At 37.7% G+C, this 123,614-nt stretch overlaps 5 protein-coding genes and 1 pseudogene across 17 annotated transcripts; 3 read left to right on the forward strand and 3 right to left on the reverse strand.

Annotated features, from left to right (window-relative positions):
• The first annotated feature begins 3,317 nt into the window (after nucleotides 1-3,317).
• Nucleotides 3,318-25,986, forward strand: LOC139981523 (major vault protein-like). Of its 3 annotated transcripts, none has more exons than XM_071993968.1 (17): nucleotides 3,318-3,476; nucleotides 11,539-11,732; nucleotides 13,034-13,229; nucleotides 13,400-13,750; nucleotides 14,571-14,696; nucleotides 15,630-15,740; nucleotides 16,825-16,950; nucleotides 17,417-17,569; nucleotides 18,115-18,350; nucleotides 18,957-19,154; nucleotides 20,711-20,852; nucleotides 21,482-21,693; nucleotides 22,002-22,245; nucleotides 22,854-23,120; nucleotides 23,162-23,356; nucleotides 23,437-23,670; nucleotides 24,322-25,986. In XM_071993968.1, the coding sequence occupies exons 2-17, from the start codon at nucleotides 11,578-11,580 to the stop codon at nucleotides 24,481-24,483; spliced, it is 3,108 nt and encodes a 1,035-aa protein (XP_071850069.1). In that variant the 5' UTR covers nucleotides 3,318-3,476; nucleotides 11,539-11,577; the 3' UTR covers nucleotides 24,484-25,986. The 3 variants fall into 3 exon arrangements, with proteins under 3 accessions (XP_071850069.1, XP_071850070.1, XP_071850071.1); XM_071993969.1 differs by having other exon boundaries at nucleotides 22,854-23,081; XM_071993970.1 differs by lacking the exons at nucleotides 23,162-23,356; nucleotides 23,437-23,670 and having other exon boundaries at nucleotides 22,854-23,042.
• A 3,070-nt stretch (nucleotides 25,987-29,056) lies between these two features.
• On the reverse strand, nucleotides 29,057-42,151 carry LOC139981521 (uncharacterized). Of its 4 annotated transcripts, none has more exons than XM_071993965.1 (4): nucleotides 42,113-42,151; nucleotides 35,571-36,576; nucleotides 32,158-34,188; nucleotides 29,057-31,418 (listed from the first exon to the last, which is right to left on the reverse strand). In XM_071993965.1, the coding sequence occupies exons 1-4, from the start codon at nucleotides 42,134-42,136 to the stop codon at nucleotides 31,354-31,356; spliced, it is 3,126 nt and encodes a 1,041-aa protein (XP_071850066.1). In that variant the 5' UTR covers nucleotides 42,137-42,151; the 3' UTR covers nucleotides 29,057-31,353. The 4 variants fall into 4 exon arrangements, with proteins under 4 accessions (XP_071850066.1, XP_071850065.1, XP_071850068.1 ...); XM_071993964.1 differs by lacking the exon at nucleotides 42,113-42,151 and adding an exon at nucleotides 41,523-41,885; XM_071993967.1 differs by lacking the exon at nucleotides 42,113-42,151 and adding an exon at nucleotides 41,636-41,883.
• Nucleotides 42,152-46,124: 3,973 nt separating this feature from the next.
• LOC139981524 (uncharacterized) lies at nucleotides 46,125-59,952 on the forward strand. 4 transcript variants are annotated; one of them, XM_071993974.1, is made up of 11 exons: nucleotides 46,125-46,438; nucleotides 47,422-47,613; nucleotides 49,345-49,443; nucleotides 49,896-50,021; nucleotides 50,179-50,289; nucleotides 51,639-51,758; nucleotides 52,547-52,744; nucleotides 53,332-53,545; nucleotides 55,889-55,959; nucleotides 57,413-57,564; nucleotides 59,040-59,952. In XM_071993974.1, exons 1-11 carry the CDS (start codon nucleotides 46,333-46,335, stop codon nucleotides 59,214-59,216), a joined length of 1,566 nt encoding a protein of 521 aa, XP_071850075.1. In that variant the 5' UTR covers nucleotides 46,125-46,332; the 3' UTR covers nucleotides 59,217-59,952. The 4 variants fall into 4 exon arrangements, with proteins under 4 accessions (XP_071850075.1, XP_071850076.1, XP_071850072.1 ...); XM_071993971.1 differs by having other exon boundaries at nucleotides 46,128-46,438; nucleotides 55,889-56,166; XM_071993973.1 differs by having other exon boundaries at nucleotides 46,130-46,438; nucleotides 47,446-47,613; nucleotides 55,889-56,166.
• Nucleotides 59,953-63,524: 3,572 nt separating this feature from the next.
• On the forward strand, nucleotides 63,525-96,464 carry LOC139980702 (phosphatidylserine decarboxylase proenzyme, mitochondrial-like). 2 transcript variants are annotated; one of them, XM_071992550.1, is made up of 8 exons: nucleotides 63,525-63,659; nucleotides 65,610-65,714; nucleotides 67,821-68,020; nucleotides 86,111-86,347; nucleotides 86,764-86,925; nucleotides 91,313-91,457; nucleotides 93,170-93,330; nucleotides 94,823-96,464. In XM_071992550.1, the coding sequence occupies exons 2-8, from the start codon at nucleotides 65,627-65,629 to the stop codon at nucleotides 95,066-95,068; spliced, it is 1,239 nt and encodes a 412-aa protein (XP_071848651.1). In that variant the 5' UTR covers nucleotides 63,525-63,659; nucleotides 65,610-65,626; the 3' UTR covers nucleotides 95,069-96,464. The 2 variants fall into 2 exon arrangements, with proteins under 2 accessions (XP_071848651.1, XP_071848650.1); XM_071992549.1 differs by lacking the exons at nucleotides 63,525-63,659; nucleotides 65,610-65,714; nucleotides 67,821-68,020 and adding an exon at nucleotides 81,486-82,693.
• On the reverse strand, nucleotides 74,176-74,408 carry LOC139981727 (U2 spliceosomal RNA; annotated as a pseudogene).
• A 2,853-nt stretch (nucleotides 96,465-99,317) lies between the features above and the next one.
• Nucleotides 99,318-117,225, reverse strand: LOC139980703 (sialate:O-sulfotransferase 1-like). 4 transcript variants are annotated; one of them, XM_071992554.1, is made up of 7 exons: nucleotides 116,763-117,225; nucleotides 112,423-112,608; nucleotides 108,664-108,936; nucleotides 106,256-106,447; nucleotides 105,069-105,275; nucleotides 103,646-103,788; nucleotides 99,318-103,144 (listed from the first exon to the last, which is right to left on the reverse strand). In XM_071992554.1, exons 2-7 carry the CDS (start codon nucleotides 112,562-112,564, stop codon nucleotides 102,932-102,934), a joined length of 1,170 nt encoding a protein of 389 aa, XP_071848655.1. In that variant the 5' UTR covers nucleotides 112,565-112,608; nucleotides 116,763-117,225; the 3' UTR covers nucleotides 99,318-102,931. The 4 variants fall into 4 exon arrangements, with proteins under 4 accessions (XP_071848655.1, XP_071848653.1, XP_071848652.1 ...); XM_071992552.1 differs by having other exon boundaries at nucleotides 112,423-112,611; nucleotides 116,763-117,224; XM_071992551.1 differs by lacking the exon at nucleotides 116,763-117,225 and adding an exon at nucleotides 116,594-116,752 and having other exon boundaries at nucleotides 112,423-112,611.
• Nucleotides 117,226-123,614: the final 6,389 nt, after the last annotated feature.

Below are 123,614 nucleotides of genomic sequence, written 5' to 3' on the forward strand. Positions count from 1 at the left end.
CAGATCCATTTATGTCAAAACTCTCTTTTACAAAGGTAATGTCGGCCAAGCTTACAACTTTATTTTAATTACCAAGGAGATCATTTTTAAGCTATTCATTGCTATTTATTTTTCTTTCAGTAGGTGCCCGAAAAAGATGGGGAAAAATTTGGTTGAGGGGGGGGGGAGGGGGGCTGCAGCCACCGCCTCCTACGGGACCTACGTCTATGTGTGTAGTGTTCGGTTTCGATATACCTCATATCGGAAATATCGGCTATTTTTCATTTCCTTCAACCAAGTTTTATAATAGCCGTTATAAGAGGTTGCAATATTTCTACACCAATAAATTAACTGTGTCGGAATTTTCCAAAATTTCCTCACCAACATTCTTCATCATACTTTCCTCTACTCGTGCAACTTTGACCTGTCTGTTAGGGGTTCAAGGAGGTTTTTCTATATTGCTTGTCCATAGACTGAATTTTGTGCAACATTATGGGTATGTTTTCAAGTGATTTTATTCACGAGAAATTTGAATTTTCAAATTCTCAACAAATAATCGGCTTAAAACCTTGAAAAGTGGGGCTTTCGGATATTGTGGGCCGTGACGTAGAATCACCTACAAAAGCAATCATCCATAGGACATGCAATCAGGTCGAACATGATGTGTGACTGGTGACAATCTGCAAAAAGGTTATGGATGGAAAAAACTTTTGGGAAACACTTGGTTCTCAGGCAAAAGTGTACATCTGGTTGGTCATTTCAAGCCCGAGAAGTGCTATTTCCGGTGATCTGGGGGGTATCAAAACCAGAAATTTTCTTGTACGCTGCGCGCCAACTGATGGTGGCGCTCCGCTTAGATAGTAATTCGCGCCCCCCGGGTTAGAAAATCCTGGATACGCGCCTGATATATATATATATAAACGTTTACTTATTAAGAGAAGACGAATCACATCATTCCATGAAAACAAAAACTGTTAAATATTTGACTGCATTGAAACACTATAGTGGAACTATGTGTTGTTTGTGGACCAAAGACAGGCAGTGTCCTTCAAAAGAAAAGCAGGACAACTTGATCAGATAACTAAGATTTGATTGAAATATTGCTGATTGTTATCCACTCTTCACATATTTTGTGTACAGTTAACTTATCGATTGTGTTTATATCAGTTTTAATTTTAGTTCACCTGTAACCCATAAATATTAAAACTATGATCTGTGAACTGCGGTTATTTTTCAGGGTATTGTTAGCACCCCAAAACATGATCACGATTCCACCACGCAATTACTTTATCTGTATCAGACTCTGAGATTTTCCCAGGACCCATTTCCTCTTTATCCAGGGGAGAATTTAAAGCAGGTATAAGAATTAACTTAGATTTGGTGGAATAAGTTTCTTGATTACCGTACTACATCTAGTTAAAGTCTGTAAAGTGGTTTTGTTCGTTTCACTAAATGTCTCTAATGGGTGTTAACTGGGTATGTTGGAAGCTTTCATCTCCATAAAGCTTTAGCAATGTCTCTCAAAATTTCAACAAAACTGTATATAAGTTCATCACCCTTCTGGGCATTGCCTATATAGACTTGCCCTATTTAATGGCCAATTTTACTTTTTTGAAGCTTTTACTGTAAGCTTTACTACGACCAAAGCAATTTAACCTTCATTCACAGACTTTAATGAAGTTACGCAGTTGGTTATCATTTATTGCTGTAAATCTCTCATTCCGTAGGAAATAACTCTACTGAAAGTTGTGCCTGCCAACTCAGCACTGCGTCTGCGTGCTATTCTTGACTTTGAAGATGCGAAGAAGGTCCAGGGACTTATATTACACTCCCAGGAAGGAGGTCATTGTTGATATATATATATATATGCCAGAGGAACCCTGATCAAACCAAACCAGGCCATCAAACTTAGGGCCCGCAAAGAGACCAAGGGCTCCCGGTTCCGCCCACTGGTGCATGACACCTCTACGCATAAAGTCAAACAATAACAGCAGATATTACAGGGAACATGTTTCATATCAGATTGTACTATGTGGTAACTCTTTGATACACAATTTGTCGTTTGTAAAGTTCAAATTTATGCACGTCAATGATTTCTGTCTCGAAATAGAGTCAATATCCCTTTCGAAAATGGTGAACGTTCGACCCTAGTTATAGGACTTTAAAATGTTGTTACAATTTTGAATTTCATGTAACTTTAAAATATTAATAAATTAAAATTTGCTTCACCGTTGAGTGTGTGTGGGGGAGGGGGTGGGTAGGACGCCCCCCCATTTTCCCGTGATGTGCACTTCATGCATATACGTTTTTACACTATCAAAATGTTCCCAACTGTTCTCCCTACTCACTGGCCCCCATCATCACTTTGGAATTTCTGGTGCCCCCACTGGAAAAGGGACACAATCATACTCGGGGTGTCCTATAACTTGTGAAGGTTTTGTAAGCCAGTCTGACATATGAATTAACTGGAAAGGGAAGTTTGCATGCACTGAAGAATTATACATGTCGTACCGTGTACTGTATAGCACAAGGAAAGCTGGAAGATAAGATTAAATTTAGACTTCAAAAATAACAGAACACTCTTGTATTTCTATGGTCTAAGTGTAAGAAATGCTTTCTACTGTATGCGATTAAGTTAGGGACTCGATAAGGATAAAACTACCGTATTGTTCTGACATGGCAATAATTATCATAAATGATGTATATATAGTGCCCATCCATTAGCATTTTTTGAAAACATGGATTATTTGGATCAGTGACACCAATAAAACATGTTTTTTGCGTCGCAAGTACAATTTAAAGCAAAAAAAAAGTAAAAACAAATTGTACAATTTACACACATTACGTTGCAACGGCTTGATATGTACGGAGCAGCAGAATTGACACCATATTATTAACTTATATACATTACAAAACACTGAAAATCTCAAAATAACCGTTTTCAAATTAAGTATTTCTTGTAAAAACTTGTCATAACTTGACAAGTCGTAATTAATACAGATTTTTTTTTTTGAAGAGAGGAAAAAGAACAGTTTAAGACGTTATTGCGCTTCCGTATTTACCTTGTTTGGAAGAAAATAGTTGCACCATTCAACGCAATGAGGAAGTTATGTATCAACCCTCTTAATAATGAATTCTACATTTACAAATTTATATTTTGTTTTTTAATTTAGCTAAAAATATCAATGAAACATTAAACGTAATTTTTTGATGCTTTTGGGGGTATTTTACTTATTAAATGTCTTAATGTTTCTGTTTTACTGGACGAATGTAGTTATGAGCAGCTACCATATTTTAGGAAAATAGGGGTTAGTATTTGTTGACGACGTAGTGATGAGAGACAAAAATAAACATTACGTGTTTCTTACACCCTAGCAAAGCCCTGTATTGAATCAGCTCCGTCGAGTGTGATATCCAGAATCAATACAGTCGTATCCGGAACAGGTCGTGTAGATGTATGTCTGATGCACTGGTGAGCTTCGAATTGGTTACCTTCTGTAAGTATGAATAAGCTATTAATACTGTTGGATAGACACATCTTTGCATATTTCTAGGCTAGGCCTAGGTATTGTAATATATACGATCATATACTTCCTTCGTCCTTCCTTAAAGAAAAAACACTTACTGTAGGTTTGGCCTAGCCTAGTATTATTACAAGTGTACACAGGCCAGGATACCCATAGCACTTACGTTAGGGCTTGGTATGCAAAGTAATGGTTCATTGGTCATATGACACAAGCAGAATTATGAAGTACTTCCTCAGAGTTAGACTGTATAGCTGATACTGATAGTCATAGAAAGTTACACCACAAAATGTAATAATTGACGCAAAATGTCATCTTAAACCAGATATGTAATAACATTCGCCACAAAATGCAATCTTAACAGCAAATATAATAACTATTTTGACGCAACATGTAATTATCCTTTAACGAGGTACACAATACCTTCTTGATGCAAAATGTAATCAAAATTTAAAGAGAAATTTAATAATGCAAATTGTAATTACTTTTGTTCATGTCATACTTGGAAATACTTTTATGGATAGATGTCATAAGTAGTGTTCAACCGATTATGCATAACAGAAAATACCGATTACCGATTATTTTTTCCATAATCGTACCGATTCCGATTATTTGAAAATGAGAAAATATCCCGTATATACGAAATCGGCAATAAAGTTTGACAGAAACAATAATTGTTGTGATTTTCCCCTGTTTCCTTTTGCTTCGTTGTTATACAAGGCTCTAATGTATGTATGTACCAAATTACCTCTGGAGTTTCTCGGAAAGAAAAAAAAAGTGTTTTTTTTTTAAATTTCCAAAATACGGAAATATGACATCCTACCTAGTCAGTACTGTGCTAAGCGAATGGCCTAACCACCTCGACGTGAATGTCACCTGCTAATGGCTTGAAATGGGCTAAGAATAGTTACTCAAAATATCCATCTCAAAAAGTATCTCAGACAAACCATCCATCTTCAATCTTTACCAAAGTGTAAATTTTAATTACATGTTGCCTTCATTCCGACATTATTTTCTACTTATTTTCAGTATTATACTGTTTATGAACAAATAGAAATGTTACGAACTTCAAGTTAAACATACCTATTCGTTACCTATTTAACTCGGAGAAGGTTTAATTAGAAAATGTAAGCTTAGGCCAATCAAACTGAAAAGCAAATTGTACCATCGTAACTTGTTTAAAATTACTCTAAAATGTAATACCAGATTGATGTAAAGAAATAATAACAACTAGAAACTACTCCAATATAACATTCCCTCTGTAAGATATATCACTTACAGTACCTTCCAAACAAATGCCGATTTCCAGCAAATTGAAAGTTTGCTACGCATTTTTTTTTTTTGCAAACCGATGGTTAGGCTACATTTCTCATTGACTTAGTGTGGTTGTTAGGCTAACATGTGGTCGAAGATTGCAGTTTCCGTGGATATTTTTATTTGCGACACAACTAGAGCGAATTAACAGATGGCAAGGTTAGATTTCCATGCAGTTGACTTAGTGTGAAGTAAGACTACCATGTGGTCGGAGATTTGTGAGGATTTTAGGTTATTTTCGCTGATACTGAAATTGCTTCGTGCACGCCGTAATTTTCCACGGTAACTTCCCGGGGATTGTGCGCGACCCTACCGCACTGCTTCAAATTTGATGCGGCATGTGAAAACTGTTTGCGCGATTCGCGCTGCAACTGCAATTCCTAGCTAAAGCAAACGCATGTCACAATTAATTTTACACAGACACCTGATATAACGAGGGCGATTTTCTTATATTTCTTTTTCACACTCGTAATTGTGCTTTAGGAGGGCTTTTTAGCACATCGCTCCCGCTTATTTCCGACCCTGTCAAGCACATTCGTTAATTCGCGAAATTGGTATTGCTGCTATGCCTACTGTGCCAAGAAATTTGAAGTCACTAACCACGAGGGAAGCAAAATCGGCGACCCCGGCAGCGTAAATTGATGAAAGTATACACTGTGAAAGACGTATATAGAGGGTGTCTTATTTTAATATTTCGTAGTAAAAGAACAAACCTAATACATAAGTTGATATTTTCAACTTCCATATGTTTTTGAATAATGATATTTTCACCTTCCATATGTTTTTGAATAATCGGTATGAAATAACTGGTATTCCACGTAATTTTTACCGATTCCGATTATGTTCCGATTATGCAATATTCGTACCGATTCCGATTCCGATTAGGTTAATCGGTTGAACACTAGTCATAAGTCACCAGATCAGTTTTGTTGGAACAATAAAACACAGAATTAAGGGCGATTTTGCATTCACAACTGGCAATGGTAAAACCAATCTTGATGGCATTGGTAATCTGGTATACACTGTTTATTATCAAAGGTAGGGGTTGAATCCACCACAGGCTCATATATTTAGGGCTCAAAATTTAACGGCCGTCTGATCACCCAAGACGGCTAAATTCATATCGGATAACCTAACACCCTGCTTAGGTTGTCCGACCGATGACTAGTTGATTTGCTGTATTTGTTCAACACTTCAAACAAAACTTGGAAAATCCCTATTCTTTCAAATAAAAATCTGCCCCAAAAAAGTGATAGTAGCTTGTTGGTATCGCCCTCCATATATATAATCGTACACTTTAGCTGTATGCACACCCCTTCGTCTATGTTGCTACAATGTATGTGCTGTATACCTTGGGCTTGCCCTCTGTCTCTTGAAATGATTCTGCAACCCAACATGATCAATCATGAACAGTGTTATACACCACATAAAATGTCTATAACTCTACACAGTTCTGTCCAAGATTTTCCATCTCCGTAAGATTAATCACTAAGAGTAAGACTTAAGCCTCAGGCCAAATAGACTAGGCCTGGGTTGCCTAACGTTTCGGTACTCACCTACAAGGCCAAATCAATACATTGTAGTATTACTAAATGCACGCCACTTTTAAAGCCCTAGTGGCCCAGATTTTGTTGCTTTAAACTGTGGGGATACCTCAGTTCTGTTAAAGAGCCGAAAAGTAAACGACAAAAATTTCAGGAGAGCAAAACACAATATGAACAACTGGAACCAGCAGGCCCAACGTATATGCAAACCAACCAATCTACAAATGGAACAAGAGAACAGCATGATAGGCCTCTCTAAACAGACACAATAAGGCCTAAATCATTAAACCAACTGAATATACCAAACTTGAATGAATAAATGAAAAATTGTCACATCAACCATTTACATTGTTTGTTATTTTTTGGTGCTTTTATTTGGACAACCAAAAAATACATTGAACAACTAAATATGAAGGCAAAGTGAAAAAGTTGTACATAATTTTCTGTGGGCCCTTTTTTCTGTGGATCTGTGAGCCTTTTCAACTTGAATCCCCTGTGACTGTTGATGATAGAGACTGCCTTTGTTTATCTTAATCTTAAGGGCATTGTACAGTCGTTTAAATAATTCACTTTTATTTTGGAGAACTTTGTGATCCATGAGGGTTTTTCGAGTTTGAAACTGGGCCCTATGACATTGGCTACCAATATAGAAAGTTGGGACCATCAGAAAATTACTTTTAGAGAAAATTGTTTTGTTTATGACATCACAGAAATGAACAAAGTTATATGGTATATATGCACAGATCAATATTTGGCCAATTCTACTTTGTTATGCAGCAATATAATCTCACATTTCTTGTCCTGATTCAAAATAGGCTATTCGGCAAGGAATCACAACCCAACTTTGCTTTCTGGTTTGTTACATTATTAGCTGTATTACATTGTCTGTAGTTATTTCATGATCAGTCACAATACCTGCTCCATGTAAAACCTTGCGGGAACCCTTTTAGCCCCATAGATAGTACACTTCTCTGGTTACAACAGTTGTATTTATGTTAATTCCAGTTAATAATCAGAGCTCACATTGTATGGGGTTATTTCATTTCTTGTTAATTCTTTTATTGCATTTCATAAAAAGTTATGACATACAGTACTCTAACTCCTTAAAGGATTATTACATTTTGCGGCGAAAGTTATTACAGTTTGCGTCAATTATTACATTTTGCGGCATAACAGTCATGGACCAGTGAGACCGAACGGAAGTACTCACTACTCAAGTCATCATGAATACTAGTTACTATAGTTACATGATATACTAGTTACTATAGTTACATGATACTAGTTACAGGTACTATAGTTACATGATATACTAGTTACTCTACAAGTTACTGCATGTAGTAGCCTAGCTGTAGTTAGTACTCATATACAATATCCCCAGTCGCAAAGCCAGAAAGATTCTTAGATCTGAGAACTTCAGTTAGAATGTACATGTAGTCTAGCAGAATGACATAGTACTCATATTTGTGGATGTGTGTCAGGCAACTGGTATCTGGTGTTTTATTAGGCTAGATTGTCTATACTTCAATTCTGGTTAACCAAAATATATATGTCCTTTTAAAGTTTAAGTGAGGTTTTAGTGAGGGGAACACTGACATGGTAAATTTACTACGAAATGGTGCAACTACACTGTGATTGTAACCTTCACGACAAACCTAAGGCCACCTTACTGTGCTACTTGTCATTGAGACAACCTGTTAGGAAACTTTAGTCTCGAACGATAGGACAACCATTACAAATCACTTCTGGGCATGCTTTCCTTAATTATTCTCATGTATATTCATTTTCGCAATGAAAATGTGAATGTTCTTTCACTTTGATGCTAGAAATTAGAATGATGTAAAACCTGCACATTTATAAGTACTATTAAGTTACTGTATGGCTTAATGCTAGGTTGCCTTGATGGTTCATCATGAATTTACAGGTATTTTTTGAAAATACAATTATTCATAGCCACAGAGTTTGTACTTCAATTGTAATCTGCATACTTTCATCAGTTGCACATAGTGTGAACCTGTAATATTAATTTATTATGGTGAAGGCGTGGTGTAGTGGTGAGAGTGTCCCCAGCGACGTAGCCAGGAATTTGAAAGGGGGGGAGCACTTTTTGCGATTGATATGGATTTTCAAAGTTGTAGGCACGACTATCTGAGCGGAGCCCCACCATCGGTTGGCGCAGAGCGTACAAGAAAATTTTTGGTTTACAAACCCCCCGGATGGCAGGAAACAGCCCTTCCCGAATGTTCATTCTGGTTCCCTGGCCTGTTGCTAACTTGTGAATCCTCATTCAATATCACTTTTAAACCGGAAAAACAAACGAGTTAAAATAGTACGTAATTCAATAATACATAATGTATTAAAATTAGCAAGGTACACAAGGGCGGCGAAGCACTTTTAATCTGGAGAGGGCACCGGCGTCAAAGGGCACTTTGCAGAAATTCTATTGGACTGATGCAGCCTGATATTTAGTACCCTTTATAAATCTTATTGTATTATCTTATTTGCGTATACACATCACTCCATCACCCTCCCCCCCCCCCCCCCCCGTCTTAGTAGTCTTACTTTTCAACTTCTGATACTTGTAGATATAAAGATAGGCCAGAAATGTCTTTGATACAACCATAGCCAGTAATTGTCTTTGATAAAACTGTAGCTAGTAACTGTTTATCGAAAAGGCTGTTTTGGAACTTGGAACGCCGATCGTGACAACAACAGGCAACAAAGTGCTGCAGCTCTATACATATAAAGTCTGTTAATCAACGATAGGCTTATTTGACTGTGGAATGTTCTCAACTGAAATTTTATCTGCGTAAACGGGTTCTTAAGTAGATGTTAAAAAACTGACAAGATCGTATCCTAGTCTTTTTCGGCGGGTAGAGTATTGAATGAAACGGCACGTGATATGAATGACAGCCTAGATGACAGAAGAATAGGTCACCTACTGTAATTTAGCCATTATCTTGCTATGTTCATTTCAATAGTTTTTCCTGTCTAGACTCTTAAACTCGTCCAGCAAGCTTATGGATTTGAATTATGGGTGTATTAATAAAAAAGATAACTTGGCCAAAAAAAGTGTAGGCCCGGGCCTACAGTGCTTCATACTGGCTACGCCCCTGATAGTTCTAAATTAGGATTAGATCTCTTACTGAAATATCGCTGACCTAATAAGGTGATTAAGAGTACAAGTTTTATGTAGAAAAAAGGCACATTTTTAACCTGAGGAAAAGTGGGGGGGGGCACTTGCCCCCTGTGCCCCCCGGTTCCGCCGCCCTTGAAGGTACATGTACAGAGTAGTCTTACTTTTCAACTTCTGATACTTGTAGATGCAAAGATAGTCCAGAAATGTCTTTGATACAACTGTAGCTAGTAAATGTTTAAGTTAGCCTAATAAGAGAAGGCGAGAGCTATCCGACGATTGCCATCTGATGCAAATTTCTCAAGTGTTTTCTCAACTGAAATATTATCTGCGTAAACGGGTTCTAAACTACATGTTAAAAAACTGACAAGATCGGATCCTATAGTCTTTTTCGGCGGGTAGAGTGTTGAATGAAACTATTGTGCTACATACTGGCTACGCCCTAATCATATGATATCATTATCAGCAGATTTTGTTTCCTGTTTAAATTCTTTTACATGTTCTTTTACATAATATATCAGAAATACAAACATAGTGCTCTTTTACAAGTTTTCCAGTAGGATGATTCTTGTTTATTGTCCAATGTCTGGACTTTAATACATTTGACGAACTTAACTGATGGACAATATAAACTTTCATATTTTGTAATACAGCCAGAAATGCAGTGGCCTAAAAACAAATATCGTTATCGCAGTGTATTAGCAGTGTAATAATTATTTATAGGAAGTGCGTATCACTTACGATTGCTAGCTTAGCTTTATAACATGCTGTTCGTGCGAAAACTTAGGACGACTCATTGAACGAACGTTGTCGACGTTGTTGTGCATACAGTTCGTGACATTCCATAGAGTGCGGTTAGGTAGGCAATATGTATTTTATTACGCAGTGGCCAACTGTAGGCTTGTAATTGGCTATAAGCTAAAGTTAGCTAATTGCATCTGCCAAACTAAGTAAGTAGTTGAATCAGTAGGCGTGAATGTTACTACGATTACAATCAAGTTAACGGAGCTGACGAGTATTCAAGATCAAAAGAGCACTGACAAAATACCATGCTAAAAAAACGACAGTTTAAAAAAAAAAAAAAATAGACACTGAAAGGGGGGAGCTGTTGCTCCCCCTGCTCCCCCCCTGGCTACGTCCCTGAGTGTCCCTGACCCATAACCTCCAAGTTCCTTGTTCAAAACCTCACCAGGAACCATACAGTATACCATATAACCTTTTCAAACATTGTTTCTGTGCAATGTTGTTGAGTGAGGTCCTATGTGGGTTGGGAATTAAAGGTTTCACAAATTGGGAAATGGGGTTTAGTTGTCAGCTGTTTCAAAAGAAAATTGTTCAATAAGGCTGAACTGTAGTGATGATGCCTTCAGTGCCTTCAGATGTCTTCAGGATAGGGTTTCCATTAAGCATCTGGCTTCCTAATCTGTGGGGAATACTATTACTTATTAAGAAAATGAATCATATCATTCCACAATTCATTCTGTAACAAAAATTGTTAAAAATTGAACAGCATGAACAGGCAGTGTCCTTCATAGTAATAATATCAAAATCAGATTTGATTGAAATATTGAGCTGATTGTTACCCATTTAAATAGCCTGAGAAATTACTTATCAAGCTATGTCTGTTATGATTGTATGTTTATTAAGAGCAGACTAAGTGAGGATGATGCCAAAAAAAATGATAGATTATTCAGTACATACAAATCCAAAACTGATCTGTCATATTACAAATTCATATCATTCCATAATAACAAAAAATTGTTAAATATTTATGAACAGGCATTGTCCTTCATAGGAAAAGTAGAACCACTGGATCAGATAACTAAGATTTGATTGAAATATTGAGCTGATTGTAATCCATTGGAATAGCCTCAGAAATGACTTATCTAGCTCTGTTACGATTGTATGTTTATAATCTAGACTAAGTGAGAATGGAACCAAAAAATGATAGATTATTCAGTACATACAAATCCAAAACTGATCTGTCAATCATACAAATTGGTCAATTTACAAATATGTATTTTTCAATTTGCTTTTCTTTCAGACTTTGACGGATAATCAGTAAATTCTTGCTAAGATCAAAATGAGTCGAGGATCAAGAGGGGAACAGAATGGGCAGTCGAATGATTCTATTTTTAGAATTCCGCCTTATTACTATGTTCATGTACTGAACCACAATACCAATGTAACCAAGGTCGAGGTAGGCCCCCAAACCTACATCAGACAGGACCATGAAAGGTAAGGAATATTCTTTGATCCACAGCATTCTTATACCTGATGTCTAGTAATCATCGTAATCTGGTGAACATATTAATTCCCTACCCTGTAATTCAATGATTCAGATTTCCACTTTAGCCAAATTCATTGTTTCTCCATATAAGCAACACAAGCACCTCTACAAGACTGGTTTCTTAAAGCACCCTACATGGTTCCCTATTACAGAGAACTGACAACACTGTGGGCCAAAGACAAGTTGCATGCAGGCCGGCCAAACTTAGATATTTCATCCTTTAATGAATTCCAAATTTCCACGTATTCCAGCCAGTCTTTGATACATGATTCATATTGTTTCCTTCATTTTTTGTAGCTTTCAAAACCTCTATGCAATTACTCTTAAAATAAAATTGCTATCAAATATACCAAAGTCAGTCAGATTTCATTCATAGCACCCATGGTTTCCCTAAAGTCCACCAAAGACCCCAAATGAAAATGTACAAATCATGTTTTCGTTATGTTGTCATCCTGATAATTATTGTTAGCACCCATTTGTTAGTCACAAATAAAAGGAAGAAAGAAATATGCAATCAGTAACCACAATAAAAAAGAATTCTTAATAAAACAGAACATTAGAGAGCAGTAATGACTAGGGTGGTTCGGTATATCAATATACCAGGTATACCTGGTAATACCAGTAGGTATATCGGTATCTGTTTAAACTTATACCGGCTCACCCTAGTATTGACTAGTGATTATTACTCACGTTTCCTGATAGCTTCCTGGAGTAGTACATCTTCACTATCACCTAGGATTGCTAAACCGATATACCGGTTTAATGGTCATTTGGTTCATACCCATACTGACGGTATTGAAAGCTGTCTTCAACGAATACACCGAAATACCAGGTGTATATATCCGAAACAACCTTGAATACCTGGTAAAAATAATACCTTATGAAAAATACCAACCCAGTTGCTTCAAAAGAAAAACAGAGATGGGAAAGTCGTAGTATTAATATCGCTAATCATTTGTAGGCTAGGCTAGTGTTCATTGTCACAGTTAAGGCTGGAAGTAGCGGTTCCGCAAAAATTTCCAGTTTACCCAGTAATTCGGTATTCGTCATCGGGTATACCGGTATCTGTGTTTGCTTATACCGATGCACCCTCCTATCACCTGCTAGTGCTGGTACCTGGTGTTTTCAGTTCTTCACATTTTTTTTGTTCAGTTAGCTTATCGATTGTGTGTATATCAGTATTAATGTTAGTTCACCTGTAACCCATAAATATATAAACTATGATCTGTAAACTGCGGTTATTTTTCAGGGTATTGTTTGCACCTCAAAACATGATCACGATTCCACCACGCAATTACTGTATCATTGAAAACCCAGCCCAACATGATGGAGATGGTAACGTTGTACTTGACCAGAATGGACAGGTTAAGCTTTATCATGCAGACTCAGAGATACGGTTTTCCCAGGACCCATTTCCTCTTTATCCAGGGGAGAATTTAAAGCAGGTAAGAATTAACTCAGATTTAGTGGAATAAGTTTCTTGATTACTCCACAAAGTCTGTAAAGTTGTTTTGTTCGTTTCCCTAAATGTCTCTGATGGATGTTACTGGACATGTTGAAAGCTTTTATCCCCACACAGCTTCATTAATGATTCTCAAAATCTCTCATTCCCTAGGAAATAACTCCACTGAAAATTGTGCCTGCCAACTCAGCACTGCGTCTGCGTGCTATTCTTGACTTTGAAGATGAGCAAAAGCAAAAGTATGTGGCTGGTGATGAGTGGCTCTTTGAAGGTCCAGGGACTTACACTCCCAGGAAGGAGGTCATTGTTGATGCAACGATTAGAGCAACAGTGATCAAACCAAACCAGGCCATCAAACTTCGGGCCCGCAAGGAGACCAAGGACCGTAGCGGTAGTGACAGAGTCACTGGAGAGGAGTGGCTGGTTAAGAAAATTGGAGCATACCTTCCTGGAGCTTACGAAGAAGTTATTGGGGTTGTCAACGCTTACGTGCTGACAGATAAGGTTTGCTTTACATGTCACTGTTAAGTTCAAAAGATGTTCAGTTAGGTGTAGTTAGCTGACAAGCAAATCTGAGTTGGCAGACTGCAAAATTGTGGTATGAAGACCAACATAATTTAATGAATTATGCAACGACGTAACTGCATTTGCAGTACATTTAGTAGCTTGCTTTAAGCTTACAAGACTATTAACTGTAGATGGGTAATTTATGAATTTTGTGGGAAGCTAACATCTCTGATACTGTGTAAAAGTAAGTGGGCCTGACATTTCGAACCTAGCAGGATCTTCTTCAGAGGCTGAATGACAAGTAACAGAAACTACAAGGGACAAATTCAAATACAGAATGCAGACAGGTTAATGAGCAGGGTGAACACAAAAGAGGTTTGATGTAAGAGGATAAGTAGACAAAGGATGGAGAGAAGAAAGAAACCAACAGGGTTAAGAGAGATAAAATCCTCTTACATCATCTTGGCAAAATTTATCCTGACAGAATGAGACAGTTATTTTGTTGTTGTATATTAGTTGAAGGTTTAATCATTTGATTTTTTCATGCACATATAAGGCCTATCACTATATGCTTCTGTTGTGCCCAAGCAAATGTGTTGTCAGGGGTTATTATTATTAAGTATTGTGGGATCATGTAGAGGTATTTTAAGGTGCATGTTTCCATGGAGGACTGCAGGGATGCAAGTTTTCTGAGTGGACAGATGTTGCCTCCCTTTGGGCTCAGCTTTTAAATTCCTAGTGACCGTACTGAGTGTAATATAATAACACAATGTACTTCACTCTCATGTAACCCTTTACTTTGTTATTTCTGGAATAGGAGGCACTCCACGTTAGAGCTACAAGAACATATGAAGATGATAAAAAGGAGTTGCGAAAGAATGGTGAAGAGTGGCTTATAACAATGGAGGACACAGATGCACACATCCCTAATGTGCATGAAGAGGTAATGAAGATGCATTAATTCAAGTCAGACCTTTCATTGATTAAAAAATTCATTTCAGGAAACACACAGTTACTACAAGTACGGTAAACTTGTGTATTGTACTACTTATATATAACTTAATTGGTTCGTGCTCACAAGTGAGTGTTACGTTGTTTGTCATCAATGTTTCAGTTTTTGAAAACAAAGTTCACTTTAATTTATCAATAATTTTATTACTCTTCAAATTAGTATTCCTGCTCATTGCAACTGACCTAATACTGCAAAAGAATTCCCCTTAAGTGCAATTGCAATTATATCTATGGTGAATGGCTTTTCTGTGTCACTCACTGTCATAGGATTGACCTTTGCTCTTTTAAGTGGCTGAGAGGGTTTTCCACTCTCACTTATGACTGTCATCATTGTTCAGAAGGGTATTACCTTTGAAATGATCAAGTTATCTGGTATGATGTTCTGGTACTGACTTCAGAACACATTTTCCTCAGATGATCTATGAATCAAGTGATTTCATATACAGCATAAACTTATAAGGCAAGGAATCACTAAGCCTGCTGGCATTCTGGTTCCAAGAAACTTTATCTATAGGACCAAACTTTGTTCAATCCACATACCTCTGACTAGTGAGGACTCATAAGTTTATTCACATCTGATTTTTCCCCTCAAAATTTTTCTCAGAAACTGTTTGAAATTTTTATTTTACATTTAACAGTTATTTCTCCTTCATCAGATTAATACTTGCACTATAACACAAGGAAGTATGTGTTCTGTTAATTCACAAAGAGACATTGGCACAAGTTTCCTGATTGAATCTTCGTAAGGGCTTATCTATTTGGCTACAGAAAACAAGTGTGCTTTGTAGAACAAACTTTAAACCATGAGATTAGATGCAAGTGTTTACTTTCTTTGTTTGTTGAAACTTTTGTTTTGTCTGTTTAGGTGGTTGGTGTGATCAAGATCACAACTCTAACGAATCGTCAATACTGTGTTATTCTGGATCCTGTTGGACCTGAAGGAAAACCTCAGCTGGGTCAGAAGAAACTTGTCAAGGTTGGTATTTACTGCTAGTCGACCTCCTCCATAACAATGTTACTGTTTAACCTTCAGATGATAATTAATGTTCCTTTGTCTCCCAGCAGGTGTTTAAGCAGCATTTTTCATTTGGCTGCCACTAACATCCATAGATTCCAGTTGAGTAAACTAAGACAATAAAGTACATTTATTCACCATATGAACCTTAGTTAGTTAGTGATCAATAACTTTTGACTTCTAAATTTCTGCATCACAGTCACTTGAAACTTAACTACAACTGTAAAATTAACTTTTTGTTGATTTTCTTAATTTTTTTTCCAAATTAATATTTGACTGACATGAACCGTCATAAAGTTACCACTTCTACTGTTTAATATCTTATTAAAAGGTACATGAAGTTGTTTCTTCTGTCAATATTGGCATTTGAAAATACTTGGAATATCCTTTGGGAAACTTTGACAAAAAAAGTCTTCAAAGGTGGTGTAAGACAGCCTTAAAACTGAGTCACCATTTTCCAAACACTGCCCTGACAACCTTATGACAGCAGTGGTTACAAAGTAGCCACTACACAGTGTTTCATAGACTAGGCTACTGCCTAGGCCTATGAAAAATGTATTGAGAACAGTTTATGTTTGGTGCTGTCATGAAGTTACCACCCCATGTAAAACTGTGACAACATTTTTTAAGGATATTCTTAGATATATTGTAAAAGTAACATGAGGAACTCTAGACACTTGTTTCACTCCATTGTGGCTTGTTAATGGTAATGAATATTTATACATAATACCAGTTCACATTAAGTGGTCTTTGGTCTAGTTCATATCACAAATTGTATCAACTTATCACTCTGATAGCTGTAGAGAGTAATCCTCCTACTGTATGAATATAACAATTATGTTAATGGTCATGAATATGTATACATAATATCAGTTCACACTAACTGGTCTGTGGTCTAGTTCATATCATAAATTGTATCAACTTATCACTCTGATAGCTGTAGAAAGTATTTCTCCTACTGTATGTATTGAACAGATAACATCTCATCAAAACTCAAAGTTTTCAACCAATTTCAGTTTTGCTTCTTTCTTTTCGTCTTGTATAGGGTGAGAAATCTTTCTTCCTCCAACCTGGAGAGAAACTGGAACAAGGAATCCAAGATGTGTACATCCTGGGAGAGGATGAGGGTCTCATCTTAAAATCACAGGAAGCCTTTAAAGATGACCAGGCAGTAAGCATATATTGTTTGCACTTTGTTGATTTTTGTAGGAATTAGTAGTAAGGCAGCCCTGGGACTATTGTTACAGATTCATTCCTCGCTGGAGTCAAAAGGAATCTATGTGATGGTGATGGCATTTGATTTTCAAAACATTAGAAAGGTCTGTTATATATCACAACAGACACATAACTATGGCTACAGGTCTCTCTTAGCATATGCTACAATACCTAGCCTACTCTGCATGTCATAATTGCATTAGAGTATCGTGACTGAATGTTGCTATTAACCAGCTAGTTATACCATATGGGGTGAGAAGAAACAGCGTAAATGTTAGAAGAAAGCATTTCCAGGGATTCCAGTAGGAATTGGTTTATGTTTATTTTGTTTACTTTTCATAATACTTTGTACAGTACTGACAAACCATAGTTAATTTTGACAGAGACCACGTTTATATAATAGGTGTGTTATTTGATCTTAGGCGGACAAGCAGCGGCAGCCTGGTGATAGATGGATGATCCGAGGACCCAAGGAGTACGTACCACCAGTAGAAGTTGAGGTCATCCACAGGCGTAAGGCTATTCCCCTAGATGAGAATGAAGGCATCTACGTCAGGGATACAAAGTCCGGCAAGGTTAGTTCTTGTAAAGGAAGCAATTAGTTAGGATGAAGTTTGATTCTTTGAAGTGATTGCAATCAATTTAATACTGTTGCATGCTTACAAGTTTCTTTATTTCTTTTTAATTTTATTTATTTAGTCATTCCCAGTCAGTTACTCATCTGTGTCATGTTTAGCAGGTTAATGGTGATTTAGCTGTATGTAGTAGTTGTTATATCTACTAAAAACTATTTCATCTGTTAATTATTAGATGAAGATTTGACCACATAAGTCATGTTTGATCTTTATTCTTGTTAATGGTGGTTACTTGTGAAGGTTCATAAGAAGTAAAATGGGTAACTATGTGGGCAGATTGTTATCAAGTTGCTGTGGTGAGTGATTTTGCTATACTTGTGCACCCAATGCTTATTAAAGTTTGCAAAATCTCAAGAGAAATAATGATATAACCAGGAGAAAGTAGGAAGAAGTATTTATAGGGTAAGTTGATTGATGTTAAAGGTAGTTGGGACGGAGAGTGAAGTGAAAGTTGAATCAGAGTTGTTGATGTTTCATCTCTTCAGATCCGAGCTGTGGCAGGCATCACCTACATGTTGAATCAAGACGAGGAGCTGTGGGCCAAAGAGCTCCCTCCAGCAGTGGAGAAACTCCTTCAGACCATGAGGGACCCTCTTGCAGATCGTAGTGACCGTAGTGGGACCCCTGAGGTTAGAGTAAGGGAGAAGACCAGAGTTGTGACCTTCAGAGTGCCTCATAATGCAGCGGTCCAGATATACGATTACAAAGAGAAGAAAGCTAGGTGAATATTTAATATCCCTTTAAGTATATGCAAATTATGTAAGTTTTAGGATAATATTGAATTCTATCTAGGCTCGACAATGAATTTTCAGGAAAATCAGTACTTCTATCGTAGTGGAAAAGTTGCGGATGAAAGTTGATAGTGTTTGATTAAGAGCCACTGAAAGCTGATCTTGCAGCAAATGTTAGCATAGTCCACATTATAAATATTTCCAAAGTTAATTCTTGAAAAGTTTTCATTCTTCTGGTTTGTGGTAGAAATTAAAGATGGTTTAGTTGAAGCTTTATCTCTTTGTAAGATATTTATAGGAATACAGGTGATCAGTACTGCACCTAGATAAAGTAAAATAATCCAAAGCATTTTTTGGCAACACTCAACAGTGTGAACAGTCCTAAAGGTATGGCAATAATGCAGAAGGTCAGAATGAAAGTACTATATAAACTATGAGGTTGCTAAAGGGCGGGGAAAAGACTGGTGACCAACAGTACTTTTCTCCATAAAACAGTGTACTTCCACCAATATTTTGCATTCTTTGCTGCAACAGCTTCTCAGTTGATCTGCCCCCTCATGTTGTTACTGTTTTGTCAACATTTTTTTTTTTTTTAGAGTTGTCTTTGGTCCAGAGTTGGTGATGCTTGGACCAGATGAGCAATTCACCCAGCTGAGTCTTTCTGGGGGTAAACCCAAGAGACCAAATGTCATCAAGTCACTGTGCCTTTTGCTAGGACCAGACTTTTGTACTGATATCATCACCATAGAAACAGCTGATCATGCAAGACTACAGCTGCAACTCTCATACAACTGGTAAGTATAATAAAGCACTTAACAAGGTAAATCAATGTCAATGATGTGTTGTCATAGGCACTAAAGTACATAGAGTTGTAACTAGTTTAAACTATCATTGCACAGACATTTTGGGTTTTAAACAAGTTTGGACAATTTTATGTCCATCTGCTAATGATGTTTTAAACACTCAACATTGATCTAAATAGTGTTGATGAGATTACTGCCAGCAACTCGATGCATAATCCAGTTATTATGTGTACCTGTCAGAATAATCTTATAATCATATAACTACAAGGATAAATAGTGCATGTGGTTATGCTTGGACATTGTCAATATCTAATATATTTTTTGATTGACTTCACTCTTGGCTGGAATGTTCTTGACAGAGAGGGGGAGGGAGTGAGGGGTGTCTCACCCTCCCCAATAATTAGCTTGAAACTTCAATAGTTCGAAAATCGGTGGTCAAAACAATGACGGTTGGAAAAGTTTATCTATGCAACATCAATAATTTAAGCTGATCACACTCTTGACAAGATAATACTGAGTCGAATATCTAACTCTTTGTACAACCCATAGTAACGTTGAAAATACTTCAAACTAACTTTAAAATTGTCCGATTATGGCCAATTGGCATTCAATTTAGCATCTTAGTATTCCCAGTATAGCATATTTAAGGTACAAAGAATTGACAACCCACATGTGTTATGCTGCTGAAAATGTCAAACTTGTGGTATGGCAAAGTACGAATTGATGGCCAATTACAAATCCACCCAGTTGGAATATTAGGATACTACACCCCTCCACACCCCCCCCCCCCCACCCCCCTCAACCCAAGCACACAAGACCTGGGCCCTCTTTGATGCTGTTCATTGCATAAAGTGTTCATTCCTTTCTTACTGTGTACCCTTTAAATAAATTGTTCAATATTAAAAATAGGTTTAGAAGAGAATTTTGAAATTAGGGAAGCATTACAAAACAAATTACTTTCCCAGCCAATGTGTTTGTTCACTTAAATAGTTGCAAGCAAAATTGTATGATCATGGCTGTAGTAGTAGTAGTAGTAGTAGTAGTAATAGGCACAATGCTGGCCCTGGAAAACAGGTCAGTTAAATGCAAACACAGAACATGTCCCAGATACTGGCCCTGGAAAATAGGTCAGTTAAATGCAGTCACAGAACATGTCCCAGATACTGGCCCTGGAAAACAGGTCAGTTAAATGCAGTCACAGAACATGTCCCAGATACTGGCCCTGGAAAATAGGCCAGTTAAATGCAGTCACAGAACATGTCCCAGATACTGGCCCTGGAAAACAGGTCAGTTAAATGCAATCACAGAACATATGCCATGGGCTTCTAGACATGGTTCATAGCTTGAAGCATCTCTTCATGGAAGTGAGTGATTAAGGCTTCATTTTTTTACATCTATGGTTGTAGCATGGTATCATTGTATGGCTTTAGTGAAGTATTACTAACCCATGTGAAATGTAACCTTTGGAAATGAGTCAGAAGGTAATGGTCTTGGTGACTTCTGTGCATTGTTCAATTCTGGTTTCTTTTACGTTCATTAATTTTTAGGCATTTTGACATTAAGAAGAAGGATGATGAAGCAGGCACCAAACTCTTCAGTGTTCCTGATTTCATCGGTGATGCTTGTAAAGCCATCGCCTCTCGCATCAGAGGAGCTGTAGCTGGAGTTCAGTTTGATGACTTTCACAAGGTTTGTTCAATGTAGGATTCTGGGCAAGAAGGAATGCTGCATTCATACAAAGCAATCCTCAAGTTTTACAAAATAGTGGAAAAAGAAGACTCTAGGATTTCATAATGTTAATAATGAAGTTCAGCCAATAATATTTAATTTAACTTTAGTTTCATAATATTGAGAACTACAAGAAATTGAAAACTGTAATATGATGGCTAGATTTCCTCAGCACCGATCTTTACTTTAGATTTAGTTCATATACCAATATTGATGATTGAAAAGAAAATGTAGAATTCTTCAGTTTCTCATAGTTGGTATATGGATTTAGTCTAAAGTAAAGATCTTTGCTACTTCAGCAAAATAGGTTAAATTTACAAGAGTCCTCCTTGATCATGAAATATATGACCACTGCAGTCAGTCCTAAGCAGCATGTAAGGATCATTAAGTATTGTCAACATCATCGTAGCAAACTAAGTAAGTCAATCTTACTTCGTCAGTGTCATAACTATTTCCTCAGTAGTAGTCATTCTTCATTGCTGCCCCCTTTTTTTATTTGTAAGCAACTTTGTTACCACCGTCACATCAGTCATAATATGATCTAAATTTTACCATCAACAACATTACACACATATTCTCCCATTCTGTAGAATTCTGCCAAGATTATAAGGGCCTCTGTCTTTGGATTTGATGACAAGAAGAAGGTCCGGGAGAGTTTCTCATTCCCTCAGAACTTGCTGGTGATAACTAGCGTTGATATCCAGTCTGTTGAACCGGTGGACCAGAGGACCAGGGATTCTTTGATGAAATCTGTGCAGTTGGCCATTGAAATCACCACCAACTCTCAGGAAGCTGCTGCTAGGTGAGAGGAAACACAGGATGGGAGGGTATGGGGTTGAAAGAGGAGGAGGTGAATGGGTTATAGCTTATCTCTGTTTCATTATCTCTATGTCATGTTGAATTCTTGTTACTATGTTTTAGACTGCATTCTGTGTGATGGTTTGTAATTCTTACAGGTGCTTTTATTTTGTGTAGCTGTTAAGTTGTGATTACATTGATAGGGCATTAACTACTCTCTGGAATGGTAGTAAATGAGTTTATCGTTTTCGTTTAAGAGATTTTCCTTACAAAACACATCTCAATTGCATTAATTTGATGTTGCTCTGACAGGCATGAAGCAGAACGCCTGGAACAAGAGGCCAAAGGTCGTCTGGAGCGTCAGAAGATTGTCGATGAGGCAGAAGCCGAGAAGGCTCGCAAGGAACTCCTGGAACTGCAGGCTTACAGTGCTGCTGTTGAGAGCACAGGTCAAGCCAAGGCTGAGGCCCAGTCTCGAGCAGAAGCCCAGAAAATTGACGGAGAGGCTGCCGTGGAGCAAGCTCGACTCAAGTCAGAGGCAGCAAAAATTGAAGCAGTGAGTTTATCTGTCATACTCAGAAGTGACTTCGCATCGACCTGTTATTAAGATGAAGTCCTTACAATGAATTATAACTGTTTATATTTAGCATGAACATTGCACAAAATATGTCAGTTTCTCACATTTCTATCAGCGCAGAGGATTAACAAATTTGTAATTTGTTTCAGAAGTGTCTTACCTCTCCAAACAGATCTCAGAAATTAGAGTAAGGCTACAGCTTTGGTAGTAGCTAACCTTCTTTTTGTTTAAACACATTATGCAAAGATATGAGGCAGGTCACCAAACATGGTTGAATAAGTATTCTAATATTTCATTGAGAGAAAATAATGAAAAAGGTATGTATCTGTTCAACCCAGATAAGAATTACGACGGAATATTGACAATTCTTAGAATTCAGTCTCCATATCTTGAACCGTTTATGATTGAAATAATTCCATTAGGTTCATTTGTTCTGTCTTTTTAAGCTATACCAGCAGGTATAAATAGAAATTGCTTTGGATTGAGTGTTCTGGGATCAATGGGAAACAAACATGGTATTTCTCCAAAGTAGCTTAATATTACAAGGGTTCATACATTTTGAAAGGGTTCATTTTCTTTGACTTCAGGAGTCAGAGTTGGAACGGCTTACCAGAGCTAGAGAAGCTGAAATCAAATACATCAAGGATCAAAATGAGCTTGAAATAAGCAAGTCCAAGCAGCTGGCTGAAATTGAAACAGAGAAGTTTAAGAACACAGTGGCAGCAATTGGCTCGGATACCATCAGATCTATTGCAGTAGCTGGACCAGAGATGCAGGTAAGAGACAAATGTGTGTTGGGTGGACCAGAGATGCAGGTAAGAGACAAATGTGTGTTGGGTGGACCAGAGATGCAGGTAAGAGACAAATGTGTGTTGGGTGGACCAGAGGGATTCAGGTAAGAGACAAATGTGTGTTGGGTGGACCAGAGATGCAGGTAAGAGACAAATGTGTGTTGGGTGGACCAGAGATGCAGGTAAGAGACAAATGTGTGTTGGGTGGACTAGAGATGCAGGTAAGAGACAAATGTATGTTGGGTGGACCAGAGATGCAGGTAAGAGGCAAATGTGTGTTGGGTGGACCAGAGATGCAGGTAAGAGACAAATGTGTGTTGGGTGGACCAGAGATGCAGGTAAGAGACAAATGTGTGTTGGGTGGACCAGAGGGATTCAGGTAAGAGACAAATGTGTGTTGGGTGGACCAGAGATGCAGGTAAGAGACAAATGTGTGTTGGGTGGACCAGAGATGCAGGTAAGAGACAAATGTGTGTTGGGTGGACTAGAGATGCAGGTAAGAGACAAATGTATGTTGGGTGGACCAGAGATGCAGGTAAGAGGCAAATGTGTGTTGGGTGGACCAGAGATGCAGGTAAGAGGCAAATGTGTGTTGGGTGGACCAGAGATGCAGGTAAGAGACAAATGTGTGTTGGGTGGACTAGAGATGCAGGTAAGAGGCAAATGTATGTTGGGTGTTTACAAGTTTAAGGATAAGTTGGTGTTGTGTGTAGATATGCAGATGAGATAGACAGGTAAACTTATGTGTGTTTATTGTACACGATACAACTTAAGGAAATGGTGGTACCAAATGGTGCTGTTTAGTAGAAAACAATTAACAAACATGGTGGCAGCAATAAGATCTGACACCTTCAGATGGTGGCAGCAAGTGGTGCTGACACCATCCAATTGATCACAGTGGCAAGATTTGCAATTGTGAATAGGTTGCTTTTGTACTGCTCAAAGGTTGCAAATGCTAAAATGGGATACCTGAAACAAGATGGAAGTGTTCCTTGCTATTGTTTTGTAACTGTTTGTGTTTTATTGTATGTTGGTGATCGCTTGAAGATTGTTTGTGTTGTATAGGGAATGAATGATAAAGGTAACACTTCCTAATGTCTTAGAAGGGAATGTTGACCTAACTGATGAGACCCTAACAATCAAATCACATGCAGGTAATGCTTCCATATCAAGACTGTCCATTAATGATTGGTTTGGTTTTTAGCATGAGTGTCAGCTTTGGTTCTGGTGAGTTCCTAACCTTAACTCGGTTTTTTTTTGTCAGGCTAAACTGCTTCAGTCACTTGGTATTCAGTCAACCCTGATTACTGATGGCACCAGTCCTATCAACTTGTTCAATACAGCTAATGGTTTGCTCGGGGCCTTGGAACCTCCGAAGAAACGATCTAAAGGTCATAAAGACGATGACTCCAGCGATGATGAATAGGTTGGGTGTTTGGAGTAGTTTCTTTACATTCGTCTTTCGCTTAAATAGATAGTACAACATTTCTAGCAGTGTTAGCTATCAGGATATAATTTTGTTAAATGTCATAAGAAGATGTCATGCTAGAATATTCAGAAGTGGTTAATTCATTACTGCATTTAGACCTACTTCATTATATTAAAAAACAGAAATCTTCTCATATTCTCTTTTGTTTTGGTGTCCTTGAAAAGGTAAGATTATTTTACAATTTAAAAGTATATTTAGTATGCAAAACCAGAATAATGTTCAAAGTATATCCCAGAAGGGAAAACATTCATTTAGAGGTTGCTCCTTAACAAGTTTGCATGAACACAAGTTTGCATGAACCATAGTTAAACTCATCAACAATATATTAAACTAGTACCTTATAGGTCAGAAATGCAATAATGTACAATATAAAGTGGACTAGCAGATTCAGGGCATGGTACATCGGTCATATTCAAGTGTAACAAGAAGGGATGCACCAATGGACGGTCATAGAAAATTAGATAATTCAAAGCATGTTTTTGCAAATGAAAATCTTGGGGCATTTCTTTCAAATTTATTTGTATTTCTAATAACAGTAAAGTATGTAAAAGTCTATGGTAATGGTAGTTTGTAGATTGCATCTGTTAGTAAGAATGTAACATTGGAGTCTCAGTTTGGCTTGGGGAGAGGATAAATGCAGGTGGATGAATTAGGTGAGGGAGTGGTAGCTTATCGAAGGGCAGGTTTCTTGTTAAATCCACCATGTCATGTGTTCCCATAAACTGTCTTGTGTTCTCATAAACTGTCTTGTGTTCCCATAAACTGTCTTGTGTCCCCATAAACTGTCATACATTTGAGACATGTATGGTAATCTTTTAGCCAAGAATCATGTAGCTCATGTAATCAAAGCAACCATTTTAAAACATGGTCTCCATTAACTGTTAACTCTAGTATTCAGTATATCAAGGTAGCTGTGACTTATTTTACAGCTTTGTTATAATGAATGCTGTTCAAGTAAGCTATTAATGTTCATATACACAGAGTGTTTGTGTTATTAATTCAGTATAGGCCAATATAGGATGTCTGCATTACACAGAAGTCAAAAGGCAGCCTTTGAGCAATTAAAGTGTCTTACTACAGGCTAGAGGCCTGTCTTGCTACTCTTACATATACTTTAATCTATACAATGTTAATACTGTCAACCTTGTATTATATGCAAACCATCATATTTTAATTCATAAAACTTTACAGAGTTGAAGGTTGGCCAACGAATGATTTTGCTTTTCTATTAATCAATGAACAAACAAGTTTTCAGGACTATTCAATCATGTAGAGGTATTAAATCAAATGAATGATTGTAGGTCTTCACCAAGTTCAATAATCCTAAGGAAAAGGGAGAGACCTTGCATCTATACAATTTATAGTCTATTTTCTTCATAGAAGTTAAGAAGTCTCTATGTTAGTTGATGCTAGTTATTGCATTAAAATTCTTGTAGTATACTAATGTTTGTTGTCTGTTTTTAATCTACTTTGTCTACCTCTTTAGGTTCTTTCAGTTGGAAATTAGAAAAGATAAGTTATTGTATTCAGGTTACAAGCGCTTGAATTCTCTAGTCACTTAGATTACTATGTACAGCACATACTACATACAGTTTACTACATTCAGCACATACTACATACAGATTACTACATACAGCACATACTACATACAGATTACTACATACAGCATTTATCAGAGGTAACCAGAGTGAGGACCCTCCAATGGTTACTTGCCTTACAAGAAATTCTAATAGCGACCCCAATTTTCACCTTTATCATCTTGGCAAACCTCCAGTGGTGGATGTTATGGCCTGGGAAAGGGGTATACAGACAGGAGTCCCCCAACCTTTGGCCAGGGGAAGGGGTATGCAGACAGGAAGTACCCCCAACCTTTGGCCTGGGGAAGGGGTATGCAGACAGGAAGTACCCCCAAGCTTTGTGTTTTTTCATCCACACTTCGGGTACATTCAGGGTACTATTTATGCACTGAAGCTAACTGTACAAGAGTGCTGGTATTTTACGGTCCTTTAGTTGCTCTGACTCCCACACCAAGAAAAAAACAACCACCCACCCAACACAACCACCCTTTATATTCACATCCCCATGGTTCACAAGTTGCCGTATTGTTTGATCGATTAGTTACCACTAATTGAAATTATTAGTTTGTTCCATGGGGTAATATTAAACAGAAGATTACCACTTCGTTTCAATCTTTATAAACAAAATAACAGTAAAAAAAAAAACAAAGGCATTTTTATGTTTTATCATTATTGACAGTATAGTGATAAATTCTATTCCAATCAAAAAGCAATAATTTTTGCAAGCATTTTCAAAGAAATAAAAAGAAAGGAACTTGCCTTTTTTCTTCAATATAGTTTTTATAAAGGCTGGATTTCTTGCAAAGAGACAATAAACTTTGGAAGTTGTTTCACTGAATACAAGAAACAGAATTCATGTAAAAATTTGAGAGAAAAAATGAATATTAAATTTGCTTCGTATCTAAATTCATTTTTGTATCAAACAATTTCAAAGGAAGTAGAACACACTTTAACTTCTGAGCATTTTTGGGTTCAAACACTTGCAAGAAACTGACCACAAAAACTTGAATTTGGTTGATATCAATCAAATGTTAACAGAGAAGACCAATGCTTGTAATTTGCACTGAGGCTTGCAAATTGTTGGCTTATGTATCTGGCAAATAAAATGGGGCAGTATTCTTAAATCGCACTTTACCATACCTAAATGAAAGTCGTATGACATGCTAACTTTTAACATAAAATCATAATTAAAAATGAATGTGCACCTCTGTTCAGATAACATCACTTGTAAAGATTTGCTGTATCAAGAGTCACATAGGAAATCAAAACTTTTTTTTTACAATTTTAATGTCATAGTAACACAAACATGTAAATATCAGTAAACACCATAATTTGCAGGATAGAGCTGATACCCAAGAATCTGTGACGAGACATTACACAACAAGCTTATCCATTAAGATGAACAAAATTTTACATTTCACGCAACAGAACAAGCTACAAAGATGTATTATATATTCCCTGGGAGTGGTTTGCTATCCAGAGCACATACATGTTCCCACTGTAAACAAATTAAATCAGAACGGAAGCAGAACACCACTAAATTGTTGGCCAACAGCTTCAAAGCCAAACCTAGCATATTAACATCTATACATACAAACCACAGTTTAGGTATCTTTCTGTTGGAAAAATACTTTGCTTAAGTATTTCAATTCTCATATCTGGGGATTCATTTTCCTTGTTTTTCCCTGTTTTTCTTAAAAACAATGCATACTCAAATTACAACTGAGTTCTCATGTTTATCAGTTAAGAGATATTCACATTACAAGGATATTCAGGGCATGCTGTTTGACTAAGCTACTTTCAATAGTTTGTTCTTTTACAATATTCTTTTAATAGCAATTTATAGGTGCATTTAGAGAGCTGCTCAATCTGAATACTGCATAAACTGAATTACACGAGCAGAAGAACCACAATTCACATGAGGAAAGCAGGTATCAAATTGCCAAAAAACTTGATCAAAACATATTCTCCAATGTAACTGTGCATTGCAACCCATCATACAGCTACTGGCCTTCTACATAGAGTCTGTGTATTACTATGATTAACACAATATTTCAGATTCTCTTCATTGATGGTATGCCTATCCAGTGACATCATATAACAACAAATCATAATTGATATCCATCCTTCTGCTGAGATCATTTTGTGTACCACCATCAGACCAATATCAATGGCCTCCCTGGCTACAATTGTTAGCCATTGTGATGTAACACTATCTTTCAAAATGCAACAGTTTGTGGTTGCACCATTGCAACATACTGAAGACTGGGGCATGAAGGATTGTTATAATGCTGTTTATGTTTATTACAGAACACATATTGGGGTTATTAAAGAAATAGTAAGTTTCAATACATTGATCTACAACAGACAGGGTTATGCATAGGCTGAATGTAACACCTGCTCATCCAACAACAAATTACCCTGCTTGTAAAAAAAAAAAAATTAAGAAAAATAACAAAGGCAATGATTCAAACCAAATTACCACAAAACTAAAACAGAAAACTACTTGAAATAAGATGGGAAACGGGTCTACTTAATAGATATCAAATTGTTATTGCCAGCACCTGCTATGCTTGAAGATGGGATATCAACAACCTTCCAAATGTTAATACAAAGCTTGCTAAAAGAAGTGAAAGTAACGCTGTATATATTGCCTGCTGCCGGTAGAGATAATATTGGCAGAGGTAGGTAATTTACCATCAATAACTCATCACATAGAACTGTAATAAACTAACTATGGGATTGCCTTGAACCCAACGTTTGTACTGTATGGTACAAGATAAGACCATTAAATGTGCTTGTGATATCAAACTAGCACTCTTCACTATGGTATTCCTTTAAAAGCAATCATGCCAGGAATTCAATTCACCTCATCACACCTAAGACATTTATTTTTAGTTAAAACTTCTCACAGGACTGATTTTAAGAAGTGAAGGCACCATTTCATCTCAATTATCTCCCAAAACTGACAAAAATAATCTTACCATCGCATCAACTGTCTGAAATCATAATCACTCTACGAAAAAAGGAAGCTTTAGAATGAGTAGAATAAGTCAAATTTACTTTAAAATGTTTCCTAAAAAAACACCACAAACTATTTTCATCGCAACAAGGACTTGAAATGTTTTATTTAGGTTGCATTTCTGGAAAGCTTGAGAGGTTTGTCACTCACATAAAAGCATATACCAGTACATTGAATTTAAAATGATGCAATCTGCAAAATCTAATATTTACTGCCATTCTGGATTTTGTCTGCTTAATATAGCGTCGAATGTAGGTCTAACAGTTCAGCTGACGTATCTATACAGCTTGGAAACATACTGAATTGTCATTTTGAATATGTTTGGATATGTGCACAAATGTGGACATGTACACATTCAATAATGTACACCTTGTCCATCCAAGTTATGTTATCAATTTCAGATTCCAAATTTATAGCAACAATCTGTCTCATCTCCTTAAGTATCATTAACTTCATGAATTGTCATCATAGGCAGAGTTTTATGACCTTCAAGGTTCATAAATAGTATTACACAAAAATAGATTGTAAGTTATGAGTGATTACATATTGAATGCAAATCATCTTCTCAGATTTGCTATTCAAATCCCACCTTTTGGGGAAATCTTGAGTAAAATGTCTGTGACTTGTTAGCTTCTTAAAGAAATGAATCTTGTGCAATCAAATTGCTAGACACTAGTTATATATTGGAGTTTCTGAATCTGGAAACTCTTTGTGAATAATTTAAACTAACTGATCATCAGACCTGTACAATGATTCAGCCATCTTTTTGCAATATTTGATGTTCAGAGTTAAAGCACCATCTAAAATTTCCTCCCAAGAAAATAGCAAGCAAATTGAGAAGGGTACGAAATTTGTTTGATAGAAACTCTAATAACACCAAGAACCCAATGTAGAGCTTCAAGTTTACTCAAATATTACAAAATTCACCAAAGAGATATCACCCTTGAGAGCATTAATGAGAGTATGATCGACACTGAGTAGGTTAAGATAGAATAAGTTATTTTTAGCATCATCTTTCAGATCATTAATGAGAGTGTGATGGACACTGAGTAGGCTTGGTGAATTAAGATAGAATAATTAATACTAGCATCATCTTTTACATCATTAGTGAGAGTATGATGGACACTGAGTAGGTTAAAATAGAATAATTAATGCTAGCATCATCTTTCAGAGCATTAATGAGAGTATGATGGACACTGAATTGGCTTGGTTTTAATTAAGATAGAATAAGTTATTCTAGCATCATCTTTCAAATCATTAGTGAGAGTATGATGGACACTGAGTAGGTTAAAATAGAATAAGTTATTCTAGCATCATCTTTCAGAGCATTAATGAGAGTATGATGGACACTGATTACTCTTGGTTTTAATTAAGATAGAATAAGTTATTCTAGCATCATCCTTCAGATCATTAATGAGAATATGATGGACACAGAGTAGGCTTGGTGAATTTTTCAAGCAGGGATAAATTGATTTACACACATAAACATATGTTCAGAGACAATGCTCAACTAAGCAGTGAAAGGGAGGCCATATACCTACTGATAAATATTACTTTACCAGAACTCCTATTGATTACATATCATACTGAAACTTACTGAAGTGTCATGAAGAATTAGCATATTAATTTCACATTTTTCATATTGCTTTGACTTGAAGAAGTGTAAGCATATTGTGTGCGATAAACAAACATATTGCTTTGATATTAGATATGTAATCTGAACACAAACCTCACCAAGCATCAGTATGCATAGAACAGTAGGTTTACATTGCAGATAATTGTACTTCTACATTCATACTAGTAAGGAATCAATACTGACATATGCAGAGCCATACACATCTGAACAGTGTACAATTCATACACTAGATAATGGTACTGCAATGAATTGATCCATCAGTAGCACCACCTTTTAAGGTCTTACAAACACCATGTATTAAAGGTTTCATTGTGTCAATGAGGGTAGGGTACATTAATTTGAAAGACAAGATTAAAGCCAAAACTTAACAACTTCCACATAGTTTCAAAAAAAAATGTTTGTAGCAAGTTTAAACCAATAAAAAAAAAAAATGTTGTTATAAGCCTTGAAAATAAAAACAAACTGTTGAATGGTAATCAAACCTTGATAACCGAGCAATAGCAATTAAACTGACTCTACGTTGAAAAAGCAAAATGAGATTAAGAATGAATCAAAGCAGTCATGGAGGTGGTTCATTCAGAGACAATGAAGACACTGTCTGGGTCATCCTGACTTTGCTTCATAGTGGCTTCCCAATCTGAAAGACAAATGGCAAAAAATCTGATATGTAGCAAAACATTCAAATCTGAAAAAATAGAAGTGATATTGTACGCATTATGCAGAACTTTAAAGAACTTCTATGACGTTTACAACAGGGTTGTACAGGAAATAAAAGGTGGTGAAATAATGGGCAGGACTTAACGAGAAACAACATCCATGTAATAATAGACATACGTGGGAATGTTGGGAAATAATGTAAAATAATGTTTACTTTAGTTCTCCAATCTAGTATAAACCTTCTTTGCATTCCAGCATGATACTGTAGGTACAGTAGGCAGACGTTCTACACTGCAGCTACATGAAAGCTGTGCCGCAAACATCAATTCACTTTAAAAGTTCTGAAATTTTAAACAATTTCACTAAGTCACATTTCACCAGTCCATCTCCTGCTTTCCAGAAAAAAGTATAACATACCATCGACACTGGAAGTTTAATTTAGTTTTTGACATATAAAATGTTCCTTTCAATCTAAGCTGTCACAATTGAATTTAACAATTAACCTTCCTGTCACTCCAACAATGCAGTGGTAGTGATGGAGTTTAGTAGTTCAATATTAAAGCCATTGAACATTTTGGAGGGTGGAATTACAAAAAGAATATTTTAAGGACATACAAATGACAAGGTGGTAATGTACTTGTTTTTGCAGCAAGGAGCTAAGGGAAAACAAGGAAAGGGTGGTTTACCTATCCTTTAAGGGATTAAGGAAGCACTCTTACCTTTGAGTAGCATCTCTGTTACTTCACTGAGGTTAAACATCTTTGTTTTCAAGCTAGTACTGCTTATATCAAGTTTTAACTTCTTACTTGACAACAGCTTTATCTCCACAGTATTATCTGCAACTAAATCTCTTTCTGTCATGTCTTGTCCTTGCTTTGAATTGGCAACATGTCCCTGGTCTAATGCATGATTCCCGCTTTTGTTTGCTGCCTGTATCGTCTGTGCTTCGTCTGTTTCCGGATAATCGTTGATCAATGCACCTTGAACCACAACAGCAGTTGGCAGCTTAGTTTCTTTGCTTCTAGTGAATGACTCAGGTCGTCCGTATTCATCTAAGTCCAATATGCCATCCTCACTCACAATTAAGCTCCCAAACCAAATTGGGTTACTAAGAAGAACACCAGAATTTGAAGGCAGTGATTGGCCACTGGTAGTACCCGCTTCAAGTTTTTCTCTCTCTGTGTGAGCCACTTTGACTTTGCAGACTGTCTCAACATCAAGAGTGGTACCTGCCTTTTGATTATGCAGAGATAAATTCAAGTTGTAACTTTCAGCTTTTGTTTGGCCAAACTCTATAGTTCCTATTTTACCATCCTTTCCACATACATCCTGTGAACTAGACTTAACAGTATCTTTACCAGATAAATTGAATCCTTCTATTGTACTCTTCTCATTCTTCTGCACAGTCCTTATACTCTGGTCATCCCTTGTTGATGCTGTAGTTGTTGTTGTTGTATCATGAGTGGTACCCAGACTTTGCTTCACCCGTCCAGCATATGAGATTTTAGTGCATTCAAGGTTTAGGTATTGCACAGATTTTGCGTGATGCTCTGAAGATCCTTGCCTCTTATTAGTACTGGAAGCTACATAAGAGGTCAAATTTGGAAAATTAAGATCAAACTTTCGAGTGGGACTGACTTCTAAATTCATAGCTGCAGATATGGAACTAGACGGGGGGACGTTGGTGGTCAATTCCTTTGATTCTTGTTGGCTAACAGTTCTATCAACTGTGTCACTTTTAAGATCACCGATGGAATTGATTTTTGGTTTGCTATTGCTTTGACTACTCAATGGTGCTGTAATTCCCTCAAGATTATTAGACGGCTCCTTCTCTTCTTCTTCCTTCATTAATTGCACGTGGCCAGTCCCTTGGATGCTAGCTTTTAACCGGCTGGCGTATGACAACCCTCCTTGTTTCTTTTGTTCACAATTGTTCTCATCGCTCTCCAGAGAATCTCTTCTAGAGGATGCTGTTGTGGTGGTTGTTGTAGTACTGACTTGTTCTTCTGCCTCATTCGTTCCCAGTCTCCTCCGACTGTTTGTATATTTACACATTTCTTTAGGAAGGCTACTAGACTTTCTCAAGTCCCAGGCAGAGTCTTTGCTTCGAGCAAAGTTAGAGTTAGGTGAATCATCCATATAAAAGTTTTTGGAAAAAGATCGCGGAAAACCAAAGTGACTAGCACCTTTCTCTTTGCGTCTGGATTTTCGATATTTGACAATGTTAAAGCCCCCGTGTTCTTCATCATTTTCGCCAGGGTCTGACATAGCGGCTCTACAGTCTGCTTCGCTTTCATCCTTGCCATAGTTGGTTGCATCATCTATAGCTCTATCTATAGCTCTCCGACGCAGTGATGCAAACACATCTTCTTCTAGCTCCTCCTCCTGCTGCTGCTCTTCATTTTCTTCATCTTTTGTGAGCTGCCTCAATCCTCCTATTTCATTTTCAGGAGCTGACCATTTCCTTCCTTCTGAAGATGTTTCCTCGTTTCCTTTTTTCTTTCTTGCTACAGGTTTGTTATTCTTAACAGGTTCAACTGCTTTGGTTCTATTACCTTTATTATCTTTTGAGTGTTTTGCTTTTTGCCCTGGGAAGACTTTGCCATCATTTTCACCAGAGAGATTTTCTCGCTCAGAGCTGGACTCTGCTGATGTCTTTCTCTTGGTATTGGTGTCTGCTGATGAGGGTGCAGTCAGATCATTAGGAGATCTGGCTTCTTCTCCTTCAGTGGTGCTTTCAGTGCCATTGTCTAAGATGGGGAAAAAAAGGTTCATACATCAATTTATAGTGCCACTAAAATACCATCTCAAGATGACCACAAAAAGTCCACATAATGAAGAAATCTTTGCTGAAAACTACTGTTCTTTCATGTTAAGGCCAGCCTAACAACTGAAAACACTTTTGGCAATGTTGATGCTGAAGTGACTTTTGCAAAGTGACTTGCAATATCTATCATGGGTACAGTGAATAATTATCCAGTATCATATAGCAAAATGCTTATCAACAAAACAGGGTCAAATCAGGGAGTTGTTACATAACAACTCCCTGGTCAAATAGCAAGAAGAACATCATGCATAAATGTGTGAACTAGTGTAACCTTTATTAACCAAACTTGAGATATTGCTGCTCATAACAATGCCCTCTTGCACATCATGGAAGCTAATACGCAACTTCCATACCATTATTTCCTAAGAGGAAGGTTTTCAAGAGGTTTTAGTTGAGCTACGCTTTGAACAGAAGTGACCCATGGTCACTTATCACACTTTCACATTACTTCAAACATGTACAGTAACCTGTTCCAAGCTTGCCCAACATCCAGTAAGAAACAAGAATGGCAATTGGATTAATAGTAATGCCTTGCCAAATTTTTAATGAGAACATTCAACAGTGACACGGCACACAGGATTTTAAGTGTTGATCATCACAAGATTTGCAATGTCCTAGCAATAACACGGACATAACTATCAAGTTCATTCATGCTTTACATAAGACATGTGTGTTTCCAAGATTTGCAGATTTTGACATCTGTTTACCTTAAATGACCTTTGACCCTCACAGCAAGTGATAGGAAACTTGTACTCAGGAAGTTAATTCAGAGTTAAATATCAGTTTAACAAGGTTTAGAGAGTCTGATCTATTTTGACCTCAAATGACCTTTGACCTGCAATATCAACAAGGTTCGTAATCTCACTACTGTCGACAAGGAATCAAAACACAAGCTGCAACTGATAGAATGCATCCACTACATTGGAATATACTCCAAATGCATCCATTGAGAAACAGACATTTGCTTGTGAGCAGACAAACAATCTTGATCAATTTCTGCTATCGATGGGTAATACTAGAACTGGCTATCATACCTAGGACAAGTGTGACTCTTCTCGTAGCCAACCCTTGAAAGTGAAGATTACAAATAGGGTGCAAAAACTGCCCAAGAGATACAGTACTTATTAGACTAAAAACATGCTTCAGTACTTATATTCTCTTTTACCTTACCCAAGTGTGTTTGTTTGTTGAGACAGGTAGGAAAGGAATAAAGCAAAAGTAACAAAATGGAAGATGAAATTGATTAAAAATAAGTCCCTTCTAAGCAGGAGTGGCAATAAGACATCATAAATGCTGGCGGCATACCTTGTTTAGTTTTTTTCTTCTTTTTTCTCTTCTTCTTTCTCGTACCATCACCAACACTGGAGTCATCCCTTGTCACTTTATTTGAAGATGTCTCATGCAAGCTGCGGCAGGAACCATAGTTTGTTTGGAAACCATTATCAAAATGAAAAGATGGGCCTGTCGGAGACACTGCTGGACTGCTATGAGCATACACATCCTCTAGCTCACGTTCTTTCTGTTGTGCTCCATGCCTCTTCAATGGCGATTTATTCCCCCTATCAGTTCTGAGCTGACCTAAGATAGGTGTGGCAGCATTGACCTCAAATTCTGTAACCTGGCTAGAATTGATGAGTTCAGGAGCAGGGCAGTTTTTGACGTCGGTACTTTTGGGTTTAAGTATAAGTGATGCAGACTTCTTCAATAGAATTTCAGGATGAATTGGACCAACATCTTCTGTACTCACTTTTGTTTCTGAATTATGTTTATTTGCTTTCTCTCTAAGCATATTAGTTTTCCCTTTCATTACATTGTTTGTTGTTTCCTTAGTTTTTGTCAGAGGACCAAACTGTATTCCATCATCAACCTCTTGTTGACCCTTTTGGCCAGCAACTCCACTGGCCTTACTCTCAGACATGGTGCTATCCGGTTTAGGTGCGTCTTCATCCACAATATATCTTTTCTGTGATTCAGAAAATTGACCTTTTGGCACATTGTTAGTTATGGTGTTTACTGCACCTAGGTCTGTTTCATGAGCCTGCGAAGCACTGTCATCTTTTTCATCTGTTTTCAACGTCATTGCTGGTGTAATTTGAGTGGACCCCAAATGTGGCGACAAGTTGTGGTTTCTATCTTTTGATCCAAACCCTTTTTCGTTTTTTTCTGGTGCGTCAAACGTACCATAAACTCTGACATTATGAAAGACGTCCGATATGAGGTTTTGCCCAGCCTGTAGGTCAGCTCTTAGAGTTTCTAGGTCCACAGTAGATCTTTCTGAAAGTTCACGTGCTCTTTCTTTGATTTCATCCACCTTTGATAGAGAAAATAAGAGAAACATTTTTTGCAGGTAAACTCCAATGTGCTGGCTACAATGCTATTTTAATGAAAGTAGTGGCCTTACCTGAATTTGAGGTAAAGTTATTTCATTGATACATATAGTTATCTATCACATAATTAAGGAATTAATAATAATAATAATAATAAATTATAACTAATAAATAATTATCAAATCTATTTGGTCTTCATTTCGAACTTCCAAAAAAGAAGTGTAAAGACCTTCCAAAGACAATCAAAACAACTGTAAAAATGTTTCCTAGGAGTCTAGAACAGCAGACTAGCAACACTTAGAATATTTTTGCAATAATCTGAATATGATATTTTCACACCATTTTTACCAAATGTTGAAGAAACACTTTCAAGCAAATTGCATACATGTAGATTACACCAAACTGAGTTTCACAAAACTTCAAAATAATTTTGATTCACAAAGATCAAAATTTCAAAACCATATATCTCAAATTATGTTCAGTAGAAAAAATGTCAAAGGGCTAATGATGCATTGCAAATTTCTCATTGTCTCTTCATGACATGTTTTACCAGCAAAGCAGGACACTAGTCTTAATACCACTCCATGGTTCTTGTACTGACAAAGGTGAATCCACTTGCAAAGTGTGAAGTTCTTCCAAGATTTGCTTTTTAAATTAGGCTTCAAGAGTTCACAATATTTCAGATTTTAACCTCTGTTGGCCTAAAATGAACTCTGACCATGTATTCACTAGATTCCTCTAAACACTATGGTGGATATACATAAAGTTCAAACACCAGGTACTTTTCCTGAGTTTATTCAGGTTTCACAGATAAGGCATCACACATACAAACACATGTTGTGTTAAGCCCCACCACTCATTAATATTCATGATGGAACCAAAAACAATAGGGCACATCTTCACATCATGGGGCATCTACCTACCAAGTATGACATTGTTTCAACTTGCGTTTGTTGAGATATATTGTTTACAAGCTAGCCATCACATACACACTTTCATACACACATGCCAGCACAAATTCAAAGATTACCAATGTCAAAGGTAGCTTTCAATCCTAAAGTTGCCTAATTCTGTGTTTGTTTACACCTTCTACCCAATAGAAATCAGCCCAATTATGCAAAAATAAGAACAGTTCATATGTTGGCCATTGGGCTGTAATGGGATTGTCATTTGAGCAACTTAGAGGCATGTTGCTGTTCAAAACATGGAATTCAGAAAGGTAGTTTTTTTAATTGTAACAGCATCCAAGTACTTTTCTGGTAAAGTTTCCTTATTTTCATGTCATAGTACTTGAAGGAAAAGTACAGTAGTGACAAAAAATTGTTTTCCTCATTTATAACATGACTGTTCCCAGACATGACTTTTAAACTAGATTATTTCCCAAACGAAGTAAGGTTTTTCTTATCTGTTTGGGGTGTTGTTCTTCACAAAGATCTGTCATATAAGCTACAGATGATGGTTGGGTTTGCGTCTTCTTCAATTGTTTTCTTAGTCAGTCACCCCATACCGATTGAAATTCCAGAGAGTGTGATACAGTAAGTTTTATCCTCCTTGTTTTATAGGAGATTAGTGTATGTCAGATGATTGGCTAGTTCATCCCATTTCTCAAAATTTGAGGTATTTATTGGCTACATGCCAGTGCAAAATTAATGTCGCTGTGGTATTGATTCAATGAAATTGCAAGTGGGAATTTGATTTTTAGCCAGTAAATTTTTATGCACTGGTTAGTTTTAGCAATTGGCTAAACTTGTGAAATTTTAGACATACGAAAATGAATTGAACTTTTCAACTCTCTAATCCTTTGTGTTACCCATCCCCCTTCTGTAGCCTATGCTAGGCCTACTAAACTACTGTAGACTAGGCCTAGTGTAGGTCAAGTCATGTCTAGCCTACAGTAAGGCAAGTGCACAGTACTGGGAATGGCTATTTTTTTCTGTAAAAATCTCCTTGGATTTGTGATCCAACTCCATTCAAAAATGAATGGTTTTGGAAGATAATGATGGCAGAAGCTGCAAAACACAATTCACAAAAATTTGTCAATGTCACATGTCAAACAAGAAACTGATACACCATTTCTTGTGATTAAAATGGCACTTCCAGTTCAAACACAAGTAGTCAATAACTGACAAAATGACTGAACGTCGGTGAAATAACATACTGTTGGTGACTCAAGTTGTTGACTCACTCAATTCACATCAGTTTGTGAATTGCAACTTGACCTTTTAAAGTATTCATGACGTTCAGATGAATGGTATGACAAAGCTGAACATCTGCCTGTTGTTTGAACTAGGCGAATTATGCAAGTAACAATATTGCTTCAAAAGACCCTGGCACAATTTACACTTGCAGTAAACAATGCATGATAGTGTGTATTAGAGGCTCTACAAGGACCTGCTGTGCCAGTTCTTTCTTAATCTTGTGTATTATTGTTATTAGGTTTTTCAACATAGCATTATCCACGGTTAACGTGTACCACTTTGACTCCTTCACTTGAAGTCTGAGGTTTCTGATTGCAAACAAAAAATAAGCTAACAGAAAAGTTAGCAGTGGCTTAACAATGGCTGCAGAAAATGGATGATTGTACCTACAGTATATCTATAGCCTTTCAGTGTCTTTTATTGATTATCATTAAAAACCTGCTGATATAACTGTGTAAATACATGTATGATTTCCTACAGAAGCTTCACATACAGTATATTCACTGTATTGCACTTTGCATTATTGTTTCTTTTCTTTTGTTTTAGCTAATTTCTATTTGACATTCCTGAACAGACTTTTACAAACATAAACCAAGTTATAGAACAGTTCTATTAAATAAAGTTTCCATTATAATTAATCACTGGTGGTTGGAATGGTTGACAAAGTTAGAGATATTTGAAGTCATTTCTTCACTTTGATATGTAAATTGTTTTTCTGCCACGGAATAATTTATCCAGTATTGCATAGCAAAATTTGATGCAAAATGGGCAAATCACTATACATGTGCGAACATGTTATAGGTATAGTGGTGTTTGTTGCCCAGTAACAATAGTATTTGATAAGAGACAAAAATCAGACTTCAAAACTTCTACACAAAATTTGAACTCCGAGTACTATGTAGTACACCGCAAAGGTAAATAAAGGAAAATAGATGCATGATATTGAGAAAAGTGCACTGTACGTGCATTTGTAATCTCTCTCCCCTACAAAATGGGTGATAAATATTTTTGAGACATTAAACATTCAATGTTACAGCACTTGACTGACGACTGGACTTTAAACTTGGCCTCAAAGCCTTGACCCCAGGGACTTGAGACTTGATTCAAATGACTTATTGAAAGCACTGATATTACACGTTTCAGTCTGAAAACAATAACCTAATCATATAACACTTCTTTATCACAGTTAGAACACCATGACTTAGTGTGGTCATTATTATATAGGCTAAGCACTTTCACCCAAATGCACTGGCCACACAACTAGAGAAATTTCACACATTCCTCTGTGACTCCATCATCAAAACAGGAAAAAAATGCAGTTACAGGGAGTGTAATACTTTCATGGCTAGTAAAAAGCAACCTTAGTTTATATTCCTAGCCTAGGCCTACAGTAGGATAAAGATAAAGCTTTGATCTATAGATGGTAACTTTGGTCACATCGTTCTCATATTGTTGTGTATAGTTGGTAAACACTTCACCAATCGGATTATCTAAGTACCCATGAATGGTACCCATGTACCCAACGTACCCATGCCTAGGTCTGATTCGTGTCTTGTCTAGCAAGTGGTCCCTATTTCCTTCAAGTTCAACCTGTGAGTGTGAGTTTATGCTTAGATTGAGATATATGAATTAAACCTTAGAATGTAAAAAACTGCAACCAGAGGGAAGAAACCATAAAGACCACTTTGATAGTTTTTGGCAGGCATTTAAAACTAAGAGAACATTAAAATTAAAATTAAAAAAAAAATTAAAATTGCTACAATAATGATTTATATGTGAAAGGGATATATGCCACATTTCCCCACCTACACGATTTGCCTTGTTCTCATTGTGTGCCGGTGAATAAGTCCTTTGTTGATATCTTTTGCCAAATTGTAGCATGGTGGGCTCATAATTGACGCACTTAAGGATTTGATCAACGATGTCTATCAAGGAAAAATCCAAATCACTCAACTGTTTATGTGTTTCATATGTGTAGTTCCTCAGAAATGTTATGATCTCAAAATATTTAAGGTTCTGTGCTTATGCACCGTACAATTGAGCAGAATTTGACCACAAAATGTCTACCGTGTCAAGTTCTTTCATACCCCTAGGCCTAGGCCTAAATTGACACATTTGGCGATAAGCTAACTGTAGTGTAGGCCTTAGTATACATCCACTGACTTTAGATGCTTTTTGCTATGCTCTGAGCATCTAAGCTAAGGTCCCAGAATGTAGTGTTATCATATTGAGGTAATGTTGGTTATTTTTTGGGTCTAAGATTCCCAAATGCCCAAAAAATGTGCAGACCTGGGGGGAGGGTGTTAAAAGCTTAAAATACACCATAATTTGGTCAGCAAATAGCTGAAATGGATTCAAACTGACTGCAAAAAGTTTCGGTGGCCTGCTGTATCGTTGCTAGTATTAATTAAAGGTACTTAATTACTAGGGTGCGTCAATTATGAAGCCTTTACTATACAAGTGATCAGAATTGGGACCAATTACTTAGCTTACGCTAAGTTAGTTTGCACATAAATTTTAAGAGTAAATTAAAGTCTAACGTTTCTTGTGTTTGTATTGTTGGACCTGGCCTAGACTAGGCCTTAACCTGTGTGGTTTGACCTTGTGCTTAACCTAACACTACGACTACCAGACTACAGTAGCCTACGCTAGGCCTAGGCTAACCCTAGACGAGGTCCTAGGCTACAACACAGTTGACACAAACAGCCGAAACCGTTTGTTCATATTCCCACTTTTGTCTTGCCCAAATGAGGTGGAATAGAGCTATCGTAAATCTGCAAGAACTTCTCGGTGTCGTCTTCTTTCAGTGCTAATGCTAACGTTAGAGATACTGACAAAAGCTCACTTTCTTTGCAAGTTTGATTGTTGTCACCGCCAGCAAACTCGCTGGCCATGATCATTTACCACTCATTCTTGTGCAAATTACACCATACCAAATACGTTATGTTACACACTTAATGTAGTGCAACGGTGTATGGTTTGAATATGCGCGTACATATGTCCAATATGTACTGCGTACGGTACATCATGTATGCCAACAGCGATTTTGTGTGCCTAGCTAGCCTAACCAGTACCAAATTTCGTAGCGTATGTGTGTAAATTCATATGCATGGCATGTAGGCTATACATATACATGTCACTACAAATTTCTGTAGTTGTTATGGTCGAACACGCATGCGTAGAACTTGACGACGAAAACCTAAGTTGACGGAAAGCTGCTCAAATTTGTACCGGTTGCACAAACTTAGAGAAATCCACCTCAAATGAAGCACGAACAAACGGCCTGACGGTTCCGACAAATGAATGTGCCCAGGCCACATACCGTTTCGCTGATAAGGATGAGCATTGCAAATGAAAGGTCACGTGAATGGAATGTTACCAGACGTCCAACAATATTATGCTGATCCAAATCAATCCCCTTTCTCAACCACCGCCCCCCCCCCCCTCCTCCCCCAAACTGTAGCCTACCTTTACTCTGCAGTTGTGCCGTTGATAATAAAACAGAGAGTTCCGCAGCTTATTACCCTAAGCGTAAGGTGATCATGAATATTAAAGGGGTTGTGCTGGGTTCAGTTGATGGCTTAAAATTATCTGCATCTTCAGGTCCAAACTACATCTCAAAGCATTTTGTTATAGTGAAGAATCGTATTTATCTCAATTGTTGACATTCTGACATTGCATCTGGCAACTACATGAAAGTGAAAATGTCATTATGGCAATTGTTCTCAAGACTGAGAAATTAACAACCAAGCAAAAGTTCCAATGTATACTCACATCTAAAGAGTATAAATCAGCAAGAATGTTATAATAGGAATTAGCAGAGCTTTTGAATAACCTCTGGCATGATGACTGCGTATATAGACGGTGCATCAACTTTGATCCACTTACTGAAGTTCGAGGGTTGAGTCAGTTAACTGCAGTGGCGTAGCTAGGATTTTTTGAGTGGGGGGCCATGGGGGGGCTGTTCTTTCTTGTGGGGGGGCCGGGTTACTATCTGAGCGGAGCGCCACCTTGGTTGGCGCGGAGCGTACAGAGAAAATTTGAGATTTCAGCACCCCCCAGATCGCAGGAGATGGCACCTGTGAGGCAAAATAGCAACCAAAAAGATGTGCAACTTTGGTGACAGAAATGCAAAAAAAAAATTTTTCTCTTTCATGCTGACTGGCCTTGCCAACTCAGCCAGACTTTTAACTTGAGTGAAGTTGGCATCAAAGGCGTACGGGACCATTTCAGTTTGGGGGGCAGAACTTTTTGTGCCCGAAAGTCCCGTAACACTATCTAAGCGGAGCGCCACCATCGGTTGGCGCGTAGCGAACAAGAAAATTTTTGGCACACAATGCCTCTCAGATTGCCGGAAACGGCACTTCTGAGGCCTTGCAAGTTGCATCTAAACATTCTTTATTTTATAATCTCACGTTTTAGAAATTTACAGTTCCCCAAAAATTTGGTAAATTAGAAGAAGAAAAAATGGTAACATCACTTTAAAGGGGGAAAATGGGACAGTATATTTTTTAAGCTGCTATATTTAGTTACCTTATTTATTATTTTAACACAGTACTCAGCTACCTCCAGAAAAAACATTGTTCAACGACACGTAGGCGGGATAATGTTGCTGTGTCGGGTGAGACTGCAATTTGTCTCACAAAAAAGTATAAAATATAACAAAGAATATGATAAACCTGTACTTCTAGGCTTGTAGACACTCCCCCCCCCCACCATCCATGAAAAAGAAAATGTTTCTTTTATACACTCATGTCGGGGATATCCAGGTCAAGGGCGGCGGAAGCACTTTTAATCTGGGGGGGGGGGGCACCGACATCAAAGGGCACTTTGCAGAAATTCGATTAGAATGATGCAGCGTTATATTCAGTACCCTTTATAACTCTTATTGTATTATCTTATTTGTGTATACACATCACTCCATCAACGTCCCCCCCCCACCCCCTCAAGGAAAATATGCATACTAGCACTGCAATATCCAATGCGCAAATTGGGAAACAAGGAACAAGTTTTCTTTTGAGACAAAATGAGGTGAAATCATGCTAGTTGCTAACGTAGGAATCTTCCGAATTAGTTTTAGTTTTTTTCTTGTTAATATCTTAACAAATTTTTTCCATTCGAAAATGCTTTGAGTTTGACTCACAGAAATTCGTTAAAAGTCACGGGCTTAGCCAGGATTTGCAAAGTTGTATGCACGGCTATCTGAGCGGAGCGCCACCATCGGTTGGCGCGGAGCGTACTTTAAGAAAATTTTTGGTTTTACAAACCCCTCAGACGGCCGGAAACGGCCTTTCCTGAGTGTTCATTCTGGTTCCCTGGCCTCTTGCTAACTTGAGGCACCTCAATTTTTATGTAGAAAAAAGGCACATTTCTAACCTGAGGAAAAGTGGGGGAGGGGCACGTGCCCCCTTTTTCCCCCCGGTTCCACCGCCCTTGGTTCAGGTATACACTTTACTAGTTAGAAGAAAAAAAATTGATCGTGCAAAAAGCGTGGTAGCCCAGATGAACTGCGCTTACGGTGGTGTTACACGGAAATATTCGGGCATCATGATGCTAAATAAAGAAAATCATGGAATTGTCGGGCAAAAATTTGAAAAAGATTCGGGCAAGCTACTGCATATTTATATATATATATATATATATATATATATATATATATACATATATATATATATATATATATATATATATATATATATATACATATACATATACATATACATATATATATATATATTTCCAGAGGACAAGAAATTCGGGCAAAAGTCCTGAAAAATTCGGGCAGCCTAAGAGGAGAAAATTTTTTTTTTTTCTCCTCTTAGGCTGCCCGAATTTTTCAGGACTTTTGCCCGAATTTCTTGTCCTCTGGAAATTTAGGGGGCTGTCTGCCCCCCCCCCCTGCACCCCCGCCTCGTACGCCTATGTTTGGCATCATTTGTTGTTTCAAGGTGTCAAGGCCTTTCTCCCAACTCAAACCCCTGTGGGCTACCGGTAGGTTTGCAGGAAATGCCCACATGTGGACTTAAATAGCATTAGAGGAAGGGGATGGAAGACTAACACGCATCGATGTTTCGGTAATGGTCCACATTGGTGGCTCGGTGCTAATTAGGCCATTTATTGGGTTTCTTGAGGCAGCTGTCATCAGAATCTGGGTTTTTGTGCCAATCGATGACCGATAACATGTATTGGTAGATATCGATATCGCGCAGCACATGCACAAGGTTCGTGGTGTATGGTCGCAACCGTCGCATCGACCATTGCCATGCCATGCTGTATGACCATTCTCATGATTACTACAGATATTGTATTATTCTTATTCTGCCAGATGCAAACGAGAAAATTGTGTAACTCTATTTCCCAAATTATTGAACAAAAAATATTAGTGAATCCCACTGATGAGTTTTTTACAAGTTTTTTTTTACAATTTTTTTTTTTACAATTTTTCTTACCCCATTCCCAGTGGGGGGGCCAGTGGGGGGGCCAGCCGATTTCATGGGGGGGGGCCCGGCCCCCCAGGCCCCCCCGTAGCTACGCCACTGACGCTGACAGGAAAAGAAGCTGTTCATTACGGTATCATCCCTCGATCTGTAAATGCCTGCAAACACTGGCGTAGGAAGGTATTTTTGTCAGGGGGGGGGGCTGATGCATGATGGATTGTGATCGCCGTCCTGGGGGAGGGGTCTTTAAAATTTCCAAAATTAAAGGGGAGGGGGTGTCCCCTTCCCCTTTTTGAAATTTTTTGAACAATTAGAGGCCATCAGATGCTGTTTAGTGCCAACAAATGTCTGAATTTGTAATAAATTTCTCATATTTCCTGATTTACTTTACTCATCTTGCGTGCAGTTGCCTGGCGTGTACGTGCTATACCGGTGATATGCATGAACTACGGAGTAGCGGCGATGGTGTATGTACTATGTCAGCACAGCACATTGGTCTGGACGAGGTTCGATCCCTGACTTATTTTGACGGTATGCTGCAAACGCTAGTGAATTTCCGGCGAAGATAGTGATTCCCAATAATCGCAGTACTAAACAGTCTGAACAATGGTGAAAGACTACGTTCTGAATTTCAGAAAATAGTTCAAAAATGAAAGGTTTTTTTTACCCTCGACGACTGGGGCGGAAGCATACTTCCGCCCTATATGTTTTCAGGTGGGGTCTGTCGCCCAGCCCCCCCCCCCGCTTCCTACGCCCTTGCCTGCAAACCGGGGCGGCAGCCCATGCAGAAGAGAAGACCGTGTCATTGCTCGTCGAGGTATGCAAGCAGTGCGGTAAAGTGTACGTGCAACTAGAATCGAATTCTCTGAGAGAGATTCTGTGAAGTTGTATTCATTCGTCTTGATGTTCACTAATAGAGAAGACTATTGAAGCCACAACTAACTGCGATTTCAAAAATGTTTTCTTTTGTTTTGTTTTTCAAAGCATTAGTCCTTTCATGCTTTGATGGCAGAACCAAAGGTAGTATCTGTTGCTTCATCTAGTCAGCATAAGTCGTTTGTTAGGACACGCCGTTCATGCTCGTTCTTGACTACAGCCATCTATCATGGATAACCTAGCGAGGATAATTTTAATTTCAGTCATTTGTTCAACGTGTTGTAGCGGTAGTCTCGAAATTTTTCAAACTGCAGACATTTCAAGGTACAAGCGAGGTAAATTCTATTTTTTTTTTATCACATTAAACTGAAGATACATTTCTTTGGTTTGGGTATTTGGAAGAGACAATGCAACTATATAAATAGTATCCACAGGAAAGCCATTAATTAAAGAGACTTATATTGTGTGAACATTTCCATTCTTCGTTGAGTTTTCATATCGTTCATTTAAGTTTCTTTCACTTAAAATAAAAATAAAACCCAAATTATAGGAAAGCTCAACGCATAAACAGCGACTTAACTTAATAAAGAAGGTCAATGGTTGAAACAGATTGCATTGTGAGACTTTCATTTACGGTACATATTGTGGCCAGAGTGTCCATGCAGTTTTGGAAACATGTAGCAACGGATATGTATTTCCTAAAATATATATACATGTACATAGATGATTTAAGTTTGTAATTAGATTGATAAGTCTTACATTTTATGCGGTTTTACGATATTAAGCAAGAAGCTTTGTGATTAAACATATGCTGTCGACGGGGATTAAACCAGGTTTAGTGTGCAGTTGTTGCTCTCTCTACCACGGAGCAATTTGAAATACGTGAAATATGTGTGTATTTTTGTGCAGAAGATACAATACATATACATGTGTATTTAAAAGCTTTGGCCCGTACATATATATAGCAATACCTCACCTTAACATTCCAGTCTCCACCCACCCTCTGGACCTCTTTTAAGCAACTGCTGAAATGGACATGACATTCACCCATTGCATGTAAAGAATAGAACATAATAAAAGGTTGTGCCTTCGACCGGCTTGTCCGACATATTTTAGTTAATCCCTGTGGCTACTTCTGATACAGCGAAAACAGACAGCGGCTTGTTGCTGCATGTATTTGGCATCCTGCAATGTGCGGCAGATATTTTTTTTTCAGATAAACTCATTTTGTGTCTCTCAAATGATACTTTATGCATGTATCAATAATTTACTTACTTCGGGTGTGAAGTTGAAGTAATGATATATGCTTCCCGATCAGAGAGGTATCTTTTACTATCTTTAGGAAGCCAGTCGGACAGCTTAGAATCTTGCACCAAGGATATTACTGGGGGTTGCTGCCTAGAACAGATTCGTTGTGACGAAAAAAAGTGTTTGCCACCAAGCTGGGAATGTGACGGGGTGATAGATTGCCTTGATGGGAGGGACGAACCAGAAGGCTGTCAACCTAACGGTGAGTATAAGAGATCTTTAATAGTTTCACGCACGATAGATTGCAGGACTTATACCTCTACAGTAGTGTTACTGCTGGGAAATGTTGGTAATAGCTAACTATAGGTAAGGTATATCAACCATATAACGCAGCAGAACATTCGCACTTTCATCCTTATCGAACGGAAATGAAATGTAGAGGCCATGGGAGGGGGGGGGGAGGGGGGTGTTGGTGGTGAGAGTGATGAACTGATGGTTGCCACAAATCAGTAGATATAACAGAAAAAAATCACTACACTCTTTGAATTGTCTTCCTGATGAAGCCGCATATACTACGATAAATCGATTAGTGAAAGCCTACACTTTATCGATTAATGAAAGCCTACACGTTTACAGTTTTTCATCACCACCTCACAAAACCAAACTCATATGACTTTTATGCTTTAAGTTTTATTATACAAGTGCGCCTTTGCGATCAACTCATGCAACGTATCCAAAAATCTCATTAATATTCGTAGTAATAACACACCTTTTATTTTTTAGATAACGCATCCTATAATTAGCAAACGTCTCACAGCACTTCATGCACCCAAATCTTATGTGAGAGAATAAAACGGAGCAAAATCCCAAAAAGCAGAATCAATGACAAAGGAAGATATGAAAAAAAAAAATAGGACCTAAAAGCCATAACGCTATATAGGCTATAACAATGACAGCAGAAAGGATAAAGTTTTACCAGTGACTAAGGCCGATTCATGATAATGATGCAAATCTCAAAATTTAGACTTGTTTATGTCGACATGTTGACTTAGGCCTACTGTATTATCTAGATCCAAATTCTGACTTCTATCTTATTCAGGACAATTTTGTAAGGCAGTTTAGCAGTGTTGTATAACAGAAAGCCATTTCCCTTGTAGTATTCAATATCAATCATTGTATATTCTACAAAATACTTCAAACAATATGATGTTTGTGAAACTAAAAATTGATCAGCTGATTCTTTGGACAGTTGGAATAATGTTACCAATTGGCAGGATCCTAGCTGAATAATGCAGCCACCCCGTGGAGTGTACATGAGTGCAACCATCAGTTCTAGGGATGGGGTGAAGTGGGTGCTTAGATATTATCTCGCCCGGGGAGGGGTCTTAGGGCCCCTTTTGAGAAAGTTGGTTATAATGGGGTGTCCTTAGAAGCAAACCGGTGCTATTTTTGCAACTTTTCAAACAATGTTGAACAATTCTCAACTGGTAATAGGTTGTACCGCACATACCTGTTGTGTATGTATACTGTACACCATAGAGTTTTGTTGTTGCAATATTCCGTATTCCCGGAGGGTGTGGTGGGGGTGGGGGGTGCGAAGCACCCTTGATTTTATTCCACGGGGTAAATCCCTAGAAGTGTACGTGGTGGTACCCCCGGTGTACCTGAATTGGAATAGAACGGGCGTGAAATTCAGCTATTTATAAGAAAAAGCAGCAGGCTATAGAATCTTTGAGAAAAGCTATTAAAGGTTTGCTGTTATAATACACGTCGGAGGTGATCATAAAAGGGCTTAAGAATATAAACAGATGAGAAGATCCAGTCCTTTAAAATTACAGGCTACACTCGAGATAATACTGGCTGACTTGTGACTTCAAATCAATCAATAACGACTTGACTTAGATGAGAGCAGCTGTGGATGGTGACTTGAAACGACTTGCGAGTTGACTTGTCTTGACATTAATTTTACTACTTGATATGTTTTATTCTGTAGATTTCGATTGCGACAATGGGGCGTCAATACCGCTGACGTCACTGTGTGATGGTCGAGTCGACTGCGAACATGGCGAGGATGAGGGAGAACGATGCCGAAGTAACTTGTAACATATTTCATCCCCATTACTTTTATTATCGCCCTACTGCAGGTGCAAATAAGAAAAATCGAAATGTTATAGCTTAGAATGACAAAGAATATTTGTCTATTTTACTTACCAGTCTGTCAAAGCTTCGTACAAGGCGGAGAGCAGACTGCACCACCCACCCCCCCCCCCCCCAAAAAATAATAATAATAAATTCAGGGGTATCCAAATTCGGGCAAAACTTGTTGAACAATTTGGGCAGCCTCGGGACGAACATGAAATTCCCCAAATTTTCTTCGATTCTTACCCGAATTGTTCCCGAAGTCTCCCCAAATCGCTCCCGAGACTTGCCCGCAGCGTTCCGATTCTTAACCATAATAAGACTCCCTTGAAAGGATTGGGATATTGTCGATCACGTTTCTCAGTAGCTGTTTCTTTCTAAGTATTTTAAATTATTTCCTTGCAGAGCATTGTCCAGACTTTAAATGCATCGATAGTAGTACCTGCTTCTCCAGAGACGAATTGTGTGATGGCGTTAGTGATTGCAACGATACTAGCGATGAAGCAGGCTGCACCGTCCACAAAACAACAGGTACTGGTATGCTAGAGGCTATAGACTATCATGTATAATGGATGATTAACCGTGTTATCTACTGTAGATGTTCATTAGCTGCCAATATCATAGTATAAGGACGTAATTAACCATGGTCGCCTAGAGTTATAATGTTTAGTCTCATTTTCTATTTCAGAGTGTTTCTCATGTGACCTAGGTGAGAAGTGTATATCATTCAGTTGGCTATGCGATGAGATTGTGGATTGTGAAGATTTAGCAGACGAGATGCACGCCCTCTGTCCACCAGGTAAGTAAGCGCCGTCATCGATGGGCAGGCAGTTACGTATGAATAAAATCCTGATTCAAGATTCAAAACGAACCTTTATCAAAGAACTTGTCAAGCGACGGGTGGTTTACTGTTCACAAAACGTCTGCACAAGCACGGAAACCATAGTAATGTTCAAACAAATGTATATCTTGGAAATGACAAATAGTTTTCAAAAGCAAGTCCAAAGGTATTGATTAGTAACATCACACATTCATAGCAGAAGGCTGCACTCTGCCATATATTGATGATAATAATAGGGCCTATGGTGTAAATATATAATCTGGCATAGCCAAACCAAACATATATAGTTCAAGAACTGTCACTTTACTATTTCTACTTTTGTCGTTGAAATTGACTGATTTACTTATCTCCTCTTCTACATGTCTCCAACTCCACATCTGCACTTTCCCATCTACCTAACTACACACTGCCCTTGCTTCTTGGGCACCGCCCACTTATTACCTCCTTCCAAATCTATCATTCAGGAAGTACGCTATGCAAATTCGTCAGCAGAAATTTTTTGATCGTTTTTTTTACGATTTTCGTCATTGGATTTGGATCTCCGTATACTGGAATATCTTGACTGATCTCATAGAGAATATTCTCTCCAGATTTAACATGAAAAGTATAACGGCGATGGCGTCGATATGGCCTAAATGAATGATGATTCGACGCGTGTGTGTGTGCTCGGGGATGGGGTTGGGGGGGGGGGGGGTGAATCACTTTAAAACCAGATATTTTCAAACCACTTTCAAACCAAAAATTGATTTATGTTGCAAATCTGAAATAATATAGCATTACTCACTCCGTGAGTCTACTCTTTTAAATGTTTTCATTCGAAAAACATTAACACAGCTAGATAGCTATTAGAAATACGCGAACGTTCACCTAAAGATACGTGATGCGTTTTATGACTTGAACCTCTAAACATTATCATATAGTCCGACCGAACGGTATGACATGTTTGTAAATTTTCAGAGCGGACAATTCTCACCGCGGAGGGTGGGGGCGGGGGGACAGGGGGATGGGGATCAACATTTACTGTGACATGAGAAATACAAATTGGTTTATTTTTCCGGTCGGACATGACCGTAGTTAAATACGGTACTTTCCTGGTCAATATTATCCGGCCATACATGGGGGGGGGGGGGGAGGGGGAGTATTTGCTGCTTAATCAGCAACACATCATCTCTAAACGTTTGTTCATCCTTCACATAAGTTGCCTCCGACACGTTCGGGGGTTGTCCATGGCACCGATCAATGGTATATTTAGACTTAAGATGTTATTAGTTACAAAAATATCTTTTTCAACTTTTATATATTTATAGTTCAGGATCGTTGTTGGAGAGGAGCGTTCCTGTGCGATCATAGACTGTTCTGTATCCGTCAGGAGTATCGATGTGACGGCGTAAACGACTGCGGAGACGAGTCTGATGAAATAGCGTGCAGTAAGCGTTGACTTCATGAAATAAAAACAAAAAAAAATCATTTTGTTTTTTGTGAAGCTATATCCCTTTATTTCACTAGTATTACTATTGTATGTATAGGAGAGGGACGTAACAGATTTTTTCCATCGGAAATTTGGGAGGGGAGAAGAAAGAACTGACGAAAGAGGTCGAAGGAAAGTTGTTTTGCGTAACAATCTTATCTGATTTGCATAATTGTGTATTCCTTTTCTCTTTTATTACCAATCTTCTCCTCCTGACGTTAATCCACCAAAGGGTTTATCATTTCTCATTGACACACAGGCCCGAAAGCCAAGAACTTGAGGGGCACATTACTGTATACATGTCCTGTAACTTGTGAAGGTTTTGTACACTAGTAGTCTGAACGGTGGGAGGGGGAGGGGTGGGTGAGGGGGTAACGTGCCTCTCTGCCCTGATCGGGCTACTGGCCTGTTGACAAATGTTAACAATGATATCGCTTCATTGAACCTTACAAGTATTACTCTGATTAATAGCTCCATCATTGTACTGTTCGTTAGTCATCGTCGTTAGGCGATTCAAAGCCCCAGTGACATCAAGTAACTTTCATATCCTAGCTTCTCCCACATGAAATTGGAATCTCTGTTTGAACTAATTGGCTAGTTTTGATTTGACGTTGCAAACAAAGACAACACTTTAATCTGCGCAAAGCCCCTCTCGTGGTAAAAGGAGGGGGCAGGGGTGACTATCATTTCTGAACTTGGCATCTTCGTTGTCGCTAAACTTGCAATTTTATTTTTGTATTTGGTTAGTGGATACAGTGTATTGGGCTGATAGTGGTGGATGGTCCCGCTGGTCCCCATGGTCAGAATGCTCAACGTCCTGTGGACCTGGAACGAAGATCCGTCGACGTGTATGCTTTCCTCAAGTTCAGTGTAGTGGCCCAAATGATGAACTCTTACCATGTGAAATAACCTCATGCGACGAAGAGCCTGAAAAAGACTCCATGAGTAAGTCAAAGGAACTCCTAAGATTGTTATATGGCTTTCAGGTCCTAACATATTTATGACGGATGACTACAATGGCTTCTAAGTGTATATAATCAGTGCCGTATAATAAAACACTTAGGGAAGCATAAATCATTCGATCTTTTACACTCACTGTGTCAAACCCGGACGTCTTTCCATTGAGGAATCAATTTATCAGTGTTTGGTCACCCTCCTGCCCTCGTGGTTTACAGCATTCTACCAGGGTAATTCCTTCTTTTCTTTTCTTTTAAGGGGGGGGGGGATTATTTTGTGTCTAAGAATTGTCCATTACCATGTGCTCCAATTTCGTCCTATCAGTGACGGAATGGTTGTTTGTTAAGCTGAAAGGATCTGACCCTGCCATTACTAACCCCTACATAATATACACCTTATTCAGAGGCGGCGGCCGGGTATGAAAAAAACGAGGACCCCCATTTCCTCCTTTGAACCCCATTCAACCCCCGATAACTTGAACAAACCTTCTTCTAGTTTTCTGTCTTTTCCTGCAAAACTGCACTTACACTAAAACGGTTATTCTTGATAGTTCTTATATATGTATATTTTCCCAGGTCTTGGATGTGGCATAAGACACATTGAGGGACACACAGCATCTCCTACTACACGAATTATTGGGGGTGAGCAGTCCGTGTCTGGGAGTTGGCCATGGCAAGTCCAACTCTGGTTCAAAGTTGCTGCACGTAGGAGAGAGCTTGTATGTGGTGGTACATTGGTCAGCGAGAGGATCGTAATCACTGCCGCCCATTGCTTTTTCCACAAAAACAGGTAAAACTTCAACAACAACAACAACCAAAATTTGAAACGCATTCATTAAGTTTGACTGCTAAAACCCGGTCATATGGTCTGCACCTTATTTCAAATGTATTCGACATGAATGCTTATCGTATCTTATTCACCATTAAAAGTGGGGAGGGCACAGTGTCGGGGGGGGGGGGGGCAAGTCTGATCGTGGACTGAACATGGATAAAACTTAAGGAGTCTGCGGGAGCCTTGGCTCAAAGCCTTTATCGGGTGGGGTCCAGGTGCCCGCATTAGGGCCACTTCTGTTTCTGTTTGATCCCTGAATTGATATGTTAGTCATAAAGATCTTCTAACAAAAGCCACAACTGACAATCGATTTGACTTTAATTAAGAAAGAATTATCTATTTAACATCCGGGCGTTACTTAGGGCCTTTTTCAAGAATAATAAAATTGAAACTTAAATCTCAAACCGCAAACATACTAAAACTTTGCACAAACGAATAAAATCATTTTGCTATATACAGATGTCTAAAACATGCACAAATATGGATCATGAGTACATTTAAAAAGCACTATCAGGGTACATTCACTTTATCGGAAACATAAACATAAAATGTAGATATTTCAGGGGCGTAGCCTGGTTAGAATCCCCAGGGGCAGTTGATTAACATCGAGAAACATTATGTATCGCCCAAATGTTACATAGTGGTGCGTTGATGTGCGTATAAACCAGGGCCTTTTCAAGAAATTTCAATGAGTGGACCATTTCCCAAAAGGGACTATCATATGACAGTAACTATAAGCCACGCGCCACCATCGGTGGGCGCGTAGTGTAACAAGAATTTTTTGCCCAAAATGCCTCCCAGATTACCGGAAATGGCACTTCTCGGCCTTGTTGTTGCATCTAAACATTCTTTATTTTGAGATCTCATGTTTTAGAAATTTACACTATAAGGTATAAGACACATTTTACTCGGTAAAATCACTTTGTTGGACTTCGCTTTACTTGATTAGCTCTGCTTTGAAGATATAAAAGCCGCTAGGGCATTCTGAAGGTAGTCGTAGCCTATATATGATGAGGGGAAGCCATATGGGGAATTTAGGTGTAAATTAGTTATGAGGTTTTATCAATATTTGGTTTACATGCCACAAAGGGACATACTGAGGGGGGGGGGGGTTAATGAGCTGATTAGGTGGGCCTCAATATTCTTAGTTAAATCATTGGGACACTGATATAGGGGCTAACAATGAAACTGATAGGCATATATAAAACATATAGACGTAATAAATCTAGTTATGAACCGTAGTCTCACATTACGCAAGTTAAATCTTAGAAGCTCTCTTACGATTATTGATATTCTAACAAAACCCACGGTCATCGCATCCGTGATCGTATTTATACGTTTCAAATTAGCTTTGTGTTCTTATTGAACACCATTCCAACAATACGTGCATAGGATCTTGAGGTTGGCATTATATCGTAGACCTTTCATTTAGGAAGTGGAAATCTCAAAGGGACTCCTGCCCCCGCCCCCTCCCCCCCCCTCGCAGGCTATGGCCCTGCATCATATAAAATAGTCAAGTTGGGAGCGTATGTATATAACTACTAAGCTAGAACTTAAGGTATAATGAGTAACAAGGTTATAACAACATGACTAGCAGCTTAGTCACCCAGGCCTGTAGCACCATATATGTCTCAAAACTCTTATGATATATGTTATCTCAGAAACACTTAAAACCATCATGGGTGGAATTGCTAACTAAACTGAATACACAATATAATTTACATTTAGCGTCATTTTGCTTGTATGTGATAGTACAACATACTATAAAATATGGAAAATAATATACTGGAACAGAGATTAGCGAATGCTGCGGGCTTTCCTTATCTGCTGGCTTATAGCATATAGCCTCAGCGGTGTATGGGCGCGGTTTCTCATGTAATTTACGCTATATATGAAATCCTGTATTTTTCTTTAAAACCAGCTGAAAGTTCTATTTTTTCCATCGGGTATGAGGGGGAAAGGTTGAACAGATCAGAATAAACATTAATAACGATCAATCTCACAGCACAATGTTTGAGCTCTTCAGTTTTATGAGATACACAAGTCATTAAAAGCCTGATATGCTTAGCTCATACACGAGTCATTAAGAGCCCTGATATGCCTAGCTCCTACACGAGTCAGTCACTAAATTCGGCGGAACATTTGATATTGTGTCCCCCACCATTCAAAAAGTGGGGACGTGTCCCCTGCCCCCCCCCCCCGTCATAATTGTCGCGCCTGTGGGATTGGTCACTGAGTCCAAGACGAGATGACATATGCTCTGTGTTATATAACGTCGGTATCATCATTGTTTCTTCATAGCAATCGGAAGGGTCTTTGGCGGGTACAGCTTGGTAAACACAAGTACAGAAAGACTGTAGACCCGACAACCGGTGAGATACAAAGCAAAATTACCGACATAATAACTTATGAACCATTAGACCAATTTTCTGTCTGGCATGATATAGCAATCTTAGTACTCAAGACTCCGATCACTGCATTTACCGAGAGAGTCAGCCCAGCCTGTGTCGACCGGAATAACGTGAATGTAGAAGATGAGAATTTGCTATGCTATGCAACTGGATGGGGTATTACCCAAAGTAAGTATACGAAACTAGAACAACTGTATACAAACACATGTCATTGTAGTGCGTGGTGAATGTCAACGTTAGTTATAGTTGTTCATATGCAATGGAGGGGTCTTTGTTAATGCAACCCTTTTGAAGTTTTTTTTCGGTCACCAAGACGAAGCCAGTTCGGCGTTTGGTCCCTTAACGTAGACCAAAGCTAGGCTGTATTGTATTATGTTTATAAACAAAACTCAGGCATGCATGTGTCTGCAATATAACGAATAAATGATGACTAAAACCATCAGAACGAAGCTGTCAATCACGAATCACGCCTGATTCGGACGTGACAGAGAATACACAGAGTCCTGGGCAGCGATTGGTCAAATTGACTACATGTTACTGTATCCTCGACTAGTTAGCGAAATTTTACTAACATATGGTGATTTTCACCGAAGGCATAATGGACGATTAATCTAACGAACAAGGGCGTAGGAACCGGGGGGGCTGGGGGCGCCAGCCCCCCCCAGTGAAAAATATGGGGGGCGGAAGTATCGTTCCCCCCGCTCCGCAAGTCAGAAAACCCCTTTTTCATTTCCAAATGAGAAAAAAAATCTCATTTGAAGCACCAAATTGCATCTAAGGCCAGGTGAAAATGCAAAATTCTTTACAAAATGGAGTGGGTGTTGAAGTGTGCTATAATGCACCAAATTGCATCTGAGGCCACCTGGAAATGCAAAAAATTCCAAAGGGGAGGGGGACTCCCCTTACACCCCTCCCCCAGGCCGGCCATCAGTCTTCAGCCCTCCCCACTCAAAAGTACCTTCCTACGCCACTGCTAACGAATACATGTTGGCCTATAGTATGAGGCGCCGTGTTTGACAAAAAATGATACACCGAATATATTGACCATAACTTCTCATATATATGAGTTATTCCGTAATATATATATAGGTCACAAGTAACACTCATATTTTAATGTTATATATAACCTATATATATTTCCATAACAAATATACAATAGTAACTTATATATATTTGTTCCTGTAATCTTCTTATATGGCTCTCCATATTCCATGTTCGGCGAGCGCATATATATATACCTTTACCAAAAACTATATACAAACCCAATGGAAGTAATTATAGCTCAATGTTATAATTTCTCGAGTGAGCAAATGGTGTATGCGTGAGGAGGGAGGTATGGATGGGAGGAGGAAATGGGTTGTGCGCTCTAAAATTGAACAAGTTTCTCGAGATACATATTTGTTTTGTTTTACAGTTGTATCTGGTAGGCGAGCACAATGGCTTCAAGAGGCCCGTCTTCCGATAATAAATCATCAAACATGTAATCATGAGAATGTGTACGAAAATTCAATTGAAGATGATATGTTTTGTGCTGGATTTCTGGAAGGAAGAGTGGATGCTTGCAAAGTAAGTATCACATTCCCAGTAAGTGACGATACTCTCACGGAGGGCCATGGTTGTGACGAAAGAACTGCAAACGTATTTCGCATTTGGCTAACGTATGGCTGTCACGAAACGTGTATATCTTAAAGGCATTGAAGACTCGCCCCAAACCGCGTGCGGCCAACTGAAAAGTTAATTTCTGTTGCCTGCAAGTGCCGTTTTGTTCGTGTCGCTACAAAATGCAGACAGTAATGAAACGTGATACTTTAATTGTTATCTTTAGCTGGACCTGAGATGTCCATCGCTGTATCGTTTGTATACTGTGCTGTGGGTATTGACCGCAGCTGTATGCACTGACTGACGGTTGCAAGCTGTGTGTGTATTTTCTGGGATCGATATGGTGGTGTTTAACACTTCTGTTACACGTCATTCGAAACTAGGTCAAATTACCGGCATGAGACGTTTCTTTTTGCGCGAGTCTTCACATCCTTTAATTATGTTAGTATACCATGATGATGGTCGATGTGGTTCATTCATTACCTTCATCCGTACACGGTGTGTGAGATGCCCATCATATTCTTTGCACTGCCCATTCGGCAAATCTAATTTTTTTTCTCCCTTTCTTTTCAATTGTGTACCAACGAAAATACGGCTATGAAATATTTGCTAGTACGTATCTGATTGTGCGCGGCGTGTGTTTGCGTGTGTATATGGGTGTGCGTCTATGTATATTGATTAAGACTATGTTAGTATAATGATAGCATAGAACTGGCATTGTCAGGCTTTTGTAATAAATGGTTTCGATGACTCATATTTATTCACCCCTCCCTACATGAAATGTACGGTAGGCTACTAGGTATTAGATAATGTATACGGTATTCTGACCACAACATTTGAAAACATGTTATACTTAACTTTCTCCCCACCTCGCATCCCTTGGGTGGGGGAGGGGAGAGGTGGACTTTTGAGGTGGGTTAAACAATGTTGTGTTTGTGTGTGAGGGTGTGCATTTGTGTGTTTTGTGTGTAATACTAGTATTTGTGTGACAAAAAGTGTAACATGAATTTCTCCTAAACCGGCAAAGGATATCGCAAAGTTTACATTGCATTAATTAATACAAAACGCGAAAGTTTACGTGATCAATTGAGGTAAGTTCAAACTAGATCAAATTTAATTTGGTTATATATGCCAGTTTATGTTTAGGTATTTAGTTGTGGCTATTATGCACATCCAAAACACGACAACGTATAGTTCAACTTGTGAAAAGTGAATAATGACTTTTGGATTTAATCTTTAGAGCATTAATTAACGTAAATTGTCAACAGTCATGAGGTCAGTGGAATTCAAGGTTCATCAACTTCATTTGGTGGGTACATAACCAGGCACCGAGTGTGCCTATAATGGGGTGACATTACAGTACATGTGTATCCCCACATTTTGAGATCTGCAACGCCTTGGCTTGCCTATTTGTTTTTTTGTTTTTTTCTTTTCTTCTATAGGGTGACTCGGGAGGACCATATGTCTGTTTAAATACAGCAGAGGACCGTTGGTTCCTGGTAGGAATCACCAGCTGGGGTCACGGCTGTGCTTTACCTAACAAACCAGGGGTCTACACTAATGTCTCTTACTACTCACAGTGGATTGATTACGTCATACAAAACTATCAGCTGCCTTAGAGTACTGGTGCGTTTAGGTTCCATATTGTAGAAAGTGATTGGTCAGCAGCGAATAGTTTCGTTTAGACGGATATATTGAAGGGAAGATTGTACTTCAAAATATGCATTTGGTTCTGTCTTGGCAGACTTTTAATTGAAATAATTATTAGTTCCTTATCTTCCACTTTGTTTTAAATTTTAAAGTTGACGGCGATGATGTAAAATTAACTGCTTACCCTTTATTTCGTTTTTGTCTTTGTTGAAAGATGTTAGAACCTTTTATTAAGAAGATGGAACGGGAGTGGGGTGGGAGTGGGGTGGGGTTAGAGGGCTTAGCTAATCAAGTTGTAGCTTGCGGTGTATAGTTGCTGAACCACCCTTGCTTCGCTATAGAAATGAAGAAAAAAAAAATTATAGCCTAATCAAATGTTCTGAACATGCGTTAATCTATACAAAGCATTTAATACGTTATGCACGTCAGATATTTCTTTTCTACCGAAAAACGTTTTCTGATTTATTTTACATACATTTTTAAATCGTTTCACCAGCTGAGATCAGGGTCTTTACTGGCTCTAAGCCTCTCACAAAGATACTAGCTTTGAATTCAAGTTTACTATTAAAACCATGAATTAACATATAGCCTGTTTTCTGGATTATGTCATTTTTGTAATCGTTCTTAATCGAATTATCAGTTTCAAGTTAATTTCTGTTGCAGTGATCGAGTTTGAATGAAATCAATGAAATTTCGCTTATACCACTCAAATATGTATTTTCTTTTCTCTTGTCCCTTTGATTCTGGAAATGTTATACATAGACAATTAGATATGAACCGTAGCACGATCAGAGGCGTATACAGTAGCTATAGGCATTCAGGTACCCGGTTCAAGATTTGCAGCGGCGATTTATAATTCGTCGAAACTGCATATGACACAAAGCCATAATGTGGGAACACAAAATAGATTGTCTTGATACAATCATACTGACACCGAACCAGACAAATTATTGAGGGCGCAATTTATGTCGACTCTGCGATTTTTCAACGATTTGGGTTTTTTCGCGCGTGCAATAAATTTGTTTACTCCCTACAGCGCATATTTCGCTCACATAAATCGCGGAATATGTGTGAATTACAGTCAAAGTGCTACCACAGCATGGAGAAGAACAAAGGCCCTAGAAAATTCACACTTGGAACGAGCGCGTAGCCCGGGCGAGAAGTGGGGGAAGTCACCCCTCCCAAAACTAGAAAAAGAGAGGGAGACAGAGAAAAGAGAGAGAGAAAGTGTGACCATGAGCGGGGGAGGGGGGGGGGGGGGAGAACAACGTAGAGAGGTGTCACACAAAGTGTCAGAAGTGTGGAATACCTCATTCCCATATCATGACTGAAAATAGACTTCATAGAGAGAGCGGTGCATTTAAGCATTTTGTTCTCCACACTTTTGAAAAGCTATCGACGCCGGTAGCCTACATAGGGTCACACAATCGGAAAGGAGTGCAAACCACTAAATTGTAGGCTATATATATAGGGGCAGAAATCGAACAAATATGTTTTGGGCCTTTATTCAATCGAATTTGGACCGGTTGTGCGGGAAGTGGAGCGGACATTTTCTAAATTCAGCATCCGAAATACGAGTATCAATGGTAAACGAGAGACTGGAAGCTCTGCTTCAGTAGTATATATCGTGCCACTTCACCCCCCCCCCCCCTCCTTGGGAGTCCACACGGGGCGTCATTTCGGCAGTCCAAACGGGGCGAACACGGGCATCATATCGGGATCCCCATTTTTCTATTTATTATTTCTTTCTTTATTTTTTTTATTTTTAAAGCGGACTCGCGTTTTTCACACGAGGTCGTCGTCGACGTTTTCATCGACGTTGTTATCGTTAACAGCAAGGAATTTAATTAATTAATTACAAATATACACGTTGTCTCTTTTTCGGGGGCCGTTTCGTTGGAACATGTTCCTTCAAGATGAAAGAGATTGAAGATAAAAAGCAATCAAAATGCTTATTGGAAACTTTTTTATTTTCGTGCGTTTATATATAAAAGCCGGTGACGCTGTTGGAAATGCACTTGATTTCTCTGATATTATATGATAAGTTCAAAATGTCTGGTGGATTCAAATATTGAAAATCTCACGTTGTGGCCGGTTGGGACGTTTGGACTAGCGCCCAAAAGTAGGAGTGCTGCCGGAGCCGCCTGGAAAAAAAATCGCATACCGGGACAATGTCTCCAGAGTAACAGAGACTTAGTACCGAAACCTGCCTGGTACCGTTTAGACCTGAGAGGCTGCGGCGTTAAGTGCAATATATATTTATATAAGTGAGACGTCATAAACTACGTTCATGATTGGGAGAAAGATAAGTGGCCGACAGACGAGGAGGAGCGGAAGGCGAGGGTGCGAGAAACGGGCCCAGACCCATTTTATCAGCACGTTTCGCAGTGCTGCAAAGGTTTTCCAACGTGCAAAAACTGCATAGATTTCTCCTAAGATTGTCGACAGCCTCCTATCTGATGAACCGAACCACCAGCAAGCGACGAACTCAACGGCTCTTTTTAGGGCCACCAAATATTCCAGAAAGAGCAGGCTTTTATTCTGCGTTAAACATGCAATCTGTGTCTTTGTGCCTATTTTTATTGATTTGTTTTTACCCGTTTTCATAACATGCATTTTCACAAAGAATGATAGCTGTCTCCACTTTGACGGCCTGGTTTTATTCACGGTAAGCAGGCTCAAATATTAAGGAGGGAAACACTAAACTTGCATGCGTTGAACTTATTGTCTGTAGTTTCTATTTATATATACTTGAATAATTTCTACCCAACGAATAAATTTTAGGCTAATCATAAGCAGTATTTTGAAAATATTAGTATAATTTTACATGGATAAAATCTCTCCCGATTGGATAAATATTGAAAACTCTGCAGCCTCTAAAGTCCGCCATATAGTACAGCTATAGTGGGCAGGGAAAACTGGCAGCTGTGATCCGTTGGTAGGGGTATGGGTAGGGGTATGGGTAGGGGTGGGGTAGGGGAAAAGAAGAAGAAGAAGAACCTTCTCCATTTGGGTCAATATAATACGAGATACCTGCGTGCAGTGGCGTAGGAAGGTACTTTTGAGTGGGGGGCTGAAGACTGATGGCTGGCCTGGGGGAGGGGTCCAAGGGGAGGGGTATCCCCCTCCCCTTTGGATTTTTTTTGCATTTCCAGGTGGCCTCAGATGCAATTTGGTGCAATATAGCACACTTCAACTCTTACTCCATTTTGTAAAGAATTTTGCATTTTCACCTGGCCTTAAATGCAATTTGGTGCTCCAAATGAGATTTTTTTCTCATTTGGAAATGAAAAAGGGGTTTTCTGACTTGCGGAGCGGGGGGGGGGGGGCGGAATGATACTTCCGCCCCCCATATTTTTCACTGGGGGGGGGGGCTGGCGCCCCCCAGCCCCCCGGTTCCTACGCCCTTGCCTGCGTGACATGTACTTACCCTAACGTATTTATGCTACGGTCAGAAGTTACCAACATATCATGGATATATTTAGGACCCAGTCCTCTAACAGACTTAAACACAATATTATTTTAAAGTACACCCTCTCCTTGATTTTAAGCCAATGAAGATCATGGAATAGATCAGTCACATGATCATATGTACTTCTACCATATATCATTCTTGCAGCAAAATTTTGAACAGATTGGAGTTGATATAAATACACCGATAATCCTATAATCCCCGGTAATCTCGACGATGAGTATATATAGGCCTATCCCAGAAGTATAACTTGAAGCTAACAGTTGTCTGATGATCGCTCAACGCGTGAAACTCTGAGTAACAACTACTAGTGTTCCACTAGTCTCAACATATACTGCGGCAACATTTTATATTAGTACTGCACAAATGTTATTAAAATTGTGGACAAGATAGCACCATATTCACCTTCCACTTTATTAAAGTTTAAATCCCTGCCCTGTACGACTAACATCCTAGCAGTACAAAATTGGTGATTGCACTTACCGAACAAATATAAAAGCATTGAAAGGGGAAGAGAGACCTCCCCCCCCCCCCCCTCTTATAAAGAATTCTTAGCATAGTGTAGTCTATATGGTCATAAAAGTCATATCAATACAAGCATTCTCTGACCCTTAAATGAGGGGGGGGAATTACCCACCCCTCCCCTGACCACGAAGGCTGGCTACTCGCCTGTCAACGGACAAATTAAACTTTCCATGTTTCCTTATCCATACGAAATGAGTAGGCTTTATATACACAACTGTGAGTAAATTTTTCGACAACGCTGCCAGTTTTCCCACAACGCCTGGATCGCTTTTCTTCTCGCGCTATCAAATTGGCCTTTACACGTCCAATGAGTGTGATAATATCTAGAAACTACCTTTCCCATCAGTTGGATTGCGAAACACATTTATTTGCAGGAAATCGCTCAGAACTCGAAGAAAAAGGAAATCGTGCACTGGTATGTACTTTTCATTATAAGGTATATACGAGAGAAATATAAAGGTTCGTTTTCAATGTCATTGTCATTGCCTGTACTTTTTTAACGATTATTGGTTGACATCCGTTTTAATGCTTTGGGGACATTGTCGTAGAACTGGTACTATAGTCGATTTATACGAAGTTGTCCGTCAGTGTGGTTTGGGAAGTGTCATGGCCTACAGAACGAACTTCATGACCAGTGATCTATGTTAAAGGTATGCTGTACAGACCCCAACTAAAGCAAGCTATCATGCAAAAGTTTGTTGAGATTATGTATTAATTATGTACATTATTATGTATAAATCGAACTTGCCTTTGTAGTAACGCCTGCGACATATTCTTTCTTGTACTGTGAGGGTCTTTATGTGAACGCTCTATTACTAACTAGACTATAGCAGACCTGTCAACGCTCCCGGTTTTACCGGGAGACTCCCGGTTTTTACCCAAATCTCCCGGCCTCCCGGTTTCATATTCTATTCTCCCGGTTTTTTAATGTTTCATCACTTGCGAACTTTCTGAAAATAGCCAACAGTTACCTGTAGTCCTATGCCTATCGCGTAATAAGTGTAATCTAAAAATAGATTGTTTACAAACACGTTACGACTGACACAGTGCTGTGCGGGACTCTCAACCAATAGCAGGCTGCTTTGTCAGTTCTCAGACTTAGCCCAATGTTGTTATTGTACGTTGGCCTTGGTCGAGTCCTGAATACAGTACAGTAGTACGGCGTGCACTGTGCATATGCCATGGTGCACAAGTTTAATTAGCACAAGTTGTCACTTGTTTGTATATGCGGCCTACCGAATGTGTGCAGTTCGCATGTAGGCTACTTGTATACGACAAAAAACAGTTAAGTTCTATGCCGGCACACACTTTACCTGGGTCCTCTTCGATGCTAGGTGAATATCATGTCTTAAACTACGATTTAAGAAACGGCTGTTTCAAACATCTCACTAATTCTTTCGGCGACTTTAATCTCTATTCATTGAGCACAATAGCATAACCTGCGTATCAACCCGTACAGGGATTATACGAGGTGTCTACGCGGCAATTTGTTTGTCAACGATTTTATACGCGATTGTACTTGTTTATACGTCTTTAAACTATCCTGTGCGCGTACACATGTCCAGTTATACATGAGCGGTACTGTAGACTATTTATTTAGGAGTATTTATATAATTTCAGTTGAAAATTACCAACCTCCCTATTTTCCCCTTATTCTCCCGGTGTTTTGGCCCTGAAAAATGTTATTCTCCCTATTTTGGGGTCAAACAGGTTGACAGGTCTGCTATAGACATGAAAATATTTCCACACAGTGTTTACACAAAGAGCCTATAAGAACAAAGATTGCAAAACTAACATAAAGCTTCAAATTAGATTTTGGTTTGCTTGTTATTATAAATGACAATAAAGCCTTTTATATGTATTCTTAGTACAGCAAAATGGAGGTGGTTGCTATCCATTTGATACAAACAATAGATTGTCATGTCTACCGAGTACCTCCTATGAAAAAACTACACTGTCGATATAAACTTATAAATGGATTATCAAATTAAAGCTACTTGTGTTCAGTGCACATATATACAACATTTTCATGAAAAAGTTGAGAAATAATCAATAGAGTTCAGTTTATATTACAAAACAACTCATAGTAAAGAGATATTACTGGTGGGTGGGGGGAGGGGAGGTTTGGAGAATGGAAGCAGTACTTTGAATTAGAATTTAAATTTTATATTTTGTTCTTTTGAAGTATTGAAGTATTGGTATGAAAAATTTCCTCTCCAGCTTTCAATAAGCCTACTTGTGCAGTGCAAGTACCTTGCAAATGTGCTCATCAGTCTATTTATTTCTCATACAATTTTTTTTTTAAATAAGATTAGAAATATTAAGTAAGTTTAGCATAATGATATCATCTATATGCTACCAACAGATTTATAAGGTGCAGATATGGCATTCAGAAGTGCATTATTTATGAGACATGGAGTGAAGTGCATCCTTAAAAGGGAAGGCAGACAGCAGCTATGTAGAAATAAAGGTTCGTATGATTATTAACTTTGACAAAATTTCATGTTATTGGATAGCGCCCTCGCAAAGTAGGTTTTCAATTGTGTTATGATACTGTATTGAAGAGTCATTATGATTGCCTATCACAGATAAAACTTCAGTTTCATTGTGATTAAATAATTTATTTAAAATATTAGTTGAAAACGTTTGAACTGTGTTAAGTGCACAACCTCCCTGTGATGGTAGGGGTATTCTAGGGAAGGAGGAGGTTGAGGGTGTGATGATGGATGCAATGAGGAATATGAGTGGCTGAGAAAAGGGGTAACTGCAACAAGTTTATGTTCTACACTTTTTATATCTAGATAGATAGATAGACAGACAGACAGACAGACAGACATACAGACAGACAGACAGACAGACAGACAGACAGACAGACAGACAGATTGTTTATTCAATCAATGAGCAATAAAATTACACATCGAAAATTAAAACATTCCTCAAGCTCCTTAGAATAGAAATAGAAGAATAGAATAAAAGAATAATATGTGCAAATAATAATTTACAGGTTATTATAAAGTTTGACGGCAGATGGAAAGAAAGATGAAAGATCTGTCTAAAGTCTCTGCCTAATCTGGTAGGAGTTATTGCAAGTACCCTGTCCATTATCACAGCAACACTAGTAACACTAATCGACAGCATTGGTTTAATGAAGATAGCTCGTAGGTCCTTCTTGCACATAGGTATAACACAGTTACACCTTTTAATCAACATTTACCATAGATACAAATGGAGTGTTGGTTTATTATCATTACTGTATACATACTTTCTTCTCATTAGCCCGGGTGTGATCTCCGTATAAAGCCCACAAGTGTTTTGTTAGTTTCTGAAGGTGTTCCCCAAAGTTCAATATTAGGACCACTTCTATTCATTATATATATATATCAATGGCATCTGTCATATCTCTAATATTGCAAAAACTATTTTATTTGCAGATGACACTAGTATATATTTTGATTCCAATACAAATTTACATGACATAGTATCCATGGAGTTGAATAAATTTTACGACTGGTTTGCAATTACTAAGCTATCACTTAATCTTGATAAAACCAGCTACATTGTTTTCAATAAAAGTAAACCTTTTTCTTGGAAAAAAGATATTTTAATGGATGGTAAGCCAATCAAGCATGTACATAGTACTAAGTTTCACAGAGTATATATTGATAGTTAACTAATACTTAGTGTGAACATATATCAAATATTGCAAACACACATGGCGAAAAATGTTGGTATCATTTCTAAGTTGAAACACTACTTTCCTCAGAATATTCTTAGAATGCTTTACCCATATTAGTTTTCCCCATTTTTTATATTGCTCTATTACAGTATCTGGTCTGGCGCCTAAAATGTTTATCTTCACCCTCTTGAAATCCTACAAAAGAAAGTTATCGTCATATAACTCATTCTGAATATCGTGAACACACCAGCTCACTTTTAAAAATGCTCAACTTATTAAATCTAGCAATATTCTTAGGCTGAATGTAGCCACATTCTCTTACAAGGCTTGGAATGGCTTACTTCCTGCAGCCTTTCATGACTTCTTTACTATAAACAGCGCCATACATAGTCACCGCACTAGAAGTGCTTGTCAAGCACACCACAACTTATGTAATACAACATTTGGTACGTTAAGTTTAAAGAATCGTGCTATAAGGACATGGAATTCTCTTACTGCTACTATAAAATCTAAACCATCTAAAGTAACATTTAGTAATTTCTCAGTATTGATACGTTGTTTATATTGTATGTTATAAATTATTCCTTATTAAGATTTCCAATTATGCATATACATTTTTCCCTTGGGAGTCCTTTTACTTTGTTAAGCCTGTATTGGCTTTTTTAAGGACTTCCCTCCACATTTATATTATTATTATTATTACGCTGTTATTTATATAGCGCATAATCCACAAGTTCTATGCGCTTTGACAACTTATATATTTATTACCTGTGGAAAATAAATAAATAAACACACCAGTTTCATTCCCTTATCTTTGATACTTTATGTTCTTGCTGTACTGTGCTTGTTTTATATTATTTGTGAAAGAAACAAGTAAGCTGAAATAAATTGAATTTTCAGGTAGTCACTCCTCATGGAAATCTCAGTTTGTGGGAGCTGGTATCATTGGCTACGTGCAGAATTTGAAATGGGTGCCAATTCCACTTGGCATTGGATTTGCTTATATATGTTACCAGCAGTACGGACATATCAAGAAAAGGGAGCAGAGGATGATACAAGGTGCTTCCAGTGTAGAAGAAACATTAGCTAAAGACTGGCAGGTAAGTCTGTGTAATTCTCGTCAATTCACCTCTTTTGGTAAAATAAATTAGCATCAGATGTGTACAATATAGGGTATGCATATCTCGTGAAATTTCCTCTATTTTATAGTTTAAAAAAGGTTGCATATAACAGAATTGAATTATTTTTGGTTTCGATGATAATCGTAACCTATGCATTCTTGATGGCGCATCGGTGTGTGTGTGAGTGCGTTTATGACGCCCAGCTTGTAAACACGATATCTCAAGAAAGGAAGGTCAGACCAATTTCATATTTAGTTTGTAGAAGTACCACATTGAGTAAAAGAAGTCTATTGTTTTTAGTGGAGGTTAAAGGTCATTTGGGGTCACCAGGGGTCAAATTGTGGAAACATTGTAAACGTGATATCTCAAGAGGGAATCATGGGCAGACCTCATATTTGGTGTGTTGGAGTACCACATTGTGTAAAAGAAGTCTACTGTTTTTGGAAGAGGGCAAAGGTCATTTGGCATCACCAGTGGTCAAATTGTGGAAACCTTGTAATCACGATATCTCAATACTGGAAGCTTGGCTCTAATGTAGTGTGTAGAAGAACCACATTGAGTTAAAGAAGCCTATTGTTTTTGGTGGAGGTCAAAGGTCATTTGGGGTCATCAGAGGTCAAATCGTGAAACCCTTGTAAACATGTACATACTCACTACACATTACGTCAGATTCATGAAGAAAACTGCTCATGTTATATCATCGAAACCACAATGCATTTTTCATTCTGGTTTAATTAAAGAAAAGGAAAGAAGTCATTGAACCACTCACTTCAGGATAATATGTCATGTGCTCTACCATCTGAGCCCATATTTGATGGCAATCCCAATATAATTATTCCTTTGCTGGGTGAGCCAGTCAAGAGTAACCAGGGATCACACAATATTATCATTCAATTCAAATCTTGAAGGGAATGGAAGAGATTTACAACTTGTAATAAGAACAAATTCAAGTAAATCACGAATAAAAATCTAACTGAGAAAAGGTTACAAAAATTAAGAGCAAAGAAAAATGTTTGGAAAGAAGAATTAAAATAGTGACCTATTGATTGCAGTTGCTATCTTCTATAAAGTGAGTAACCCAACCCATAGTTGGAGGCAACTATTTTTTCTTTGCTGGGGTGCCAGTCAGAAGCAACAATACCTTGAATTCCATGTGACCAGGAAACACATTCCACCATCATTCCATGCAATCCAGAAATTAACAGGGTCAGGATTTCTCAAAAGAATTGGCTTTCCCAAAAATTGGATTTCCCCCAAAAAAAGTAATTCACATACAGAGAATGTACTGCAAAATATAAATCTCACAGTCAGGCTCATGTTCATAATTTACTATCAACATGCCCATAGTATGTTTTGTACTTACAGGACATTGCATAACAAGCTTAACATTACTAACTGATACTTACATTTTACATCTGAAGGTAAAAACAATTACATATTGTTGAAGTTATGAGAGTAGGAATCCTGTTTAGCATCTGTTGATATTTCAATAACTCATTTTGTTTTACACAATTTTTAGGTACTCCAAACTGTGTAGATGAACCCCATTGGGTTTGGTAGAAGTCAATTAGAAAAGTTTTGACAAGATTACAGATGAAAGATATTGCAGTTTGGCAGTGTCTGTAATAGTGTCACAACAATTTCATTGAAATGGTTTACGTATGTTTAACTTTGTTTAAGAAATTTGTTAAAGCTTGCATATCTAGATAGTTCTTCTTTAATATTTTTGCTGTAAATTTCCTTAGATTTTAATGTGCATATCATGAGAAAGACTTGATTTATTCTGTGAAGGCACTAGGTATACCCTAAACTGTATATGAAGAAAATGTATGTTTCTGTCTATCCACTGTGTCATGAAATTCACATGTGTTCTACATTCCATGACTGCACAACCATAACAAATCATTTGACTCTGTTCTATCTAGATGGTTGTCAAAGTTTTGTCTGTTTAATTTAAAACAATAAGTTTCTTCCACTGTATACCAACTGTCACCTTACAATGCCTTGATAAATCCCCTGATAGTTCAGATATCTTCAGACCTTCCTGAAGGTGACTTACACCCACTGCCAAAGTGTCAGCATTACACAATCTCAACTTTGCAGCTCAAGTTCTGAATAGAGAGGTTTCTAACAAACAATGCTCAATGTCTACAGACAACATTAAGTTTGAAGATAACATTTTACACAAGAAGGCAATTATGGTTTAGAAGTTGTTACTGTGCATAACACTGCCATTGCATGTTCTAATTAGCTCATGCTCTTATTTGTTTTAGAAAACAATGCTATGTTAGTATGTTTCAAGTAATGTTTGTTATTGCCTGATATTGATCTTAATAATGAAGTTATATGGGGATGCTAACATACTTAAACAAATTTCGTTGGTATTCAGGCGCGTAGCCAGGAATTTGCCAAGGGAGGGGCGAAACTGTAGATTCGGCATTGCAAACTATTTAAGCGTAGCACCACCATGGTTGGCACGAAGCGTACAAGAAAATTTTGGCTGAAAATGCCTCCCAGATCGCTGGAAATGGCACTTCCCAGGCCTTGTAAGTTGCATCTTAGCATTTTCTCTTTTGAAAATACTAGCGATATCTTAAAAACATTAAAATATTTTTTTTTAAATATGCTCAAGGGGGGGGCAGCTGCCCCCTTCGCCCCCCCCCCTTGGCTACGCGCCTGTTGGTATTATAATGTGATATAAAACTTTATAGGTTTCAGAGGCTTTGAAATTCTGCAAAAATGATTTGCGATGAAATTACGTCATGTGAATTCTAAAATGAAATTTATTTTGATGTCACTCCTTCCTCTGTTTGCTGTGGACGTCATGATTACACTTACAAAGATAGACAGCAGGTAAAAATCCACATTTGTAGGAAAAATTGATCAGGTGATTCTTCCAAATCTTAGCTGGTTTTCCTCTATGACTCTAAAGGCAATGTGCATAGACATGTATACTTCACCAACCTTTTCTCCTAAACCCTTTCTTTCTCTTCCCATCCATCCCCTTTCCTTCCCTTCCCTTGCCTTGCCTTGCCTTGCCTTGCCTTGCCTTGCCTTGCCTTGCCTTGCCTTGCCTTGCCTTGCCTTGCCTTGCCTTGCCTTGCCTTGCCTTGCCTTGCCTTGCCTTGCCTTGCCTTGCCTTGCCTTGCCTTGCCTTGCCTTGCCTTGCCTTGCCTTGCCTTGCCTTGCCTTGCCTTCCCTTGCCTTCCCTTCCCTTCCCTTCCCTTCCCTTCCCTTCCCTTCCCTTCCCTTCCCTTCCCTCCCATTCCCCAACAAAAAGTGGTTGTGTAATATCTCTGATTAAAAATACAAATTGGTTGACTTGATTTTATTAATGATGGAAGAAGGTTAAGTTACGTTTTAGTCAAATTTGACCTTTAATGCTATTTGTTCATTTCAGTTCAGTTTAGATGGCATGACCAATACAGACAAATTGTATTACATAGACTATTTTACTTGAATGGTAAGGTGATGGAGCAGGTAGAAAGAATTGATTAAACATTTACTAAATCTGTTTGTTGTTATTGTATTGTTCTACTTGTTACAGCTTATTGCTACATTGATAACAGGAGGATGATTAAGCAGTTTGCTGAGTTGTGTTGGTGCACATTAATTGAGATTGGATAAGTACAGTGACTACTAAATCAACAACTTTTAGCAAAGAATATGTCAGCTGTTAAAATGCATTTGGGAGAAATACAGCTCGAATGATGACCCAGGCAGATTTTCATGTAAGGGCAAACAGTGTAGGACATTAGGAGGATAGGCATTAGCAGGCCATAAGTTGGAAGTATTACAGCCACTTTCCATCCCTCATCTAGCAATGCAGGCCTTGATTGAACTCTGATAGTTCCAAGACACAATATGGACATATGGACAAACAAAACGGACAGAATATGACAAACAGTATGGACAATATATGACAAACAATATGGACAGTATATGACAAACAATGTGGACAGAATATGACAAACAATATGGACAGAATATGACAAACAATATGGACAGAATATAACAAACAATATGGACAGAATATGACAAACAATATGGACATTATATGACAAACAATATGGACAGAATATGACAAACAATATGGACAGAATATAACAAACAATATGGCCAGTATATGACAAACAATATGGACAGTATATGACAAACAATAGGGACCGAATATGACAAACAATATGGACAATATATGACAAACAATATGGACAGTATATGACAATAAACATGGTCAGAATATGACAAACAATAGGGACCGAATATGACAAACAATATGGACAGTATATGACAAACAATATGGACAGTATATGACAAACAATATGGACAGAATATGACAAACAATATGGACAGAATATAACAAACAATATGGACAGTATATGACAAACAATATGGACAGTATATGACAAACAATAGGGACCGAATATGACAAACAATATGGACAATATATGACAAACAATATGGACAGTATATGACAATAAACATGGTCAGAATATGACAAACAATAGGGACCGAATATGAAAACAATATGGACAGTATATGACAAACAATATGGACAGTATATGACAAACAATATGGACAGTATATGACAAACAATAGGGACCGAATATGACAAACAATATGGACAGTATATGACAAACAATATGGACAGAATATGACAAACAATATGGACAGTATATGACAACAATATGGAAAATATATTACATGAATTTTTATGACAAAAAGATAATTTTATAACCTTTTAAGGAGTGTCCCCAAAATTCAATTTTGAAAAATTTGAATGTCCAAGACCATGGGAACATTTTCGTCGGGGACGTAAGGATTTTGCTTCTCGCATGGTTGGACTTGATGAACTAACTGATGTAATTTTCTGCAGTTAAATATTTAGTGACATCTCCGTGCATGCGTTTTATGGAGCACGTAGCAGACCCGTCAACTCTCCCGGTTTTACCGGGAGACTCCCGGTTTTTACCCGAATCTCCCGTCTTCCCGGGTTCATATTGTATTCTCCCGGTTTTTTAATGTTTCATCACTTGCGACATTTCTGAAATAGCCAACAATTAGTCCTATGCTTAGTAATTCCCCACAGTAACGCTGAACAGGAAAGGCTATTCAGTGTAGTTCGCAAAACATGGCCCTGAAAAAAAGTGTTATTCTCCCTATTTTGGGGTCAAACAGGTTGACAGGTCTGACGTAGGCTCATGAGAGTGTACAAATTGTGAAGAATAAGTTCATCCTGAAGCAACACCTTATCACAGAATTATCTTCCATGAATTGAATTTTAATAAAACCTTACATTCGAGAGCATACCGTGGTATAATACTACGGTATTTATTGAGTACAGGAAGGTTCGTCAGTATTTTGCTGGTATTGATTTCTAATTAGTCAACTATACTGTCTTTCCCTTAATTTATTGTGTTAAAGAGATCATGCAATGAAAAGTGCACAGCAGAACGTATTCCCAGCCATTCTGGCAAGTAAAAACCTAAAATGTAGCGCGTAATACATTATTTTCGATCATGAGTTATTGTAGTTTTTTTTTTAAATATGCAACAATTCTCCTAGAACCATATAGGTGTAATATTTTGGCAGCAACAGTTGATATGCCGACGAAGTTGAGATATCAGTTGAGTTCAGTGAATAAGCGCGGGAGTGCTTGTTCAAAGCCATTCAATCTACATTAAAGGCTACCAGACTGCGTGTTTCAGTGCTTCTTTCTCGTAAATACTTGGTCATATTTACATTAGAAGGCAGTTGGGAAACATTCTAAAATACGTTAAAGTCTGCGCAGCTGCATATAAAGCACGTTTGTAAAACGTGCTTGGCTTATCTTTATGGCATTGTCATTGTCTGCACTACCGTAATGTAAATGTGACCCCGTACAGAGTGTTTCGAAGGCCTGTAAAACATAGTTAGGTCCGACTCGCGTTAGTTTCAGATATATTTTCCCTTCAAAAGCTTTAAAATATGCACCGTTTTACTGAATGGTTGATATGGACCAGGGAGTTGTTCCATAACAACTCCCTGTATGGACTAACTATTACCGCATAAGGCCGACCTTTAATGTCACAACTTGAAATCAATAACACGGTAATGATGACGCTGCATTTAAACAGTGTATCAATTGACTTGCAAGTATTTATTTCAAATTCTTTGAGTAACACGTGAAACATATACTGTTTAAGAAAAGTCACCCAGGAAAAGAACCTGCGCACAAAAACCAAACTACCGAACGACTGATCCGCTCTCAACCCCAGTCCCCTTGCATCGGGACTGTGACTGTGATCATCGTCGGGTGTGTATCACCATTCCCCTCGAAAGGGAATAGATACTACACATGATCTTAGCCAAAAGGCCGAGAAGCGAGAAACATAGGCTATACGAATAAGAGTGAATGGAAGAGCTGAAGAAACGGTGATAATGTCATCGGACCTCTGTTTCCTAAACTTTGCAATAGACATAAGGAATTTTCAAAGAAGATTACGTAACATGATAGCGAAATCAATAGTTGTGAACGTTCGCGACTTTCCACTTACCGATGTGGAAATTTACGTTTTTGGTCCCGCTCAGGAAGAGCATTGTGCTGTGTTTTTATCTACAGCTCATGGAATTTTCCCAATCATTGGTGGAATGTAACTTTGACTTCCTTATATACGTAAAAGGTTGATAGTTATGGTTACATTCGTGCAATATTTTTCCATGCCCTCCATGAATTGAATACATATCCATCAGACTGTTCAGACAACTTTGAGAGAAGGCGTGAAACTCAACGTTTATTTTCGAAAGGTCGAAGTCTAGAGATATAGTTATTTCTCACTGGCTAAACTTGACACTAAAATATCATTGATGGTGTGGTTGCCAGAAGCAGCGAACTGCGTAGGCTCCTATACTCTCGTAGACATGACATGTGCTCGTGTTATTGAACATATATATTTTAGTGGATTTTATTTAGGCTTTATCATTGTTTTCAAGCATGTTGTCACAAAATGCTTGAAGAAACTAATTAAAAACCAGTCTAAAACATATATTTCTGCCTATTTTTGTTTACGTGTTTAACCTTCCTCAGTTTAAGCAAGTGTTGCTTCTGGAAATTATTTTGGGTCTTTTTTAAAGGGATGATTGTAACCTACAAAAATTGAGAAATATAGCACCATTTTGCATCTAGGCATTCCCTAACTTCAAAAAAATTTCAATGGGAAAGTGACACCCCTCCCCTTAGACCCCCCTCCCAGGACGGCGATCACTAGTTAGAAACATATCAATAAATAATGGGCCGGTCTAGGTGAAAAATGCCCGGGCCGGTTTTAAGACCCGGTTTTAAGACTGGTCATTCAGTTTACGTCAAACTGTATTGCCTCGTGTGTTTAAGTGTAAACGGTATGTCTCTTCCTTATCCGTAGAACTGTTTCACTGCATCGTAACATTGTTGTATCACAGGGGCGTATCCAGGGGGGGCGCAACAGGCGCGCGCCCCCCCATTGGCCGTCACCAAAACAAAAAAAGTTTAGCAAAAAAAAAGAAGAAAAAAAAGACGACCTTTATATGAGATGTCGGTGATCGCTCAACCCCCCCCCCCCTCCCGTATGCTTTATTTTTTGTTTGCCAAAAAAAGGTTCTGGCGAAGTTCGGCGGCATAATAGTTTTAGAAACATAGATGGTAATTGTGTTTGTATTATCACTATAAACACTAAATGACATGCCAGCCATACTAAATTGTGCATTTTGTGTCCATATTTACTGGAAATGTTGCTTATTATTAAGGTCGAAAAATGGATCACATATGGCCATGGGCGGCAATCCTGGGTGGAGGGGGGATATATCCCCCCATGAAAATGGGTGGAGGGGATGTAATGCACCATATCCCCCCACCAAATGCCAGGGATAAGAATATTTTCATGCCTACATTTATGCATCTTCGTTAATGTACGGCTCTTTTTTAGCTTCATTTCTCGCCTACCATAAACGCAGTGCGATCTTTTCAAATAAAGCGTCTTTATAAAGCAAAAATAGTTGACTGTAGGCTTCATTGGCCCTATAACAACAAAATGTATTATTGCGCCCACGGTATTGATATAGTACATATATGTACCCTCATAGTATTCATATAGGCCCTATAGTAGGCCTACACACGTACATGTTCCCTCGAACAGCTGAGAATCTCATGTAACCAGGGTAATGCTTAATACACGTTTCACCTGGATGCCCTAGCAATCGGTACCTAGGAATGTAACTATGTGTAATTGTGTATTGCATGTGTATAGGCCTATAATAGCCTGCATGAGGCCATTTTCTTCATCGAATAATAACAGAGCCCTCGAACATTCTAACGTTGCGCCTGAAACAAGATTGACAGGGGCAATTTTCCCAAAATAACACCCGAAATTAAAAAAAAAAGTATTTTGGATCCTGATTATGAGATATTTCGGACATGACATCCCTATTTTAAAGTTGGGTATATGCCGCTTGGAAACCTCGGGAAGTGCCGTGTCCGGCCATCTAGAGGGTTTGTTAATCCCAAAATTTTCTTGTACGCTTCGCGCCAACTCATGGTGGCGCTACGCTTAGATAGTCAACAAGGCTATATCCCCCCCCCCCCACTCGGAAGTACGGATCGCCGCCCATGCATATGACACCATTTTGCATTTCAGCCCTTCTTTGAAAGCAAAAATTGTACACCCCTCCCCTTAGACCCATCCCCTAGGACGGCGATCATTCATGCCTGGCGCCCCCCCCCTATTGGAAAATCCTGGATACGCCCCTGGTATCACATACTGACCGGGATCGCTTCTGTGCCTTTTGGCTACGGATCATGTGTAGTATCTCTATGACAGTCGTATTACACATCTATATATAATCACATACGCACAGTCCTGATGCGGGGTGCCTTGAGTTGCGGAGAGTGGATCAGTATAGTTTGGTTGTTTGGTTATCGTGCTCAGGTTCTTATTGGGTGACTTCTCATTATACAGAAAGGTGAACGAATCTTCCTGTAACCTTAACTTGCGCGTTCAACGCCTGTGTAGCCCAAGAGTACATGAGTTCGTGAGGATGTAGTCTGAATAACCTACGTACGTAAATTTGCTGGTTGATGAAACTCGAGAGCACAAACATTAACAATAAAACAATGTAGAAACGAATAAGAACAGAAACAAAACATGTTTTTGGAAAGAACATAGACAAAATCGTTATATAGCTCAATAACTTCTTTAACTTCTTCAAAATTCATTTATAATTTCCTAGTCAGTTGTCTGTTCACGTTTAACTAAATAATTACAGAAAGAGAAATTACTTTCAAAAGTACAACAACGAAGAGATAGGAACGTATAAAATGTGTATCAAATTCGAGTTTTAAAAATACAACATCTTTGTCGGACAAGTGACAACACCGTTTTGTCATAGAAATTTGAACTAAAATTTTGCCACCCCTCCTCTAAAAAAAAAAACCGAAAACATTTCATCCACTGAAAACACAAATATCAAATATTGAACAACTATGGCTAATTTGTTCGATTGACGTCACTCATAGGGTGGTGTCACCCTATGTGAGTGTGAAGTCAGATTGTCATATAAACGACACTCTATTGTATATTGGGTCAACATCATTGTCATAGAGTCATTTAGCTCCATTAACGGTGAGTGAGGCTTTATCGAGACATTCTGAGAAGTGCCCGTTTTTAAATTACCCTCTTTTTGAAGTTGTAGTTAAGAAAGTGCCATGTAGTTGAAAATTAAGGTAAAGAGTAACTAAACTGAGCATTTTGTTGGAATACATTCAAAAACTGGAATTTTTGGTAAGAAATGCACAGAGGATCCATGCACTTTCTTCGAAGGATTTGAGTTAACTTTGTGGTTTGCCCACTTACATCAAAGTAACATGTATGACCTACTACCCCTTGATGTTTGTGACCGGCCATATAGAACCCTCTTCCGATGCGGGCCCCTGTTTATCTCATTAACTATAGTCGTTTGCATTTGACTGGTGGGGAAGGGATAATTTATAGATGCCTAAGATGCGGCGTGGAATCAATATGTTACATTTTGTTTTGTTGATGAATTGGCTTTTATACTTAATCTGCCCTTTACCTTATAGCTCTTGTTATGATATGAGAGTCTTTAATAATATAGCAATACTAATCCGTGCATATAGACATATCATGGTAAGCAATCGCAACACTGTTGAATATGTTTCTGCTGGTATCGGCATATGACAGGATTACAAGAATTTAAACGATGCAAACACAATGTATTACGAAAGCTACAGGTATAAATTACACAAATATTTAGGTTTGGCTGGTCTTGTTTGATAAAGAATACTAACAGACTAACTACCAGTAAAAGCCTTTAGGTAGGGTTTACATCCCCCACCCCCGCCCCGCCCCCTCGCTCTCTATTCTATTATAAAGACTAGTCTAAATATGTACAGCGTTGACTATAACTGACGCACGAAGGAAATATACATATAACGGTCCGTATTTTTTTAATGAAAATACTATTTTTCCACGGGTTTCTATGAAAAGTGCCCTTTCGTTATTTCAAAAGTGACCTTTTCTTACGCAGTTAAGAAAGATGTATTTCGAAACAGCCGTTTTGATGAAACATGAAGAATCAGCAGTACTTAAAAAGTGACGTTTTGTTGAAAAACATTAAACTACTGGAATTTTGTGTACCTAAATGCAGAGAGGTTTTATCGGCATACGTTTGGAGGTACTCTGCGGTTTGCTTCCTCAAATTAATGTCGTATGTCTTACTGCCCTTGGAAGTTTGTGCCCCGACCCAACATTGAACCCTCTTCTGTCGCCTCTGTATATCGATCGGACCTTCCATTACGCCACATTCGTGTTATCTTCGCACAGGACAGGTCTCCTTCTGATTGAAGTGAAGTCAAAGTTTATGAGACTAGAAGCTGTATAGCCTGTCTTTGTATAGATATATAAGTGTGCTCAATATCGCCCCTGCTAGAATATTTTAATATAACTACCGCATCTGTATAAGCGAACATTATTAGTACCCTGCAACTGAGCTGATGACAGGGGTAACTGACCGAACTGTCAAATCACATCTCGGAGTTACGTAACTTGTACAGGATAATCCTTCGATTAGGATAACAGAAATTAATTAGAGCGGTTCGTTACGTCACCGATGTTGACCTTCTTGCAACTTGGGAGTGATTAAAATGTCCCAAAGCTGATGTGATCCGTCTCCATACATTGATCCTTGCAGTAACTTAATATCCAAGTTAAATCTGCTGGTTGGTCAATGACCCCAGACTGTTGATGTGTATGGTAGTCAGCATGACCCCAGACTGTTGATGTGTACAGTATGGTAGTCAGCATAACCCCAGACTGTTGATGTTTATGGTAGTCAGCAGGACCCCAGACTGTTGGTGTGTATGGTAGTCAGCATGACACCAGACTGTTGGTGTGTATGGTAGTCGGCCTGACCCCAGACTGTTGATGTGTATGGTAGTCAGCATGACCCCAGACTGTTGATGTGTATTGTAGTCAGCATGACCCCAGACTGTTGATGTGTATGGTAGTCAGCATGACCCCGGACTGTTGATGTGTATGGTAGTCAGCCTGACACCAGACTGTTGATGTGTATGGTAGTCAGCCTGACCCCAGACTGTTGATGTATATGGTAGTCAGCATGATCCAAACTGTTGATGTGTGTGGTAGTCAGCATAACCCCAGGCTGTTGATTTATGGTAGTCAGTTTTACTTTACAGTACCACGCGTTTAGTTTCACACACTAAACTTAAATAATACTTAAAATATTAAAATAAATATGGACATTAAGCAAAAAAAGATTGCAACGTCGAATTGAAATGTTTCCAGGTTCCCATATTAATGATTTAGCCCAGAAATACAGCATTTGTGACAATGTTCTAATGCTGGTACTACCATGTTTGCGGTACCCTCTATCGTGCATCAATGCACATCGTCCTGACAGTATTCACAATTACCTACATTCATCTAAGAAGCCATTGGTACTAAGCATATGGCATGTCCAATATGAACTGAAGGCAATGAAAAGTTAAGACATCGGTTGAAAATTGGTGCCACTTTTACCAGTGGCATAGGAAGGTACTTTTGAGTGGGGGGCTGAAGACTGATGGCCGGCCTGGGGGAGGGGTCTAAGGGGAGGGGGTGACCCAGGGAGTGGCCTCAGATGCAATTTGGTGCAATATAGCACACTTCAACACCCACTCCATTTTGTAAATAATTTGCATTTTCACCTGGCCTTAGATGCAATTTGGTGCTCCAAATGAGATTTTTTTTCTCATTTGGAAATGAAAAAGGGGTTTCTGACTTGCGAAGTGGGGGGGGGGGGGGCGGAATGATACTTCCGCCCCACCATATTTTTCACTGGGGGGGGGGCTGGCGCCCCAGCCCCCCGGTTCATACGCCCTTGTCTTCTACAATCATTTAAAAGTGACATCTTTAAAGAGTAATGGTCTTAATCTACGCAGCAGCGGCTCAGGTATAGTGTCTGCCATTTGGCTCCGTTGTGTAGCCATGTGGCTTATGTACATTCGACAATGAATGTGCCGGTACAGTTGACACGATAGCAATTCACCGTGATGAAGCAATGGAAAGTTTTGGTCTTGGAAGATTATCTTTGATGAATATTCATCGCTTGATGCAGCTATACAGCCAGTTGGAACAATTTCTATGCTAATACCTCTCTAAAACTGTACTCCAATATCATGCTCTCAAAGAATGGTATTGTCAGTACAAATAAATCCTAACCTGCCTCTGATATATGATATATTCATACCGCGCGTACTGTCAATACGAGTGCTCTGAAGCGGGACATATCACTACAGCATAGAAAAAATAGACCCGACTGGGTAAGCTTCACAAAATAACTTTACAGTTGAATGTTTTGTAGCCTACATATTAGGGTACTTTGGAATTACACTGGGGATAAAAGGTTATTTGGCATGTGGCATCAACATGTGTTCTAAAGGCCTGTTATCTTTAAAGAAGAATTTCAAAAGTGATAATTTATGCTCCATGGGAACATGTATACTTTGACGCGGAGAACAGTATTTTTTCGAATGGATGCAGTTTTTGAAACTTCACTCGGCGCAACCAGGGTTGAAATATAATTCCGACATTCGCCCACCGCATGATAGACGCAGACTTTTGTGTGCGGTCTACCAAACTAAATGATGTATACGGATCAATTTCGAAGATATATCATTCGAATGTTCGAAGCATTTGATAACCAAATCGTGAGCTTAAAAATCTTTCGGTGTAAAACTTATTGCAATCAGTTTACCTTAAAAGTAGAGTGGGGGTATTTTACCTGTACTTGGGAATCGACGGGAATTGTTAACTTTTCCTAACGATTGGTGCGCCCTCTATATAAATATGCATAACAGTGACCTTTGACTTCCTCACGGCATGTCGTTCGATATTTGTGCTCAGCAACGGGAATTTTCTTTACGTGTTGATTGTATTTAGTACACATTGCTCAACCAAACAAGTGGGCGGAGCCTAAATAGGTTGCACATTCTTAATGCATGGCTGCATAGTGCATGTAAGTATGCAGCCTAAACCTAACCGATCCCCGTTTTGACAAGTACTTTTCCAATACCAAGCCCTGTACATTTGTACGCTTATTCCACGTTCGGGAATCGAAGGAAGTGGTAGGCTAGGTTAACACAAGCGGACCTTAGCATGAAGCACCGATCGATGAAACATCCGTAATTTCTGAGTCGAACCAAAGAGATAACCTTTCCTGTGAAATTCCATTGATCTGACAACGTTGACTAACCTAGCCTAACGGGAACTTACATTTTCTGCTCGGGAGTCATTTTAGGCCAAATTATAAATGTTTAGCGTAGCCTAGCCTATCTTAGTCCTATTTCAAGTATTTGACGGTATTCATTCATTTGCATCTGCCTCACCCATTCAGTAAACATTAACATCTCTATGCGGATTTATGATATTGGATACACATATTGACTGGATTGGAATACATAAGAAAGTCTTCGATTCAGGTTGTCATTCAAATTTATGCCGGATTCTCTGCCAAAACTTACCGCTTCCTGCATGCAGTAACTGTCCTTTTACATTTGGGGAACACGAAATTAACACTAGGCAAGTTAGGCTGCATAAAAAAAATGTATCACCTGCCTAGCAAGTGTAAGGCTTCAATTTGTACTGCATTGGCAAGTTATTACTAAGCCACTACTTGGTTTCAAGTACTCCATGAGAGTTTCAATGAAACTTGGAATTTGAACAGCCTCAGAGACTCGGACAAGTAAACTTGAGGAGAAAAAGTTATTAAATAAGGCTGAATGGTTGTACCATTCTAGCAGATGAACAGTAAGTGAACATGGCAACAGAAACACTACTATTCTTAGGACAGGTTCCCTACCTGTTTGGGGTCTTCCTTGTTATACAAATCTGGTACTTTGTGTACAACCACTTTTGTCCATTCCTTGACAGAATTCCACATTTAAAACATTTAAATCCTAGAAGAGCATGTGTTAAATTTGGATTACATTTGGTGCCTTTAGCAGAATTTTTAGCATGGCAGGGCAGTAGAAACTGCAGTAAAAAGCATGACCATGGTGAGGAATCTACAGATGATCCAGATGAATTGGAACTTCCAGATTGGTCTTATTATAAAGAAGGTTTTGTAAGTATTTTACATGATGGATATTTTTAAAAGTAAAATCTGTGCCAGTATACAGGAGAAATGTAGCCACAGCATTTCTAGTATTAGTAATATATGGCAACAGTTTGCTTTGCAAATATCCAACATTTTTATGACAATTACAAAAGTCTCTTTCCAAAATGATGTATGCAATTGATCAAGCTGAGAGTCCCTGGTCAAGTTTTGCACAAAGTGAAATTTGTGGTATATAAAAACACTAGTGGATTCTACAGCTTTTGTTCCTTAGATACAGTATGTTTCTAATCATGTACTAAGAATGAAAAGTTCAATGGTTTGGCCTTTTGTTCATGATTTGAATTTATTTCAAATAAATAGGTTTTTTTGTTATCAATGAAAGAATCTGCTTTAAAGATAGTGTTGAAAAATTTGAAAGTTGATGCAGAAATAGAGAAATAGGTCAACATTCCTTTTTATAATGGAGGGGGAGGGGGAACAGGTTTATAGGGAAAAGACATTATTTCTCATTATTTTTAATGTTAAGTGTACAACATGACTTGCTATTTCATTTCCTCACAAATTTCAGGAAGTATAAACAGGACATTGAATAAAACATAGGTAGTACCCCCAAACTGAAAAATGAGTCTACAGTATCCATCTGGTTCACCAAGATGGGCTCATTGATCCATAAATAATTAAACCTGTCTGACATACTACATACAATACTGAATGTGTTGCTCTCTTTCTGTAAGCTTATTTATGCTAATGGAACTACTGTACACTGTTTCATTTCAAGCAAAGTGGGAATTTGGACAATTCTTTTCTCTTAAATCCGATACAGTAGCTGGCACACTTCAGTTCTTATTGAAGCCTGTAAATAGTGTTCAAGTACTATAATACTAGTGCTGATAGTCGTAATGGATTAATCGCCACTAGTCTCGATTACACTTTGGAAGTTCGATTAATCGCACTCAAAACCTAAGTTGCGATTACTCAACTACAAGCTAGCACTACACTTAATCTGCTTTTGAAAAACAGCCTAAGTACAGTACCTATCAAACACAACACTAAAGCAGTTTGTTAGCAAATATGGCAAAGGTATGTGGTTCCCACAATGCTACACTAGTGTTGTGTTAAAAATCAGCAAGCACCTGCTCCGGTTAGATTCATGCATTTACTTGTTAGTAATACGATTGTTCTGCAGTGCAACATTCGGTCCTACAGTAGCAATGTTTAATCATTGCACACAATCGCAAATTCGTAATTAATAATCTTTTACAATTGCCTAATTATTTGTCATTTCGTCATACATGTTTACAAGAACTTCATTACCAACCTGGTTCACATTTATTGGAATTTCTGATCGAGTGTGTCGATTGTGGTGTAGTTTTATTGCAAAGTGCAAACTGTATGCCTGCTATCACGCTAGGCTAGAGCCTAGAACGTTGAACGTCCTTCTACAGAAAACTTGCATACTAATCATCAACACTGCAAGGTGTTACATCTATTCATTGTTTACACGTTTGCTTTTATTTGTACTAGTAATTGTAGTAGCCGCGTAGAAAGTTTTTTATATACTATGAAGGATTTTAAGAAATGTTGTAGATGGAAAGTTGCTCACAGTTTTTGTTTGGTAGAAGTTTTAACATGATTTAGACACCACACGTTAAGACATGTTAAGAAGAAATAAATAAAGACCATGGGGAAAGATTTGTTTTGAATGTATTTCTGCAATGTAAAAATGACAGTGATGACGTCATAACTGTAACAGAGTAATCGCGAGAAAAGCTATGAGATTAATCGATTACAAAAAGAATGAGTTGACAATCAGTTCTAGTTCTACTGTATGCTAATTTTTGGATATTAGTAGTAGTTTCAAACCAGATTATGCATTCAATTACAGACACTGATTCACCAAATCACCCCTACCCATAATTCATCTGTTTCTTTACTGATCACTTTATCAGTACTAACAGCACTTGGTCTACTATAAATGTCAAAATAACTTTGTTCTTTGTTCAGCATCATTGTTTTAATTTTAGTCAGGAGTTTGTCCTTCTAGGTCATCAGAGACTGCATAAAACTGTCCCGAGTAAGAACTACAGTACTTGGAAAGTTAACAAATAAGTCTGTTTACCCACTAACTTTCCTTAATAGTTTAAAACCCATCTTTTCTATTTCTGACAGCATTGCAAAGTTTGGGAGATACTCTTGTACAATTTAACAGATATCACCTTCTTGATACATAGTACTGTGTCATCCAGCACACTGTCATGTTGTACCTTAGACACAGTGTTAGACCACCAGTATTCACAGTGTCTTATAGCTTTAAGTAGTTTAGTTAATAGCAATCTATACTGCTTTCAAGTACTTTGCTGTGTGAAGTCAGCCATTCACAGATCTCATTGCCATACAGTAGATGGGGAGACACTGTTCATCTTTACTAATATTTTACTTTTCAAAATTACTTGCCTTCCCTATTTAGCCAAGCTGTCAACTATGTACTCTGTCATGATACTATTACAATTCATGCAAGATGTACTGTACTTGGGAGATATAAATAGTAGAGGTCCAAATGTGGAATTTGTAGACTTTTGATAAATCTAAATTTGGTCAGACCAGAAGGAAAATTTATAAAAGAACAAAGAATTTGGTCACCACAGAAATTTCAACTACCCAGTATTAGCAAGCTATAACAACCCCTATGGATAACGAGCCATTGATTGAATCTTTTGGGTAATAACTATGGGACTGTGTGCATTAAGTTGGGCTAATGGAATATTGATGCCAGAATAATGAGAAGTTGGAGAACAGTGTGCAGTATTAACATTGATAATTTGGTCATATCAGAAGATCTAACATAATGAAATACACCTTACGGGTGGCATTGCTGACATTTATTTTAAATTATGTGAATATCTTGTAGTGAACCAAATTGGTAAATAATATAATATTATTCACTTTCTCTGCTGAAAACTTCTTTTTTGTTGGACCATGGAACACTGAACTCCCATACAATTATGACATGGTAATCAAATAAAACACTAGTGCACTGTAGGTAGTTTAAGATTCTTTGCTATGCATGTGCTACATTAGCTCATTTTATTCCATGTACAGTGTCTCAGTAATATGCAGAATTCATCAAGATTTTGTGGTACTGTATGCACAGTTTGAGATGATACAAAGAGAATATGCTGTAAAGTAAACAGATTGTCATGTGAACACCATATGCTGCACAACAGTGCCAGCTTAATAGTTATTAAGATTCTTTTAATTGCAAACCTTGGACAAATCCTAGGAGTACGTGTATGTTGTACTGACATTACTACAATTGTCATTCAGGTTTTAAATGAGTGTAAATTTTTGAAATGCAGCAGTGTTCACATGTTTCCATGTTATTTGTGGCTGACCCCTTCTGCATTCATTCCCTTGATTCAACAGGTAACCTTGTACAGAGTAATACCCTGGAGATTTACTTCAAGACTATGGGGACAAGTCAATGATAAAAATTTACCCGAGAGACTACGGCAGCCGCTGCTTGGCCTCTATGTTTGGTTGTTTGGCTGTGATGTCACGGAAGCACTGGTAGAAGATCTTACGTATTACAAGAATCTCCAAGAGTTTTTCAAAAGGCAATTAAAACCGGAAGTTAGACCAATTGACCAGCAACATGCATTGGTAAGATATTAATGATACAGTATTACTTACTGCTCAATTTGAAAAGTTGTCTCATTAACATCATTTCTGAAAACAGGTGGCCATGAAGTGTGATCCTTTTTGGAATTTTTCCGGTGACAGTCATAACCTTTGCAAGTTTAATTGCATGTGTCTGTAGCATCTGCAAATTGGTCAACCTGTTATCTCAAGAAGATAAACTAGGACTACTTGCCTCAAGAAAACTGATACTGTACTTATATATATACTGTACATAGAGTACTGTAGATATGACATAACTGAATTGGAAATTTTCATATTCGTAAAATGTGGTTACCAGATAAAATTCTATAACCTTTTGTCAGTATTTTTGTGTGAGAATGATATTTGAGAAATTAATATTCAGTAATTCAGTATTTAAACATTTCTTGTTCTGTTAGGTTAGTCCATGTGATGGTAAGGTCCTTCATTACGGAGAGGTGAAACATTGCATGCTCGAACAAGTGAAAGGTGTAACCTACTGTCTGAAAACATTTCTCGGGCCTAACAACTGGTATTCTGATGACTCAGAGGACACAAACCCATCATTCGCAGTGGATAAAGTAAGTACCTTGCACACCTGTCATGATCTCTGACCTTAGAATTTAATACAATTGTGAAAGTAAAACCTCTCATTAACTCACAAGCATTTAACATGTCTTCTATAAGGGAACACTTTATAACTGCTTTTATCCACAGTAGGGTGTATACATTTCTTGCATTTGTAATGTCATATGAGGCACATGTTACACAACATATTTTCTGTACTCCGTATTGTATAAGTGCTGATAACAATGACAAGGCTACTTTTAGAACCGTGGACTGATATTGGGGCCAAAGCCAAAATTGGTCATCCTCAAATCCCAAAAGTAAAGTTATTTCTGTGGGAGAAATTTATTCTGGGCTCATGGCAGTACAAATTTTCACTTCAGAATAAAAAAAAAAAATTCTGAAAAATTTCGTTATCAGTGACATAGAGGTCGTTGAAATCTAAAAAGATGCGCACTAGGTGCGAGGGACGGAATTTAGTCTTATTGACCTAGCTGAAAATAAGGATGGGTGAGGTAAATTTGGTTTTCTGTAATTTGACGTTCATCTCTAGTGCAAATTATTCATTGGAAAAGTTTTGAATTTTTTTTTAATAAAAATGAAGAAAAATAGGAAAAAACGGTTCAAAATTCCGTCCCTCGCATTTTTTGACACAATTGTTTTTTTTTGAGAGAGAGGAAATAGTACAGTATGCATAAAAATCTGCAAAGTATCAACTATCAGTGACTTGAACATCTGTAGTGATGAAAGAAACTGAACAAAAATATGAATGGTGCATTATGGGTAATCAACATTTTCGCGAGGGACGGAATTCAGTGCGAGGGACGGAATTCTGTTACAGTTTGGTGCTACACGTCTGTAGTCCTAATCTGTTGCTAATAGAAATAGTTGGCGGAACATATGTGTAAATTCAACGACACAACTATAGCAGAATTCGACAGTATATATGCTGAACTTGCAAAGTTGAAGAAGGCACTTCCAGGAACAAACAGTGCTATCTATCATCCAAGTGGACTTCAGCGAGAACTACAGTATGCTAACAACTAAAAGAATGAAATACAGCATACTTTGGCCACGAGAATTTCACATTGTACACTGTTTGTGCATGGTATGCTGAAGGTGAGGAAGGTGAAGTGCAAAACCTTCTGTGTCATCAGTGATTACATGTCACATGACAAGTTCTAAGCTTTGCACTTCAATAAAGCTATCATTGAAAAGGTCCAACAATTTGTCCAGATCTGGATGAGAGGTTCAATTTTGGTCCGATGGCTGTGCTAGTTTAAATCAAAATATTGCTTTTACTTCCTTGCCACCCAGTACCCATGTGACATTCCAATAACATGGAGTTATATTGAATCTCACCATGGGAAGGGCCCAGTAGATGGGGGTGGGGGGAAAGATAAAATCAAGTGTGTACTGTGATGTCAAAGCAGGTAAAACTTCTCATCACTAGTGCCAAGCAGTTTGCAGAATATGCCAACATAGAGTGAATGCAACAGATACATTCTATGTAGCTGCATATGGCATAACCGTGCCTAGGCTTCTATGCCAGACAAGGTACCTGAAGTACCAGGTACTGTACACACAAGGTCCATTTTATTGACCGTACATGCAGTAATGGTAAGAGCAAGCTGACTTTCTTCCTACAGAGTCAGTTTTGTGAACCAGTTGAAGAGATGCTCAGGGAGCAGTTGTATGACTTAAATGATGGAGTTGAAAGTCAGGTAGTCGTGAGCCATGATCAGGAACCAGATCCTAATCTGAATAAAGTGGAAAACAGTGGTCAGGTTGAGTAGAATGGGGACCAAGATCAAATTGGTAGTCAGCTGGTTAACAATGATCAGTTACCATGGAAAGTGGTGGGTGGGTGATAGTTGAGTATAATGGTCAGTTGTATCCAGGAGAGGTGGAAAACATAATTGTCAGTAATTCACAGGTTAATGCCATGGCAAAAACAGGGAAGTATTGGAAGTGGCCAGAGGCAAAAGACCTACTGTGGTATTCAAGGGATATGGTGAAAGGAAATATAGCCCCTGTTCTCCCTGTATGCTGAACCAGAGACCATTATTTGTGTAATGAATTTTAAGCATTCATATCAATTCCTTGCACTATGGTGAGCTGTTTGTTGATTTCCAAATCTACATCATATCCAAGAGTTTGACATGTTAATGTTCCAATTTATATTGAATTGCATTGATGTATGTTGTGTACAATAGTTCATTTTTCTTATTAATGACAACTTAATGAGTTAACGTCATGATGGGGGAAGAAGTTTTTAACTCTTTCATATGCTGTTTGGATCCGAATCTAAGCAGAGTTTTGTTAATGAATATGTGAATTGTCAATTTGAATTACAATGGTGACTTTGTTTCCTTGTATAAAGTATAAATGTTGAATTTGTACAGTAAATTAGTTTTCAGTTTCCAAATTTAAAAATTATATATATTGTCCCACACTGTTGAATACACCTACTGTACAATATAAAGGTGGAAAATAGATTTAGTATTTGTGTTGGGTTTAAGATTCCTCATTTCGGGGAAGTGGTGGATGGAGGTGACTTAATTATTATTCACCAAGGCATTTGAGTGGTGAGTGATGGAATGAATTTCAATTTTGATTCCAATTTACCTACATTTCACCAATCATCCCATCACTACCCCCATCTGTTCCTTGAATGTGTGTTCATTAATTGGATTGTGTAATTTGTGATAATATTCCCACTGCTTGTGGGAGCTTGGCAATGAAAAACAGAATTTACAACAGCTTTTTCTCTAATTAATCAACATAAACAGCAATTCCGTCCCTCGCATTCCGTCCCTCGCGCTGACTTTTTTTGTGAAATTAAAGCGTAACCTAATTTAGCTATGAGATTTTTAAAACACATTTCAGTTAATATCAGAAGAGTAATTGATCTTGTTATAAATGGTATGATTGGATATAGATTCCTCCTAAATTTGATAATAATACATCAAATGTTTGGAGTGCATGCACACCCAGTTTTTATCATTCCGTCCCTCGCGCCAATTAATGTTCGTTGCTATGGCAACATGTTAAATTTTGAATATGTTTCAATTGTTTTATTATGTTGTATGTTACTCTCTTTATTTAACCTACTACTGGATTTTTCATATTTCACTACTGTTGAGCTGGAATATATGGAAACGTATATCAAATTCCGTCCCTCGCACTTACGGAGGTTTTGGCTTTGGCCCATTGTCGTTATAAGTGTCCCAATTATTGATACTAATTCTAAAACTTAAAGCAAATCCTGTGCAACCACAATGTATAATATTTTAAATAGGCAAAAAAGGAATAGCAACTTGAAGCTTCTCTGTAGGTACAGGAGAGCAAGACATTGCATCAGTGTGATGTGAGAATGGTTTAAATTTGGTTTCTTCCCACAATATCAGGCATTTAATTCTCCAAAAGGTTAATAATCTAGTTTATCATCTTTGAATATGGTCATGTACATTAAATTCAAATTGCACTACCTCTAAAAGGAATTTGTAAGCCAGAGTGTTTTGTTCATCTGTTTAACAGTATGATTCTCAGAGCTAAGAATTATCCCTACAAAGTCTTGACTGTAAACTTACTACCAATGCAACAGATATTTTTGAGTTACAGAAGTTGTATGAAATTCAACCTGAAACTAATGAAACAGAATTCACCATATTGATGACGTCAGAGAGGAACAACTCTCAAAGTCATTTTCCGTTTGGTAGACTCCCCATGTAAAATATTCAGCTGTTGTTGCTAGGGCTAGAACTCGTCTTTAAACTGTTGACAAAAACATGGAGATCAATCATATTTAAACCTTTCTCACTTCTAACTTTACAGAGGACAGATCTCTTTACCTTATCTATTTTATTGTTCCAAATAAAATTATAAAACAGCTTATTAAGGTCTTAAAAAAAAGGCCCATCCGGAATGACAACTGTATCATCCGCATACTGAGATATTTTGGGGGGAACGTCAGAAATCGTTATACCATTAATAGATGGGTTAGAATTAATTAAAGAGCCAAGAGTTTTATGAATAACATTAACCCCTGTAGGTTTTAATTGTGGACCAAGATAAGAGAGTGTATGCTAAATACAATTCCAGTCCCGGCAGTCAAATGCCTTTTCAGAGTCTAAGAAAAGTAAACCACCAGGAAAGAATTTCTCTTCACAATACCAGATAAAATCCTGTATTAACTTTCTGTTTCACATATAAATCTACTCTTCATAAAACCGGTCTGCTGATAATTAAATTCAACACTGCTTTCATGCGGGAAGCAATGCATTTTGCAATGTTTTTATAGTCTGTGTTTAAAAGGGCTAGCGGGCGCCAGTTCTTGGGATATCTTAAATCATTTTAACCAAACTTTGATTATATTTCTCTGCATCATTTTTTAAACAGATAACAGATGAGGAATACCTTGAATCTCTGAACATTAAGGAGGGCAACAAACTGTTTAACTGTATCATTTACTTGGCTCCTGGTGATTACCATAGATTTCATTCACCAACCAGTTGGTCAGCAGCACATAGGAGACACTTTCCAGGTAGGAATCAAAAATAACTTTGAAGTACAGTAGGTAGTTTTTTTTTATTCCTTGCCAGAGGCATAAGGAATCTGTGATGGTGATGGCATGTGTGTGTGTGTGTATGTATGTTACACTTGCTTTTAAACACCGTAACTCAAAAGTTCATGGTGGATTAACTTCATGCTTGGTATGTGGATCTGTTTATTGAGTACAAGAACCCTATTCTTTTCTGTGAAGTTCAATGGTCACTTGGGATCAACAGTGGTCAAAGTATGAAAATTTGTTAACATGGTAACTCAAAAAGTACATCTCTGTTGATTTTTATACTTGGTATGTAGATCCAGCTAGATTAGTATAAGAACCCTATTGAAATTGTTGAAGGTCAAAGGTTATTTGCAATGAAATTAAGTCAAAGTCTGTAATACCTTTAAAACATGATAACACAAAACACACATATTTATGGAACTTCATACGTAGTATGTAGAACCAGTTTAGTGAGTGCAAGAACCCTATCAAAATTGATAGAGGTCAAATATCACCAGAGGTCAACATGTATCAAAGTATGTATTCCTTGTAAACATGTTAACTTAAATTCATCTATGAGTTCTACCATGCTATGATTTGCTTTTGGTGAACATAATTTGGCCAATATCAGTTCAGTTTAGTGAATGGGCCCAATATAAAATATATCTCTAGTGATACATACTGTATATAGTCATCCAGAAAATTAAATCTGCTTCAAATAGTTCATGCTTTATACACACTTAAGTGGCCCTTATCAGTTTTCACACTCAGAGCTCAAGGGGTCAACAGGTCATAATGGTCTCAAAATTGGCCATATTATCTGTGAATTTATACTACAGTGGATGACTTTTGGTTTAGCAGTGAGTTGTGTATAAACAATGTCATGTAACTCTCATTCGTTAACAATAATTATTAAAGGGGGATGGCAGAGCTAATTTGCTAGCTCAGAATTGGTAAAAGAAAATGTCCATTTGCTCATACATCTAGGTGTCCATATTTCACATTGGAAGACTGTTCTTTCTGGATATTGAAACATTTTGGAATAAAATGTCTATACTGTAAAACCCTTACCAGTGAATTGAATAGTTGATGCCCACAAGGGAGTGCCACAAATAAGCTTGAAATCTCTGGTTCTCACTTAATTCTTGGACAAATTTGACTCACTTGCTCTACATAAGTCAGATATGTGGAGTTCTGAGCAAATTATAGGCACGGAATCATAAAGCTAACTGCCTTCCTGGTTCATTTTTGTTTTGGTTTGGTAGATTCATATTCTTAATTAAAGACTTAATTTCTTAGTATATAGCAATGTAGGCCCTTTGCCATTTGGAAAACTTAGCATAAGGTTGGAATGGTGGATTAGGCAGGAAGAGGGTAGTGACCTCAAAAGGGGTCATAGGGAGGCACAGTGCACGAATGTTACCAGTAATTATACCAGTTATAATAAGCTTGGTAGATAGGAGTGCGTATGCATAGGAGACGGGTAAGAGAGGAATGAAATAAGTATTCCAATACTTGCTGATTTTAGTAATTATTAATATAGGAGACGAGTAAGTATGGTCATTGATTGGGTCTCAGTGTACTACTAACTTGTCCATTGAGCATTCATGCTTTGTACTATTTTTGTGAGCTGGTAGGCTTTTCTCTTGTCTGTGTTTCTCCCTGGCAGTTTGTAAAACTTGTCTTTGCTGTTGTCTATCCTTCAGGTGAGCTGTTTTCCGTAAACCCTGGTATTGCTGCATGGATCAAGGGACTATTTAATTTGAATGAACGTGTAGTCATAACAGGTCAATGGCAGTGTGGTTTCTTTTCCATGGCTGCTGTAGGAGCTACCAATGTTGGATCCATCAACATTTACTTTGACAAGGTAAGGAGCAGTGCTGCAGACTATCATTTTATTTAGTTAAATGGTTAACTGTTTGTGATAAAGGTTTGAATTTATAAAAGATACAAATGTGTACATAGCACCATGTATCTGCATTACCTTAGTTTACAGAAAGTATTTACTGTTGTAGTATTGTACTATATGACAAGTATGGAGATTTAAACAGTGATAATAGTGCAAGCCGATTTTGCATTATGGCTAGTAGATTTTTAGTCATTCTCTAAATGGTGAGTACTTAATTGTGAAGGCCTGGACAATTTGGCTTGAATCTCTTAAGACAAATATTTGCTTGCCAAAAATGTTAATAGTCACTCAATTTTCTGCATTGATGTACATATATATTCTTTTCTTGCTTTGCACACACCAAGAATTATTAAAGTGCCATTCAAGTTGCTTTTAAAAAAAATAAAAGCTAATGTCTGAGTTCTTTGTCACAAACACCTGTACATCAGACTAATAATGTGCCCCAGTGCATTGATTCTGAAAAAAGGACAGGCCATTACAATAGTCTTTTCCAGAATAAAAGGTCGATATGTATTATGTATACATGTGTAATTCAATATAAACTTTACTGCACATCTTTTCTCCAATTACTAGGAAGCATTAATAGCACATGATATTATAGACTTTAAGCCACATGTACTGTACACAGAAGATTTGTGGTTAAGAGTTATGTAGACATGGAAGTCAAGAAAAATAAAAAAGGAGGAAACAAAGTAACAATGCACCTGAGAGTTACATACTAGATACTTAGGATCTGCAACGTGCTAATGCCATGGAGATTCTTTCCAGTCTGCAATGTTGAAAGATAAAGGAATGCTTGAATTCTGAGTTCAGAGGAAAGCTGGAGCTTCTGGGGCCTTCGACCTCTGGACCCACTCGAGGGTTTTGCTCCTGGACCCCACCAGGGGACCTAGCACAGGCCCCTTTACCAATGGCCAAAGAAGCGCAGCACTTTTCATGTGCATGTGTGCCCCTCAGCCAAGCTCAACCCTGCCCCTTTTGCACGTGAAGCTAGGGATCTGTACATAAGTGTTTGTTGAGCCTGCCTCAATGATGTTGCATCTAAAATACAGTGTAACACCATTTGTGTAATTTTCTAGTTTAGTTGAATAGTTTTTGTTGGAGAATGGCTTTTGAATGTAATACTGTACAGACCCTTCTCACTTGACTAGCTTGGCACCCAGCATAGCTATCAGAAATTGCCCCAATCTGCAGTCTTGCATGTAATAATGGAAAGACAGGAAACAGTTTTTCGTTCCTTAAGGTACTAGATTTGGTGCAATATGTTTGTGATGGTACTGTGTATGTTGTTAAGGTACTAGATTTTTTTCATGGTTTTTTCATGGTTTCATGTTTTTGATGGTACTATTCTGTATCATTCAATCTTTCTTGTTTATACCTATTTACCTACACAACTATAAGATAAAGCATTTCATTAACAGTACTTTCTCTCTGTTTGCTTTGTGTTCAGGAATTAAATACAAATGTCAAAGGTGCCTACGCTGATGGGGCCTTCCATGATAAGTCTCTTAGAAAGGTGAACCCAGAATCCAAATCACCAGAGAAGATGGGCATCTCTCTGGATAAAGGTGCAGGCATCGGCGAGTTCAACCTGGGCTCAACCATAGTCCTCATCTTTGAGGCTCCAGAGGATTTCAGATTTAACATTGAGCAAGGAGAGAAAGTTAAATTTGGGGAAAGATTAGGATCCATGTGAACCAGACCCGGCAGAAGTAACTGTTAGAACGTGCTGCAAGGACAAGCATAATATCACATAGTCTGAATGTGACCAACCTCCTAGCAATGAAAACTGTTCCTATGGTGTAAGAAGTATTCAAAGAAACTATTTGCTGTTGAAAAAGTGAATGCATTGAGACTGACTGCCTTAAACAGTACTGTATATACAGTATTAATGCTAAAAGTACTTCACTATGTTGTCACAGCATATACATAGAGCTCATTAACAAAACTCTGATTACTTCAAATCTGTAGTTTTCCTCCCCAATAACTCTTAGATACCATCAGTTTAGATCAGCTGATTATCTTAAGTTACGTTCCTCATAATAATTGGAAATGAGTCAAGATACTATGTTGCACTGTCAGTGAAACAGCATGAATTCAAGACGGTGTGCTGTCCTAAAGCAAATGTGTGTGGCGTAGCCCGTTATACCGGTGATAGTATAACTTACAACATGTATCTTGGTGTAACATACCACTGAACATACCATAGCACATAGTAAATTGAAGGACATGCTGCTCCATCAAATGTGTCTGGTTATGTGCCAAAAACAATCCTTAAAGACATTGTTCCTTACATAATATAATGCATAAGGATAATTAAGGGAAACACTGGGGACGGGGGGTGGAATTTACTGCACTGATAAGACTTGAATTATCATGGTCCTGTGTTTTCTAAATATTCTTATTTGGTGGATCGTGAGATAACAGGATGATGCCTTAAATGTACATTTCAACAGTTAGTCAGTAGCAAGGTACAAGTGACCCAGCAGCAGTGTGTGGAAATGAAGGTGTTGGAAGCTAAAAGGGGGTCTGAGTTGGAGGAGGGGCTATATCCTACAGGGCTTCTGGTGTGTGTGTTCAAACATATAGAGAAGTAACACCCGTCCTCCAAGGAACAGCAGAAAATGTCCAGTCTTTTTCTTATTTCAGGTTTATTCTTTTTCATGCAAAGAGCCAATGAAATCTGTAGAAACCCTCTTTGGCAGCTAACACACACAATTTAAACCTTACATGAGTTAACCAGTTAGTCAGCTTTATAGATGGTAGGGTATTTTATGCTTATCCACCCATCTCCCTCTGCCAGACACAATTTAAACCTTACATGAGTTAACCAGTTAGTCAGCTTTATAGATGGTAGGGTATTCTATGCTTATCCACCCATCTCCCTCTGCCAGACACAAAAGCATATTTATGGAATTCTTCTCTACTTGCTAATACACTTGATTTTGTTCTCTTATACAGAAGTGCATGTAATGTGTAGTACAGAAACTACACTTACATACTCATTGTCATGATAAGGTGCAAAGCACAAAATTCACTTTTGTATTGTACAGAAAATTAGAGTAAAAAATTAAAAGTTGAGAATAAACATATCTCTGTTACTTATGTCTCTTTATTTTGTTCTTTACCTCCTCAGGTTCGTTAACACTCATTGCATTTAGTTCTACCTTTGCAGAACTACATCATCACAATCATCATGTAAAAATCTACTGGACCTAACATAAACATTCGCCCTGCTAATCTTATCCAATCTGTCTGTGCTTCTCCGACATTTCTCAATGAATTGAACTATCAAGATCACAGAGTTAGTCTCAATATAGGGTGAATAGGGTTGAGAGTGGATCAATAGTTTCATGGGTGACTTCAAAGAAAGTGTGTAAGGAACTGACCAATAGCAGTTTTAGCAGCTCGAATTGTTCTTATTGCAAGAAAACTACTAAATAGCTAAGCTCTTAATAGGAGACCACTGTAAGCTACAGTGGCCCTAAGTAGTTTTACAAGTTTATATCAAGAAACTATGAACGGAGTCTGAATATAGCACAAATATTTGATCCATAAAGGTGATGTATCTGCAGAAACACAGGGAGAACACATGTTGGATAACAATTTGTAGGGAGTGCTTCACACAGCTTCCAACCACTTGGATTGGACTTGCATAACATAAGGTCATAATTCATTGCATTTTTATTTCTTGCTGAAAGCAAAAGGAATCATTGTGGTCATGATGCCATTGTGTATGTTACACCTTGGTTTGTAAACAACTCAATATTCTAAAGGAGGATGGATTTCAAACTTTGTATGTAGATGCACCATAGTGAGTTCTTGGCTATTGTTTTTAGCTGGGATCAAAGGTCATACTAGGTCACCACAGGTCAAACTGGAAACATTGTAAACAGGATATCCCAAGAAGTGAAGCTTTGATGAATCTCATGCTTGGCATGTTGATGTTTCATATTGAGTAGACGAACCCTATTGAAATTGATGGCGGTCAACATTGAAGTCCGTCTGATAACTTTGTAAACATGGTAACTCGATAAGTACATCTTTCTTGAACTTTGTAATAAGTATGTAGATCCAGCTTGGTGAGTGCAAGAACCCTATCGAATTACTGTACGTTCTCTATATTTCTCACTCCTCAATCAACTCCAAGTCATGCGCTACATAGAATGATGCATGATGGGAATTGTTTACCGGACAACATATTATGAATAATCATGAATTTGGATATGACAGATGGCTTTGGCTAAGTTGTCATGTAGACCTTATATTCATTAACAACAAATTAATAAAGGGATGGTAGCAAGGTGGCAGAGCAGATTTGATTAATACATCTATGTGTCTATATTTCACATTGGAAGACGTCTGGATATTGATACATATTGGAGTAAAAATAAATTCTTAACAGTTGAATGAAATGGTTGTTGCCACAAATGTGTACGACAAATAAGAGCTGGAAATCTCTGACCTTTTCTGGTTTTCACATAATTCTTGGACAAATTTAACTCACTTGCTCTACATTAGTCAAATAGTATTTGAAATTTCATGGAACAGAATCAAAGCCAACTTGCTTTCTGGTTTCAACAAATTTATTGTTTTCCAGTATTACTACAGAGTTGATAATTCACACACACATGACAATTCAACAGTCAAGTAAATGGAGATTTTAAATTGGTGAACACTTCAACACATTACACAGAATATTCTGCATTTATATATATATTGACAGGTGATTGAGTTACAATAACATGCATTAAAAAAGTCATAATGGTTATAAGTAATGAGTAACCTGTGCAGTCAAGCTGGCCTGTATCTGTGATGCCCTAGTTGAAAGTACACCTTGAGAAGAGGAAAGTTGACAAATTCTACATGCAGCTTGTCTATAACAAGTACAATATCTTCGTTTGAAAATTAGCAAATTGAAACAAAAGCTGCTGTAAGGCATTCACTTTGTGCCATGGTTAGGAATGCAGTAAAATTAAGTCTTTTAATAATAGAAATCGGGCAGTCAAGTATTACCTATTCAGGTGTGTTGCAAATTGCAATAACATGTATTTTGAACAATTGGTTATGGAGAGGGCTGTCATTCTGGTTAACAATATATAGTCATGCGTATACAATAACATCCTGCAGCAAGAAAAAAGTTAAATATACATTTTTGAATATAGAACATCAAAATCAACAAAACAGAAGCTAAGTCATAGAAAATGTTTTGGCACTAATGTTTCATAGAAAATGTTTTGGCACTAATGTTTGATAAACCATAAATCCAAACAGCTTAATGGTTCTGATGCTTTCCATGCTGACAATTGAAATTGAGGTTCTTGATAAATGAACGTAATTGGACCATTGAAACTAGACCAGAAAGCTGACAGGCTGAGTGAGTCCTTGCCCACTTCATTTAGTGTAAATTGTTCACACAAGACATATGTGTTGCATGTTGTGCTTGATAAGGTGCATCCACATTCCACATGAAGTTGATACAAGCTTCAGCATGAAGACACTCTATGTTGTAACTTTCCAAATATAAAGTATTCAAACCAGAACCCAGAGGGATATTCTGGACAAAGACAATGTAACACCTACCTGAGAGCAAAATATTTCACAATGTTAGTTGAAAACCCCACCTCAATATGTATGTAACCTATTTTGAAAAATTCCATGTTAGGTTGCAGAAAATATGCAATTGTTGTCAAGCCATCAACATCAGCCACTGGAATGTACCTTTTAGTAGAGAATGTTGAAGGGATTTCCATTCACTAAAGAGGTTGTCATATGACTTTCAACAGGAACTAATGTTCAATTTCAGAATACAAGGTGTGTATCAGGTGTCTCAACTACAAATATTAGACTTCTTAAAATCAATATGGAGCATCCACTTACAGTTTGCGATTCATCAAAGTGTTCCTTCACTGGATACTTTGGTTTCAAGGTTTTTTTCACATTAACACATCTGATGAAAGGATGACATTTGACCTCCATTATAAACAATAAGCTTCTTGATCTCAACATTATTGCAACAAAATGATCAGTATTTTATCAGACGAACTCATTCCAATGTTTCTGGTGCGAACACACCATCCTGATAACACCAGCCCTCACACATAGTGAAGTCATGGTTCAGCCTCTTTATCTAGTACAAAGGGGAAAATTAAATTTTCATGCCAGTATCAGACTAGCTGGTGGTGCAAAAAGCATAAATACAGGTTAAAAATCAGACAACTTTGAAAAGAAACAAGAACCTAAGTAAGCAAGAATCACCTACACAGGAGTAGAAAGGTCATCTGTGAATGTTTTCCAGTTAAAAATCAGTTGTCAGTATGTAGGGCAGATCCAAGAATCTTTGTGGCTTGCATTAGTCTACTTATGCTGACTAAAGGAAACTTGAGTTGTAATGGAGTAAGAAGTTTGCAGTAAAACATACATCAGAGCAGAGTAAGTTTCTCTATGAGAGACTTGTGTCCATGGTTCTTTCTCTATTAGAGTAACTTTATTTTGCTCCTTTGGCAAGACTTCAAACTCTATTAGGGGCCTATGGGAGGTTTTCTATGGAACGCGATCTTATTTCGTTGTCTAAATTAAGTTTGTTGTCTAAACTAAAGTTGTTGCTGCTGTTTTACCACGTTGTTGCTCAAACTCACATTGATGTCTTAACTTTCGTTGTCTAAACATACGTCGTTGTCTAAACTTACGTTGTTGCCATCGGCGCTGTTCAAAATTGCTCCACCATGTAATGTAAACCAGCCTATGCAGATGACTTCAGTGCACTAGATTTCTGATTGTTAGTATAAGCAGAACTAGCTGTTACAATAGAAATGGCCCGAACCACCCATTTTGATAAATAACACTATGGCATGATAAACACAGGTCAGTCTACTGTACGTGGTAACTGGTTATACACACCTCCACCAAAAACAATAGGGGTCTTGGAGGTCCAAGTCCATTTTGGGGTCACTAGAGGTCAAATTGTGGAAACTTTGTAAACACGATAACTCAAGAAGGGAAGGTTGGACGAATCTCATATTGATAATGTAGTTGTGACACGTTCAGTAAAAGATTTTGAGGTCAAAAGTCATTTGAAGTCACCAGACGCCAAACTATGGAAACCTTGTTTCATAAGCTACCGTATCTCCCTGGCTGTCAACATGACTTTAGACATCAACGTAAGTTTAGACATCAACGAACAACAGCAACATGGTAAAATAGCAGCAACAAACAGAGTTTAAACAACAAAGTAATGTTGCCCTTTTCGCGTTCCATAGTTTTGTGACTCTTATTACAGCATTTGATGGTGTTGGTTCAACCAAAGCAAATATATCAGATGATCAGAAATATTAGAAATAAGAATTTCTAGGGAAAGGAATTAAACATGGGCAGAGTGAGTAAACATATGGTCAAGTTACCAGAAAAGAGGAGCTGACATGAGGGTTGTAGAAGGGTTTGAAAACTAGAAATATGCTATTAGATTGTAGACAATTTCACTTTGCCAAGATTATATATAAGAAGTTTTCATTTAAATCTCCCATGATAGAATATTCAACATTTAAAATTGAAAAACGAACTTGAAATATTGAGAAAAGAGTGTACAACAATATCCTTCAGAGCACCTGTGGTACAATTCAGTTTTTAGTAAAATCAAATAAATCAAGATGTGCTGATGATGTATAGTACTACACCATTATATAAAACATTAAATATGTAATTTATTCCTAATATGACAGGTCTCTTTTGAGCCTGAGAGATCATACTGTACATGTGAGAGGTGTAAGTATATGGGTTCTATATACAGCTTTCCAATTCAAATATGCAAGGACGCAGTACTATGCTGATAACCACATCTCATTTCATTACTTTCATCAAACTTGTTTTAATGTAGGTAAAATTAAAAAACATTGCATGAATTCTATTTAGCAAAATAAGGAAGCTCAAAAGCATATTACACCCCACTTTTCTTAATAGCAAGAGTAAACCTGAGAAATTCAAAAGATCCCCATTACTTATAAAAAATATATTTTTGTAGAGGGCAGCTCATATCCGTATCATTGCATCCATACAAAAACGTCATTGAATAATACATTGTATGAAAGGAGACATTTACGCACCTAGCATTTAACTTAGTGTCTTTGAGATGTCTTCAACAGTGTTCCACAAATATTCATGAATTATTTTTCTTTGATGACTGATGGCATTTGGAAATGTTGATGCTAAACACTGAAGGTACTGGCATTACTTTTATATACCACATTATTTTACTTTCGAGGTGAGGATATCAGTAGAACAAACAAAGAGGTGGCCAATGAAATGGAAAGGAACATTTCTTACTTTAGTAGGGAGTTGTTAATCACAAGAACTTCCTCCACATAGAGTAAGATATTATTTTTACTAAAATGAAACTGACATTTATAGTAACTGACGTACTTACTATCACATCACCAATTCCAAGTATGAACTAAATCGGACATAGGGTTGAAGGAGATATTAACACTTTAAGCATTTTATTTTAAACACCGCCCACTCATCAATATTCATGAGATTAGAACCACAAACAAAAGGGCCCTTAACACATTATGGGGTATCTATCTACCAAGTATGACATTGACTTCATGTGTGGTTGTTGAGATATTGTGTTTCCAACTAGCCGTTGCATACACAAACATACAATCACACACACGCCAGCACCATTGCAAAGGTTACTGAACCTTCGGCATCATAACCAAAAATAAAACTATAAAAAGTCACACACATACATGCAAAAGGTCAAATCAATCAAAATATCAAAATCAAAAATAAGATCAAATATAAAACGAAAATCTAACATTTTGTGTGGATGCAGTGGCTGTTTTCTTAATTTCCTGTCTGTTTCCTGGTGGAGGAAGGGGAGGGATGAGTTGGTTCATGGCAAAACTAGTCTCAGAAAAGAGTAGATTAAAGTAACAGAAGCACACAATCGGATTAAAATGTGATTAATTGTATAAAAAATATAGAAAAAATTGCAAAATCATACTGGCCAAAAAAAATTATGATATTTAACTTGAACTACACAGTTCCTCTTCTAATGGATAAGAAATAACTGCATGCAAATGCTTGCACCCACACAAACTTACATGCCTGCACGCATACTTACATACATGCAAAGACAGAAGCATATGTTCATACACATTCTACATAAAGTACAAATAAGGCATGCAAAAGATGCACAAATATGAAACATCAAGAGAAGACGCAACTGCAGTACATAATGCTTCTGGTACTGCTGATGAGGTTGAATGCCCACTATGCATTGCAAATTACTCTAAACAATAACAATCATCAATGTCTTTCCTCTGGGCAACCATGCAGCATACTTAACAGAACTTTGAATGTTGTTACAAAATCATCGATCAGTGATGACATTAAGAAATACTATGATGCTGCAATGATCCATCCTTCGTTGGTTCTTTCAACTTACACACTGAATATGCACCAACCGTATCAATAAGAAGTCAGGAAACAGAACTCTTCTTAACATCTCTGTTCTTACCATTGTCATCATGGTGAAAAAAAGTTGAGATTTCAAGAAATTTCACCTGAAAACATTTGACATGTATTCCTTTGGTATGGGCTGTTTTCCATTGGCAAGTAGCAAACTATTGGCAAGTTCTATTTTGTGATGAACATAGCTTTTCATTACACTTGTGAAGGGATCAAACTCCTTTTTTGCTGTTCTATGAAAACTTCCCTCTTGATTAGCGATGGTACAGTTCATTCGGGCAATGTCAATTTCTACCTTTAAAAACTGAAGAGAAAGAATGGAGAGACATTCAAAGTTGAGATTTACTACAGACTATTTATAATTCATGCAATTTAATAATATCCAATACACACTGCAAGAGATACTAAAGGTGTGAGTGAGATCTTTGTAAACATAGCTACCAGTAACATTACAAACATCCTAACTGTTAAGAAAACAGTACATTTAAAAATGCAATCACATCTCATGCTCTTCATCAAGAGTGCAACCTGAACCCCACCCAGTTCCTCCCATCTTCTGTTTGAATAATCCTCGCAGTCAAAAAAATATGAAACCATAAAACTGCAACTGATTTTGAGGTTATCAGCACGTTTCTGGGATTGTGGTTTTAAAGAATAGACTAGTGCCTCTCATCATTAAATTCAAGACATAAATTCTAGAATATCCTATCAAAGAATTCCCTGCATACAGTATTTCTGTTCTACTCTCTCTTCCTGTTCCTTTCAAACTTTGACCATTGATAAAATACTTATACTATTTACTTACTTTCAGCATTTTCTCTATTTCTTTTCTTGTATCGGTGAGAATATCTTCATAGTATGTGATGTGGATGTTAGGATCCTTTTGGAGCCATTTCTCAATTACTCCATACCACTTGTCGCCCATCTGACGTACGAAAGATTCCCATTCTGAATTAAAAAATATCACTTGAGTGCTCAATAATGCAAAGACATAATACAAGACCAAGAGGTCAGAATGGCCATTATATTATATAAAGGCTTCCATTGAAATGCATGAATATGACACCATATAAGCCCTACTGTCTGTTACAAATTCAAACTCAAAAATAAAACTGCAGTGGCAGAATGACCTGTCTCTTTGACATTTCCTCCTGAAAATGGCCCTTTTATTTTACAACATTCGTGACTGGTAGAAGAAAAGCCAACACCCTGATGATGTAGTACTATAGTATACAGGTCCAAAGCCAGAATATATTAAGGGGTGGGGAGGGGAGGGGGGGGGAATTAGAGGGAAAGGGTCTGAGGGTGTCTATTCATCTTTAGAAATTTATTGTGGTTAAGAGGCTTAGATGAAAAATGGTGCAATCATTTCCATCATTTGAATGACATTTGTGTGTATGACTAGTATGCATGCATAATAAAAGGTAAGCAACTTGTAATAAAACTGGGGAGGGATGAAAGGCAGGTGTTCCCATGTTCCCAGTGGGTACAGCCCTGTATAACCTATATTATGTATAGTATGTGTGGGGTAAGTATACGTAGGTATCTCATATCTCTTTATTGACCCAAATAAAATTGCATACCATGCACAAAACTCTGACTAAAAGTGTCAGTTACTGAATTAAGTTAACTTGTTAAGACAAATCTACTTCTTTGTTTGTAATGGTTTATGAGGAGAACCTTCTGAGAAGCAGATTACACCATGCTGTCAAAACAAGTAGCATATATAGGGTCATACCTGTTTCCTTTTCTTTTGCAAATTTTGCTTTGCTCTCCTAAACAATTTCTGTGGAGGAACTTTGCCCATCAATGCCTCTCACTCACCCCCCCCCCCTTTGGCTACACCATAGTGCACAAGGTAGAATCTACTATTAGCTTCAACACGGCTGTACTATATGACTGTATTAAAATAAAAGGTGGTCTTTGTATTGTATGTAGCCATTTGTCAGTTATAGCACCTAACAGCACTGCAAACTTAAACTAGAATGGTGTCCATACTTAGAGAGGTAACTCTCCTTGGTGGCTGTATTCCTGATTAATTATTTATGACACTGCTGTGGGCATACTCTTGGTGTGAAAGTAGTTGAATCAAGTTATACCAGCTGTGAATAACTACAGTATATCTGACAAACACATCAAGGGGACAATTTGTCTTGGTTTCCCATTTTTTGCTTCAAACTTGTTCCATCATTTATTAATAATTGCTGACAGTTCGCAATATGTCTTACCTGGACCAGCAAACTGTGACTGATCTGCAACTGCTGTGTGGTTTTTTCCAGTTAAAATACGATTATATTCGGAAATCATCGCCTTGAAGGGATTTCTAACTAAGACGATGCCAGTGTCATACTGCTGTGAGTTTTCTGTCTTGAATCGATGGCATTTCACCACCAGTAGAGTTCCATCCCAAGGGTTCTCATACTCTCCAAAGAAACCTAACAAATATACAGAAATACAATCAGAAGCTTCTGCTAAAGAATGAAAATCTACTCACAAAAGCTGTCCCATGAATATATCAATTCTCTATTAAGTCTATTTTCGTTGACATCGAAAAACATTTGATCCTTTGCTGATAATTTGCATGGATAACACTACGTTCCTTTTCGTTTCCAAATATCATTCTGTGAGACCAATGTGTTTTAAATATTAGGACAACAGTTAATATATAGGTAATGTAATTGGTAAGAACATGTCATAAACCTTACTAAATTTACTTTAAATGTTATTTTTCTATTTTACATTTATCTCCAATTGACAATGGTCTGTTACAGCAGGTTCTACATATCACAAGTTGATGTTCACAAGCAGATTACTTCAACCTCTATAACAGTCATATTAAATTTTGGACAGTACTGCAGTATTTTCACTGCACTTCATGAAACCAATTGCTTGAGGTCAAAGGTCAACTAGTTCATAATTAAAATCTACTCTACTTTGAGAATTTAACATTACTTGTGTACAAACATGACCATAGCAATATCAAGGGTCACACAGAAATCCTGCAAATCCGAATTTGAACTGACCTGTACAATGGCTATTTTGTTTACTCAAAAACAACTGAAATATTCAGAAGGAGGAAGTATAAGTCTGGGGATTCATTCATATATCTTACTGATAGAGATGTACTAATAAAAATATCATGCTAAGGTCAGCTTGACAGAAGTTCCAATCACAAATACAAAAACACGTAGAACTATTTAAGGTGGCGATACTAGAATACAGTATAAAGACAGCAATGTTCCAACACTAACATGGCAGCAAGCTAACACATTATGTCCTGAGAGCTAAATTATAGAAAAGGAGTGTGTTGACAGCCTTTCTTCTGCCTTTGATCATATTTTAATAAAGAATAGGACCAAATTATAGTTCAAGTGAAGTTCTAAGAGTTTACTGCAAGAAGTTGATCTATTCTTACCAGCCCTAAAAAGCCTCTTGTCAGAATAGATGCTGCCAGTAAAGATGCCCGATGCACTCTCAAGTAAATGTCGCACCCAAGTATTCCCGGAACCTGGAAGACTAGCAAGAGCGACAATTGGTCTACTACCCTGGGAAGCCAGTTTCTTGCTCTTACATATATCCATGTCAACATTTGCTTGGTGGCGGGATTCTGAAGAAATAGCAAACAATGTAGATTATTTATATGAGCATCCGTTGAGATGAGGAAAATATGTTTCTAGAAAGGAATATGGCTCCCTTCAAGATTCTGATTGTGCTAAACATAGACCTGTGAAAGAGCTTTGAATACAAATTGCAGTGGCATATCACATACAGCCTTCAAACTGAGTGAAATAAACCCAAAGACAATAAAACCACGATACCAGAATCAGGAAGACCTCACACAGAGCCGGTGTACAAATTTCAATTTCCCTGACAGCAGATTTTCCGTGACTGAAAATACATATGAAATATTTTTAAAATGAAGCCTAACTGCATTTAGGTATTTTTATTTTCCTATATCTTTGCTAGATTCACTTCAAACTTATCATGGCTTTTAACTTACAATGTTTCAAGCTTGGTACTTAATGACCAGATATCCCATCAAGCACATGCAGCTCATGGAAACGAAGAAGGATGTATAAAGCCAACTCATTTGGATGCTGCCAGATATGTGTTGACTACCCGAAACCATGCAGTGAGCAGCAATATAATAATGACAAGTATTTGAGAATACCTTGATTCATATGAAAGAAATATCACCATGCAAAAGAGAGCAGCATTAATAAAAACAAAGACAATGAAAGTGTTGAAAGAGCCAAAGGGTTTATTGAGGAGAAACACATGCAATCAACCATTACTGTGAAATTAGATATGGAAGATGAAGACAACAGAATGCAACATTAATTTGGTAATATTGGTTACAAAAATTGTTGGATAACCAACACCAAGATTTGTTGTCTTACAGCATTTCTTTCATAAAGTTAGTAGTTAATACCGGTTACCCAAATGACTAAACAGAGCAATATGTTAACACCAACATCATAGACCCAATGAACGCAGAGTTAATCAACATATTATTATGAAGCAAGATTACATTCAAGACTTCACCGCTGAGATCTTTGCAGAAATGGAATATTGACCAGCAATTTACACAGCATCAAGGTTTATATTTTGTTATTGGTGTGTGACTAGAGGTGAGGGGGTAGGAGATGGGTTCAATCATCAAGGAAATTAAATTGCTATCATTAATTCTCTAGATTCCACAGCCAAACAGCTGTTTACATTTCCAATATTCAAAGAATACTTCATTATTTGAATTATATTATCCAAATGGTTCTGTGTTATACAAAAATTATTGAAAATTTCTACTGAAAGAGAAATTGACAACTAGGCTTATCTTTATAAGGCCTTACAAAGTGTTTCTACTTTTCATCCTATATTTGTGTCATAGTAACCAACAAAACATTCAGATACTTACTGATCTTACATGTTTGTGTGAGCATTGAAACATTGATGATGTGGATGTGCTATTTTGGTAACGCAACAGAGGAATACATCACATTTATATCACATTTTAACACTTGCTATGTGTAATCACTTCAACATACTGATAAGAAATTTTCAGACGGGGGTACTGTACCATTTCTGAGATGCTGGTGTGTGTATATTTGGATAGATTAACATTACATTTTAATCTCGCCAATATTTCTCAGATGCTGGTGGTAGTTACTTTCCCTTTCACTGAACTTCCCAAAGTCACTGCATCAGATTCATATAACAGTTCACACCTTGCCAATTTTTCTTTTAACCACAGAGACCACATAGCAGGTAGCATACGCCTATTAAAAGCCCCATTGACTTACACACTAAATCAAGAAAGTAATGTGATCTCTAAGTCTAGATGCTACCCATCACCGGATAGCTGACAAGTTGGCCTTTCATGGCACCATCAATTTTCCATATCATGAATTTAAAGATTTTTTTTGCTATGAGAGCCTGAAGTTTTCGTCACTTGTAAAACAAACCTCTCCACTCAGAAGTAAACAATTTTTGTATGCTGCTCCTTGGAGGCACAAAAACCAGATTCCGATTGATAACATATCAAAAGATATGTTCTCCTGATGCTTGCTTGGTACTTTTCCCGAAGGAGAACATTTGGGCGGATGTATATAGACTCTTGTAGGAGTATGCCACCTTGCAACTGACTACTTTGATGTCTATCTTACGCAGAGTGAAGAACTGTCTACCTTGCTTTTAATGTGTCAACTGCGGGGATTGTGTGATTAGGTGGGTGGAACAGATTGGAAACAATATCCCATCACCGTGTTGTTGTGAATCTCGTACAGCGGAAGATTGCACTTATTAACAAGCAGCTTTCACTCTTACCTTCTTCTTTTAGCTTATCTAAAAGAATTTGCTTTTTTTTAAGTTTTCCTTTCAATTTCCTTGTTTTCTCTTTCAGTTCATTCAATGTTGTCTGATCACTGTTCTCAGTAATCCCTGATTCAACTTTCAAATGGTTGGTCTTTGCATGTTCAGAGCTAAATTCTGCTGATTTCTTGTCAATGAATGCTTCTTTCTCTTGGTCATCTTTCAAGTGTATTCTCTCGTAGGTCTTGTTATTTAATTTGTTACCTGTGGATGTATCATATTCACCACCTTAAAAAAAAAAAAAAAAAAGGAAAAAGATAGCAAAAAATACAATGACATAAAGATTTGTTTATAATAGGATTTATCAGCTCTTAAATTACAGTAAAATGAGTAGAAGTAAAAGATTGCTAATTCATTAAACTAAAAACATTCTAAAATGGTTATAAAAAAAATGCGACCCAATATCAATTGCAGTGCAACAATTTTTCAGTATTGTTTTTGTCATCTCAAATTTATATCATAAATGTCTTTCAGTAGAAGTTAAAGAACTGAAAGTTTACTTCAAGCGTGCAGCCATGGGGATTCCCCTCCCAAATGAGAGAAAACAAAAAAGCGGAGAGCAAAAGAGAGAGAGAAAAAGAGCGACCATTAGCCGGAGAATTTGTAGAATAACACAGAGGGATCTCACACAAATATCCAGAAGTGTGGAAATTGGAATATTCTTATTTATGACTAAAAATAGAACTCATGGGCATAGCGTCTAAGCCTTTTGTCCCTCACACTTTTGCAAAGCTATCTACACCGGTAGCCTACATAGAGTCACACTTTCGAAAAGGAATGCAAACAACCAAATTATAGGCAACCTATGTATAGGGGAGAAATCCAACAAAAATGTCTCGATTTGGTCAGTAAATTCTCTAAATTTGACCAGTTGTGTTACAGAAAAACTGGCAACCCTGTTGTAGGTTGTTAACTAAGTACAGTTTAAACTGGTATGACACCTTGACACCATTGTATTTGATTTGTATTTCTGGCTACAACCACAGTGCCATGGATTTGACTAGAGTACCCTAAAAATTACAGTAGCTTCTTTTTTGAGCCACTTATTACCTACTTGAATCATGTCTTCCCAATGAATCAATATTAGGCTAATTGTATCCAGTATTTTGAACATTTGAGTATAACTTTACCAGCTTGCCTTTACCTCAACTTTACCTCTTGGCCAATTGGATAAAAATTTCAAGCTCTGAGACCTTAAAGTCCACCATATCGTATAGCTTCCAGGACCCCACGCAGATAATGCAAAGCATTCTCGCTGACAGGTTAATAAAAATTTCATAGATACTTAATTCAGTAAGGCCTGTTTAATAAGCAAGTCCTGCACTAATACATACAGTTGTGATAATACTGTAACTGTTTGTCAGACATAACCAGAAACTATATTTTTACTCACCTCACTACCACAACGTTTACATTGAATGTTTTTCTGTTCTGTGTCATTTCTCTACTTCTGGAAAGGCGAGGTGCTTTATAACAGGGATTCTGATACGGCAATCATAATCCCTTCTTGATGTGACAAAATCATTCTGAATCAGTTCTGTCTCATTACAGATAACCTACCTCTTTAATCACAAGCAGTGTAAGTCTTTATTTGTATACTGCTTTTACATTGAAACTTCTTTTAATTCAACCAACAGCAGTTATTGTGTATCAATTTTCTGCTTGACTGACGAAATAACTAAAGGAAGCAATAAAGTTACTTATTCGAATTCTATTACCGTATCAAACAAACAATTACAACATCAAGGTTCCTTGTAGTAGGTAAACTTTATACAGATGTATCTAAACAAACAAGATGTCCTGTACATAGTGCATGAGCACTGACTTTGGACTTGTTACTGGTACTAAAAGTTGTCAAAATGTCAAATATTCATGGTTATAAATACCATCAGAGGATAACACAAACACGTTAGCATCTACTTTGGAAGAGGGGGCTGGAGGGGAGAACTGGTATGAGTACTGCTGTTATTACAGGGTAGAAGGAAGTGCCATAACCTCATTTCCACTTTTAGGCTTTGATGGCAACTTAACATTCCATGAAAAAGTGATTGACGTTAGATATGCTGATTTCAACAGTAAAACATTGAAAATCATGAACAATTCTTCTACAGTCTGTATCTGTTTGACATGCTCTCAAGTTTTAGATGCAGTTTGCTTCTGTATAAGATCCTGCTAGGATGGAAACACCAGGCCCTCTATTAAAGTAGCTTCACAGGCTTTATGTAGAAGACTTGCAGTTTATCCGTTTCTTCTTTGTCTGACTAATACTTTGTGGGTACTTCAGTTTTCTCATTGTCAGGATTTGCTTTTTACAGCTTGACCAATAGGACACTTGTAGAGGTATCTCTGCCACTGTTTCTGAGACAATTAAAAGCTGTGCTTCTAACAAACAGTCGTCATTACCTGGGTGACTACAATTAAGAGGATTTACTATTCAGTTATGGAAGAAACTGTCTTAAGCTCTGACAAAAATTATTGTTTTATACTTCACTTTTCACTTAGTGCATAAAACTGTAGTGGCTAATATCCTACACTACATTTATATTACCATGCACTGCCAAGATGAACGAATTGCAATTCTGCATGTTGTCTGCTAAGGCTGTCTGCCTTGGAGCGTGATCAATAACACGTTTGTTCCAGTGTATCTGGAAATTTACAATTTTAGCATTCATTCGGTGAAGATGCCATTTAATTTATCTTGGCTTTACTGTACAAGGACTCACCTTATATTGAAATCCTATAGGTCAAGGAGAGAAAACTTAACCTTATATATGAAATTTTAACTGTTAAAAGAGTCAACTTAACAATTAATCTCTGTAAAATTGTAGTGTCATCCGGCAGAACTCAGTCTCATACAATATTATTAGTCTGTGATCGTTGGTAGATACCTCTACAAGTGTCCTCTATTGGTCAAACTGTAAAAAGCAAATCCTGACAATGGGAAAACTGAAGTACGCACAAAGTATTAGTCAGACAATGAAGAAACGGATAAACTGCAAGTCTTCTACATAAAGCCTGTGAAGGTAACTACTTTAATAGAGGGCCTGGTGTTTCCATCCTAGCAGGATCTTATACAGAGGCAAACTGCATCTAAAACTTGAGAGCATGTCAAACAGATACAGACTGTAGAAGAATTGTTAATGATTTCAATGTTTTACTGTTGAAATCAGCATATCTACGGTCAATCACTTTTTCATGGAATGTTAAGTTGCCATCAAAGCCTAAAAGTGGAAATGAGGTTATGGCACTTCCTTCTGTAGTCGATTTTAATAGACACATGACTACTGTAAGAAGCTTATTGATGGATTTCTGCCTTAGTTTTTTTGGCTGGCCTCTTTACATTGTCTCACTCCAAGAATGTTCTAGAAAACCCTGATGTGGTAGAAGATTTAGTATACCAGGCTGTAGCTGCTGCAGACCCAATCTTAACCACCATTATTATGTGTTTTCTTAATTTGTTGGATACACACCGACTGCAAGTTAATACTTTCATATATTGTTTACTTTGGCCCAAATGAACCATTTGACAGCGTGATGTATTATTTAAAATAATAAATTTTCAGTTATCCAATTCAGTGTTTTAAAAAAAAAATTAAGTTGTAGTATACCTCTTATGCTCTGCTTCGTCATCACATAAAATAAGTGATTAACTGTTGAGATAATTGGAATCTTTGCAAAAACATATGTCATCAAAAGACTTGCAACAAAAATTACCTCTACTGTCTCTGACTTCTTCAAATGTCATGAGATGAGCTTGATGAGCTTCAAAGTATCCCACCAGAATCAAACTAGGAACAGCAATCAGAGGCAGTATCCAGAAAAACCTCAAAAAGGAACGGTGTTTATCTTCAAACATTGTTGCTACATTCCCTGTGGTTTCCTTTGCGTTCTTAATAGTAGCTTCTGAAAGAAAGCATTTAGAATTCACACTACAATACCTCAGTGACTTGTCATTTTCAGCAAGAGCACCAATGGTGCAGAAATTCATACAACATTAATAATGGTATGAAATAAGTTTCAATTCCAAGCACCTCATTTCATCCACTAATCAAAACTCACTATTACCTTTTGTTGAGTAACTTCTGCCTAGTGATAGTTCAAAGCAGTTTTAAATTTGTTAATGAAGTTTTACTTGCAATGTAATAACTTAACAGTAGTAAGCAATTTTTCAAATTAGGGTGGAAAAAGTTTTCAAATAACAGGTTAAAGTCTCAATGTGTGTTTGTTGATGAATTTCGGAACACAAACTTCTGAAGCAGATTGAATTTTTTTTTCTTCTAATTGCACTCTGACCAGGTGGGTTTAACTGAGAAAAGGTGTCTCAATCGAAAGAAAGAAATTTACTTTCTGTTGCCCTTATGGCGTGACGATTTACCATAAAATCACTGCGACCGTGCATATCAACATGTTCATTACACAAATGTAACCTATATACTCGTATCGTCCACTTTTTTCACCCAATTCATCGAGGAAACGTCTGAAAACACTTGTTTATTCCTTGCAATGGAAGGAAATGACCAATTTCGCAAGCTACAGGTACATTGGTAAGACCGAAAAAAGATATATACTATTCAAGAAAATGGACCTAACACAGGCTAGCACAATTGGCCTAACGGTCATAAACAAAACAGAGAGATTTGACTGGCCCATGATTGGTTGGGCGAGGCTTGCAAATTTTGAATAAAGTTTGTAGAATCTATGGACTCATTACAAAATCAGCTAAAAAATGTTTAACGACAGATAACTCAATACAAATAATGATTATTAATAAGAAAATTGCATAGAACGGTGTTATTTTCACTGAGCTTTTAGGGCAGAAAGCTGGAAAAGTTGAGGTTAAAATTTGGCAAACACACATTGAGACTTTAACATCACCTGCAGATAACTATTCATCTAAAATTACCAAAACTACCTCCCAATTGCCCTCTTTTAACCTCAAATGATGTTTGATATCCACAGAAAACAAAAGGATCTTACAACCAATAAGGTGGACCCAATTACCAAGAATGAGGTTCATATAAGGCTAACTTATTACTTTTGCAATGTTTACAAAGCTTTTAAGCATTGACCTCTGTTGATTGCAAATGACCTTTGAACTCCAAAGAAAATAAAACAGCCAAGTACTTAACATACAGACAGAGCTGTAATGATGAATTCCTACAATAAAAAATCAAATTTGTAAAATACCCCTGCATATATACAAAAGTAGTTCTATTAGGCACTGTGTTATATCTGGGGAGTAATTGATCCGGTATCGCAAAATGGAATACAGTAAAACTGATATAAATATGTCCCATCCAGAGTATGATAAAAGCAGTAATACCTCACACTGAATTGAACAGTTTAATTGCAGTGAGATGTTGGGCAACTTGCTAACTGTATGAATTCTGCAATATCCTGTGATTTGATTTATTGACCTCTGTGAAACTTGGGTCCCCACACAGAACATTGAGCTTACTTATAGTCACCTCAATGTTGCTTTTGAGATAAGTATACTATGTAAATTTAGAAGTTTTGATCGTGTTGAACTCAAGTAACCTTTACCAAAATCACTCATTATTTCAACTAACTCTTCTTTCCTCAGCTTGTATTACAACATTTTCAGACTTATGCTTCTGATAAATGCAAATTTTGGTATTGTTTCTTTTTGTTTTGCTGTACCTAACCGGCTACTATAGCTAGGTCTAACCTTATAGCAAATGTTGTGCCTATTTGCCTAGCAGCCAGCTGAATACGAGAAACGCATCATATTATTCACACAGGAGTGAGACGAATAAGGAGTACAGTAGTGTTCTCCACTGATCCAAATGCTGGAGGAATTTAAGTAAGTGCTTCATTTCATTCCCCCAGCAGTCAGATGATGTAGGGCTAACAATGGTATTATTCCCTTTGCAGCTAGATGCATAAGTTTACTTTAATGGAAGGAAAAGGATCAGGAGGGATATGACGTCCCCATCAAAAAAAAAATCAACACAGAAACCTCAACTCCTATTGCAATTCTTAACATAACCATCCATAGCATTCTTAAAACCATTTACACTTTGACATTCCTTTCTATCACAAACATTTGAGAAAAGAAGTTCTTACAGACATTTAATCTACTGCAAACCTTTTGCAACTTTAAGACAAAGACCTAGGGGGAAGAAATGCTTCAAGGTCATTAATGTAAGCAACAAATAACAAAGGAGGGAAAGCCGAGCCTAGAGGAACACCACAGCAGACCTCCTGCAAAGACGAAGTTTAACCACTGATAACAACCCTTTGCTTTCTTACGCATAGCCTAATCTGAATCCAAGTTACTGTAACAAGTCACCACCTGTACCAAATCCTCCTAACTTCAGCAAAATCCACTGAGGGGATACTGTACCTTATCAAAAGCCTTCTGAAAATCCAAGAAGATGAAATGTATAGCCTTTTTGTCTATCCAAGAATTAGTACGCATCTTCGATAAATTCAAGATTATTTGTTAGACAAGATCTTTTTGTGACAGAAGTCATGATGAGATTACCAAAGTTTATCAGTATCAATGTGCCTGACAATATTTAGACTTTTTAACAATGGATTCAGAACCTTACACACAACACTACGCATAAGTATCACTGCCTTATTATTCATCAAGCTGCTGGGTGAATTTACAAGGAAAGTCCAGTCAGTGTTACTCAAGAGAAGGATATAGAAATTGTACCTAAAATTAGAAAGTTGAATTTTGTCACAGTACTGTTCTGAATTGTGAATATCGGTATGTATGTATGTATGTATGTATATGTGATCTTCCCGCAAGCAGGAACTCACAAAAGAAGCCATGGAGGGTTTTAGACACGCAAGCTGACCGAAGCCAATCTCTCGGCACACATCCATTTAACGTCCATGTCGGGAAGTTGTTATTGAACAACACCCTTGCCAGACGACACACATTGCTGTCGGCGGGGAATCGAACCGGGGATCTCATGACTGGGAGACGCCGGCGTTAACCACTAGGCTATACACTCCGCCTTTTGTATCTTTTGTATCGGGTGATTTGTATCTCCCACAACAGGCTGAGTCTTGTGTTGAAAGGAATGTGGAAGATCTTCAAACCAGGCCTATCAGTTATTCCCTCCAGTTTCAAAGAATGTAATGTAAATAGCAATTGCTTTTTACTTCATAACCAAGTAACAATATTGTGTACTCTCATTGGTAGACTAACTGCCGGATGAACAGATCGGTACCACATTGCTATTCACCGGGTTGCAGAATAAAATATCCACAACACTTTATAAGCTAGTCTAAGTTGGCAAAACCCTAAATTGTTGCTTGGTGTGTAGTAGGCATCCAAACAAAATTAGATTATGGGATCAAGTCCCCTCTTTCCTGGTTGGATTCTTCCATTTATTTATTTATTTAATTGGGTTTTCATAGCATCAAAGTTATTTTGTTGTTCTCAATGTATTTGGAGAAGGACAAGTCACATCCCATATGTCTTTTAATCAATGAAATAAAGTTAGTAAGAGATTTAACTACTACAGTAGTTGGGTGTTTTGTCAGTCTCAAATTGAGAATGACATTTCACAAACATTATACTAGGGCCTACAGTTAAAATAAATACAAGAATCTGAATGGGGATAGATCGGACTTGATCTGGTTTAACAATTTTGAACTTGAAATATCTTATGAAATGCATGAAGTTACATTTTACTACTTTCAACTGAACACTCAGGTCGTACGCATTGCCTTCCTCATTTCCGTACTGCTGCCACGAACAGAACAGTCCTGTTGCCTCAATTCGCGGAACTAACCCTTATGTTAAACTTACAAGCACCACTCGTTTATAGAGTATAAACTTAGTGCGAAATAATTTTCAACTTATCATCCTTGATTTCAATTATTAGTATTATTATGTTATCACCTGACGTATGTTAGCACAAAATCATTAGCATCAAATCAAGTAGACGGACCCGGTAAGAAGAAATATCACAGAAACTCTAGATATTGGTTGACACGACGTAGTACCAGTAGGCTGTGCTGTTTTCATATTGTGTTAGTTACTATGTGTACTGGAAGAAGATAATACTTACTAGTTTATTGCTGGACAATTGATATGATACCGGAATGTGTGTATATATGTTGAAGGGAAACAGCGTATTCCAGATCTCCACGAACTAATCTTCAACTAAAAAAATAAACTGACACAATACAATATTTATTTCATTCCAGGCTATACTAATAAAATGTATTGATCCGAGTGGTTGACAAGTGACACTCATGAAAACTAGCTATTGCTTGCCAAATTTTCAAAGCTGGTGGATACCGTCGTCCAGGTGTGCGAGTGATCAAATGCCGCTCGCCGTCCGATCATCTGGAAAAGTGATGAATGGTCAATTTATGATTGGGATATGAAACTAATCGGAAGTTAGTTAATATATAGGGGTGTTACTAAAACGAATGACAATTGCGTTACACATAACGAATGACAATATGTTGTACACAATAAAAAATTGCGTTGACTAAAACGAATGACAGTGAATGATAGCACAGTCTGCACAGACATTTGCTTCAACCGGATATCCCAGTTCAGACTTCGCAAACCGAGTGACCGCGAAGTGCGTGGCTTTACAGATCTAGTAAAGTACGGACAAAATACAAACTCACCTTATAGTAAGCGAAATTGTAAGTCTGATTTTAAAAAGTAAATTTAACGTCATTTTCCCGATATTATAATCTTGAAACGGCTAAAAATTCAGGAAGAGTCCGTATATTGGACATTTCTATGAAAATTTTTTTTATTAAGGGGGGGGGGGGTGCAAAAGGGACTGGAAAAGGAGAAAATTTGCGCCAATTATGTAGCTACTCTGTAACAGTGGCGTAGGGAAGTGATGGGCATGGGGGCGGAAATTTTCCCCAAAAAATCGGAAAATCGGGGTTAAAATCGCAATGATCCGAGTTTTTACTCCACTCCGTTAATCATTCTATCTCTTCTCACCACCGTCCTTCGTTGTCATTCGTTGTCATTCGGTGTCATTCGCTGTCATTGGCGAATGATAATTAACCCTGTACAAAGTCAATTGTCATTCGGTCATTCGCTGTCATTCGTTTTAGTTTATCCTATATATAGTGCTGCTGCATGGGTATGCTAATACTGCATGTACCGGTCGTGGCAAGACGCAAAAAGACGGATGGCATTAGAATGGCCTACCGTGCCCCCCCCCCCCCGGATCCTACCATATTACCATGGTGACATCTAGTATAGTCCAGACATCCAGAAAAATGATGTTAACATTAAACATTTTGGATTGCAAAGTGACGTCATCTTTGATGACGTCATCAAAATTTGAAGAAAAAAATGGCAAAATTTATTTTACGCTAGTGAGATGGCAAATAACATCCGCTATTCAAATAACTTGTTTTGAAACCAAAATGCAACTTAATTCTCGAGATATGATTATATTAGTAAAACAATTTGTATTGACTTGTGTGTAATATTGCTATTTCAAATGCGATTTGCTCAATTTATCTTTTTGAGAACTTTTTTCGGGGGTGTGTCTAAAACGAAGACCTCTAAAACGAAGATCGAAGACAGAAGACTGGTGAATTCTCTAAAACAAAGACATCTAAAACGAAGACCGAAGATAGAAGACTGGAAAAATCGAAAACAAATAAAGATGTCTTCGTTTTTCGATCTTCGTTTTCGAGAATCGCAATATAGGCAAATCTTGAAAAGGAAGACCGAATAACGAAGACCTGCAATAATAATAAATTAAAACACATACAATGGTCATGAACTCTCCGAGTAGATCATATAAGGTTTAATGGCCGTGTCAGCCCTAGGGACGGGGGAGTGGGGATTATGAAACTAGTAGTTCGTGCACGGTAAGGAGCAAGTCATTAAAGCTTATGAGCATCAGTACAACTGTGATCTCTTTCGGCTTTTTCAAAATTACCATTGGCTTTATTTGTCAGGTTTCCTGATCTCTTTTTCTTCAAATTGTCTGTCTCATATTCTTTGGGAAATAAACATTTAAGAAGCATTTCACCAGTATAGTTGCAGATACGACACGAATTTAGCTTGAAATAACGAAGTCTTCGTTTTTCGATCTTCGTATTCGAGATTTGCAGTGTAGGCAAATCTCGAAAAGGAAGACCGAATAACGAGGACCTGCAATAATAATCATTTAAAACAGATACAATCGTCATGAAACTCTCCAAGTAGTATAAGGTTTAATGGCCGTGTCAGCCCTAGGGACGAAGTCTTCGCTTTTCGATCTTCGTTTTCGAGATTCGCAAAAGCTGTCTAGAACGAAGGTCTATGATCGACAAGCTCACAAGCATGTCCCGAGTGTATTGTGGAGACATGTTGTTCACTGCTTTATAGACCATCAGCAAACCTTGACATCAAGAAGCTGCCAGTAAAGATTCCTCAGTATAGGTGTTATTATGTGCTCTCTTCGGAATACGAGTGGTAATTCTGGGAGCTTTGTTCTGTACAACTTGCAGTTTAGCAATCAGTAGCGTAACTCCGATTGGCTCGGACCGTGCTGAGCCGGGGGCCCCGACCAAAAGGGGGGCCCTGCTATACTGATGCACAGAAAAAGGGTACCTATTTGGAAAGGAAGGGCCCGTTTTTACTGGGAAACAGAAACTCATGCAAGACTGAACAATATACATATTTTCACGTGATACGGAATACGGACATCATGGTCATATGCGAGGGCCCCCGGCTCAGCACGGTCCGAGCCCATCGGAGTTACGCTACTGATTGCTAAATTGCAAGTTGTACAGAACAAAGCCTCATATGGGCTCATTGGGTATTAATTTATGTATCGAGCTAGTTGTGTTATTTATTATTATAATGAAAACAAAGTACATAATTTAAAGCCCAATTCCAGCCAATGTGGTACTGAGTACAACATCGGGACATACGATTTTTTGAAAAATTCTAAAACGATAACCCAACAACCGGCACAGACTTGAAACTGCGTCCATTTGAAAGGAAAGGGACAGGGCTTTCATATAAATATAATAATAGGTGAGAATAAAGATGCCTTCGGTGTACCTGGTAAGTAAAAAAGCACAGGAAGTTAGGCCTAGACGTAGACAAAGTTTCAGCCGAAATTAGGCTATATATGCTTAGGTTTGATTACTGTATTTGTAGTTTTCATTATACTCCATACAGTAGGATGCTAGTGTACAAATTTATAATACTGTACTTGTTGCGGCCTTCGCCCGGTATCAGTCGTTCACAATAACACACACGTGGTGTTGAGGGCCATATTCACCCACCCAACAGTTCTCTAGTTATCTTCATTGCATACGGGCCCATAGTACAGTACTGAAAATTATTGAAAGTCAAATTCCTAAGACATGAGATCTCAAAATTACCGATGTGTAAATGCAACTTGAAACGCCTGCGGGAGTGTCTTTTCCGACGATCTAGGAGTATTTTTTGGCAAAAACAAACCGTGGAACGCTCAGCGCCAACTGATGTTGGCGCTCCGCTTATAATATCTAGAGTTCCTTTATAGAGAAGGAACTCTATCAAGATCCCCCTCCCGTACCCTCAGTCGGCTGCAGTAAAACCAAACTGACTCTCCTTTATTTATTTAATACTTATTAGGCTAGCAAAATGATACACCTCCGAGACAGAACCCCATCCAAGCGACCCATGAAGTCCACAGAAACTACTGGTCTCATGTCCAGACCCAATGTACTAACTGGGGTAATTAGTTGCACCGTAATCATGGTGGGATTATAATGTAAGGGTGTACAAGATGTAAAGTTTGTGCAGGGGACGTTGTGATCATTATACAGCGGAAAAGAAGTGCCGGTGTAGTTTGTATAGCTATAATCTAATCTGACCTAACAAGTAACAACCTAACAAAATAACTATAGATTGACGTTATCAGGTTACATTGTTGGTACTTGTGACAACTAGTTATAACACTGTTGGGCCATAATTTACGGCCATCAATCATCATTATGTGCGTTTAAACGATTATGCATATAGCAACTTCCGAAACGACCACCGTATTACTGTTAGTTTACGGCGTATCATGATAGTGAAACGGACAATTTTTGAACGTCACAAAGACCATATAATGAAAAAATCGGGATCATTTAATTTGCAGGCAGGACAGACTATTTTCTTTGAAACCAACGGACAATCCTTATTCCGGGCACTGGCGGATCCAGGGCCTTTGTTTGGGAGTGGCCAAAGTGGCATTAGAGTGATATGGGGGAGGGGTCTAAGGGGAGGGGGTGCCCCCTCCCCTTTGGAAAATTTTCTATTGCTGAATGCCCTCAGATGCAATTTGGTGCGACAAAAGTGTACAATGGTGATGTTAATTTACTTCTAAAAAAAATGTTTCCCAGGTGTAATTTTCTAAAATATTTATGAAACAAAGTTGTGATCATCTTTCTCAAGAAATTTTATTTCTCTATAGGTTTTAAATTTCTTACAACCAGCCTGTAACTGCAAACTGGTGTTAAACTGTAATTCCTCATGCTCATGCTCATACATTTACATAGCTCCCAACTCTTGAGAAGGCAAATGCTGGTCCATGCCACGAATCGCCGTCCTGGGGGAGGGGTATAAGGGGAGGGGGTGTCCCCCTCCCTCTTTTGATTTTTTTTGGAATCCTGGTGATGCCTACATGTAAAATGGTGGCACTTAGAAAGGCTTTTGTCACCCAAAATTTTCTGAGAAATATGCATTTTTTTGTGTGTAACATCAATAAATTGAATAGTAGGTGATAATTCATTCTTTCCCGTGGCATGAAAATGTTCGCTGCTCGCCCCAATGAAAAGAAATATAGGCTAATTTGAGGTTCAAATGATGCTGTAAAGGCGGTTTTATACTCTATTATGCTAAATGCTAAAGAAATGATGGTTGCTAAGTCAAAAATTAATGCAATATTTTTTATGTATACTTGACAATTACAATGCGGTTTTTTTCGGACGCTTGTGCGGGTCAGCGGGTTTGGGTGTTAGAATGCTGGTCTAATTACCGCGAATTGCGGGTCAGTTGGGAGCTCTGCATTTAATTTTAAACCAGAAAACGAAAAGGTTTAGACTAGTCTACCACTGCTATTCCTCTCGATTTTTTCATTTCCAATCATATGATTTAGCGGATGTTCGGAAACACTTTTTGGCTCACCTTTGGGGGGCATGGCCCCCCTTGGCCCCCCCCCCTTGGATCCGCCAGTGATTCCGGGTACACGAGTTTCCTAGCACAGAGTACCAGAGTCAGGGTATGCTTTTAGGATTCGTGTTCTCGAGTACCAGTGTCCGACAGCAGTTAAAAATCAAGGAACCGAGTTCGATTACTTGTTGAGATACCGAAATGTGATCAGAACATACATGTTATTGGAACTGGTGGTAGTAATTAGCAACTTCCTGACGTATGTACTGCAGGAACGTTTGACCATGAAAATATTACCCAAGGTCGAGTTTTGGACAGGTTATTACTTTCGTGGTTAGACTTAATAAAGTAGGCTAATATTGTAATCCCAATTGCCCAATAGATTAGCAACACAAACCGCTCAAGTTGGCTATACGCCTCGTCTTGTTGTAAATCTTTTTTTCTTTTTTTGTATGCGTTGCTGGAAGCAAAGGAACCTACGCTGCCAGGTTGGTGTGTGTTTACGTGCGTCTGTGACACTTGCTTGGGTCCACGATAACTCAATAACGGGGTGGTGGATGTTTGTCATGAATGCTACATATATAGATGTATCATGGTGATTTGTGCCATATTGTTTTTGGCACGAACCTTATGAATTTTAATGAGGTTATCGCGTCAAACGTAAAAATAAGTAAGGTACATTGCAATCACTCCGCAACCCTAAGTCGGATTGTAATCAAACTTGGTATGCATTATTGTTAGTAAATGTAGTGCTTATTCCTTTGGGATCATCTGGGTTCCAAGTAATTGCGGGCCCATTTTTGAGATGGGTGAGTCCGAATTTACTTCCACCTAAATGCATTTTGGGACACATTCTTTGAGCCCGAATTTGTAAGGCCCAATATATTTTTATGTATTTGATTTTATATATTTCACTTTCAGACACGGCAACCCCAGGGCGTGTCTGTCAGTATACAGCTATATATGTATACGATTAAAAGAGATACAAACCCAACCATAGTTGTTGTAAGAAATAACTATCATAAAAAAACTTCCTTAAACAGCAAAGAAAATTCTTATTCCATTTGAAATATATCACAGGTTTGATGTTCCTTGACACATAAGGCTGAAGACTTGATAAAGCCTAAATATGACATCATCGAGCCACTAATTATACCCTTTATTATGTTACAATGTTTATTATCTGTAATGGAGATGGATGTTGTATACGCTGAATCTACGATATGTTAACTTTCTTATGATGTCATTGGTTTCAGTGTCAGCACACAATCATTATACCTTGCAAGTATGTTTACAAATCGAGAAAGTAAAAGTTACAGATCCCAGTGGCACTATTATGAGGTTTAATGTTTGCAAAATGACAACTCCTAGTATGTACAAGACTTTTAAAATTGTTAATCTCCCAAACGAAACAAGACTTTTCTTAGTTATTTGGAGGAGATGTACTCCAGAAACAGACAAATTTCTGGCTATGCCAAATAATAGTAATTTACTTAGATGATGGTTGGATGTGTGTCCCGCTAAGTTATTATGCGAAGGCTAATATTAAGGATACTATCTTGGATTCGCTATATAGGCAAATTGGCGACTACAAATTAGGTCGTCCAACTGTTAGTATTGATGACAGCCAAATGCGATATAAATGACAGGCCTATTTAAACGATGTAACCATTTTGAGTGATTAAACATCAATTTGATGTGTTCAATAGGCTTCTTTTACTCAATGTTATACACCTTCATACCAAGTATGAGATCTGCCCAAGCTTCCAATATTGAGATATCATGTTTACAA

The sequence above is a fragment of the Apostichopus japonicus genome, chromosome 15, assembly GCF_037975245.1.
Source record: "Apostichopus japonicus isolate 1M-3 chromosome 15, ASM3797524v1, whole genome shotgun sequence".
NCBI classification, from domain to species: Eukaryota; Metazoa; Echinodermata; class Holothuroidea; order Aspidochirotida; family Stichopodidae; genus Apostichopus; species Apostichopus japonicus.

What these genes read in the sequence shown, in the direction of transcription:
- LOC139981521 (XM_071993964.1), bottom strand. Translation starts at nt 41,690, where the DNA reads ATGATCATGGCCAGCGAGTTTGCTGGCGGTGACAACAATCAAACTTGC. An exon ending in CTCATTTGGGCAAGACAAAA is followed by an intron (nt 36,577 to 41,522) that starts GTGGGAATATGA and finishes TCTCTATCAAAG; the next exon opens with GTGGATGAAATCAAAGAAAG. An exon ending in AACAGAGATGCTACTCAAAG is followed by an intron (nt 31,419 to 32,157) that starts GTAAGAGTGCTT and finishes TTTGTCTTTCAG; the next exon opens with ATTGGGAAGCCACTATGAAG.
- LOC139981523 (XM_071993968.1), top strand. Translation starts at nt 11,578, where the DNA reads ATGAGTCGAGGATCAAGAGGGGAACAGAATGGGCAGTCGAATGATTCT. An exon ending in CCTTTAAAGATGACCAGGCA is followed by an intron (nt 16,951 to 17,416) that starts GTAAGCATATAT and finishes ATTTGATCTTAG; the next exon opens with GCGGACAAGCAGCGGCAGCC. An exon ending in TACAAAGAGAAGAAAGCTAG is followed by an intron (nt 18,351 to 18,956) that starts GTGAATATTTAA and finishes TTTTTTTTTTAG; the next exon opens with AGTTGTCTTTGGTCCAGAGT.
- LOC139981524 (XM_071993971.1), top strand. Translation starts at nt 46,333, where the DNA reads ATGGATAACCTAGCGAGGATAATTTTAATTTCAGTCATTTGTTCAACG. An exon ending in CATTTCAAGGTACAAGCGAG is followed by an intron (nt 46,439 to 47,421) that starts GTAAATTCTATT and finishes CTTCCCGATCAG; the next exon opens with AGAGGTATCTTTTACTATCT. An exon ending in GTCTGATGAAATAGCGTGCA is followed by an intron (nt 51,759 to 52,546) that starts GTAAGCGTTGAC and finishes GTATTTGGTTAG; the next exon opens with TGGATACAGTGTATTGGGCT.
- LOC139980703 (XM_071992554.1), bottom strand. Translation starts at nt 112,564, where the DNA reads ATGTTTGAAGATAAACACCGTTCCTTTTTGAGGTTTTTCTGGATACTG. An exon ending in AGAAGTCAGAGACAGTAGAG is followed by an intron (nt 108,937 to 112,422) that starts GTAATTTTTGTT and finishes TTTTTTTTTAAG; the next exon opens with GTGGTGAATATGATACATCC. An exon ending in AAATAGAGAAAATGCTGAAA is followed by an intron (nt 103,145 to 103,645) that starts GTAAGTAAATAG and finishes CTTTCTCTTCAG; the next exon opens with TTTTTAAAGGTAGAAATTGA.
- LOC139980702 (XM_071992549.1), top strand. Translation starts at nt 82,388, where the DNA reads ATGGCAACAGAAACACTACTATTCTTAGGACAGGTTCCCTACCTGTTT. An exon ending in TTGACCAGCAACATGCATTG is followed by an intron (nt 86,348 to 86,763) that starts GTAAGATATTAA and finishes TTGTTCTGTTAG; the next exon opens with GTTAGTCCATGTGATGGTAA. An exon ending in CATCATTCGCAGTGGATAAA is followed by an intron (nt 86,926 to 91,312) that starts GTAAGTACCTTG and finishes TTTTTTAAACAG; the next exon opens with ATAACAGATGAGGAATACCT.